The 142,415-nt window shown below is 39.1% G+C and overlaps 12 protein-coding genes and 3 pseudogenes across 23 annotated transcripts in view; 6 read left to right on the top strand and 9 right to left on the bottom strand.

Annotated features, from left to right (window-relative positions):
* Positions 1-4,781, top strand: part of LOC148716768 (uncharacterized) — a 130,491-nt gene extending 125,710 nt beyond the window's left edge. For all 4 annotated transcript variants that reach the window (XM_088746010.1, XM_088746008.1, XM_088746011.1 and 1 more), the window contains exon 3: positions 2,645-4,781. In XM_088746010.1, coding sequence (XP_088602136.1) covers positions 2,645-3,360 — 716 coding nt within the window. In that variant the 3' untranslated portion in view covers positions 3,361-4,781. The remainder of the gene's footprint in view (positions 1-2,644) is intronic.
* A 7,217-nt stretch (positions 4,782-11,998) lies between these two features.
* Positions 11,999-13,406, bottom strand: LOC148716767 (uncharacterized; annotated as a pseudogene).
* A 3,132-nt stretch (positions 13,407-16,538) lies between these two features.
* LOC111344602 (histidine N-acetyltransferase-like) lies at positions 16,539-19,918 on the bottom strand. The gene has a single exon (XM_022951846.2). It carries the CDS (start codon positions 19,789-19,791, stop codon positions 18,871-18,873), a length of 921 nt encoding a protein of 306 aa, XP_022807581.2. The 5' UTR covers positions 19,792-19,918; the 3' UTR covers positions 16,539-18,870.
* A 2,887-nt stretch (positions 19,919-22,805) lies between these two features.
* On the bottom strand, positions 22,806-24,494 carry LOC111344603 (histidine N-acetyltransferase-like). Its single transcript, XM_022951847.2, has one exon. The coding sequence runs from the start codon at positions 24,450-24,452 to the stop codon at positions 23,499-23,501; it is 954 nt and encodes a 317-aa protein (XP_022807582.2). The 5' UTR covers positions 24,453-24,494; the 3' UTR covers positions 22,806-23,498.
* A 5,511-nt stretch (positions 24,495-30,005) lies between these two features.
* Positions 30,006-34,162, bottom strand: LOC148716766 (E3 ubiquitin-protein ligase TRIM45-like). The gene has a single exon (XM_088745872.1). It carries the CDS (start codon positions 33,168-33,170, stop codon positions 30,927-30,929), a length of 2,244 nt encoding a protein of 747 aa, XP_088601998.1. The 5' UTR covers positions 33,171-34,162; the 3' UTR covers positions 30,006-30,926.
* Positions 34,163-42,714: 8,552 nt separating this feature from the next.
* On the bottom strand, positions 42,715-46,050 carry LOC148716765 (uncharacterized; annotated as a pseudogene).
* A 1,658-nt stretch (positions 46,051-47,708) lies between these two features.
* Positions 47,709-55,515, bottom strand: LOC148716764 (uncharacterized; annotated as a pseudogene). Its single transcript, XR_015995291.1, has 3 exons — positions 50,768-55,515; positions 50,225-50,406; positions 47,709-49,360 (listed from the first exon to the last, which is right to left on the bottom strand). The product of XR_015995291.1 is annotated as an uncharacterized LOC148716764 (transcript).
* Positions 55,516-55,559: 44 nt separating this feature from the next.
* On the top strand, positions 55,560-69,724 carry LOC111344610 (D-aminoacyl-tRNA deacylase). Its single transcript, XM_022951853.2, has 6 exons — positions 55,560-55,719; positions 62,165-62,255; positions 62,404-62,503; positions 65,362-65,494; positions 68,097-68,197; positions 69,414-69,724. Exons 1-6 carry the CDS (start codon positions 55,677-55,679, stop codon positions 69,576-69,578), a joined length of 633 nt encoding a protein of 210 aa, XP_022807588.2. The 5' UTR covers positions 55,560-55,676; the 3' UTR covers positions 69,579-69,724.
* Positions 69,725-73,439: 3,715 nt separating this feature from the next.
* Positions 73,440-87,365, top strand: LOC111344605 (REST corepressor 1). Of its 5 annotated transcripts, XM_088745152.1 has the most exons (17): positions 73,440-73,704; positions 74,690-74,725; positions 75,202-75,261; positions 76,843-76,929; positions 77,538-77,590; positions 77,760-77,838; positions 79,122-79,204; positions 79,447-79,568; positions 80,214-80,271; positions 80,810-80,863; positions 81,357-81,472; positions 81,805-81,949; positions 82,924-83,103; positions 83,591-83,648; positions 84,591-84,860; positions 85,302-85,465; positions 86,185-87,365. In XM_088745152.1, the coding sequence occupies exons 1-17, from the start codon at positions 73,695-73,697 to the stop codon at positions 86,353-86,355; spliced, it is 1,746 nt and encodes a 581-aa protein (XP_088601278.1). In that variant the 5' UTR covers positions 73,440-73,694; the 3' UTR covers positions 86,356-87,365. The 5 variants fall into 5 exon arrangements, with proteins under 5 accessions (XP_088601278.1, XP_088601277.1, XP_088601275.1 ...); XM_088745151.1 differs by lacking the exons at positions 73,440-73,704; positions 74,690-74,725 and adding an exon at positions 74,765-75,101 and having other exon boundaries at positions 81,862-81,928; XM_088745149.1 differs by lacking the exons at positions 73,440-73,704; positions 74,690-74,725 and adding an exon at positions 74,765-75,101 and having other exon boundaries at positions 81,805-81,928.
* A 1,003-nt stretch (positions 87,366-88,368) lies between these two features.
* LOC111344601 (von Willebrand factor A domain-containing protein 7) lies at positions 88,369-95,838 on the bottom strand. Its single transcript, XM_022951845.2, has 5 exons — positions 95,328-95,838; positions 94,797-94,921; positions 92,848-93,157; positions 91,190-92,008; positions 88,369-90,126 (listed from the first exon to the last, which is right to left on the bottom strand). The coding sequence occupies exons 1-5, from the start codon at positions 95,545-95,547 to the stop codon at positions 89,507-89,509; spliced, it is 2,094 nt and encodes a 697-aa protein (XP_022807580.2). The 5' UTR covers positions 95,548-95,838; the 3' UTR covers positions 88,369-89,506.
* A 1,108-nt stretch (positions 95,839-96,946) lies between these two features.
* LOC111344606 (endoplasmic reticulum lectin 1) lies at positions 96,947-126,813 on the bottom strand. The gene is made up of 17 exons (XM_088745027.1): positions 126,614-126,813; positions 124,895-124,996; positions 124,446-124,523; positions 122,920-122,997; positions 121,585-121,651; positions 117,031-117,086; positions 115,972-116,112; positions 109,007-109,089; positions 108,126-108,182; positions 107,318-107,375; positions 105,699-105,815; positions 104,360-104,425; positions 103,763-103,810; positions 101,173-101,213; positions 100,377-100,454; positions 99,520-99,595; positions 96,947-98,460 (listed from the first exon to the last, which is right to left on the bottom strand). Exons 1-17 carry the CDS (start codon positions 126,752-126,754, stop codon positions 98,386-98,388), a joined length of 1,362 nt encoding a protein of 453 aa, XP_088601153.1. The 5' UTR covers positions 126,755-126,813; the 3' UTR covers positions 96,947-98,385.
* Positions 109,120-115,414, top strand: LOC148716763 (ATP-sensitive inward rectifier potassium channel 8-like). 3 transcript variants are annotated; one of them, XM_088745030.1, is made up of 5 exons: positions 109,120-109,188; positions 111,094-111,164; positions 111,827-111,892; positions 112,276-112,601; positions 114,109-115,414. In XM_088745030.1, the coding sequence occupies exons 3-5, from the start codon at positions 111,829-111,831 to the stop codon at positions 114,931-114,933; spliced, it is 1,215 nt and encodes a 404-aa protein (XP_088601156.1). In that variant the 5' UTR covers positions 109,120-109,188; positions 111,094-111,164; positions 111,827-111,828; the 3' UTR covers positions 114,934-115,414. The 3 variants fall into 3 exon arrangements, with proteins under 3 accessions (XP_088601156.1, XP_088601157.1, XP_088601155.1); XM_088745031.1 differs by lacking the exon at positions 109,120-109,188 and having other exon boundaries at positions 110,768-111,164; positions 111,808-111,892; XM_088745029.1 differs by lacking the exon at positions 109,120-109,188 and having other exon boundaries at positions 110,772-111,164.
* Positions 117,316-119,473, top strand: LOC148716762 (uncharacterized). The gene is made up of 2 exons (XM_088745026.1): positions 117,316-117,539; positions 117,735-119,473. The coding sequence occupies exons 1-2, from the start codon at positions 117,427-117,429 to the stop codon at positions 118,996-118,998; spliced, it is 1,377 nt and encodes a 458-aa protein (XP_088601152.1). The 5' UTR covers positions 117,316-117,426; the 3' UTR covers positions 118,999-119,473.
* On the bottom strand, positions 118,990-121,006 carry LOC148716761 (uncharacterized). The gene is made up of 2 exons (XM_088745028.1): positions 120,743-121,006; positions 118,990-120,600 (listed from the first exon to the last, which is right to left on the bottom strand). Exons 1-2 carry the CDS (start codon positions 120,914-120,916, stop codon positions 119,548-119,550), a joined length of 1,227 nt encoding a protein of 408 aa, XP_088601154.1. The 5' UTR covers positions 120,917-121,006; the 3' UTR covers positions 118,990-119,547.
* A 3,264-nt stretch (positions 126,814-130,077) lies between the features above and the next one.
* The window catches only part of LOC111346681 (uncharacterized), a 23,409-nt gene continuing 11,071 nt past the window's right edge, over positions 130,078-142,415 (top strand). The window contains exons 1-9 of one of the 2 annotated variants that reach the window (XM_088745214.1): positions 130,078-130,177; positions 132,121-136,485; positions 136,834-136,943; positions 137,413-137,468; positions 138,224-138,366; positions 138,946-139,708; positions 140,505-140,907; positions 141,427-141,624; positions 142,269-142,415. The exon at positions 142,269-142,415 is cut by the window's right edge and continues 24 nt beyond it. In XM_088745214.1, coding sequence (XP_088601340.1) covers positions 132,162-136,485; positions 136,834-136,943; positions 137,413-137,468; positions 138,224-138,366; positions 138,946-139,708; positions 140,505-140,907; positions 141,427-141,624; positions 142,269-142,415 — 6,144 coding nt within the window. In that variant the 5' untranslated portion in view covers positions 130,078-130,177; positions 132,121-132,161. The remainder of the gene's footprint in view (positions 130,178-132,120; positions 136,486-136,833; positions 136,944-137,412; positions 137,469-138,223; positions 138,367-138,945; positions 139,709-140,504; positions 140,908-141,426; positions 141,625-142,268) is intronic. The other variant, XM_088745213.1, reaches the window with a different exon arrangement.

The raw sequence follows: 142,415 nt of genomic DNA, 5'->3' as shown, positions 1-142,415 counted from the left end.
AGGTTGAACCATTCTTAGAAATTTCCAGAAGTTAGAAAGAATTGTTAGTCTGCATGGCTGCGCAATATTTTAAATCAGACTGGTGAATAAGAACACTTTTATGGTTGCATTTCACGAACACTTAACGGTTGCATTTTCCAAACGCTTAAAGAGTCGCATTTTACGAACAAGTTAAGTCCCAAATAACCTAAAGCCATTCATTTGACTTACAATACACGAGAGATGTTTACTGGTTCGTGTTTTACATAGCGTGCGTTTGGTTACTGAAGTAAGTAGCGTTTTTATATAGTCTTTTATGCCCCGCTACTGACGATGATCCGATATTTCAACGGCTTTAACCTTTCCTTGACACTTCTTATCCACATTTGCACGTAATTTAGCTATTCAAACGCTTACGACTACCTTTTTAAAGCGAAGTTTATGTGAGTCATGATCATTTTGCGATATAAAGCAATCAGCGTTTTAAGAATTGAATAGTCATCTTTCAGCTTGATAGTTTTAATTTCACGATGAATAATCGAGTCGCAGTACTAATTTGCTTCAAGATGCTATCTTTTTTTTCGGATACTACAAATTGAGTGGACTTTTGAAATTGCATTGTCTGCCACAAAAAGTTATGGAAGGCTACTGTCGGAAGACGAAAACGCCCGAGGCTAGACGTGAACGTTCATACGTACCATGTTATGAGTCAGAAACTAACAAAGATTTTGCTTCTGCAACAGACTGTTGCGCGAACCACTTCATTAGGATTTTGTGAAAATGATATTTGCCTTTCAATTGTTCCACTCTAGAGGGACAAAACCTATTGAAGAATCAGTTAGAGTTTAAACTTTTCCTTCCTCACCTGCAACAACCAGATCAAAAGATAGTTATTGTTTTCACTTTTCAGTAGAAAAGAGCTTGAGTGATTTTTAATTAGTTCTACATACCTTCAGTAAATCATCAAATATCTGTGTGTTTTTTTTAATATCTGGGTATTAAATAACACACACCCAAACCTTGCTCCGCTCCGTTTTGCCAAACGTCATTTCAGTCTCAACTGCATTTTATGAGTAAAATTGATATTAAGCCAAGTTCTGCAACAGAGGGGTTAAAACCCAAGTTGAACCATTCGTAGAATTATCCTGTAGTTAGAAAGAATTGTTAGTCTGCATGGTTGCGTAGTATTTTAAATCCGACTGATGTATAAGAACACCTCAGTGGTTGCATTTTACGAACACTTAATGGTTGCATTTTACAAACACTTAAAGAGTCGGATTTTAAGAACACGGTAAGTCTCAAATAAGCTAAAGCTATTCTTTTCACTTAACAAGGATGTTTACGGCTGGTTCTTGTTTTACATAGCGTGCATTATGGTAAAAGTAATTAGCTTTTTTGTTTAGTCTTTTGTGCCCCGCTACTGACGATGATCCGATATTGTAACGGCTTTGACCTTTCCTTGACACTTGTTATCTACATTTTCACGTAACTTAGCAACGGAATGGAAAAAGTGATAGGTCTTCAAAAGTCGATTTAAATTCCCTCTTCAATTAAGACCTGTTGCTTTAATTAAGTTTCAAACGCTAATGACTACCTTTTCAAAGCGAAGTTTATGTGAGTCATGATTGTTGAAGATAATCTCAGACTAAACGTTGTGAACTGGAGATGTTTAATCTGAACACGGTCTTCTCATTCGGTACAGCTACAAATTACATAAAACAGAAAGCTAAACTCGAAACTGAAACAAATATTGAATTACAAGAAAAAGGATAACACTCAAGCGACAACTTACATATTTTTGGCTATCTCCAAGCTAAACCGAACATCAACATCAAAAGACATAAAAAAAGGCAAACCTTACTACGCAAAAACAACGCACAACGATTTGAGCACATGTTCGCTAAGGTCATGTGATCTGCACAAGGGGGGACCGAAGGGGCAAATTGTCTCTAACAATGATCATTTTGCAATATAAAGCAATCAGCGTTTTAAAAATTGAATTGTATTGGATCTGTATCAAGAAGGAATAAATACTAATAGGAATGTGGCCATTCCATATTTCATTTGGCAAATGCAAACATGCTCATCTGGAGATAATTGCTTCGTCACCAGACTTTCGTCTTCTAAACCACTGTTCGAGGGTCTCAACTTGAATGGGTTAACTCGTAGCCGTAAAACTGCCAAATAATTAGTCTTAATGCGTACGAATCGGCAAATTTTAATCTTTAGCCGTAGAAAAGAGTTACCTGTAATAAATATCTTAATTAACAGCTGTCAGAGGTTGCGTAAACGAGTGTAGAGTGTTTCAATAGAGAGATTCAGCACCGCCTTTACGAGAAAAGTGAACGGCAAGAGTGACCACGTGACCACGTTTTTCCACCATTTTTTCACGTTTCCCAGTTGCGCTTTGAGGTTTCTTCGAGAAAGTTATTCTTCCTTGTAAGCTATACAACGGCGCCTTGAAATCCACCATGACGAGAGCTCACATGAAGCTAAAGCAGTAAGGTTCACGCTATTTTACGTGAAACTTTTCACGTAAACCGTGCGATTCTGAATCTCTCTAATTTCTTTGGTTTTAAACAATCCTCGCAACTTGCTAACATGATGTCAAAACTAAATCTGATGAAAACGATGTTAACTGTTTTATTGTCACTTTACACCCAAGGAAGCCCTGTTGTGGGTTGTCGTAACAACCGAATACCTGGTCTGATTGGCCATTGGCGCATGGACGAGGAGACTGGAAACGAGGTCGCTGATGACTCGGGTTATGAGAACCACGGCTTGGCTGTTGGCCCGGTGTCTAAGCTATCCAAGTTCACTCGCGGTCGCTATTTTAACTCCAGTGGAATAATCTCGATTTCAGACTCTCCAGCATTGAATTTTGGCACTTCAAGCTTCACAGTGACAGGATGGATTAAGATTTTGGATGTCACCTATCCCCTGACAACCTTTGCTGTAAAGAAGGGTAATGGCTGTTATTATACCCCAGGCCGCCAGGGTTGGGTTGCTGGTTGGGAAACAGGGCACGGTTACAAAGCAAATGGCCTTGACGTTTGTATAAGAGACAAGAACAACAGTATGGCTCGAAGTACCATCTCCTTTGACAATGGCTTTCAAGAACATCTTGGTCAGTGGGTGCATTACGCCGTTGTCTTTGATCGCCATCAGCAGAAAAAAGCCTTCGTTTACATCAATGGCCAAAAGCAGTCAAATTTCCTTGACATCTCTACTGTAACAGGTAGCATTGACAACAACAGAGATCTCTCGTTTGGCAATTTGTATGGTTGGAAAACGAAGGGAACTCTCGATGAGTATCGACTGTACAACAAGGCTCTGGACGACCTCGACGTTACAGAAATATACAACGACCACCTTTTGTGAAAAGCGCGTTATAGTCATAACTGACTGACTTTAAACTAACGATGTTTTTTTGTTTGGCTTTTAGTTTGTTTTTGTTTGGTTTTTTGTTTTTGTTTGTTTTTTTTGGTTTTGTTTTAATTTTGTTTTGTTTTTGTTTTTGTTTTTGATTGTGTTTTTTATTTTTGTTTTGTTTTGTTTTCTTTTTTTTCGCCTTTCCGTGCGAGAGAAACCGGTAATTATACCTCGCGGGGGGAGGGGGGGGTTGGGGAGAGGCGGTGGGGCTGGAGGATTTTGGTCCTCCTTTAAGGCTCTGTATTATTGTTATGATCCCCCTAAAATGGCAGTTTATTGGCAATCAATTTGAAATAGCACCCCTTTCTGTTGCCAACGACTGATCTCTGCTCCGTTTCCCCAGAAAATCATGTAATCCCAGCAAATTCCTCCGTTCCTCTTCCTCCCTCCTCTGCGAGGCGTAAAATGATTTTTGTTTTCTGAATGATGGGTTTATGCAGGCTAATCCTTAAAGTAACGAGAAATGGGATAAAAGAATGCTTTTGAAGTATCAATTTTTCTTCAGGTTGTGTAGATTTTTTCTACTTTTAGCACTTCTCGTTTTGTCGTCAAGCGATAGGTTCCTCCCAATTACTTAGTCCCATCCAGAGTGATACCCCTCTATGTCAGGAATTTTTTTTTTTAACACAAAAACTCACAGAACTCAGAATGTGACGGAGTGCAACTTGAATCTTCTAATATAGGTGATGTCATTCCGTTTCCAAGTGCATATTCAAAATGTATTGATCCACTTAAGATAGAAAAAGAACGCGTAGACCAGACAGTAACTGAATTTTTTTCACAATAATAAGATCTCTAGCACATTTTCTGGTTTCCTTACCTAATGTTTCCAAAGTCAAATTCAACCTTTAACAACCTCTCGTAAACAAGTTCACTGTGATGTAATTTCCTTTTTGACTATCATGGTCTTAAGTAAGTTAGCCATTTTTGCGACGTGAATCCCTTTCGAAATGCTGCATTAAATCCCAAAAAAAGGCTAATTAGGATTAAGCTGCGAGAAGATCTCGCCCCTGACACAATTTAAACCAACTAGTTTATTTAGCTAATTAGAGTCTGTGACAATCTCTACTCATCGTTAGCAAGACGAGTAGAAGTAGGAGAAAAATGGTAGTTGTAATTATCAGGGAAACGGCCGCTGACTCGCAGGAAGAAAGCTTGCGCCTGCTTTTTCTTCATATCCACCATTTGACGGCCTAGCTTTTTTCCATGAAGAATACCACTCGACAAAACAAAACCAACTTGCAAGGCGTTGAGAACACTAACCGAAATTCAACTTTAGAATGTACTCCACGTTTAAGACTAAATTTTTTAGGGAAAAAACTTTTCTTTAAAATTCACGATTTTAAAATAAATAAACTCTACTTTTCTCATTCCCGTTCCAGACAAATTTGAGAAAAAGTGTCAGGAGCACTCAGGAAAAGCTTGTCGTGCAGCTGTAACTCTCATACTTAGATCTTACCGCATAACTGTAACAGTAAAAGGATTAGGTAAGAGACTAAAGCAGCTGTAAAAAAAAAATTCAGTACCAACCCCTTCTTCTCTCATTAAGGTGCACAACTTGGGGGTACCGTTTCGTCATCATTATAGAGGCTAGAGCGTTTGAGATTTTGATGCAAGTAAGGGATTCGCGCAAATTACTGCGCATGGCATTTCCTATTGACGACGCGACTTGAGAGAAGAAACTAGGGAATTGATACACGATCCCGTTCCATGTGGGTTGCTGAGATCTCAGCTTTAAAAAATATATGGGAAATCATGAATGGGTGAATGGAGATTGAAGAATGATAGCATTAACGATACAAGATCGAATGAATAGAGGATATTACATGGCCGCTTGGGGATACGAATTTTATCTTCGAATGCTGAAAGTATCTCTCACTCGTGAGAGATACTTTCAGCACGAGAAGATAAAATTCGTATCCCCAAGCGGCCTTGTAATGTTCTGTTTATTATATAGATACTGATGACATTTCCACATAAAATACAACTGTTTTTATTCATTTTCGAAACAGCAATTGGGGTAGTTATGTTGCTAACCATGGCCACACCAATATCCTCACACGTGAAAGATAAAAATAGTATCTTAATTGCGCGCCGTGAAGATATGACTTTTTAGAAAGGAGAAATCCTGGTATTTCATCAGTATCTATATAATAAAATAGTTTTTAAACACAACGAATATATGAAATTCATATATCTGAACTGCGGTTAGAAAAACGTATTTGTGCATGACCTCCCAGTAAAGAGCACTATTTAAGAAATAGTGAAAATCAGACCTGAAAAAAATTCAGGCCTGTGCGGAATTCGAACCACTGACCTCTGCGATACTAGTGCAGTGCTCTAACAATTGAGCTAACAAACCAACTGGGAGCAGAATCAATAGTTTTTGATATTAATCCTTTAAAGTGCGCCTGAGATCAAAATTTTTGTACATCATTTTTTTTCATTTTCGTGTTCAGTGTGTCTCCTTAACCATCTCTGCTAAATTTCAGTCTAGACCGAGCACCAGAAATATCTTTTTTTGGGCTGTTAAATTCCCGATTTCGCGTCCGCCCAGTTAATTGACCATGTTCCGGAAATTGATCGCAGGACTCAGAGGAAGTGACGTCAAAAGCTCAGCGTGAAAATCTCACATGGCAAAATGTCAAGCAAACATAACAGAGTGCTTTACTCTATTCTTACAAAATATAAACAAAAATGACGAGGCATCGATGCGTAGTTCAAAGCTGAACTAATCGTGCAGACCATGCCGCAGGTATTTCTCTGCATCGGGGCCTTGCAAAATACATCAGGGCGGGAAAAACGGATGCGATTCGTGCGAGCTCGCTGAGTAAACTTCAATCCTGCAGGAATATTTGTGATCTACTCCGAACAATTCTCGGAGGACTGTTTCGAGAGATCTGTGTACTTTGAAAGATCTAGGCGAAGAATTCTGTCGGCTTCAGTGCCTACCGTTCAAAAGAAGGGACAAGTAAAACCGCACTCAGTGCGATCTCGACGAAAGTGAAGTCTCCTACTCTAACTTATACTTTTTAATATTCTCTTTGTTGTAAATTTTTCTGAGCAAGAGTGAATACAAATAAAGGTTGTTGTTGTTGTTGCTGAACCTCCACAGGTTTTGTCACCTTTACATATACGCTGATCAATACCCACCTTTAATAACTCTCTGGCAGAATACCTTACACAAAGGAAAGTTCTCGGTGAACATTGTAAATAAGAATGATAAATTAGTCGAATTGAGGAATGAGATTTCTGACCTCAAAGAGCTCACTTTTATACAAAAGAGATGAAAAATATAAATGAATAAAGGCTGATAGTTTCGAAAGAAACTGTTTGGGGCTGCGTCGGTGGGAGTAACGAAATAATTTGGATATATCAACAAAGTTGTAAAGGTAAATTGGCCACCGTAATGATTACAAAAGCTGACGTTTCGAGCGTTAGCCCTTCGTCGGAGCGAATAGAGGAATTGTGGGTTGTGTGTGCTTTTAAAGGCAGAAAATGGAGCTACGTTATCGGTGGGAGCATGGCAACGAGAAAAGCATGAATAAATTAGTGGAATGAAAAGCGTTCGTTGATTCCTGTGGGATTTAGACTGCCGGTTTGAAAGATGAGCTTTTGTTCAAGATTTTTACGGCTTTCCGTGCCACCTAAGTGCAAGGAAAGACCACAGATTGCCATATGTTGCTTACAATGATTAGGTAAATTAAATTGTCTAGCGACTGGTTTCGATGTGACCTTGTCATTCCTTTCCACGTCTCGAAGGTGTTCTCGGAATCGGTCACCTAGTCTTCTGCCTGTTTCGCCGATGTATATCTTTTTGCAATAAGTGCAAGTTACGCAATAGATTACATTGGCGAAGGTGCACCTGAAGTAATTGGTGATCTTAATGGATCGTTTAGGTCCCGATATTTTATCAGTGTTGTGAATGAAAGGACACGTTTTGCATCGTGCACGAGCGCATTTAAAAGTGCCTGGTTGGTCATTAGTCTGAAAAGAACTTCTGACCAAAAAATTGCCTATGTTTTTGTCGCGTTTGAATGAAATGAGCGTAGGCTGCGAAAAGATAGTGCTTGTCTCTGGATCTTTTTGAAGTAATTTAATTTTGTAATCATTACGGTGGCCAATTTACCTTTTTAACTTTGTTGATATATCCAAGTTATTTCGTTACTCCCACCGACGCAGCCCCAAACAGTTTCTTTCGAAACTATCAGCCTTTATTCATTTGTATTTTGATTGCTGCGACTACTAACTTTTGTCTTAGCATTTTTCAATCCACAGCATTCAGAACAGCGGACCATGCCAAGCCTCAAGAAACTCACAAAGGAGCTACGCCAGGAAATCGTAAGTTATCTTTTCCCTTTTCCCCCTATTAGTAAAGATCTAGCATTCCGTTTAGCCATTCTCACTTTTGCCAAAACTAGGTTTTGTAGCCACGTAAACTGGTTCTGTCCTCGTGTACCGGTTCACAAGAGCCGATACAAAAGACCGAACAATACACAACAGCTAACCAATGACTCCTAAACAAAGAAAGAACAATGGTAATTCCCTTGTGAACCGGTACACCAGGACAGAACCCGTGAACTTCATCGGTCGTTGCCTTCATTCTAAAGTTATTCCCAAGGGTTTTCGCTCCAATTTTCATGCATCTTCATTCACCAAACAATACCATCACCAAATTCAGTGCGCCCAAAATTCTTTTTCACGTAACATCATGAGAATTACCATTAGAGCTATGCGCCAAAAACGTAATCACCTCACCGAACAATTCCTACATTGCCGCTCTGAACTTTCCAAAATCTGTCCAGCAGTTTTATTTTAATCTATCCGCGCCAAAATTCAGGAAACTAATTCGAAACTTTTCAATCATTTGAACCAAATTAAGGCCCAAAAACTTGACCAACTTATCGGTCCCCAAATCGCTAACCACTCATCACCAGAAAACCTCAAAACTGTAGTTACCATTCCAGAAAACCTCTCACTTTCCGATTCAGAAAAATCCGTTCTCAGTAAGGGCTTAAATTTCGTTCCCATTTCTAAAACAACGGACGAATTCTCAGTTAAACAAGACGTAGAAAAATTCCTTCGCCGCGTTCAATTAAAAGCCTTTTTTCACAACAAAGAGGGTGATTCTAACACTTCGAACAAAGACACTTTCGAAACACTTCAGACTCGAAAGTCTAAATGGACTCCCCCAGAGGGCCAATTCGCATCATTAGACTTTTTTATCAAAAAATGCCGCCACTATCTCAACAAACTCAATTTCAAACGTATTACCAAATTTTCTAATCTCTCTTCTTAAGAGTGGTCCGCTCTAAAAAGTCTTAGAAAACGCAAGGACATAGATATCAAAGCGGCTGATAAGGGCGGCTCAGTCGTTGTTTGGCGCACCGACCTCTACCAAAAAGAAGCTTTGCTGCAACTTTCTGACACCTCTTTTTATCAAAAGATCGACAAAGACCTCACTTCCAGCAATCAAAACTCCGTCAAGAATACGATCAACCAACTCATAACTAAACAAGAATTGCCGCCACAGCAAAAAATCTGATCATAACCGCTCCTAGAACCTCTCGTATTTACTTTTTACCTAAAATTCACAAATCTAACAACCCGGGTCGGCCCATTGTCTCGGCTTGCAGTTGCCCTACCGAACTTATCTCCAGCTATCTAGACAAAATTATGGCTCCCATCGTCAAAACTTTACCATCATATATTAAAGACAGCCAACACGCTCTTCAAATTTTTCGAGACTTTAATTTCCTTGGCCAAAACAAACTTCTTTTCACCATGGATATTACGTCTCTTTACACTGTCATTCCTAATGGCGAAGGCCTTCTGGCCCTTAAACATTTTTTTGATCAACGTACTGTCAAGGAACCTAAATCTGAAACACTACTACGCTTAGCCGAACTAGTGCTCACACTCAATTGTTTTTCATTCGGAAACAACTTCTTCAAACAAACCAATGGTGTAGCCATTGGCACCAAAAAGGGACCTAGCTATGCCAATCTTTTTGTAGGTTTTTTCGAAAATCAATTTTTCAGCCAATACAACGGGTCCAAACCTGAACTCTACGGTCGCTACATCGACGACTGTATCGGCGCTACCTCCTCTACCAGAGAGGAGCTCACTAAATTCATAACCGCAGTCAATTCTTTTCACCCGGCTCTGAAATATACTTGGGAAATTTCTGACAATTCTTTATCCTTTTTAGACGTCAAAGTTTCAATTGAAGGTAACGGTTTATGCACTAGTGTGTATTACAAACCTACAGACTCGCATAATTACTTGTTATATTCGTCTTCGCATCCATCTCACGTTAAGAATTCCATTCCTTTTTCTCAGTTTCTAAGACTTCGTCGTTTATGTAGTGATGACTCTGATTTCCACCACAAATCAGAGTCAATGTGCCAGTTCTTCGATAAACGTGGTTACCCTGTTTCCGTCGTTCAAGTGGGTTACCACCGCGCTCAACTTATTGATCGACACTCAGCACTACAAACGTCGCATAAGGAAGATTCCGACCGCATTCCATTCACTCTCACGTTTCACCCTCACAACCACTCAGTTAAATCCATCATTCTTAAAAAATTTAAATTACTTCAAAACGATCCAGAGACAAGCACTATCTTTTCGCAGCCTACGCTCATTTCATTCAAACGCGACAAAAACATAGGCAATTTTTTGGTCAGAAGTTCTTTTCAGACTAATGACCAACCAGGCACTTTTAAATGCGCTCGTGCACGATGCAAAACGTGTCCTTTCATTCACAACACTGATAAAATATCGGGACCTAAACGATCCATTAAGATCACCGATCACTTCACGTGCACCTCCGCCAATGTAATCTATTGCATAACTTGCACTTATTGCAAAAAGATATACATCGACGAAACAGGCAGAAGACTAGGTGACCGATTCCGAGAACACCTTCGAGACGTGGAAAGGAATGACAAGGTCACATCGAAACCAGTCGCTAGACAATTTAATTTACCTAATCACTGCAAGCAACTATGGCAATCTGCGGTCTTTCCTTGCACTTAGGTGGCACGGAAAGCCGTAAAAATCTTGAACAAAAGCTCATCTTTCAAACCGGCAGTCTAAATCCCACAGGAATCAACGAACGCTTTTCATTCCACTAATTTATTCATATTTTTCTCGCTGCCATGCTCCCACCGATAACGTAGCTCCATTTTCTGCCTTTAAAAGCACACACAACCCACAATTCCTCTATTCGCTCCGACGAAGGGCTAACGCTCGAAACGTCAGATGAAAAATATAATTGTGTGCTCTGACTCTAAAAGAACAGCTGGCTTTAATATCAGCGAAAGTAGAACAAACACCCTAAGACACAGAGCGTAAAAACAATTTGAAATGTAGGCTTGCGGCCAAAAAACCGAGAAAATGAAAATTTCTTAAAAAACCTCTCAAACTATCAGCCAAGTCAGCGTGCTATCAAAGGGTCTCAAATTCATCCCAACACCCGTGAAAAACGAATGTGAAATCCGCAGGCCAACTTTCGCGAGATTTAATAGCAAGACGAATGCACCTGCGTTACACCTTTCACGGACAAAACAGAGCTACTTGGAAAATCGTCATAACACAATTTGCAGACTGTATCTAATCCAAAAAATACGTTGTAACTCAATGAGGTCACGGCTCTAAAAGAGTTAAAAGAAACTCTGCTTTAAACCTCACCGAAGCAACACAACAATAGTCATCATGAATAAGACAGAAAAAACAAAAGAGGCCAAAGTGCAACTCAACAACTGAGTTCCCTTCAAACTTTTCAAAGCACCGATAGTAAAAAACACGCAGGAAAGGGTTAATGAGATCATTTACCAAATTCCTCGGGGCAAACACATTAATGGCTAGGAAGTGGCCTTCACAAACTCTCAATAGCCGCCTTGATACACAATCAGCCATTGTCGAAAACAATTTTTACATATCACTCGATCATTTCTTACAAAAAAGGAAAATCCCCTACGACAAGCAAAAATACAATTCGAAGGCCATAAAGCGATGGGACCACAAAAGCCACATTGGGGGTCCGTGCCGTTCTGTATTTATCTTCATTCGCATGGCAAAAATTCATCGTTTGCCGGCGCAGAACTATCCACAGAAGCCTCTGATGATTTCTGGGACAATTCATCGTCAGACAAAGTCAACATTGCGACTGACAACGAAACAGTTCTCAAAAAATTAATATGTGTGATTCTCTTAGCAGCGAACAAAGAGAGTTGTGACAAAGCAAAGCATAAGTTTGTTGAGCCTTTGACATCATGATGACGTTTCTGCTGTACAATTGCGGGCTCGGCTGGAACATGTTTTCAGCAATAGCGGACGATTTTTGGACGACTTTGAAGCGGTAAAAATTGGTCATCGAGGGTTTGTTTTGAGTTTTTAATGGCAAAAAAGGTTTTAACTTGACCCAATTCAACATACTATAAAAAATTTAGCCTAAAAGAAAATGGTCAATTTTCGTCTCAGGGGCACTTTAATCACCCATCTGTTTACTTCATACTATTCGACGCAAATTTCGAAATGGATTTAAATTTAGCGATTCAACACAACACAATCAGATCTCAACTGTCAAGTTTTACTCTCTACTGACATACTATGTAAAGACAGTTTTTCTCATTTGCAAAACTCGACGTCAGTGCTTGTTACACGAGGTGGTTCTTGAAGATGGCACCCACTTCGAAGTCGTCTAGAGCCCTGTTGTAAACGCGATATTCATCCAGAGTTCCCTTGGTTTTCCAGCCGTAGAGGTAACCGAATATAAGTGGTCTGTTGTTGTCGACGCTGCCTTGGACTGCTGAAATGTCGCGGGAATTTGATTGCTTTTGACTATTGATTTAAACGAAGACTTTCTTCTGCTGTTGGCGATCAAAGACAACTGTATAGTGAACCCACTGATCAACAAGATGATGTTGCTGAAAGCCATTGTCAAACGTGATGATACCTTGAACCACTCTGTTTTCTTTGTCTCCTATACAAACGTGAAGGCCTTTGGCATAGTAACCGTGCCCTGTTTCCCAACCGGCTACCCAGCCCGGGCGGCCTGGGATAAAATGACATCCAAGACCCTTCTGGACAGCGAAGGTTGTCAGGGGGTAGGTGACATCCAGAATCTTAATCCATCCAGTCATGGTGAAGCTTGGCACCCCCAAATTCAAGACTGGAGTATTTGAGACCGTGATGAGTCCAGTTGAGTCAAAATGGCGACCACGAGTGAACTTGGACAACTTAGGCATCGGGCTACTGGCTGATCAGTGGTTCTCATAACCTGAGTCATCAGCGACCTCGTTTCCAGTCTGTTCGTTCATGCGCCAGTGGCCAATTAGACCAGGAATGCGGTTGTTATAGCAACCCTGAACAGGGCTTCCTTGGGGGTAATATGGCTTCCACTGGTTGTTAAAGCAAAGGCTTAAAACTGTTTTACCTGCAGATGCGCGCACCATTCCCGTCCTCACCGCGGTACAAAGGTATTTTTTCAAACGTCAAGCCATCATCCTGGAATGAAGAAATCGTAGAAAATGCAAGTCTATAAAAATTGAAAATTACTTCTAGACTAAAATCTTATTGTTTAATTTCAACGTTCTATCCCCAAGATCTATGTGCAAAACACTCTGATATCAACTAAACTGTGTCACGAACAAATTTACTTGATTTTCCCATAAGAGGCTCTGCAACATTCAAATAATGCTTCCTCATTGGTGGTTAATTGGCAATCAGTTTCCCCCTTTTATTCTCTGTGTAAAGGTGTGACAGAGTTATACTCCCTATATACTACGGTGAAGACTGGTATCCCTCTGTTTCTCTTAAAAACCATGTGATTCCCCCAAAATCTTCCGAATTCATCCCCCCTTGCCACGTGCACACCCCAGACGATAGATACTGACTGAGCCGTAATCTGCCACGTGCACACCCTAGACGATAGATACTGACTGAGCCGTAACCGAACGCGTTGAACTTGAAATCAACTCTGCACCCATGGTATATGCATGATGGTTTCTAAACGTTGTTAAGAGCGTGTTTCACGAGAAGACCGGGCAGAACCGGATAGGGGCGATAAATCTCAAATCACCGATTTGGCTCAAACTTGGCACAAGTGCTAAGTATCAAGAAATTTCCCAGAGAGTATCGTTTAAACATAAACGAGGAGAGAATCTTTGAATAGCGCACGTTGAGCCCTTTTTGAGAGCTTTTTTGCAGCCATATTTGGATTATTTTGATTTTAGGGTTGGTAAAGAGGACCTGTAGGGACTTAAAGGATGTTGACACCATGAGGGCAATTTATATATTGTAGTCTCGTGAGATCCTTATTGGAATATTCATGTGAAACTTGGAACCCTTATACTAAACGTAACATTGATAATTTGGAGGCTGTTCAGCGAAGAGCTACCAGAAGGGTCACTAGGTCTGATGATGATTATGGTACTAGGCTATCTAAATTGATATTGTTGCTATTATCTGATAGGAGGTTCATTAAGGATGTTACGTTTTTGTTCAATGTAATTAATGGCCATTATGACATAGACATTTCCAATAAGCTCATACTTTGTAAGGACAGAAGCAGGGTTTATAATTTTAGGAAAAATGACACACAGGACCTTGTCCCAAATTTTAGTAGAACTAACGGTCTTAAATATAGTTTTTTTTTTTAACCGTATCGTTGTTGAATGGAATAGCTTATCTAATCACATTAGAGAATCGGATAGTATCGAAACTTCTAAACTTTTAAAAGGAATGTTTTTGAATATTTTTTTGAATATTGAAACTTTGAAACTTTTAAAAGGAATGTTTTAAGTTTTATTAAGGATAAGGATAATTAGGGCATCTATTTTCATATTTCTTTATAGTTTTTCTATACTTTAATTAGAGGGGGCATCCCTTGTATGGTGCGTCAGCGCTTTTGGTTGTCCCCTTCTCCACAATTTTTCCTTTTATGGTTTTTTTTTTAACCTTAATTGTAATTTATATTATTTGTTGTGTATTCTAGTGGAGTGAATCTGTAATAGATAAATTAATAAATAAAAATAAATTATTCTCGAGGAAACGCAGCAGTTGATGGTGAACATCAAGAGCGCATGTAGTCGAATTTTCTGACAAAAGAAATCTGGGGAGAAACTTGATACTACATGCATGTCTCTGTGGTGCCTCAGTTGCAACTTTTGGATTGATATCATTTGTTAGATAACATTATGTCAACAATGTACCAGATTCGAGTTGCTTCCGCGTTGCCTTGTTGAAATGGTAAACGCAGACAGAGCTCTTGGAAAGAGCCATCAAAATGATTGGTCTTTTAATAAGTGCAGCTTGGCAGCGTTAGAAAGTTTAAATTCTCATAGACTGTACTGAGGAATTTTACCGTGTGTAAGTAATATGAGTTATCTAATTTTATATCTATCTATCTATCTATCTATCTCCATCTATCTCCATCTATCTATCTATCTCCATCTATCTATTCATCTATGTATCTATGTATCTATCTATCTATTTATCTATGTATGTATCTATCTACCTATCTATATATTTATCTATGTATCTATCTATCCATTTATCTATCTATCTATCTATCTAACTATCTATTTATGTATCTATCTATATATCTATCTATCTATCTATCTATCTATATCTATCAATCAATCCCGATCTTGACATCAGAGAACAATCAGTTTTTTGGAAGGAATAGAAGGAGGTCAGTCGTCGCAAAGGGGAATACCGTAATAAGGAAAATTGTTTACCAATTAACTGCTAGCGACGGAAAATCCTAATAATGCAGCATAGCATAATGGTGGGATTAGGTAGATATTATGGTTATTATTGTCCAAAATCGCCCAACCCCTCTCCCTTGGCGGTAAATAATGATTGGTCCCCAAACAATTACCATCAAGAATTTTCCTATTCCATTACTGTTGTGGTACTTTGCACTTGCTAGTATCAAATAAAACTGTTAGACAGGATTTCTCTCTGAGGGGATATTTGACATAATTAAAAAATACTCACTGAAGTGGAGGTGAACTAGCTAATCACGATCAGGGGGCGCGAAAAGCACCATTCACTGGTGTGATGTATGCTAAACTAGACGCATAGCTGCGTGAACTCGGGCTTTAAATATCGCACGTCTGGAGTATTTTGCCTTCACTGCTCAACCGGACACATAAAGAGTTAATATTTGGGCGGGTTGGCCAGCCAAGCCACCGTTTATTTAACGCCAAGTCGATATGATGACAGAAGCATATTACAAATGAAGTAAACTAAATGCACCAAAGCCGGACACGAAAACCCCTAAAAACCAGTAGGTGGAAAAAACGGAGAACGTGTACCCCCGACCAAGGCAGAGGTGCCACCCTTGGGGTTTTAGGGTATCCTGTAAATGACATTTTACATAGTTACTTAAGGTACTATGCAAGTACCGCTCTAAATTTATACAAAAGACGAAAACGAAAACGAAAACGAACAGCTACGCCCGGTGAAGGCTGACCGTAGAATGTCTTGCTCTACTAACGACCTCTGCTTACAAACCAAGATCCCATAACTCTCTGCGTACCTCGAGCCACCCCCAGTCCTCCGATACGTGCCGGCAAAATATCAATTTATGCTAATTAGGATTACCACAAATTAAATTACCTTTAGGGGGCTGCATATTGCCATTGTGACTGTCGTCACGCAATTTCGTCATTGCCGGTCATGAATAAGTTTACTTGTGTTTATTTTTTTTTTTGCTGGAGTGTAATGAATGTTGTTCGGTATGCTTGGACGAATACGCTCATAAAAAAATATTCCTTCAGTTTTCTGTCCTTTCTTCTGAGACGTTTCAGAGTAGCTTCTGGTATACTACTGGGTTCTCGATCACGTCTAAATACATGGTTTTATTACCCAATTACACTTCGTAGGGTACAAATAACGCCATAGACGAGTACAAATATCACGCGGTATTTGTACTGTAGAGTAACGGTTAAACAGGTTTTCTCGCATCGCGCAAGCGAAGAATTGAATTGTAGTTACGAAAAAAAAGATGGCGGACAATTTGAATGATAGTTCTGACGACGAAGAGTCAGAATGGCTGGCAAATATATATCCAAGTTTATTAGATGAATCGAACGAAGAAAAACAGCTAGACGACCTGAAAATTTCTTATTTATTAAAGAAAAAAGAAACAGCAACACGACAACGCGCCAATTCCGTTCCGCTTCGCATACTCCTGTAACGTACTCCCCGTAAATAAATATCCGCGAAATTCGCCAGCACTGAAACAACAGTTTGGCGTGTTGGATAATAAATAACTTATTAGCCGTTTTGTTGTGTAGTATCGCTGAGTATTTTTACTCGTTATTTGTATTTTGACTCGCCCTACGGGCTCGTCAAAATACGGCACAACTCGTAAAAATACTCAGCGATACTACACAACAAAACGTATAATAAGATATATGTATTTACATGTAAACATAATATGAGATAACTCGTTTGATATAGCAGGTTTCGCTTAATTGATATTTCTCGATATAAGGTTCACTCGTAAAGGATCGCTCGTAAATTGAGCTCTCTTAAAGTTCGCGGACCGACCAGTTCCCAAAACGCTCCACAAGTTTTAGTGTGGGTCTACCGCGAACGGTTTGTGAATTTGTGTGTATATTGAGCGTAATATCCATCGAATTTCTTTCGCGTACATCAAGCAAGGAATTGTCCACGAAGGCAGCCATTGCTTTGAAACATGCGCTCTAAGGTTCATTCTACGCATGCGCTTACACTTCATGCATTCGCTGTAGTGGAACTGCGTTTTGTGACTGAACACGATAAAAACAAAAAAAATAAAACCCAAGCCGAATTTATACCTCGGGCGTTTCCTTCAGTAAGCTCGAGTAATAAGAACGACTGGATAATAATTTAATATAGGGACAAAATTAATAAATAAATAAACAATAAGATAAACTTGATGAGAATCAGTTCCTTTCACATTAGTATTTTTGTGATAGATCTCCTGTACAAAAATCTTTTCTACTGGGTCCGGTTTTCAGTCGCTTCCCACGTACAAGCTTATCAACTGACAAGAAGCTGACCATTAAGAGTTTCATATCAAACTCACGGGGTACAAATAGTCTCTTACTGAATTTCGTGACCACGCCCACTTCATCGGCGCACTCAAATCGAGTGCGATTTTTGGATGTTATATCATCTTGCCGACTCTCTGTATAAAAAGTTAACAATGTACCACCGAAATATTGAACTATAATATCATGGCTTTCCATTTTGTGTATTTTCGTACTACAAAGTAAAGTTTTTCCCTCGTCATTTTCACCTTTTCCCGAGCGGGTCCGTCAAAATTAAGAAGGCGTTCGTGGTCAAAACAAGACCGAGCAAGGAGTCTTGGGCGATTTCTCTCTTACGCAAGCGCAAATTGAAAATGTACCGCCAAAATCAAAGAGAGGAACAAATTTCCTTTGTTTTGATATGTAAATTGTCGAACAAGGAGCTAATTGAACCTCGTCAAATGGCTGGTCAAAACAGCCACACCTTCCTCCTTTTGCTCGTTTCCTGTTTTATAAGCGTGAAAGCAGTGGGAGAAGAATCGGGTAGCTCGGAAAGGGCTTCACCATCGTTTACTTACGAGATAAACAAGTAAGATTTGTAAAGTTATTTTCCGAAAGAGTCGGAATAAATACATTTTTTCAGGTTAGATTGCTGTTTTACCCTAAACGTCGTCCAATAAATTTTTGTTGCAGCCTACTAATCTGTACAATTTCGAAGGAAAATATTCAGATGCTTCACCGTCCCCGAAGGGGGTTCTGTCCTGGTGTACCGGTTCACAAGGGAATTACCATTGTTCTTTCTTTGTTTAGGAGTTATCGGTTAGCTATTGTGTATTGTTTGGTCTTTTGTATTGGCTCTTGTGAACCGGTACCCTAGGACAGAACCCCGAAGGGTCTCCACTCATCGAAGCGTGTACTGTAGCCAATGCAGTGAATTTTCAGTCTCTTGTTGGGTTTGTCAACCTCCGTGACTTCAATATCATACAATTTTGTATCTTTTCCCTGTGAAATGACCTTTTTAACAGGGGTGTATGCTGAGTATTCGTTGCAGAATCGCTTTGGTTCTCTTATCTCTCTCTTTGGCTTGTCCGCCATTTTGAAAATTTGCTCAGGAGGGCATCTGGGTTAGCGGCCACGCCAGGCTGGAACCGACAAAAACAAATGTCCATCGCAGTGGGGAAACAGTTTGATATGATTTCAATTACATCAAAGAGAAAAAAAACTAAGCCATGTTCACTTAAACACACTCCCTAAACAATTATACCTAAAAAATTTTTTAACTTAACCCACGTCTCTTATCCTGCTTAGTGCTCTAATTTGTTGTCCTTGTGAAAAATACTGAGCTAACTTAGCTCATTTCGTGACACATCCAATAATTTATGCGTTGCGTGACAGGCCGATACGATGTGACTTCCTCAAAAGCACTTCAGCTTGAAAAATCCTTCTCATAGAGATACATCATCATTTTTACATCATGGACTTTTAACTGCAGTTGTTCCTCCATCACTTTTTTCGTTAGTTCAGTCCAGCTTTCGTCATGAAAGGACACGAAAACAAAATCGTTGTTGATGAATTCACATGCACGCTTGAATTGATACAACAGATGAGCTTCATAAAAACCAGGGTCATCTGCATAAATCACCGCTTGCCAATCTAAGAACTTCGCTGTTGGCAAATAAGTTCCAAAACTAAACGATTGTGGTATGGAATCGTCGGCGCAATCTTCGGCAAAAAGTTCGTTTCTATCTTCCAAAACATGATCGATATTCGATCGGAGAGGTTCGAAAGGACACCAATTCACAACCATGACATCTCGGGGAAATAGTTTTGCTCTTCCGGTGCTAGAAAGAATAATATCGGAGAAATATTCACGCGAGCAGGATTTTATCTCGATCGCTTTTTTCATGGACGCTAATGCCTGTCTGCAGTGTTTCGTCTCAACCTCATATGCAACAAAATTCCATTCCTGGAGTTTTCTATGATACTGTAAATTCACATTCTCGTTGGTAGAAGTAAATCGCACTCGTTTTAGGTTAGGAAAGCGCTGTCTGGCATGGTTCCTTGCATATTCCCTGAGCTTTCTGTTAATGCCCTGGCCTCGAAGTTCTTGATGAATACGTTCTGCGCGACGAACATATGTTTGCTGGTCATCTACGATGAAATATGCCAACAACCCAATGAGTTTGTTGTCGCTTGAATGAGCCAGAATGACGGCCATATTGTCTTTCTGAAGCCACTTGTGAAACTTCAGCGGTAGATAGTCGTGTCCTCCATAGATTCCTTCAGAAAGTTCAATGATTTCATCGAAGTCGTAAGGTTCAGCCAAGCGGAATGTTATGGCGTCCATTGTAGAGAAGAGGTACACACGCAAATCTTGGATTAATTACGCATAAATTCCGTAATACCCCGGTAGCTATGAATACCTGAATGTTTCAGCATGACTGGAGACTGATGCCGAAATAAAGTCACGAGAGGGAGGTCACGCTAGCTTGGTGGCTCTAAGTAGTAGTAGTAGTAGTAGAAACTTTATTAAAGTGTCAAAAACCGTCTAGCCAGAGAACAAATCCCCTACTAATTTGGGGACACCAATTAGGGGAGAATATACAAACTAAATACAGTAGTAGATAAAATATCTATAGTTAACTTATTAAGAGATTTATAGTAAAAACACACAGAAGTCAAAATGAACAAAGGCTACAGCCTGCGCAGCCATCATCTAAAAGTTCACTTATATTGAGTTGGCGTATCTTGCTTTTAAACGACGTTAGGGTTGTGACGTCCCTGATACTCTTGGGTAGTTTGTCCATAGCTTAGGCCCTAAATATCTAATAGAGTGCTTGCCATAGGTGACTGTCTCATACCTAGGTATAGAGAAATCTGCTTGCCGCAGATTGTAATTACTATTTGGTTTTTTAAAGATGTTACTTATATATGCAGGGCACAGTTTATGCCTTACTTTATACATAAGTATGCACAGATCCTGTAAGCGACTATTTAGTAGTGTTGGCAGATCTGCCTTCTCTAATAGTTGTTCATAACTAGAATTATTATCCTTGAAAACCGCTCTAAGTCCTCTTCCTTGTAGTCTTTCAAGCTTTCGAGTGTCACTCGCTTTACAAAAATGCCACATGGAAAGCACGAAAGCGAAGTCGCAAGAGAGAGGTCACACTAGCTTGGTGGCTGTAAAAATAAACGTGGTCAAGTACTTTTAACTGAGTGGAATGTTTTAATATCCATATAGTGGTCTATTACTCATTCACCTGTTGCAATAACAAGAATCACAATTGAATGATATGCGGTGTTTTATTTTTCCTTCGGACAAGAGGCCCGGAAGCAAGCTAAAACTCTGTCGCTGAGCAGACAAAAAGTTTAAAGAGACGAGGTACACACGCAAACTCAGGATTACTCGCTAAAATTCAACGAATCGTTTTTCTTTAGCGTAACTGTCTCGCTATGCGTTGAAAAGGGCGCGAGTCACGTGACCGCTGCATCTTGCCGTCACGCAACGGAAATTTGTTGAGACTCCTTGGAGGAAATATTTTGTCCAGGGCTCAAACGTATGTGCGTGTGCAAATTAATTAAAGTGGTGTTTAAGGATTTCAGTAAAAAATTTGTCACAAAAAAAGTTACAGTCAACCCCAACATGCAACAAGCAAGTTCTTCACGGCGTTTTTAAAGCGTATGACGCTTTTTGGTAAAGTTAGTAAGCAACAGTAATAGTAATAGTAATCAAAGTTTAATGTCTTTACGTGGGGCATGGTTACCCATATTGCCCGAGCCAGAGGCTCATGTATGAAAGGCAAGACAACAACCCACCCATACCGCCCTAGGGGAGGACATCCATCACACAGTAACCTCGTGCGTGGGAAATTAACGTCTCCTACCCCTAACCAGGAGACGGCACCTCCATTTATTCGTCCCTATCCAAGAAGACTAGAATATCTAAACCATTACTTGATGTTATAGAAAGGCAGCATATTCTTCTCGATTATTTTAAGACCTTGAGTGTTGGTCCAGCCGGGGCTCGAACACTCGACCTCCCGCACATCAGTCCAGCGCTCTATCCATTGAGCTAACTGGGAGGCGGTTAATGGTTAAAAACAGAAGGGTAAATCAATAAGGCATTCGTACATCAATGAGCTTTGTGTTTTAAAAGTCCTAAGTTTTTCTTTTCCCTGATTTTGTTTGCAGATGTCTACGAATGAATCAATTTTTCTTCACTCATTTTGCATGGCAGAGGTTGTCCCTAACAATTTCTTATGGCACGCGGTCGGCCAGGTGCAGGAATGATCTCCTCGCGCATTCCCGGCGTTTAACCGTATCAGTGAGTTGGCCTAGTCGCCCCGCGATAAACTTCCTTTACCAAGGCTTCATTTCTCGCGAGATTTTTTCGGTGGTTTTAAGAATTGAAAAACATAGAATATATAAATAAAAGATAAAATTGAAAGTGACGTTACTGTGGGCACAGTTTTGATACTCACCTTCTCCGTAATAAATTTCAATTTTTTTGTATTTCATAATTCATTCAACATTGGCATCAAAATTGGGAAGAAGCGAGTAAGTAAATGCAGAATGCAGTGGAATAAATAATGCAAATCTCTAGAGAACGGGATCATAAATTTTCCTGACATGATTAATTCATCAAATTCCGCCTACAGTTGAGAAATGAAATGGACTGTAGCTGCAGACAAAAGCTCCTTCAGAGAACTTGACAACTCCATCGAATGCGCCAAGCGCACCAAGGCGGAATGCTCAAAACAGCATTTTCTGTTTCTCACGATAATTTAAGGCTACGGGTGGTTTACTCGCAACTCTTTACCGGTTTGAATTTCAACACAGAATATTTAGCGAATATTCTCGAAAAGCCACAACTCGAATTGAGCAATGATCTGAATTATAAACATACACCTTGAAAATGTACCATGTCAGACTTTGAGTTTTTTCCCTCGGCCTGCCAGATTTATGAATGTTCACTATTGTAAGTGAATGTGGCGAGAACATTTGTATTCTGTTCGATGGGCAAGTGTAGTTTTAGCCAAGGAGAAAATTGAGTCAGATTGATATCTAGAAGAGGATTTAGGTAGTTGTTGTACTGTTGCTAACTGTCTGTGGTAAGTTTTTCATAGAGGCGCTAATGTATTTTAACGACGTCCTTTCGAAAAGCAAAATAAGATTTCAAGTTATGAAGACACTATACGGACAATAACACATTTAAGAGCGAAACCTTTCTCAGTCCGTGAAAGAAACAATAACAAAGATGAATTTTAACGACCTTCGGTACGTGAGGAAAGAAAAATACAAAAATAACGTTTCATCAATAACGATGAAACTGAATATTTTAGCTAGCTTCAGCTGGCGACATGCAATTCATCATTTATTTATTGGGTATTCAACGCCACTTCATTTATGCAATTACTGAAAATTCTTTCCCAACAACAAAATAAATTAGAAATCTGAACTGAAAGCTTTCTCTCGCGGTGCTTTCGTTGCAAATTGCTAATGCTGAAGGAAGGACGAAAAAAAGTTTTCCTCTTGAATAAATAATGTCATCTATGCTAACATACGGTAACCATAAAAGTATGACAACAAGTAAATATTTTCTTATTGAAATTCCTAAACAGTAGCTTGAGTTGAACCCAAACAATATTTGTCTTCTGCAAGCTAATGAAAACCGCAAAATTCGTTTGACGTCGAACAGTAATCGTGTTACAATCACAACATGAAGTTAACCCTACAAGCCTGAATAGAAGTGCAGTTCAGTAGAAAATTTAACAGTAAGGAGGTATTGAAACACATGAATAACTTTGCATGTCGGAAAACAAAAGTAAGACGGAAAAAAACAAAAACTTTTTTTTTTACTGATGCATTTGCTATGACCTTTGTAAATCTAAATTTAAGCTAAGTTTAAGTCTCTATAAAGAAGACTGAGACTGTTTTGGCATTCGGTTAATCGGATCTGAGTCGTAACAATTTCAGTTATAATAATTGTCTAGTTCTAGTGTTTTTGTTACATATTTCTTCACGCTTAATTTCATTGCAGAATAAAAGCTTTTTCTAGATTTCAGTGACGTTCTGTTGCACTAAATCCAACTCGTATATATTTAATTTCCTATCGCTAATATTATCAGACACTTTCAGATGCATTTTGTCTTCCATCAAACTCCTTCCCTGAGCGCTTAAACTTTCACCCATTACTGATGAAACGAAGATGAAACGAGTTTTGATAGATTTGCAAGCAAGTCTGAATTGAAACATCAAATGTTCTTTGTACAGGCTCGCGTCTCTACTGTAGATGTAGGTTGTCCAGTGGATATACTCAACTCTTTGAGCGATACCGCCGAAGCTGAACGATTTGGGCGAGGAGTTGGCTGTATTCTTCTCTGTACAAAATGTGAGATTCTCAAACTCTTGCACGATGTGTTCAAAGTTTGAACTACAAGGTTCAACGGGAACTCGGTCGTACAGAAGAATATTGTCTGGAAACAATTGTTCTACCAAGTGACTAGAAAACAAAACATTTGAAATGTAATCTTTAGTACAAGTGACAATCTCAGTTGATTCTTCATTCCATGTTTGAGATTCACGGTATTCTTCCTCTTCGATGTCATAGGACAAGACCTCAAACTGGAGAATTTTCTTCAATTTCAAACTCTCACTAAACTTGCTATATTTTGACACGAAACGCATTCGCTCAACAGTTGGGAAACTAAAGCGTACGTATTCATCCAGTGCATCGGAGAGCTTTTGACTGATTCCTTGCTTGCGGAACTCTGGAAGGACGCGCCCAGCTCTTCTAATGTACGTTTTCCCGTCATCGATGATATAAGCGGCTCTTGAACCAACTACTCTGTTACCGAAAAGAACCAACATGATTGCCATGTTTTCCATCTTCATCCACTTGTGAAATTCAATGGGAAGATAGTCGTGCCCTTCATAAATTCCTTTGGATAAACTTACAATTTCATCAAAATCACTTAGCCTCGCCAGGCGAAAACTGAGCTCTTCCATATCAAGTTCGTTTGGCGTGACTAAGATACTTCAAAAGTTCGGGCAATAAATATTTTTCCAAGAGTAGAACCCTGTGGCATTTCTAACGATTGGGCCAACGAAAGACCACAAGAGGTAAACAATAGCCTTTTACTGATTTGCTGTTCAAAGGGACTGTTGTTACCGAGACAAAACGGTGAAAATTTTTGTTTGAATTTTAAACATTATTGACTTTGCAATGTTATGATGCTATGCAGTTTTTGCGCGGTTGGTGTGAAGTAAGCGGGCTTTGAAAGATCTTTCCAAAATTCACATTTCTTTCTTTCTTTTTTTTTTTCTTCTTTACCTTCGTATGTGTGTTTGTGTGCAGAAATGACCAGGTTTGCTATGGGCAATGACAACTCTGAGAACCATCTTGGTTTGGCTCACTCTCGCGATATACATTCCGGTTTTAATGAACTAAAGTTCTCGTTTGCTTTTTATATTGTCAGTATGTTTACACTTCAAAACTTCATTCTTATTGTGGTAAGTTCAAACTATCATATTTTCCACGACTAGAATAGCGTTTAATAAGTTAACGAAAACGTACTGTATTTTCTCTTGCTAAACGAAAAATTTATGAATAAAAATGAGCTCCCAAGTAAAATTTGTGTTGGGCGTTAACGTTTGCGAGCGAATTTAAGGTGCATCGCGATGGAAGACCGTCAATACTTTAACTGTAAGAGAGATGTTTGGAAAACTTACTCATTTGAGAGATATATAAAGTTAGCGAAAGTATTTGAAATAAAAGCTTTCTTCTTCAAAAGATTAAGATCAGTAAACAAGCCCCTTAGCGAAAGCCATTCTTATATGAAAATACATCTCTAAACTTATAAAAGTGGTTTGTTCAATTTTCTAGAAATACACTTTGAAAACCTGGCTAGGATAATCGGAAGGGATTTCAAAATATTGCAAAATAGGTGTTGACATCAGATATGCTTTTGTTTTTCGCTTTCCTCGGTACAGTGTTACTACGATGTCATCATGATTTATGGTATATAAGCCTTTAAATTATGTCAAACGCAGTGGATGGAAGAACTTTTACAAGGTCTAACAAAGAGACAAAAGGGTACAGAAAGGTAACTTTCAGAGAGCTGTAAAATGATTGTTATCGCGTTCTCGAGAAAGGAAGTTTTCCACAGACGTGAATTATTCAAGTCCGCATAGCGAGGTGGGGATGAGCTCTGAAGAGTATTCTAAGCTTCCCTGAAGATTCTATCTGTACTCAGTGTTTTATTGATGGACATTTTAAATTTTAAGATAAGGCGATATTTAAATCTTAGATTTTGTTTTGCTTTTGAATGTGTTTGATTGTAGATTCTTGCCAAACGCTTTCGAAGCGTAATTTAAGCACAATTTAAATAGCAAAATCCAAAATAAGATCAGTCAGATTTTTTCAGGTCTTTTTTATCCAATGTATTGAAACTGTTTTTCACGCCAATAGAGCAGGAAACTATATTTTCAAGTTCGATTTTCTCCCTCTTTCTCTTTGTCTATTTATCTGACCCTTGGCTAGATGCGTTTATCATAATTCATAGATGTACACAATGCAAAATTCATAAGTCTTCATTTGAATACATTCGAGAGATTGTGACGCTTTACGGATAATATCGATCACCTTTCTTTATTATTAATGCGAAACGTCTTCTATAATTCATTTCTATCGAGAAAAAAATATATTTTTATCGATTCGTCTAAGTGCCAAACATTAATAGCAAAGACGTTTTTGTGATAAATCTCCCGGCAATGACGAGAAGGGGGGAGGAGGCAGTCGGTGTATCTCTGGTCATTGGTTTTAGCTTTTCTACTCACTTCCACCGGGTAGGGCAGGCTATCAAAACCCGTGGGATTACAAACATCAGGGATATTTGATCTCGTAAAGGGTATATTCTAAAGGAAAATGAATCACCGCTGGATGAAACCTTTGTATGATATGTTCATTCATTTTTAAGATGATGTCCAAGCTCATTTGTTTTCTTGCTGGCTATAGCTTGATTATGCAAGATACGGGTTAATTAAGTACTAGTCATTATTTTTTAATTATCGCCAGGGAGGGGAGGGGTCAGAGAATTTTGGGTGCGATCATATGATTTTTTAGGGAGAACAGAGGGTGGATCAATGGTCATCAAAAGAGTATAGAGAGGACACTAAAAAAACGTACTTGACAATGAGAGGGATCGTAAGAGTCTAGCGGGGTGGGGGGGTGGGGGTATTTTATGGGTATATTCCATTATCAATTGTGATACAACCAAAATCATCTGACGCTCACTCCCCACCCCCCCCCACCCCCCCCCCCCAGCATAAATACTGACTGGTGCCTTACCTATATGCTACTACAGTAGCATATAGGTTACAAGAAGCTTTTTGTTGCTGTTCCGTTCAACATCTTCAAGATATCAATCAAGAGAGCAACAATTTGAACGTTCAAGCACTAGAAACATCAAGGAACGAAAGAAATGAAATGAGCCGGTTTATGGGATGTAACTGGTGCTACTACTTCTTAGATTTAAATTTGAAATGTGGCCTCAGGTTCGGGGCCTCGGGTCTAGGGGTTAGTTCATTGGTTAATGTGCGGTGTTCTTTGGCGAGACGCTTAACGATCCAAAACATCTCCGGCTCGCAACCAGCGGAGTCAAATTTAGTACCCTACGGCCGGTTGAGGCTTAACACAAAAATGTTCATGTCTTGTTCAATGATGGCGCTTTACTGTTGGTGACTCACAAATCAAGTTATTGGATTAGCTAGCCGTACTGAAATATAAAACTGCACGACTGGGAAACTTGTTTCTAGTAGTAGAATTTCGGCACAACCATCGCACAACCTTTACTCATGCCTAATCCCACTGCTTATTGTAAAAAGCAGTGAAAACCCTTTCGCAGCTGTTTTTCGTGCCGAAAAGTGCGAAATGCACGGATCCTCGCTCTCGCACCTTATTTCGGCACCAGTTTACACTCATGGGAACGTTAATAGATCAACAATCACTTGTGATCCTGAAAATCATCTCAGTCTATAATAAACGCCATTACATTCCACCTCAGGCAGAGCCTCACGACCAAATGAATCAGCGTTATTGTATTTTTAAAGGCTAACCAAATTGCACGAGCCCTTGGATTAAGTGCAATTTGTAGTCTTTGAATAATTTACGAGTGCTGATTCATTCCAAATGTTGCGAGAAAAATAACGTGATTATTTGTTATCATTACATGACTCGGGCAGTCAGAGGGCCAATAACTAAAATCAACCAATCAAAATGCTCTATTGCCGGTCCGATATTCTCTAAGTATTGGACCGGGCACTGTCCCGAATGGTCCCGAATGGTCCCGAATGGTCCCGAATGATACCACACTTGTGTCCCTTTGAACTTCAGTCGTATAATAAATCTCTTATTAACCAAGCTTGCTCGGGACCGTACTGGAAGAATATCGGTCCTCGGTCCTTTTTGTACGGACCTCGTTGCGCTCGGTCCGTACTGTCAAGACCTCGGGTCGATATTCTCCCAGACGGCCCTCGCGCTTGGTTAATAATATATATTTAATATACATGCAAAAAGAGAAAATTTAGTATTTCTGAGCAACCAACTTTTTGAATTTTGACAACTATTAGCAACTTTTTGGCATTCCAGCGAGCAACTTTCCAGCATTGGGACAGGGCTCGCAATAGGCGTATAAGAGGGATGGGACGAGCGACGAGAGCCCTCGTAGACAGCAGACTTCACGCAAGCTCGCTTCCCTCTTGAAACCTGTGGGCCTCGCCGCTCGTGTCACAGGGAGAGCCGCATGACGTTCCGAGCGTTAGTTTGTCGTCATATCCGCTCCGATAAAGGGTTCGAATCGTCAGCTTTAGAAAGTATCAGCTAATTTGAAAATGCTAAATTATCTTATAATACCCTGGACTGGAAAGCATCTGAGGGGTTGAATGTCGTGTGTATCTGCGTGTCATTAGCATAGAAATGATACCTCATACCGTGACGTTTGATGACATCTGCGATCGGGGCTGTGTACGTAGAGTACAAAATCGGTTCTAACACAGAACCCTGTGGAACACCCGTAGGCCAGCTTCTGCTTAGATGAACAATCATTCGCCACTCTGACATATTGGAACCGATTTGAAAGATATGAGCGCATCCAGGCCAGTACATTTCCCTTTATCCCTTTATTTCCTTATCAACTAAATGTCGAACCATTCTCGAGGCACTTGAGGAGCATCAAATTATCTCTCACATATATTCGTCGTTCTCCAAGGCAAGGTTACAGCCGACAAATCACGTGTTGATTAGCTCTCAAAGCCTAAGAGCAGGCTCTTACCTCTATCAAGGCCTCGAGATTTTAGCCAGCAGACAAAGTAACTGTGCGATAGGTTGTGCGAGAGGCCTGGGAAGAAAGACGAGAGCCTCGCTCGCACTTTACGCAGACTTGCATCACTTACCGTCTCTAGATACGCAGCCCTAGATTGCTCGTGTCTCGGCGCTAATAAGAGCCTTCTCGTAGACTAATGGTCACGCACTGTTGTGCGTAATGTAAATTACCCCGGTATCCCAAGCGAATAGACTGCAAACGCAGACAAAAAAGTCCTTTACTCAGCTTGTTGTGATCAAAAGAAATTTTACAAATCGTCTGTGGCTTAGCGTGGTCAGGACTCTTATCGACAAAGAAGTTTACCCTGGTGGATAGAGCATTCATCCATCCTCAAATTTTCCTCATGCGGCGGTACAATTTGAATTTAGAGAAGCGACTAAGAGATACTGCTGTTGTATTCGATAACGTATTTAAATTGACAGAGCAAAAAAAAAAAACACCAAATATAGAATAGGAGCTGGATCACTTTCATTCATCTTGCAGCTGAAAATTGAAGGGTCGTCATACTCAGTCTGTGTTAATCTTCGCTTTGTGTACCCACTCTTGTTGTATTTCGGATAATTGTCTTTATTTCATACATGCACAGATTTACACTGTGAAATACTATCGTTTCTGTTTTAACGAACGATATCGTTTCAGTCGCTCGCTTTCAATCTTTAAAATGTGTCGGTCAGTGAGAAAAAAATCTCAGTATGTATGAAATAAAAACATCATACTATGGAAAGAATTGCGCTCACTTGTTATTTTATTATTTATTTATTTATTTACTTTTTGATGCATCGCACTTTGTGAATAAAAATCGTTCGTGCGCACTTTCCATGGAATAACCCCTATTTCTTGTTTGGTGTTTGAGAAAAAAAATTTACGACTTCTATCTATTTCAGGGTAATTTTCCACAAACAAAGGGCGACTTTCCCTTCGAATACAGAAGTTAGTTACCCCACACCGTAGCATTAAGGTGAGGTGGAAGAGAAAGGAGACATAGGACCCTCTTTCTCGATATTCTTTGTGTTAATGTAAATTACGGTGAAGACAAAATATGAAATGGATTACCCAATTCAGGCCCAGAAGATTATTAATTAGCCTGGTTTGCCCCTACGATTCAAATGCAAAACACGCTCACACTTTGAAAGCAAACCCAGGGAAGGTAAGATGAGCAGGCGCAGTGGAAGTGTTGTCCCAAGATGGCGGACGAGGCTGTGACTTTGGCCACAACAAGTCTACGTTTCCTTACTTTTTGAAACAGACTGCATAGGGATCAGTCATTATTGACCACTGAGGGAGGAAGGGGGAGGGGAAGGTCGGGAGATCGAGGGTCGAAGGGGGGGAACAGAGGGGGGATCAGAAATATGGCTCAAATTGTCCACCAGTTTTTTTTTTTTTTTTTTACTTACTTTTTCTTACTCTTTAACTTAAATCCAATTCTTCGTGAGAAGAAAACCTGTGTAACCGGTTCTCTAGAGTACAAATACCGCGTAAAATTTGTACTCGTTTATGGCGTTATTTGTACTCTACAGAGTGTAGTTGAATAATAAATAGTTAAATCCAGTTAGCTGTCTTAAAGACTTTTATTAATTCTCATTCTAACAAAACTTCGTTCAAGTATCTCTAGGATAGAAAACTTAAGTATAATTTTTTTCTTACAGCCGATCTGGAACAATTTGCAATTAAATATGTATTGCGATGTTTCCTCTAAACCATGGTTCAAAAAATGTTAGCTTTTTAATTCTAAACCAAGTAGATATCTAAAAACCTCGCGTTTGACTAATTTTTCATTGTGACGTCTCGATCTAATACCCAGACGCGATCTACTCAACTATTTGTTGCGATGGTAAAAAGCTCTCTAAGCATATAATAAAAATTAGCATATGCCACACAAGTAAATACTATTAAGTATTGGCTACCTCGTAAGCTAGCTCTTTGGTGATTCGCCCAAAAACCGTTTACCTGCCAGAATCATTTTTCCCTTAAATTTGATTTGAGGCTCAAAATGTATCATTTGTATCAAAATGTATTATTTTTTTCATTTGTTTAACCATTTTATGAACACATTTCCGAGAAACGGAAATCGAAATGATCAATTTTGCTGTGGCGGTTTTATTTACTCAAATATCTGAATACGATGGTTGGCTCTATCAGCGACAACAATTTGCCCAGTAGAAAGAACTGACAGACAATTTGGATTATTGAAATCTCCTAATTCGCCACCTGCAGTTCCAAACTTACTGAGAAACTTTCCATTAACTTCAAACACTTGTACCCTATGATTACCAATTTCACAAATCATAAGGTGTCCTGACCTGTTCGCTAACAAACATCCTGGATGAGAAAACTCCCCGTTCCCTCTACCCTTTTTTCCAAACTTGTACTGAAAGTTACCATTCCTGTCATAAACTTTAATACAATGGTCATTATTGTCCGACACTATGAGATATGTATCGTACCGGACACAGTGGATAGGATAAGTAAAAGACCCCCGTCCACCTATCTTCATTAGAAACGTACCATCAGAAGAAAAGATCTTAATCATTTTGTTACCCGTATCGGCAACAATGATGTTTCCATCAATATCTACCGATAAACCCCAAGGATAACTGAGCTGACTATCAAGGTTTCCCTCTTCACCAAAACTGCCCACGTACCGACCCTCCCCACTAAAAATCTGGATTCTGTGGTTTTGCTGGTCTGCCACGAAAATATTCCCATTGCTATGAAATGCTATTCCACTTGGAGAATCAAATTCGCCCGCTTTGCTACCCTTCCTACCGAACGATCTTAAGCAATTTCCATTCATGTCAAAAATTTGGACTCTGTGGTTCTCCAAATCAGTTACAGCTATTTCATCCCTGGTATTCACTGCCACCCCACAAGGATAATGAAACGTGCCCACAGAAGAACCTTTTCTCCCGAAAGACGAGACAGCTCTGAACTGAAATCGCTTTACTTTTAAACTAAAAGGGCTGTTTTGAACATGTTCACCGTTTACCTTCACTGCTACTCTAAACCTTCCGCAATCGCTGGGAGAATAGCTGATCTTATAGAGTCCATCTTTATGGTCATTCACTTGCACTTCCGTCACGTACTCTCGTCTATGTTTGTCCCTGATCTCCACCGTTACATGGTCATTTTTATCATAACACTGTCTTCCGTTGGTGTCTTTTGTGGTCAGAGTAAACTGCGCCATATAGTGAACAATTGCTTCATCGAGTCCTTTGCCTTCAGCAACTGACTGGCTTGCTTTCGTTTGGTGTAATAATCGCAAACATCCAATTCCTTCGTCTTCAACATTGTTCAACAGCTTTTGGTTCTCCACAAAAGCTAAATTAGTAGACTTTTTCAGGTCGAGGTCCACTAGTTGGTTTTGATCATCTCGCTGACATATTGTTTCTATTGATTTCATCAGTTGAACGACTTCAGCGTTTGTACTTCGTATCAAAAGTTTATCAGCTTTTTCCAACGATGATTGAATTGATTTTATTTGACGTTCAAGCTCCGTTTTCTGCACTGCAAGAGTTTCGAGCGATTTTCTCGTTACTTTCTCCACAGTCTCAAAAATGGCTTGTTTCTTCGCTTCAACAGTTGCAAACAAATTGTCCACAAATTTCTGTACTTCTCGCTTCAAGTCTTCTCCTTTTTTCATCAGTTTCGCGTGATTTTCATCGAGTTGAACGACAATGTTTATATTTACTTGTAAATTACGCCTCAGAGTTTCAATTAGTGATTTCATTTTGAGTTTTTGCCTTTCCGCCTCTTCCTCCAAGTGCACTAAAACGTGACCCGCATGATCTAACAAAACACAGCTTTGGCAAGCTGCCGTTGCACAACTCTTGCAAAAGTATTTCAGCTCTTCTTTTTCGTGCCGCTGTTTCGAGCAGTACATGGGTCGTTTCATCATATCCTCAAGGTCCTTGTTATGAAAATCTTTAAGCGCCAGAACACGGTGATCTTTGTTATTTCGCATGATGTTATGTCCAGTGACGCATTCTCGGCAATAAAATATGCAACATTGGAAACAATAAGATGTCTCGGAGCTTTTCTTGTCACAATTTCCACACTGTACTTGACTGCTTTTACACTCTTTGATGACTAACACATCAATCAGGTCGTTCAGGTAAAAACTGGTTGGTAGATCTTTCAGATCGCCACTTTCTGGCACTTTGCTAAGAGCTTGGCATTCCGGACATCTGATTGTATCTCGGCCATGGCTTGTTCTGTGCCAGTGCTTCAAGCATTGCAAGCAGAAGCTGTGTAAACATTGGAGCTGTTTTGGATCTCTGTATATGTCAGTACACACAGGACAAGACACTTCTTCACGAAGATCTTGGGGCAACGTTTTGATGTCCATTATCTTCGTGAGAAGCGAGCGAGGAGAGCGACCATGTATTTTGCAGAAATCAGGTTGAAACAATGAAGCCTTGTGATATTCCTTTTTTAGTTTTTCCTAGAATCAGTTGTTAATTGTCATCATCGATTTAGCTCTTTGAACAAATCACAAAACGAAACCGAGATTTGTTTGTCTCAGACCCTGTCATTCGATTGTGATCTCGACGTTTAATATTGAAACGTAACCCTAGTTAAACCAAAACACAAATCTGTACATCTATTATTATCTACGTTTTATCTACAACCTATAAACAACAGCGATGATCAAATATCACGCACAACGCAAAAAATTTATTTCTAGCTTTTCTTGACTTGCTGAGGAAAATAGAGAGTTAATAGAGGGAATTCTGATTTAAGCTACAAGTCAGCGAAACAAGCTTCCTCAAATTTCTTCAAATTTCTTCCTTTTGTGTGTTGTTATTATCGTTCTCCGTCGCTCTTGTACGTGATAAATCACCAAGGATGGGCCGATACCGATACCAAATATTCGATACCAGAGATACCGAGGTCGGGTCGAAATATAACGATTCAAGCGAAGAGTATCGATTCTTTCGATACTGCACGTGACCTACCTGCACTTTAATCTCCCGCGACTAACCGCTGACAAGTAGACTCCGGGCTCGAGATCGTGCATGTGCGCTGTTGTGTGCATTATAGGATTACCGCGGTGTACCGATCGAAGTAACGGCTTCTTCCACTCGCTAATACAACATTTCCTTGTGAAATAGGACCCGAATTAATTAATTGCAAATGCAAAGTCACTCTACATGCTCTATACAACAGCAACAAAATCACAACTCACAACAATCCAGGCATTACAAGGCGGATATCTGGAGTAACAAAAATGAGATGCAAACTATTATGCCCGCTTACCAAAGAAAAACCTCAAGCGAGAAAAGCACTGAAAAAGTTTAAACCAGTTCTAAAGTATGGCGCATCTGCATGGTCCTGTATGCCAGGGAGTCTCTGGTGTATCGAGTATTGAAGCACAGGATCCATCATAAGTCGGGCATTCGTGTTTGGTTATTATTAGTGACCCGTGCAGGGACTGGTAACCTTTCATTGTGTGCCTCGTTATCAGGAACACAAGTGAAAGTTGCATATTGCTTGATATCCTAAGTACAAAGATTGTACCATTACAGCTCTTCTTCATTTTCTCGGGGAAATTAATAATGAGTCTCAATAAATTGAAAATTTTTGACTTGTTTAAATGTCTTGTTGATGGTACTTTAGAGAACTGAACAGAAAACCGTGCGTGAGTGCCTTCATTTAGTCAATCAGATCACGTGACTTAATAGTTATTTCAATGACGTCACAGTATCGGTATCGGTATTGATATCGAAGAAAAAAGCAAATATCGTACTCGGTATCGTATCGATTCAAAGAAGCCGTATCGGCCCATCCTTATAAATCACAAAGCTTAGAAGTTTCATTTGGGATGGCTCGGATAGTCCCAGTCTTTTCTCAAAATGGGACAACTGAGTTGATCCAAACAACTATAGTCTACTCAAAACGTTACTAGACTCGTTGCGATTAAGGTTATAAGGTCCTCGAGCAACGAGCCTCGTGTACTCTTTGATCTATGTGTTTTCTCTCTACGATAATTTTCTTTTTTTGACTGACTTGGGGGTTATTTTTACACGAATATTACGCAATAGAAATTAGTCACCTGGCTTGTTCAAGAGCAAAAGAACATCGTACCTGTTTACATTGTCCAATTGTCGAAAGGCGATCCCATGTTCTCGGAATTCGCTTATTCACTTGATTGCGTGATTTTTATGCGCAGTAAAAGATGCGCAGTGCAATGTTAAGGAATTACAATAATAAGAGAACTTTTACTATTTTTTTTATAGGCATGATGTTGAGCGACCAAGAAATAAAGATTTAAATTAAAACGGAGTTCATCGTTACGCTTACAGTAGTTATTTATAAGGTTATTTTTTCGGTTGGAGTTCAAAGTGGATAATTGTCCAGGTCATTTTGAAATTTATGCTACCGATACAAAACCTATCGTGCAATAAATTTATCATGTTTGATATTTTATGTACTTATTGACGGAGTTTGGTCGAGCCGGACGGGAATTATTTGATGCGAGGCCATAACATATGGATCGAGCACAGCGAGGTCCGTGCCTCGTGGCCGAGAGCCAAATATTTTCCCGTTCAGACTGAACATACTCCTTCGATAGGCATTTTAATATGATCAATAAGTTTTGAAAATTTTAACCTAAATGCCGGACGCGATAGACGGGCACACGCAGTCATACGAGCACAAAAAAATATGCAGTATAAAGTTTCTTTTTTTTTTCCAGTTTAGGACAAGAAATTCATAATTCCTTGAAAAACGCGATTTTTTTCTGTTTTTAGTTTTCCTCTAAGTTCTGCAACAAAGTGACGAGAGGGCAACAGGGCCGGACGACGTTTTCCGGACCGGTACGTCTCATCTTGTCTGACGAGCGGGGCTGGATGGGTCGGCATCGCCTTGTTCGTCTAATCAATCTCCAGCGGTACGCACAATTATTTGCAAGCCAGGCCAAAACAATGCTGTATCGTGATTCCATGAGCTGTGAGCCAAAATGTTGTATAGGAATTCCACGAACTTTTAATTTTAGCCTAACGGTTGTATCGTGATTCCGTGAACTTTTACCAACGTTGAACGGGGGAAGGGGGGGGGGGGGGACTGTAAATGATTCATAGCATAATAGAAACAGGAATGTTATTCTTCATTTAAATAGAACTCTTTCGACATGATGTGTCAACTAATTTTGACTTTAATTGTAGATGATATAGAAATCAGAACTGAAGTTAAGCTGGGTAGGTAACGTTCATGCATCCTTAAATTTTCTCCATTTCTGTTACATTAACCGACGGGGCCGGGCATTGCCACTGCTTTCAGATTTCATACCAGTCCCTATTCAAATCCACGGAAGATAATAGCAACGACTAATTAAATATAGAAAGATCTGGATAATTTTTTTTTTTATTCATCTTACGCCGAAAATATTGAGGGTTGTCATTCGTAATCTGTGTTAATCTTCACCGTGTGCAACCATCTTTGTTCTTTTTCGGATAGTTCTCTTTCTGGTTTGGTGTTTGTGGTTCCTATTTATTTGAAGGTAATTTTTTTACGACTCAAGAGTGACTTTACCCTCGGATGCAGAAGGTAATAAGTGCCATAACCGTTGCACCAATTGAATGGAAGGGGGGGAGGTCGTACAGGTGTAGGGAAGCGATGCCTGGAACCCCCCTCCCTTAAGGTTTATTGTTTCATTTCCGACATCAACAGGTAATCTATTATTTTCAGCGATGATTTCTTCTTCTCCGCTAACGGCGGGCGTGGAACATGTCAAGTGCTTCTTGGCGAGTCCTTCCAAAGCGAGAGGAGAGGTGTTACAGGGATTCGCTCCTCCATACCTTTTTGTAAAATTTTATTTTATGTTCTCGGAATTGACGTTTACTTTATACTTAGCGCGAAAAAAGAATAATAACTCTGGTTGTTCCAGCGGAAAATTTGTCCTGGATAATACAATCGAATGCATCTAAGACCACTAAAAATAGGTTTGACATGAACGTAAGTCTAGTATTAAATAAAAAATCAAATTTAGAATTAGTTTCTCCAGTTCTAGTTACATTAATTCAAAAGCGCCTAAGATCAGGTCAGAATTTAGGAACTTAAACTAGAACAATCTGGGAATACATAAACAAACAAACAAGAAAATTTGAAGCAAAGATGTGAACCACCAACAAACTCAACCCAAATGTGGTATCAACAGGAAATAAAACTGGGTCAACTCTGTGACTGAAGAGTGAGTGTCCTCGCCATTACACTATGCTAGCATCCCAACACAAAGAAATTCTCTGACAATCTAAAAATATCAAGAGATGACGAGGAGTTTATTCTCAATTTATTGTGGTAAGAAATTACATATACAAAACTTCGTTAACTTCGTTAATTAACTCTTCAACTCACATGAGTGACTAAGACAGAATTTCTCCTTACAATATCAACACAATATCAAGCAGACAAGTGATCAGAATAAAGATAAATATCCATTAGGGAATGAATAGTTTATCCAATACCGTATTCCCCGAACTAAATTTATAAGAATAGAGTGTCAGACAGTAAGGAGAATTACTAATGAGATCTTGGGAGTAAGAGGGCTAAGTAGTAATTTGACTACACTCATTAGAATAAATTCTTAATACAAAACGTGTATTACCAAAGTTTCCCCTAAACCACTCCATGATTGGTTCAAGCATCTCCTTTATTAAGTCTGAACAACCCCAGCTCTGTGGATCATGTGCGTTTTTTACCAGGCATACCTGAGGTTCTCACAAGTATAGTAATTTCTAACGAACTTTCTTAACCTGGAGACTCTGGTCCGACCCAATCTACTTAACTATTTTTTGTGAAGGGAAAAAGAAGCTATCTAAGCATATGATAACCATTATTATTAAAAACTGGGTCATTGGATAATGCAATTCAAGACTTTTTATTGGCTTAGCCATTATGGTATATGAGCCAATATACCATAATCTACAAATATGGCAAGCGTACGCGTCAGCTTAAGATCAAAAGGGAGCTAAAAATCCTGTTTTTTCTTACAAAATAATAATTTATTGGGGGAATTTTTAATAAAACAATTATTCCACTCACGCTTGTTGGATATGAGATGATTATAGCCAACTCGGCGCTACGCGCCTCGTTGGCTATCTATCACCTCATATCCAACGCGCGCTCGTGGAATAATTGTTAAGTATATGTCATACAAATAAGTAATGCTAGTTATTGGCTATCTCAATGGCAAATTTTATCAAGAAGCCACACCAGGAACACAAACTTACAACAAATTCTCTTGCTTCAACAGTAATTAACGGTAAGTATATCAACCTCTTCCACCTCTAATCTTAACGAGAAATATCAAAATTTATTGACTATTGCAAAAATTAAGGAGCTTGGTAACTAATATTTTTGAGAAACACGCCTAAAAATTCAGGCTGCTTTTCTGCAATCGCGTAATTTGCAGTTTACCTGCGAGAATCATTTCTCCTCTGAAATTTTATTTTCAGGTAAAAATGTAACTTATCGCATCAAAATTGTGAATTGTTCATTATTTGACCAGACGTAACGCTTTCAAAGATAGTGACAGAGCGAGAGATAGCAAACGGAGCTAACTGAGAGATAAACTTTATTCTTTAAACTTATTGATATAGCTACATATGTCATTTATTTTACCATTTTAAGGAATACATTTCTGAACTAAAAGAAATCGAACTTAATTTTCTATATTAATTATATGTTGCTCCAAAATTTGAATACGATGGCTATGATCAGTGATAACAATTTGCCCAGTAGAAAGAGCCACTGTAAAATTTGGATAATTAAATTCTCCTAAATTACCACCCTCAGTTCCAAACTTACTGAGAAACTTTTCATCCACTTCAAATACTTGCGCTCCATGATTATGTACGTCACATAACATCAGGTGTCCTGACTCATTAACTGACAAACATCCGGGGTATTTAAACCCACCTTTCCAATCTTGAACTGAAACTTTCAATTCCTGTCCAAAAATTTAATACAATGATCATCTTGGTCCAACACTATGAGATATGTATCATACTGGACACAGTGGATAGGATAACTAAAAGACCCCTGTCCATCTATCTTCATTAGAAACGTGCCATCAGAAGAAAAGATCTTAATCATTTTGTTACCTTTATCAGCAACAATGATGTTTCCATAACTGTCTATAGACAAGGATAATTGAGCTGACAATCAAAGTTTCCTTTCCCACCAAAACTATCCACGTACTGACCCTCCCCACTAAGGCTATGTCTACACTATACCGGATAGCTCGTGTGCCGACACAAAAACCATATCGGATAGGGCTTCTGTTTACAAAGGAAACGCTGATTTCGGCGCGGTTTTTACAACGGAGCGACGCTGCGACGCTGCCATCTCGAAAGGGAATCGTCACGTATCGGATAGGTTTTCACACCACTCTTTGGCATCGTGTGAACAGGTTCCGGACCGCAGCGGAAGTCAAAAACTCGGAGGGAAGATTGGATTCCACAATATGGCGGCCTTGCCACTTGTGTTGATTTCCGTTATCTCGAACGCTGTACTGAACACTTAAAGCTCTGTATCATGAATTTAACTGCTTTGAATCACCGGAAAAGACGATGGAATCGAAACGACTTCAACTTTTGCCGGATGCTCAAAGACTTAAGAAAGAGAACTGGCGGAAGGAGGTTTCCTTGCGCAAGATTATTTTGGGTCAGGCCCTGGAGATGTAATGAATGGTGGGACAACTTTATTACCCAAAGAGTGATTGCAGAAGAGCATATTAACCATGTAAGTGAAAAACTCCAACTAACTTCTTCTATTTTCAACACACTACTGCGAAAACTTCAAAACTAGTTTCCCCCACGACCTCGTCATTTGTTTGTTATCAACTAACGAGGTCGTAAACTAAATTGACTTTTAAGTTTTCGAAGTAGTGTGTTGAAAGTAGAAGTTAGTTGGAGTTTTTCACCTACATGGTTAATATGGCGTTAAGTAATACTTTCTTGGTTTCGATAAGTAGAATTTCACAACGACTGCAGAGGAATGAAAGGAAAATCTTCGTATGAACCGCGAGATATTTCTGAAGTTATGTGATGACCTGAGGCCTACTTTGGAAGGACAAGCTACAAGGATGCGAATGCCATTATCGGTCGAAAAACAAGTCGCTGTCACCCTCTATTATCTTGCAGATGAAGGGCGTATGAGAAATGTAGCCAACGCTTTTGGCATTGGTAAATCAACTGTTTCAAAGGTGGTGGGACGTGTCACCATGGCTATTTCTAGGCTGCTCGGTCCGCAGTATATTAAACATCCGCAGACAATAGAAGAAGTTCAAGAAATGGTCACGCACTTCCAGGAAAAACATGGCAGGCCCTCTTCGTCCCGTACGGTTCGGTGCAATCCGTTCGCCCGTGTAAACAACTTGTTTCAATTCTGGGCCGCCCATGTTCATACTATGCCGCAGTGTTTTTCATGTCGACACGAAAAGCGGTTCGGTACAGTTTAGACATGGCCTAAATGTTTGGATTCTGTGATTATTCTTGTCTACCGCGAAAATATTCCCATTGTCAGTGAAATGCTATTCCCATCGGACAATGAAATTCGCCCGCCTTGCTACCCATGCATCCTACGAAATGATCTTAAGCAATTTCTATCCTTGTCAAACATTTAAACTCTGTGGTTGCAAGAATCAGTTACAGCTATTTCATCCTTGGCATTCACTGCCGCCCCCTAAGGACAAAAAAAAACATTCCTAGAGAAGAACCTTGTTTTCCGAAAGACGACACAGCTCTAACCTGATATCGTTTAATTTCCTTTCACAGTGCAAAGGCTATTTTGAACAGGTTCTCCGTTTACCTTTATTGTTACTTCAAACCTTCCGTGATCATTGGGAAAATAGCTGATCTGACAGAGTCCATCTTCACGGTCATTCACTTGCACTTCCGTCACGCATTCTCGTTCATGTTCGTTCCAGATCTCCACCGTTACATGGCCACGTTCATTGTAACACTGTCTTCCGTCGGCGTCTCTTGTGGTCAAAGTGAACTGCGCTATATGGTTAACAATTGCTTCTTCAAGTTCTTTGCCTTCAGCAACTGACTGGCTTGCTTTTGTTTGGTGTAATACTCGCAAAGATCCAATTTCCTCGGCTACAACAGTATTCCGCAGTTGTTGATTCTCCACAAAGGCTGAAATAGGAGGCCTTTTCGAACTCAGGTCAAGGTCCAATTGTTGGTTTTGATCATCTTGCTGAATTGTGGTTTCTAATGATTTCATAGATATATTTAGCCGGGAGGCTAGCGCGCATCCAGCCGAAAATCACCTCCTTTTCTGCGACATTAAACGAACTGCAGGCTTAGCAATTGCTTTTGGATTCGGTATCAGTTCTTGTTCAAATTAACGGAGGAGAATGGGAACCAATAAATATATAAGGAGCTGGATAACTTTCGTCTATTTTGCATCTAAAATGTCATGCGTCTTCATACATAATTTGCCTTCGCGGTGTACGACCATTTTTACTGTTTTTCAGATCGTTTCTTTCGTGCTCGATGTTTGCAAAATAACCCAAAAACAACTTCCGATTTTCATTTAGGGTAATTTCTCGAATGCAGAAAGTAACAGGCGCTTACACCGTAGCAATCGAGTGTGGTTGAAGAAAAGAGATACATGGAACTCTCTTCCTCGATATTCGTTGTGTTTGATCAGTCTAACAGGAAGCTTGTTATGTAAATTTAAGTGAAGACAAAATATTAATAGGATTATTCTTTTCGGATCCAGAAGATAACTGATAAGCTCGGTTCACACGCACGATGCAAAAGCAAAGGACGTTCACAAGTCGAAACCAAAAAAAAAAAAAGGTAAGATACGCAGGCGTAGTGGATGTGTTGTCCCAAGATAGCGGACGAGGCTGTGACTTTGACCACAACAAGTCTTTCCGTCTTTTTTAAAACAACAACACCGACATAGGGGCGTGGGGAGGGAGGAAAGGCCGGAAGAGTTTGGGGAAATACTTGGTTTCCAGGGGGGGCAGGTGGGTATCAGTCATCTCCAACAGAGTATAAAGGGGTGGGGAGTCGATAGGAAATTGACTTACAATTAGCTGCCAATGGGGAGGAAGGATTAAGATACGAGAAACACATGTCCAGAGGTGCAAAAGTAGAGCTAGGAAAGTTTGGGTCAGACCAATGTTTAGTTTTTTATTGCCAATTGTTTTGCCAAATCACTCCACGCAAAACTTCATTTAAGTATGAACTTGAAATTGGTACAACATTATCGTACAGCACAAGATATGTCCTGATTTTCTCTGCCAATTTCTGGCTAAAATAGCTATCTTGTTTTCAACTTCACTGAAAATGGTGGCATTGAAGCTGACTTTTTTTTCGTTTTTGTTGTTATTCTTTTACCAAGCGTTTTCATTTGTGTCTGCTCAGGTTCACACATGTGAAATACAAACACAAGAGCAAATACAACTGCAAGAAAATGAAACTTTCTTCATTACTTGCGTCGGTGCTTCCGATTGCGTTTTCGTTTCCGCTACAGTAATTCACTCGGTACTCTCTTACATCTGCATCAGCGTCGTATTTTCGAACCAGGCAATAGGAGTGAAGTGCCTTCCCAGTAAAAGCATTATTATAATCTCTTGTACTTAGATAGAATAAGCACCTCAGGAGGGGTTAAACAGTAAAAAAAAAAAAAAAAAAAAAGGCTGAGGTAGCCATTTTTCTTAACAACCGTAACCACCCAATAATGCTCGCCTGTTCTTCGCTTGTCTCCACTTTTTGGGAGCCTGGAATAGACACAGTGCTTATTAGAGTCTTATTGGCGCTTTTTCCAAGGGCCAGTGTTTTGACCATGACACCATGCTAGCTTCTCACGACAAAAAAATTGTTTGACACTCTAAAAGAACATTGTAAAAAAAAATCTTTGATCATGAGACATCAAATCACACAAAGTTTATTTGCATTATATCGAAGTAAGTAATTACATAGCTGTATCCGGTTAATTATCAAAAATACTTATTTGACAATATTACAAAACTTCACTAAGCCTTCATATACCGTGAGCATGGTATGTGACCAATACAGTATATATCCGGTTATCAGAAAGACTTCTGTGTCATTCCCTCAAAACTTCGTTAACGCTTCAACTCCCGTGAATGACCAAGAGAGAATTTCTCCTTACAATATCAGTACAATATCAAGTAGATAAATGAGGAGAATAAAGAATTATCAAATTGGCTGTTATTGATTTGACCAATAATAATATAAAAATTCTCTAAAATGATGTCATACCCATTGTACATGTACGGCAAACAGTAAGAAGAAGTACTCTTGCTTAGCTATGTCTTGTTCTAATGCCTAAACACAATCTACATAAGTAGTTTCTGTGATTATAAAAATAATAGCCACGAGTATATGCCACACAAGTAAATATTACTAGCTAAGCTCGTAGCTAATTCTCCTAAAAGCCGCTCACCTTCGATCAGTCGGAAATAACTAAAAAGATGGCTTCTCGTTTAGCCTCCGAGTCGGTTTCCGCGGAAAATGTTATTTAATAAGCAGGGAGGTCGTATTAAGAACACAAAATGGCAAAAAAAAAAAAAAACTGTAATGGTCCAATAATAATTAACAGTAATTTTATCGACCACTCAAATTTCAGGGAGAAATATTAAAATACATTGTCAGTTATTACGAAATTTAAGGAGCTCGGTATTTACAATTTCAAAAACAGGCCTGTAAAGTCAGGCTTCTTTTCTGCAATCGCTTATTTTGCAATTTACCTGCGAGAATCAATTCTTCCCTTGAATTCACTTCGTTGTGGGGGGGGGGGGGGGGGTCAAATGTAATTTATCGCATCAAAATTGTAATTCGTTCATTATTTGACCAGACGTAACATTTTCAACGAAAGTAGCAAAGCAAGAAATATAGCTACATATGTCATTTTGTGTTACCAATTTTAGGAATACATTTCTGAAAAAAGGAAATCGAACTTGTCAACTTTCTATATCAGTTATATGTTGCTCAAAAACTTGAATGCGATGGTTTAGATAATCAGTGACAACAATTTGTCCAGTAGAAAGAACCGCCATAGAAATTGGACAATTGAATTCGCCTAAATCGCCACCTTTAGTTCCAAACTTACTAAGAAACTCTCCATTCAGTTCAAATACTTGTACTCTCTTATTTCCTGAGTCACATACCATCAGGTGTCCCGACTTGTTCACTAACAAACATCCGAGATATTCAAACTCCCCGTCCCCTTTACCTTGCTTTCCAAACTTGTACTGAAACTTTCCATTCCTGTCAAATACTTTAATACAATGTTCATCTTGGTTCGACACTATGAGATATGTATTGTACTGGACACAGTGTATAGGATAAGTAAAAGACCCCTGTCCATCTATCTTCATGAGAAACGTGCCATCAGAAGAAAAGATCTTAATCAGTTTGTTACCTGTATCAACAACAATGATATTTCCATCACTGTCTACCGATAAACCCCGAGGACGATTGAGCTGACTATCAGGGTTTCCTTTTCCAACAAAACTACCCACGTACTGACCCTCCCTAGTAAAACTCTGGATTCTGTGGTTACCGGTGTCTGCCACGAAAATATTCCCATTGTTATGAAATGTTATTCCCGTCGGATGATTAAACTCGCCCGCCTTGCTACCCTCCCTACCAAACGAACTTAAGAGGAACTTTCCATTCTTGTTAAAAATTTCGACTCTGTGGTCGTAAAAATCAGTTACAACTATTTCATCCCTGGCATTCACTGCCACCCCCTAAGGACCCCTAAGCCCTTGTATAAAAAAATCGTGTTTTCCGAAAGACGACACAGCTTTCAACTGAAATCGTTTTACTTTCAGGTTAAAAGGGCTATTTTGAACATGTTCTCCGTTTACCTTTACTGTTACTTTAAATCTTCCGTCATTATTGGGAAAATAGCTGATCTGATAAAGTCCATCCTTTTGGTCATTCACTTGCACTTCCGTCACGCATTCTCGTCCCTGTTTGTCCCTCATCTCCACCGTTACATGGTCACGTTCATAACACTGTCTTCCGTCGGCGTCTCTTGTGGTCAGAGAAAACTGCGCTATTCGGTTAGATATTGCTTCATTAAGTCCTTTGCCTTCAGCAACAGACTGGCTTGCTTTTTTTTGTTGGAATATTCGCAAAGATCCAATTTCCTCGACTTCGACAGTGTTCAACAGCTTTTGATTCTCAACAAAAGCTAAAATGGAAGGCTGTTTCAGGTCGAGGTCCACCGGTTGGTTTTGATCATCTCGCTGAAATAATGTTTCTAATGATTTCATTAGTTGAATGACTTCAGCGTTAGTACTTCGTATCATCAGTTTATCAGCCTTTTCCAAAGATGACTCGATTAACTTTATTTGACGTTCGATCTCTGTTTTTTGCCGTTCGCAAGATTTCCTCGTTTCTTCTGCCACTGCTTCAAAAATGGCTTGTTTCTTTGCTTCAACAGTTGCAAACAAATTGTCTACAAACTCCTGTACATCTCGCTTCAAGTCTTCTCCTTTTTTCATCACTTTTGCGTAATCGTCATGGAGCTGATAGACAATTTTTATTTTTTCTTGTAAATCGTGCCTCTTTGTTTCAATTAGTGATTTCATTTGGATCTTTTGTTTTTCAGCTTCTTACTCCAAGTGCATTAAGGCGTGACCTATGGCGCGCCTTTCCAGTCAATATCCAAACAGCCTTAATATACAATACTTCCATTACATTTCTTTGTCATATTTTTTATTTCCTTTCTGTATATTTTTTATTTTGCTTCTTTATTTTCCATGTTCCTTCTATATACTTGAAATCTCTTCGTATCAATTCACATATACGTGTTTAGCTCATCTATTTTCTATTTTTTCTCTTCATTTTATATGCGTTCTAAATTTTTTATATTTATTCCATATGTTTTTATTCGTTCCGAGTGAGATTTTTATTTTCTTTCTAATTAGTATGCAAATGTCATCACATGACCGCTAGCACTTTTCCGGCAATTTCAAAAGCAAAATGGCGGATGAAACTTTAAGAGATGGCAACGAGAGAGGCCTTTACAACTTCGTGGAGTCTCTTCGTACCCTGTTGATTGGTATTCATAATTTGAACACACAAGATGTCTCCGTTGATTACTTTGAACAAGCTAACGTCCGTCTGGAAGATGCAATTTTAACTTTACAGTTGCTGTTGCATAGTGTATGGCAAAGTGAGAACTCTGTCCTTCAAGATTTCAAGACAATAATGGAAGCTGTTTGGACAAAAGTACGCTTTGTTTTTCGTGCAATGACAAAGTACGAGGAAAGAAATTCCGTCGAAGCAAAGATATCAAATTCATTCGCTTGTCCTACCACTAAACAAGTACAGGAAGACCAGTAATCGTCATCGAAAGAGAAAAGATCGAATTCTTACGTGAACTGCATTTCTCCTGGGTAAAAATCGCTAGTTTGTTAGGTATCAGTGAGAGTACTTTACGTCGAAGAAGACGAGAATTAAATTTGGATGATGACAGCGGAAACTGGACTGCATTGTCAGGTACACAGTATTTTACAGACTGAGGTTATCTATACTAGTGGCTTATTTGGTTTAAGCTTATTATCAATGTGTTTGGATAAGGACCATATAATCTCGGGTAAAATAAATCTTAGAAGCCATACCCTTAGTCAAAATATTTTAGGTTCCCCTAAGTCCCATCTCACACAATGATGTACGATACTTCAAACTTTGTAATTAAACGTTAACTAGAACTTGTTTTCAGATTCTCAGCTTGAAGACGCTGTCAAAGAAATCAGAAGCATTACTCTAAACATTGGACAATGAAGATTGCTTGGAGCTGTCCGAGCCAGGGGATTTCGAATCCAGCGATGGAGGGTTCGTTACTGTCTTCGTAGACAAGACCCGCTTGGGACAGCACTTCGCTGGAGTACTCCATTTTACCGTCGAAAGTACTCTGTACCAACGCCAAACGCTTTGTGGCACATAGACGGAAACCACAAGCTCACCAGGTACAGGTTTGTTGTGCACTGCTGTGTTGATGGGTATTCAAGGGTTATTGTATATGCCACCCTAACTGATAACAACCGAGCAGATACAGTGTTGGAGCTCTTTATCAAGGGAGTACAAGAGTTTGGCTTACCTTCAAGAGTAAGAAGCGATCATGGACTGGAAAATGTTGGAGTGGCAAAGTACATGTTGGAAAATAGAGGACTAAACAGAGGAAGTATCATAACGGGAAGCTCTGTCCACAACTGCCGTGTTGAGCGCGCTCACAAGGATGTTTACGCTGGTGTCCTTTGTCACTCTGCCAATATCTTTAGTGGAATGGAAGACATGGGTCTTCTTGACCCGTTAAATGAAGTACATTTGTTTTCATTTCACTTTGTCTACATACCAAGGATAAATAGGGCATTACAACACTTCATTAGTCAATGGAACAACCACCCTGTCTCCAGTGAACATCAATTACCTCCCCTACAAATTTTTGCCTCTGGGATTTTGGAAAACATGCACTCTGGATACTCTGGAGTTGAGAGTATTCTACATCCAAATGAAATTCCATTGTATGGGTTTGATCCAGATGGACCTATCCCGTTAGACGACGACGATTACCCTGAGGTCTCAATACCAGCTGTTGATGTTCGGCTGACACCACAACAACTGCATATCTTGGAAGTCTCCTGTCACCCTTTGAATGACGATGGTGAACATGGTAGAACTCAATATTTGAGATGCATGGACATCCTTAAGAATCAGTTCAACATATAAAAAACTTTGCCGAGATAAGGCCGTTTTGGTGGTAACAATCTTTAAAACAGGTGTTCCCAGCATTCAACTAACCTAAAATTCGTTGTTAGAGAGTGAAAATAGGGCCTAGAATTAAGATCAATTAACGTCTATCAAACAGGTACCACTGTGACAGATTGAAAACGCAAACAGTGTGAAGTTTATTATTTGCCTTTAAATTGTATCGATCAGAATAGTACAACAAAATTAATGCAACTTAACCTTTACAACAGTAAGGAAAAAAATACATAAGAATCTCAACAAAATAGTTCTAAACACCTGCCCTCACTTGAAAATGTCAACTTGAACAGATAACAAGCTTGATACTACAATCAGCCATTAGTTAATGATTTCCAAGTATGATTTACCAGAAAATAATTTGTGCACAGTTGTTAAATGTTTTAAAACCGTAAATGCCTATCCAAGGGAGAAAACACAATTTCACTACAAAAATGATATTATCAGTCTGTTTTAAATCAGCTTACATTTGCCATCACAATGGTCCTCTTTAAGTCACAAGGCATATTACACAATATCCATTTCCCAATAATCTGATGCAAGTATTGCACTGAACTCCTCTCTAAGTTCAGGAAATGACTGATAAGACGAGGATAGCTCCAATACAGTATTACAAGTGTGGGCAATTGGTCGGCGACCCAAACCTGATAAGTTGGTAAAATTTACTTGAATTGCATCAAAAAGCATTCACTCAGACCCACTGATGAACCTTACAAACTTTGATAGTTTCTGAGGCGTGTCAAGGCCCTTAGTATACCGTTTGAGAAACTTAAGGCTATCACTTTCCCCATCACTCTCAGGGTTTGCCTCTAGGCAACTAAGGATTTTGATTGTCGATGGTATTAACAATTCATACCTTTTGGAAATTGCTGCAAAATCAGGAAAACTAGGAAGAAGTGTAGAAACTATATCCTTCCAGCAGTCTGTAATATACTGTGGCTTCTGCAGCAGCTCCTTATGGGCTATTTCTTCAATAACTTGACTAACATTCTCGGAATTTACCATAATTCGACAGTCATAGTTACTAAAAACTTCTAAAAGCTGGGACATTTCATCTTCATCATCCCACTTCATGTCACCAGCGAGACACTTGTCAATCAAACATTTTTCATCTACTGAAATGTAATTTCTAAAGGATTGAGTCAGCATAGCACTAGTTACTGCAGATTCCCCCCAAAAAAGACAAGCAAGGAACGTTTGAGACAGAAGGATTGGTAGGTATTGACAGGTTAAATGTCCTTTCACCAAAATTCTGCCAACAGCAACCCATTCATCCCTTTGATAGTCATGTCTTACGAATGGTACGCGCTCATTTTCTCCAACAAAAAGGGAATCATATGTTTCTTTCCAAAAAAGAGAGAAAACATCTCTAAGCAACCCAACACCTCCGCCCACTTCTTCAACTCCCCTTGCATCAATAGCAATTATCTCTATGTCCTGACTCACAATTAATGGATCTCGGAATACGTCAATGAAATCCTTCTTAATATTTAGCCTGTGCACTTGGATGATACGTTTTGGTGGCAGCTGAGATACAGGTACTGATACAGACACAGGTACATGCTCAGATACATAAACAATATCAGAGTCGATGCCTCTCTCTATATCATTTAACTCTGTATTTTGATGTGATGTTTCTGCTTCAGTTGGAAATGGTACACAATACGGTTGTGCAACATCCTGGCAGGGGTGGGGCACCACAGCTGCATCTGGCCTCCCATCACTCTCCTCAAATGAAAGCAACACAGAGTTTCTTTGTGTTCCACTAACACTAAAAGGAAATAATAACTTGTCACAAACCATAAAAAACAAAGTGAACTAAGTGGCAATGATGTAACAGACTATGAAGGGTTCATCTTTGTACAAATATCCAAAATCACATGGAGTTGCAAAATACCACATCAATTCATGTCCCGTCCTGCTAAACGATTGAATAAAGATCTGAGCCAACAAATAAATAAATAAACAAACATTAAAATAAAAAAAAATACACAAATCTATTTGGAGACTAATAATATACATGAAAAAATTTCTCAGTTCTGATTGGTTAAGATGAATGCAGTTTTCAGTTAATTCAGTGCAGAAGAGAGTTAATTCAGTACAGAAGAGGGTTAATTCAGTGCAAAGAAAGAAACAAACCAGACATTCTGATTGTTCAGAATGACTGGTCCATGTCACTTGCAGGGTTTGAATAAATTACTTTTGCACGTGTTGCGCGCGCTTCTCTTCTGCGTAGTTATGAGAAACTAGCTCGTATTTTTTCATGTATATTATTAATAGATAATCACATGATTTTCTCGTGCAATTTGGAATAAATAAGCACTTTTAAATTTTTTCAAAGACCACAAATTGCACTCGCCCTATGGGCTCAGGCAATTTTGTTAGTCTTTGAAAAAATTTACACGTGCGTATTTATTCCAAATTGCACTCGAAATCATGTGATTACCTATACAAACTGGATAATATTTCCAACAAAAAGCCATTGTCATGCCCACTAGTATGAGCTGGGAAGCCAGTCTATCATAAGGTTATCCGTCTTCATTGGGAAGCTACCTTTGCAGTAAGGCAAAAAGCTAGAAGAAATCTATACAGCTTTTACTTTGTCCAATGCAAAAATTCAGAAGAAAAAGTTCACCTTGGACTGTCATCTAATTCTAAATTCTCTAGCTCCTCTGTGGTTTCACCCTCGTCTTCAGATTCCAAAGGGACCATTGATCTAACATAAACAGCTCCTTGACCAGCCATCCTGGTCACTCTTTCTGCATCCAGAGTTATGCCTTCAGCCAGCTTAGGAGTTACTAGCTTTCCATAGCATGGCTAGGTTAGGAAAAACACACATTACTTGTACGCTTCTTGCAAAAGTCAAGGGTAAATTCAATGAATGAGTAGTTAAGTTAAGCTTATGTCACAAGTAAGGAGAAAGGGGTGGGAGCGGGGCAGTACCAGAGCAAGTCTAAAATAACCCAACAAATTCAGCAAAAAATTCGAAGTCCATTACTCGCGTCACTGCAGGTATCCTCTTATGTGGTTAAATTTTTGGCAAAATAGTATAGATGCGTATTTAAGAATAGTGCAGCCACACCAAATGTATAAACGGAACAGCAATGATATTATCATGAATGCATTAAACGTAGAACAATGCTTAAGCTTACTTATATCACTACACAAAGTTACCCACCTTGACATACTCAAATGGCAAAAGCTTTGGAAATCGATTCAATATAGCAGCTTTGAGGGAATGTGCGTCCCAGCTCTTGTCAAAGGGAAACTCGTGGCAGACAAGTTCTCTCTCTTCTAACTGAAGTCAGGTTGTGTGTGTAGGTACTTTGTTGATCTTGGGACTGGGAATAAGCACTAGATCCTTGTAAACAAGTGTCTTGGATGGGTGGCCTTTGGTCGCCTTAATGGTCTGCTTTGACCTTGCTAGTCTTCTGCTAGTGCTTTTCCCACTAGCTTGGTTCGAACCAATTGTCGGAAAGAGAGTGGCAAGCCGAGCTTGGATAGAACTGTTAGAGTCTGGCGACGTCGAGGACTGAATGGCACGTTCGTTTGACTGAAGTTCCTCGTTGTTTACTTTACGATCTCCGTTGTTCGGCTGACTCACAGAGACTGCCGTAGAATTCATCCGAGGTATTACATTTCTCGTAAACCCACGTCTCAAATTACTTAAAATCTCTAAAGCATCCGCGGCCGCCCGACAAGCAGTCGATAGCTCTTCCTCCATGTAGCCGAAAGCCAAAATGGCGGAATGGAAAAAACAATAGTGCTAGCGGTCATGTGGTGACGTTTGCATACTAACTAGAAAGAAAATAAAAAATCCCACTCGGAACGAATAAAAACATATGGAATAAATATAAAAAATATAGAACGCATATAAAATGAAGAGAAAAAATAGAAAATAGATGAGCTAAACACGTATATGTGAATTGATACGAAGAGATTTTCAAGTATATAGAAAGAAAATGGGAAATAAAGAAGCAAAATAAAAAGTATACAGAAAGGAAATAAAAAATATGACAAAGAACTGTAATGGATGTATTGTATATTAAGGTTGTTTGAATATTGACTGGACAGGCGCGCCATAGTGACCCGCATGATCAAGCAAAACACAGCTTTGGCAAACTGCCGTTGCACAATTCCAAAGCCTCCGTTTTCTCAATTCCATACAGAAAAGAAAAACAAAATCAAAAATCCAAAAATGTAGAGCCTTATAAAAAATAATGCTGTGGTTATAATAAAAAAACGTTTTCGAAATTAAAGGCTTCTTTATCATTTCGAAATAAAAATTAGCGATAAGAAAGCCCGATGTTTCGACATCTCTGAGGTCATTTTCAAGCGAGTAAAAGTTTTCTAAGTTAGCGTAAAAATGTGGAAAAAGGTGAAATGGGTAAAAATGTGGCGAACGCTAAGAATATTTATGAGGTAATAACAATGGAATAATGAGAACAAGAACTACTCTGTACAAATAATTTGGCGCGAATTTAATCGCGCTGTTTGTTTAGTGTTGGTTTGAGTTCTTTGATGAAGAAACATTTCAAAAATAAGACAGTCAAATTTGTTCTGACACTTTCTTGAGATCCTAAAGCTCTGTGCGATGTGATCTGGCTCCATATCATGCTGCTGTGTGAAGTGGTTTCCGATTGCCGATCCCATGTGTTCCTCAATTCGTTGGTGAAGGTGTCGGCACGTGTAGCTGACATAGCCAGCATGGCACAGGCCACACTGAAATGAATACACCACGTATTGTTGACTCACAAGAGGCGGCTCGTCTTCCCTGACCTTAATTTCATCCTTTATCTTTCTACTTGCGTAAGCCGGGCTAATAATATCTGCATTGATCTTCCGACTGAGGTCAGCAGGCCGACTACGCACTATGTTCGCAGATTTCTGATATTTGTAGGGCGGCACAATTCTGATTGGGGCTTCTCTTTTAACTCTTGATCTGAATATCGGCTAGCCGTTGGGATGACTCCGACCATTTCAGTCTTATCGCAATCAGGTCGATTCGGGCTGAATATCGACTAGGGAGATTGTAATGTAATTTATTTATTTAGACAGTGACATATAATCAGGATGATAATAACTACCTCAACTATTCTTAAACGGAGTGGGCTTAGATGATAATAAATTTCTGCAGCATTCAAATGGAGCATTTTTTTTTAATCTCCTTTTAATGTTCTGACAATGACTTCTACAAAACAAGTTTTCTAAAAGAAGTCAGATGCCTGGATATTAATTTTAATAACTGCTCGTGCATATGACAAGTTACCCAAATATTGTGTCTTGTATTATATATTTAACAATTATTCCACGAGCGCGCGTTGGATATGAGATGATAGATAGCCAACGAGGCGCTACGCGCCTCGTTGGCTATAATTATCTCAGATCCAACAAGCGCGAGTGGAATAATTGTTTTATTTAAAAAAAAAAAGACGCCCCCAAGATATTAGACAAATCTTCTCGACTTTATTTCGTAAGACGAGTCCGGACGTTACGATGTACAGATTATAGATTATGGTATATTGGCTGATATACCATAATGTCTAAGCCAATAAAAAGTCTAATTGCATCATCCAATGATCCAGTTTTTAATAAAGATTTTAACTTGAACTCTATCGACGAAGTGTCGGAAATCGTGCGAAATATTATTATTTGTTGCATTGTAGTTAGTGTAATTTCGGCTTTGTTTTGATCGTAATCAATGTAATTTGAGGAAGTGGACAGACAACGCGTGGAAATCTGATAGTCTTGAACTTTGGAGCAACCCCAAAAACCAATGATTGACAGAAAAGGAAAAGAAAGGAGAGCGAGAAGAGGTTGTTGTAGGTTATTGGTGATTAATTAATAAAGGAGAAAAAAACGGGATTTCTTGTGAGTGTGTTAGTAGTTCAATCTTGGAGGCAATTCCCAACAGAAGTGATCTATTGCATGCTTTCAAAAAACATAACAGCCTTGAAGATCCTTTTTGCTCCCATTTCCAAAGAAACCAATTATAGAAAGAGAAACAGGTCTTGTGATCTCCATTCATTTTCATTAGATAATCGAAAGGAAAGCTGGTTGCACAAGGTAGTAACAAACATATTCAGGGACGAGATCTCCAGGCTAAGCTTTTCTGGCCAAATCCCGGTAGTTTAGGCTCTTAAAAGACAATTTTTTTCAAGAATAACTCCTAACTTTGTCGTATAGGATCATACGACTAGAGTTGAAAATCATCGCTGTGAACACAAATGGTCTCTTGCGTTCACTCCCGTACTGACGAATTATTCACGGCAGGACTCGCATACAAACATAAAATGTTATCTGTCAGAGATCTCAACGCCCACTTTTACACCTTCAAGCAGATAATAAAAAAAAAGTTGAAAACTCCAACAGTAGACTAGCGGCAATGACAACAATCATTAAATAAAAGGAAACTGAATCCAAAACTTCAGATACTGGTAACGACTTTGAAATGATCTGTTGAATTGCGAGAAGTCAACTTTTCCTCGCAATGGAATTGCAAATTGCATTAAATCGATTCAAATATGTTACCACACGAACATTTACGACCATGCAATAGTCACATTGAGAACCCTTCCGCTGTAACGAATACAAAGCACAGGAAATAATTTCTACCTCACGCTAATATTTATCAGTCTTACATGTACAAACACATGCGACAGTTTGTCGTCTTTTCCATTTCTGCCTCTGATTAAAAAAGCGCCTATTTCACAATACTCAACATCTGTCCAATGCCTGAAAATCTATCATCTTGTTGTAAAATTTGACAGAGGTATTAACAACAGTACTTTGCTGAAGTTTTCGGCTGTGTACAAAATCAAAAATGTTTGCCTTGCAAGATCAAAAGGAGTGACAATCGCTGTCGTTCTGTAAAGAACTCTAAGAGGCTTTCAAACTGTGAATAAAATTATACAGATATCACACAGTTTTGTAATCGCGTGTCGTATCTAGTAATATTTATCACACGCTTACGTCGATCATTTGTTCGAATTTTATTGCGTCGCGCATTAATTTAAATGGCCTTTCCAACCCAACCACAGATGTCGATGGAGTGTTCGAACTGAATACGCTTACACAAACGAAAAATAAAAAGTTAAAATATCTAAAATACCAAGAGCAAACGACTCAAAGATCAAAGCCACCGAACCAAGTTCTTTTGCCACAACTCAGTATGTTTCTCTTAATTAACGCAAATTTTCGACAAAAAGGAGAAAGGTTTTCCGATATTTTCTGCCCTCAGATAACGTCGCTCATTCTGTTTGAAGCCCATCCAAATCACCTGTTACAGCGATAGTTGGCACGAATTCATCCAAGCAATCATTTTCTGATGTTTCAAACCCAAAATACTTCTCAAACAGCTGAAAGATAATCCACTGAATTTCTTGAACAACTATGGAGCCGCAGAATTAATCGCCATTCATCTAGCTATTTTCTTTAAAGTTTCGGTTAAAGAAGCACATTTCCCATTGAAGCCCGCTAATGTTTACAAAAGGAAGACCTTTTGTTGAGATGTAATTTCTTTCAGAGAGATGCTTTTCTACGAGAGGAAGTCTCTAGGGCCAGAATTCAAGCATTGCTTCGATGCTCTCGTTGTAAGGTTTGTTTTACCTGCAACGAACTTGATTGCTGTTTCCAAGGAAGAAGTTTTAACCGCTGCGCACCGCATTGAAGCAACCGTAAAAATCGCCAGAACTTTGTTGAGAATCGTATCATAGTCCAGTCAATGCGCGGAAGGAAATCAACAAATGCCGTCGCAACCCCGAATTTGCCGTTTGGTACACCTTGATCACAATTGCGATACAAAATAGCTCAGGAGAAAACAGAAAGCAGAGACATGATACCAAAGAGCTATCGCTCCCACGAACAAGCCAAAAGCCATAACTCGACGACACTCGACGACACTCAGCTTTTGAAATTATTTTTAATTACGACTTTCTTATGGCCGAGCAGTAGCCTGGATAGAGCAGGTGCTACGCATGCTTTTGTGAGGTGTCTGTACTGAATTGGACTCGATGGAGGAAATTCTGTAACACTTCCGGCCGATATCTTTTGCGATAACTTAGAGTTTTCATCCAGAATTCTTCCTAATGAGAGCCATTGTTCAGCGCGTCACACAGGCAAGTGTTTCTGGTAAGGTTTTTTTTTGTGTAGATTAGCGATAATTTTGCTGGGATCCCTCACTTCTCCAGGCTGAAGAAAGAGCTCAGTTCTTATCGAGCAGGGAGTGTTAATTTAACTGCATCACCTTCATTTAACGCCCCTTTCTACCTTCCTTGCATCACATGTATAGGTTGCATTGTTGGAAGATGTAGATTTTCTCTAGGGTGAATAAAGCCAGTGTGAGGCCATCAGTTGCCTACTACAGTCCTTCTAATTCTGCCTATATAGTTGCTTGAAGATATGCAAGTTAGCATATCAAGCCATCCTTGCCGCTTACATGCAGGGTTTTGCATCATGGCTAGCTTCCAGTCACAGCAGCTGTGTAGAATAATTGTTTTAGTAAATACATTAGCTTTGGTGTTTTCAAATTCTGTTGTAAATATTCGTTTTAATGTTGAAACCATGATTATGTTTCAATTGTTTTGATTATACTTGTATTGAGATAAAAAGCCCTTTTTCACTCGAATTTGATAGGTTTATTTAGTTCAGTCAGCAAAAACTTAATATCTTTCTTTTGAAAAGTTACTCCAAACTTAATAGCATCTTTTGTGCTCTTTTAGAATTGAATTTGCCATATCACATTCATCACTTCCTTGATAACACTTGCACAGAGATGCCAACTACTGGAGATCTCAGATCCGGAGATTTTTTTTAAACCAGCATCCTCCCGGCCCCCTGACTGAATTTGCCAATGCAACCCCCCCAAAATTTCATTTTTGATTTGGACCTTCTGCCCCCCATCGCCTTGAGATATGCACGGTGTAAATAAGCCATTATGTGGACCTTCGAGTATCAGTGAGCATGCCAAGCAATTTTGCAGGGAAAACATGGATCAATCTGTGAGGGACTTCAATTTGTTGAATACTCATTCAATCAGACTCTCGCTAATATAGGAGTAAGAAATGAACGACGTGAATCAAAAAACTAAGAAAATGAAGCTGGAAACTGTAATACAAGCATAAGAAGCCAGATGATTTTAGAATTTTGGATCATGACGAGTTTAAATCTTAGTTTTTTGTGGGCAACTAATCAAAAATTTCTTTTTATCTAGGAATTTTGGTCACCCATATGGGAGAGTGGTAGATTGGCTCTGTATCTGGGAGAGTTGGCATATATACTGACAATATGCGAGGTAGCCATTTTTAAATTATGCTCACCTGTTATAATCACCTTGTGTGCGGTGAGTATGGGGAGATATGATGCAATCCTCAACCAATCAGAGGGAGCCCATCTCTATAATCACTTGAGCAATTAATATTACTAATTGTAGCTAGTATAATTGTTCTTAGTGATTAGAGAGGTAAGCACACTGATTGGTTGAGTATTGTGAGAGGTGATTGTAGCAGGGGAGCTAAATTTCAAAAATGGCTTTGTTGCATTTTGTCAATGCTACACAGTCAGACAGTGAAAAATGCAGCTCCTGTAGTAAGACATACAATTCTGAAGAGCAGAGATGTTACTTAGTTTGGCCCAACACTTTTCAAAAGAGAGATATGAAGTTTTTGCTAACTGATTAACCCATTGACACCTGAACCGCCCGTAACCGCCCGAACTTCGCGATCGCCTCGCGCGAGAACGCTTTCCCCCCTACCTCCCATACTAAGTGGAGTTTTGTCCCCAAACTTCCTCTATAGTTTGGAGATCAATAAGCCAATCAGAATCCGTTGTTTGCGCATATATTTTTTCGACTTTAGGGGGTACTAGAGGGGCATTACTCTATGCGTCTTCACTAAATGATCAAATTTGAAAATATGGCGTCCACGCGGCCGACCCTCAAAATTTTCAGGTCGGATTTTTCGTTCATTTGCGATCGAGTTAGACCTTGTGGAATTCAGAATGTAAAGTAACAATGCTATAGAATACTCTACTTGGAAAAGAATGGATATCCAGGTCTTAAAAGTGACAGAATAAGCTCTCAAGTCAACGACATTACGATTCTCTAAGGCGATGCGAATTATGGACGTAAAGTGAAAACCGAACTTTCGGACTTCAAGCAGGGCCTGGTGACAATTTGACGATTCGATGGCCCGGTAAATATTATGTTTGAGTAACAATGTGTTCAAAAAGTATAGTTTAATAGAAGATTTTGCCTCAAATCGAAGTTTTTTCAGAATTTTCACCATAACGCTGCGCAATTTCTGGCCACGAAGGCAAGTAAACAACGATCCAAGCATGATGAATTTTACCGCGTGGGCTTTTTACACGTAAGAAATTCGTACGTTTTTCGCTTATTACAGTAAATCAAAAACTGTTTTGAATAAATCTGACGTCCCGAAATATTTCTTGGCCATTTTAGTCTTGCTTCCTATTGATAGATTCCATGAAACTTGAGATCTCTTCACTCACGGACAAATTTGCATATTCCCTTTTGAAATATGATCCACATGCCTATTTTCACACATGCGAAAATATTTAGCGATTTTTATCTTTCATCTTGATTTTTGAGTTAAAACGTAATATGCACCTATCGCTTTTTTCGCCGGAAATAAGTTCTTTAATTAGTCCTCTTTCACTGGAGCTTTTTTTTGGAAAAGCTGATTTTTAAAAATTTACTGCGCATTGTGTTTGCCTTCTTGGTTTCTCCAAAATTTTGACTTTTCGTCGGCACGTGTTACACGTAAGTGTCAATGAGTTAAATAACCTTGTTTTATTACACGGATTGGGAAGTCAGAGCGCCAATAACTTAAATCAACCAATCAAAATGCTCTATTGCCAGTCAATATTCTCTCAGTATTGGACCGGGCACTGTCCAGAATGGTCCTGAATGATACTGCACTTGAACTTCAGTCATATAATAAATCTCTTATTAACCAAGCTTGCTCGGGACTATACTGGAAGAACATCGGCCCTCAGTCTTTTTTGTACGGACCGAGCGCAGCGCTCGGTCCGTACTGTCAAGACCTCAGGCCAATATTCTCCCAGTACGGCCCTCGTGCTTGGTTAATAAGATATATAAATTCTAGGGAAACTGGTTGTTTACTTTTATCTCGATGTGAGGAGTCAAAACAATTGTAACGTACAGAATGGTTTCAACAACAACACATATTTACAAAATGCAAAAGTACCTAAGCAATTAAACTCAGAAAAACTATTATTTGCATCATGCTCAGTGAATAAATGTTGAATAATTCCCTTGACTTCATTGTGAGGATTATTCAGCAAAATTCACATTGTCTTTGGCAGATAATTGTTAAATAGGCATATGTTGTGCCATGGCTTGGGCAGAATTAATGGGCTATGTCCCTTAGGGTAGAGAATAGTAGATCCCTTGCCAACTATTGGTGAACTGGTGATGAACTGTTGACCAACCAATCACAAAGTTTTGATGAATTACAGACTGTCTTGTTGACTGACCATTTAACAGTTAGTATATACAATTAGTAAATACTAAAACAGTGGATAGCGTTGAAGGCGCACTCTGATTGGCTAGTCAAACCATGGGGGAGGGGCCCATACAATCTGTTTGTGTAGCCGACTGTTGTTTTATAGTGAATGTACCAGATTTACCGTTTACCTCACCTATAGTGATATATTGCTGACTATGTACAGAAATCATTGATAAAAAAACGTTGAATTACTTTACCTGTGGTATATAGTCATCCTTTTTCCTGAAAAATTGGTTTTTTTGAGCAATTTTGAATAAGTCTGATTTCATTGTTAATGTAATGCATAAAAGAAAGACAAGGGTGGAAGCCCTGTTTTGAAAGGGTTCAAGCGCCCGAGTGATTTTCTCCCTGAAAATTGCATCGCTCTGCTTTGAAACTTCGCAGCATTAAGGTCAAAAGATGCACGATTCTCCTTGTACCTTCCAATCAAAAATCCATCCAAACAGACCGGAGCTAGCCCTCAAAGAAAATCAAAATCCCACAGTATTTGAGTGCCTGGGAAACATAGAAAGATTTTCATGTGCCAGCCAGAAACCATCAGGCTGATTGCCCTTTTCTGATTGGACGACGTTATTTTGAATTGGATGACGTTATTTTGAATTGGTCAATCAGCGTGACAGAGCAATATATCACTATAGGTGAGGCAAACGGTAAATCTGGTACATTCACTACAAAACAACAGTCGGCCACACAAACAGATTGTATGGGCTCCCTGTGGTCAAACTCTGAATATCCTATACCTTATAGTATCCTAAATATCCTATACTATCCTATATCATATCCTATACTGGTGTCCCGGTTTGCATCTGTGTCAAGCAAAGAAATCACTCAAATTAATTTTTGGTGGTGTATATTATCTCGCTGTTTTAGCATATACTAAAATAACTATTCACCTCAAGTGTTGGTGGTTAGTGGTGGATATTTACCTTGCTGCTTCGCGGCTTGGTATATATCCGCCACCTCCACTTTGGTGAATAGTTGTTAATTATTCCACAGGCATGTGTTGGATATGAGATGATAGATAGCCAACGAGGCGCATTGCGCCGAGTTGGCGATAATCATCTCACATCCAACAAGCGCGAGTGGAATAATTGTTTTATTAAAAAAAAAAAACTTCCCAAGATATTAGACAAGTACTCTCGACTTTATTTTGTAAGAAGAAACTGGTTGTTATAATATACAGATATTAGATTATGGTATATTGGCTCATATACCATAATGGCTAAGCCAATAAAAAGTCTTGAATTGCATTATCCAATGATCCAGTTTTTAATAAAGTCTTTTATGGCACACATGATCTGCATTTTACCACACTTACCAAGAATAGCATGGATGTGACTAATGACTTGAAATATTTTAGAAAAACTACCCATTTGTCAGGGGATAAATATATCTTTAATTAACCAAGTGCGAGGGCCGTACTGGGAGAATATCGGCCTGAGGTCTTGACAGTACGGACCGAGGGCAGCGAGGTCTGTACAAAAAATATCGAGGGCCGATATTCTTCCAGTACAGTCCCGAGCAAGCTTGGTTAATAAGAGATTTATTATAAGACTGAAGTTCAAAGGGACACAAGAGCAGTATCATTCGGGACCATTCGGGACAGTGCCCGGTCCAATACTGAGAGAATATTGACTGGCAATAGAGCATTTTGATTGGTTGATTTTAGTTATTGGCCCTCTGACTGCCCAAGTCGTGTAATAATGCAAGTTACATAACCTCTGTTTTTTCTTATTTTATTATGATTACTTATTTTTTATTTATTGTTATTTATTATTTGGGATCAGTTATTTCCAATATGCATTGCATGCACCTTGACAATAACCTTAGTTGATAATTAATCAATATTTAGGTCAGCAGTTGATTTACTCTGTAGTGGTAATAGCCCATTTCCGAATTACCCTTGGCCTCTTTTTTCAAGATGAGGCCTGGTGCTCAACTATTCTTGTAAAAATGAGTTTAATTTGCATGGGAATGAAAACTTATAATCATATGAAAGGATGAGCACCATGACTCATTTTGAGAATGAGGCCAAGGGTAATTTGGAAATGGGCTTTTGGCAGATGGTCAACTGACACTCGACAAGTAGTCAGCCACCCATTGTAGTGAAATGTTGCTGGACTGCCAGGACATCGTCAAACAACCATCAGCTCCGGGTCAACTTTTAGCTGAATGTAGACTGACCTTGATTTACACCAATTACATCAACCTAATTAGAAGCACACATCCATTTTCCAGGCCATCATCATTTTGGTTGCTAAGCAAGATAAAAAAAAAAAAAAAAAATTGGTGACTGAATTACCAACTGAAGGCATTAGTTGCCACTTTGGCAATCTGTTATTGGTTGTCAGTGGTGATTAGTTGCAATATGCATTTTCCCTTGAGTTTTAATGGTCATAATTGAGTTGAAGTGAGAAAAATGTTTCCATTACGCATTAGGTATCTAGAATATCTTTTCAGCTGACAATTAAGTTCTATTTCTGGTGACCAATTCGTGACATTAGATTGCTAGGGGCCAACTTTGGAAAAGATTGAGGTTACAGCCATGCCTTTTCCAGGCCTCCAGTTTGTAAAACAGAGCACAGTAGCTAATAGTGGTGGTCAAGCAAAAAGAGCAGGAGGTCTGGGTCTGGTCACACACAACCCAAACATCTCTCCTTTTTTTTAAGCCAGGCCCAAACCTCTCTCTTTCCAATGCTCCACTCTTACTAACTGAATGCCTGGAACACTGCATTTTCTCTATCACACAGTTGTCCCTCTTTTAACTTTGTTATTCTAACACTAAGAATATATTATTCAGCAAACAGGTGGTAGCAGGACATAAAATTATAAACTAGACTGTATTACATTGATGCAATATTTCATTCTGTTTGCTAATTTTCAAGGAAAGGAGAAGACAGTTTACCATTTGGTGGAATTTATTGTTTATCAGCTTAGAACTGCAAACACATTTTGACTCCTTGAGTACTTAGACTACTTAAAAAGTACAATTTGTAGTAAAACTGTATGATATTTTGTGTATTTTGCAGTTGATGGTGAAGTTATTAGTTCCATTGGAAGAGGACTTTGTGTTTTACTTGGAATATCAAAGTATGACACTCCTAAAGAAATTGAATATATGTGAGTATATTTTTTTCTCATCATTCACTTTGTGTTAGATTTTCAAACTTGTTAATTTGTCTATCAAACAGAGGTGCACTATTTTTACCACAATGCAATGATGCTCCCTAAAACTGTTGCATGATGCTTGGGTGGTTTTCTCTTTAAGGGTGAGAAAAATTCTTAACTTAAGAGTCTTTGATGAAAATGAACAAAGATGGAAGAAGTCTGTTGTGGATAAAAATTTTGAAGTACTGTGTGTGAGTCAGGTGAGCTAAACATTACGATGTGATACGATGTGATACGATGTTTATTATAATTATAACAAACAAATTTAACAGATCTATAAATTTAGACAACCCACATGTAGCAACGCTAATCAGTGCTGATTGTATAACTTACAATAAAACTTAGCAAAATACATCAATATTAAAATCAGGTAAATAAATAAATTGAAATAGGTATACACATATTCACAAATAGCTAGGATTTATGCTAGAAGAGCAAGAACCTATTAAAGACATAGAAGATAAAAAATTAATAATAATAGCTACTATAATAGTTTAATTCATGATAATTAGTAATTTTAAACATTAACGTAGAGACATGATCAGCATAATCATCCTCATTACCAAGTACCACAAGTAAAAAGTGATGAATTCTATTTTTGAAAGGTTTTTTTCTAAGTTTACGCAGGTCAGGCCTCAGGCAATTCCACAGTCTAGCTCCTCCAAAAATGGATTACAATATACTTAAGTAAGAGGGATAAACTACAATTACACCCTGAGTTAGAAATTGTTATCTTGATCTCACATCAAATTTGCAATTTGTGGTACCCTTTCATGAACTTAAAGTTGATTTTGTTTTTCCTTTTACTATTGGCCATTTGTATAATCATACTATTACAATATTGTGTCATGATAATTTTCCAAGTAATTTACTGTGATTTCTTAAGATTGGAATGAAAAGTTAGTTAATAATTAAAAAAAAAATTAATCACTACAGCTTTTGTAACAACCTAAATGATACTTTGTAAAGTGCTGTTGATCTGTCATTGCAAATAGCGCTCTATAAGCGATAAATTGTAATTGTTGCACTTTCTGTTGAATTCTGGTGATATGCAAGATAAAGAATAACATGTTTATAACATGCCTTAACCCAGGAACTCCCAGAGGTGATAAACAAGTAACCTCTCCCTTTTATATCCATACGCTGTCCAGAAAACTTATCAGGTAGAAGTTATCTTGATCTAACTCCAAATTATTGTAACTAATTTACAAGGAAATATGTAGCAGGTAGAGGGGAAAATTAACAATAATATCTTTGGAGTTAGAGGGTATAATAAATCTTAGTATATACACACTCAGTGATCTTGGCGTTTCAAGCAATCTGATTGGTTCGCTATTTCGGGCTAATCAACAATGTACACCTCCGAGCAAGTGGATAATGTGAAAAATAAAATAGCGGGCGTAAACTCGCATTTCGCTAAAGTTTCAGAAGCAGAAAATAATTGTCTTTAAATGGCTTCCTTTTAATTTTGTCGAGATCACTTTGTGTGTAGATACTAAAACAACTATTCTTTGCAATCTTGGTGAATAGTGGCTTTCGGGAATATTTACCTTGACGCTTTGCGGCTCGATAAATATTTAGCCACTATTCACTTCAATTTCAAAGAATAATATTATTGTTAACTGTAGCCAAGCCCTCTGGAATATACAGACTAATGAACAATACAGTCAAACCTCGATTATCCGGACTCATTGAGACTTAGGTAAACAGTCCGGATAATTGAGAGTCCGGATAATCGAAAATAGGAATATTGATAAGACAATAATGTATTAAACAAAAGAAATAAAAATAACACAGTTTAAATTCTAAAAGTCTGCTTCAATGACTCTCCGAGCGCTCAATCTTTTGAAAGCAGAGGAGGTATTGCACTGTTTTAAACACGCTTTTCCTGACTTTGAACATAATCTCTGAATTTTTTACCTCTTTAAGTTTTGAAGATCAAAGCTCATTAATAATCATGAAAGAAACGGGACTAGAGTAAAAGTCTGGATAATCGAAAAGTCCAGATAATCGAGGTTTGACTGTATTGACAGATAAATTCTATGGAATTTGTGTAGAGTTGGATTCATCTGAGAGAATCAAATTATTTTTTGTATCATACTGGTAGGATTGTGCAGCACTAACAGTCCTTTTTACAGTTCTGGGCTTGGTGACCAAGCCTTTGAACAGGAGTGAGGCTAAGGGTGACCTTGTTGTGGTAGAGACCTGTATCTAGGTAGCATGTTAACAAAGAAATTTGCATTTGAAAGGCAACAACATCTCTATCATAACAAGGTCACCCTTAGCCTCACTCCTGTTCAAAGGCTTGACTACCAAGCCCACAACTGTAAAAAGGACTATTTGTGTCTTAAAGCCAAGCTTCATTCTGTTTCCACGTTTTCTTGTCAGGCTTATTTCAGCTGAAAGTATGTATTTTATATCCTTCAAATAAAGGGTTAAATGCTTGAATCTTACCCTATGAGCTCAGTTGACCCTTTAACTTTGAAGATTTCATTAGTAATTCACTTGTGAGAGTAATAGTGGTGAAGAAATTATCTTAGTCATCGAGCAGGATGAGAGCCCTTCAAAAACTGTTACAGTTTTCAGTGTCATTGGCAGGTAATGAAATGTCAAATAAATCAGGGCTCGACTCTAACGGTAGCCAGCTAGCCACAGACTAGTAGAAATTCAGTTTTGGCGAGTGGTTTTTTATTTTCACCAACCAGTTTGGCCATTAAACAAGCTGAGATTGTTCTAACATCTAAGTTGTCACTAACCACTTCGCTAGTAAGTTGAAAAGTTAGTGTTGAGACTATGTACATACAAATGCAGACATACAAGTACATTAACATACTTAATAAATTTTTGTTGATGGTATGGTTGTGGTAAAGTGTAATATGCCCCTTGCCCGTCCTTAGTATCTCGTGTGGACGGGGGGAGGGGGGGGAGGGGGGAAGTTTGGGTAAAAAGTTAGTCATAAGCTTTTCTTTTTTTTTTTTAAGAAGGTGTCCTATTTAAAGTATGAAATCATTCCGCGAAAATATTTTTGTGGTTTCTGTATCTTTTTCTTCCTGTTTAGTTCACACTACAAGCAGTTCTAAAGGGAAATAAACCGGATTATCATCTTGCAATGGGGGGTGAACAGAGTAAGGCTTTCTATGGAGATTTTCTTCAAGCAATGAAATCAGCCTACAAACCTGATGCCGTTAAAGGTGATCATCGTAGTTAAAGAGGCTCAAGTGTCAAGGGAGCCGGGAGGGACTTAAAAGTCAATCTGTGGAGAGTGAAAGACTTCTCGTAGCTTGAAGGAGACTGTAAAATCTAGAATGGTGCTAAAATACCTTAGAGGCAATGATAGATCGAAGAAAGGTAGTCTGGAAAAGCAGGAATCCGGAATTCCGCCGGAATATTTCAACCTCTTTTTTTTTTTCATTCAAAACGACTCCGATGATTTTCGAATAAATGGAGGTCCCGTCTCCTGCAGGGTTGGGTTAGGAGACGTTAATTTCCCACACACGAGATTACTGTGTGATGGATGTCCTCCCCTGGGGTGGGATATTGGGCGTACTTAATTAGGAGCCTCGCTCTGTTGTGCGACCCTCACCACACTCTGGGGAAAGTGATTAAATAAATAGACCCTCGAGGAACAATCGAACCCCCGGCTTTATTTGTTTTTTATCGACTTTTTTTATTTCATCTTTTGTTTATTTTTAATTATTAACTTATCTCTTTTTTAACAGCCGTGAAACTAAATAATAAACAGCAAATCATTCGTCAAATTATAGGTTAACATGGTCAGCGTCCCTTTAATCGAGGTCTCGATTATTCATTAAAAGGGTACAAAGAAAATATAGCAATGCCTTAGTCAGTCTGCCATTTACACAACTTCAATTCCGGGAAAGCACTGCTTAACGAAAGCGATATTCTCTTCCGTTAGAGACAGGCCTCCCTCATTCCTCCTAAGCAGACCTTGCACGGTTTTCCAGCTTACCATTCCGAAGGGCGTACGAGCTCCGAATAATTATACTTAAAGATTAACCAAAGATCATCTGAAGGTTTTCGAAGTTACACGAAGATCCCTGATTTTTTCAGAGCCTGTTTTTAATTTAAAACAACTCCGAAGATTTTCCGAGTGGTGTACGAGCTGTGCATATACTCCGAAGTTACTCGAGGATCCGGCCTGAGGAACAATCGAATCCCCATGAACATGGTCGAACACATGTGAGGAATTGAAAAAACGCTGAAGAATATATTTTTATGTTAGTTACAAGGAATTTTTGATGGTGAATTTTGTTTTAGCCAAGTGAAAAGTGCATGGATATTGGGTAAATTCAAATCAGTTTGTTTCCTGTTGGACAGTTAACCACCTCGATATCCCACTCCTTTTTCCTCGTCCAAAGAACAAAGAAAGATCGAACACGCAGGCCTTGTGAAGACTTGACATGCAGTAAAATACTTTAATGACGCCATTGTCTAAAAATTGATCGCGAAATAATATTTTTGAGTTAAACTTGAATTAGTAACTTGAATTTTGAATAAAAATATCAGATCTACAGCCACAGCATCAGACTTTTGCCCTGACCAGCAAGGTGTCTCACGTGGCCACAGCAATGGGATAGGCTGGCCAAAATCATCCTTTTGGATACCCAGGGCCGTTACCACAGTCATTTACAATATCTGTGTTTAGCCAAAGGTTGTCGCCGGCGTCGTCTTCTACGCAGCAGCATTCGTTTAGCGGCATGCGTCCACTCCAACCATCCGTGCCCCAAGGTTTTCCTTTACCGTGGCGCCGAAACCCATCATTCCTCAATCTTCTAATCCTTTCTTTTAAATAAAGCTAAAAGGAAACATCTCAAAATGTAACGGATGTGAAGGAAGCTTTCAAAGAGACTCTCAACCCGTTGATAGCTTGGCAGTCATTGGACGTTTAGAGGTGGACTGGTGTCCAAATCTGTACTTAGATGGCACAAAATGTTGGAAGTTAGGAAGAGCACAAAGAGGATACTACCATATTAACATCGCATGTCTGTGCACACGTCGTCCCTGCTTCGATACAGGCCACTTGCAAGGTCTGTTGAGGAAAACTCAGGGAGGCCTAAAAAACAAATTAAAAAACAAATGAAGCCGGGGATTCGATTGTTCCTCGAGGATCTCCGGGTAACTTCGGAGACCCTCGGATAGTTTTCAGTTAATCATCGGAGTACATATTCGGAGCTCGTACACTCTTCGGAAAAATCTTAAAAAAAGAAAGAAGAAGAATTGAAAAAACAAGCCTTGAAAAATTCAGGGCTCTCTGGGTAACTTTGGAAACCATCGAATAATCTTCGTGTTAATCATCGGAGTATATTTAGAGCTCGTACACTCTTCGGAAAATCATCGGAGTCGTTTTGAAATATTCCGACGTTGAAATATTCCGGCGGAATTCCGGATTCCGGCTTTTCCAGACTACCTCGAAGAAAGTGGACGGAGAGGTTAAATTTGACCACACGGAGCAACAAAATTTAAACGTTTCGAGCGCTTACGCGGTGACGTAGATGTGTTAAACAAGTTTTAAACCAATCAGCAGAAGTTGTTATTCGAAAGCGTCCAATCACAGTGTACCTTATTAATTTCTTGCCTTAAGGGCGGGAAAGTTGCTGAAGATTGATTTTGTGAGGGGGAAATTCTGTGAAAAATGTTTAATAAATGCCCAGCGAAAGGTACGTAGTAAATATTTTATTGTTCGTCCCATACATATCCATTTACGTGTGAGGTGGATTTAAGCTCATTAAATAAATAGACACATCTTATTTTTTCCTTCTGTTCCTATCTCAGACGGAAAATTTGGAGCGTACATGCAAGTTCATATTCAGAATGATGGTCCAGTTACAATATCAATAGAAACGCCACCGCCGCAACAAGTACAACAAAAACAGGTAAGCTTCTTGACGTAGATCCTCATTATTATTTTCTTTTTTTCGTCTGTTATTATTTTCTTTTTTTTTTTCTTCCCATCTCTTCTCCTTTTCTCATTTTTTTTTACCCTGGATGCCAACGGCTTCTTCAGTGGTGCGCTTGATATTTTATTGATAGACGCCACCATATCAGCCCGCGTGCAAGCCTTCATTTTAAGCGCTTCGATCAATCGTTTCTTCGCTGGCGGGAAAATAGGAGGCCTTGTGCAGTCTGAGCAACGAGAGCCGGCGGTAGATCTGCAAAGGGGGGGTGTAGCACTGATATAAGAGAGGTTTAGCACCGCGTTACATGAAATGGCAAACGTCAGCTTACCCTTTCACGTTTCACGTAACATAGCGTGAACCTTGCTGCTTTAGCTAGCCTCGCGTGAGCTTACGTCATGGTGGATTTGAAGGCACACTTGTATTTCTTACAAGGAATCGTTTTAGTGCCCTTTGGTGCAATTAGCCTCTACTCTGTGAGAGAAAAAGTGAAGAAAATCTTACGTACGCGGCAAACGCGAAACAGGTTACTTTCACAGCGAAATGGCAAAGGACAACCGGAAAACGTGAAAAAATGGCGGGAAAAACAAGGTCACGTGGTCACTCTTCCCATTCGCATTTCGCGTAAACGTGGTGCTAAATATCTCTATTTAGTGCCAGACTCCCGGGAGACCTCTCCCGTCTCAAATCTTCCCGCGGGTGGAAACTCGTATCATACAGTGCTAATCATGAAGGCCTGGCTCGAATCAGATCCTCGCTGCTTCTCGAGATAACCACTTTTCCCGAACACAAGCTAGTTATCAAGCTTAGCATCCGGTTTCTCGTTCCAATCAATTCTGTATTGCTACCTATTCGTTAAGTCTGCCTTCGGGCCCTGACCCCTCGAATTACTCATTCTCGCGAGAAAAATCGTGAGGTACCTTGGGTAACTTTCTAAACATCGCTTCAGCAAAATATACTGGACTGCAAATGACTCTTCTTTTTCATCGAGTTATTGGTTAAATATATTATTTGTAGATCAATAGAAACGCTTAAAGAACTTGGTGAAGAAAACTCAATGTAATCTTTTCTGGATCCCATTGCAAGTCGCTCAATTACCAATCGAAAAGAGTATTTGTTTTTTTTTTTTCTCTACAACAGAGCTCCTAAAAAATTTAGCTTTCCTTCTTTTTTTTTTTTTTTTTAATTCATTTAGGTTAAAGGAACTTCAGGTTCTACAAAAGCAGCTACCATGACTGTGGATGAAGGAGCTGCAAATAGTTTCCCCAATGCTGAAAATCATAGTTCGCTAATCGACGCTGAACAACAAATACAAGAATTTGACGATCTCAACGTGGACGAAAAACAAGGAAGGACGTGACGCTAGGTCAATTCCAAACCACAAGTGGAAATCTTGTACAGTTTAATCTGGACGCCACAGATTTGCTTTGCATATGTACGAAACAAATTTGAAAATTAGATGTTTAGGTATTTTGGTGTAGAAAAAATATAAATAATGACATTGAAGTTACCTGATTTTCGTTTCTTAAAATTAGTTGCTCGCAAATTTATCGTAACTTTTTCATTTTCTGTATCTCGTGCGATATTTTTTACAGTAGGATGATCTTACATTTCATAGCTAATGTTGCTGTCTATCTTTTCATGATTTGCTGTTCGGAACGAAAGCGTTGTAAACCATGCAACACGCTCGTTCCCCCATCAGAACTCGTTGCGTGACATGACCAAACAACAGCTGGGAAGGATATTTGTAAGGCTCCTTACCAACCCTAAACGGATGTATTCATGACACGAGTTTTGCCCTTCTTACACTTAGTTTCATGCTTCGGTTACGCAATTCATTCCACAATAAAGAACGTTAACGTTAACGGCGGGATTAAAACTTAAACCCGTGCGCCGCAAAGTTCTTGTGCGGGACTGTAGGGAACATCGGAAACAGTAATTTTATATGGCACTCACTACGCTGAACTGGAGTGACGTCCTCAATGAGGTGGACATAAACAAGGCGGTCGAGGTGCTTGAGGTAAAGATTCGTGCAGTGATGAATAAGTTTATGCCGCAAAAATCTGTACGCATGTCATCGCGTGACCCAGTTTGGATGTCCCCATTAGTCAAGTGTATGCTGAGGACTAAGTCCCATATATCTTTAAACAACAAGGAACGTCTGTCTTTATTTAATAAGCGCATTTCTGAGCTGATAACCGAGAACAGAAGAAAACTGGCTGCCATTGGTAGCAGGGAGTGGTGGAAGGGCGTGGACGCCCTATTGCAACGTCGCAGGTCATCGTTGATAAATTTGGACAAGAACTCTCTAGTTCGTCTGAACGACTACTTCGCCAACCTGTGCTATGATGACACTTACGTTAGACCTAGTGATATGGATATCCCGGACAGTGTAAAGCCCCCGAAAATATCTGAGCTGTGTGTCTGGAATACCTTAGTTCATGTAAAGAAAACGGCAACGGGACCAGACGACCTCCCGTACTGGATCTGGAAAGACTGTGCTGAGCTACTCACACCAATCGTCACTCACGTTTGGAATCTGTCGCTGTCTACTCATACATGGCCAGACTCCCGGAAAAGGGCAAATGTTAATCCTCTCCCCAAAGTGAACATGCCTATAGAGGACTCAGACTACCGTGGTATTAATGTTACTCCCGTTATTGCCCGGTTGTTCGAGAAGGTCGTGTATCGTACACAAGCACATTCAGTCTTTGAGAACAACCTGAGCCACACCCAATTTGCATATAGACAGGCGGGTAGTTGCACAAATGCCTTGCTCGCTATCCAGCACCAGACATACAAGTATTTAGATAGTAGTGACTGTAGCGCAGTGCGAATTTTTACCATGGACTTCAGTAAGGCTTTCGATTTTGTGAACCATGCTATTTTGTCTGCCAAACTGAAACAGCTACCTCTAAATCCGTACATTATCAATTGGTATCATAGTTTCCTCTATGCAAGACAACAGCGTGTTGTTAGTTATAATTTTTTAGGACAGTGGAAATCTGTCAATAAGGGAACCACACGAGGTAGTGTAAGTGGACCGTATCTTTTTACTATATTTTTGAACGATTTGGAGATTTTTTTTTAATGGTTGCCCTGTGCTTTTTAAATATGCCGATGATTCCACTATTCTTTCGCCTATCACTAGGAATAATGACCCGTCTGCCGACTTAGTAGGACAGTTCTTAACATGGTGTAAAGACAATAGAATGGTCTGCAACCCTTGCAAATGTGAAGAGCTGGTTGTTAGAAAGAAAAATCATAATGTACTCTACTCTCCAATTAATAATATTCCTCAATGTAATAGCTTCGTTTTACTAGGAGTAACTTTACAGAGTGACGGAAAATTTGATGAGCATGTAAGAACTAAGCTTGTCAAAGCAAACAAGTGTTTACACGTCCTACGAACATTGAGAAAGGAACATTACTCTCAGGCAGAGATTGATCATCTTTTTGTATCCATTGTTTTGGCTAATTTTAGCTATGCTCTTTCAGTCTATGGGGCATCTGAGTCCGATCTGACGGTTTTACAAAATTTTTTAGACCGATGTCATAAACGCGGTTTTATCTCATTTCCAGTTTTTGTCAAGAACCTTTTAAACAAACAAGACCGAAACATTTTGAAGAAACTAAAATCAACGGATTGCCACCCCCTGAAAGACATCATTCCTGTCCAAAAGACATATGTACACAATCTTAGGAAAAAAGGCTGCGCGCGCCCGAAAATTAATACACAGCGCTTTATGAACACCTTTGTAAATAGGTTGATATTTAAGCTCCATTTATTGTAATGACATACTTTTTAATTCATAATATGTATGTAGATTTCTGTAGTTTTTCCAAATTCATTGTAACATAAGATATGTAGTTTTATCTTATGATGGAATAAAGACTTTTATTATTATATTATTATTATTATTTATTATTATAATAATATTATTATTATAATTTATTATTATTATTACGATTATTATTATATTATTATTATTATTTTATTTATTATTATTATTATTCATTATTATTATTATTATTCATTATTATTATTATTATTCATTATTATTATTATTATTATTCATTATTCATTATTATTATTATTATTATTATTATTATTATTATTATTATAGTAATACATCCGAAGGGTAGAGATCTTACAGTATCAGCTTCTTACAGTATTTAGTTCCGTGGAGCGTAATTTAATAGAAAAAATTCAGCTTGATGTGTGATTGGAACCCCTTCTTTGCCACCCCCAAGAAAGATTATCAACCATCACTTTGTTACAAATTATGCTCGCGTCAAAATGTCAAAAACACTATCGCCATGGGCGGTGGCGTCAGAATGTTTTCCCCCAATTTATTCAGGGACTACACGCGAACCCTCGACTCTGAAGATTATATATATAGCTTGTAAAGCAAATCTCTTATTTTCCTACGAATGCGTGTATGAAAGGATTTCCCGAAAGCTTTTCGCCGTCTCCCCTTCTCTACTAGTGACGAGATTCTTTCACTGACGTGCGATCGTCAAGTGGTCATCTTACACGCTTGAATATCAAGAGCGTCTTTCCCAAGATCAAGCGCGATAGTAAAAACTCTTGTAACACGTGTCCCTGGACTCTGTTGCGTGGGTTTAATTTTTTGCGTGTTTACACGCTCTCTTTCAAAAAGAGCTGGAGGGCAAGAAATCACCGGCCAAATGTGTGACCCTCTCCGCACGAGATGTTTTTGTATCAGGAGCGCACACACGACGCAGCCGGTACATTAACAACTTGACTGGTCCACTTAAAGAAATGCTTTTTGAAACTGAAACAAAACAAATGAGTTTTGAAACCATTATGCGATTTTGTCTTGCGTGATGGCCCCCCTTTTCAAGACTAATAAATGTATATGTAGATGTAGATTATAACAACATCAATCAACTCTGAGTCTTAATGCTACCATGATCGTATTGCTTACTTCTTTTTTTCCATTCAGTCCCATTTTTCATTTCCCATTTGTAATAAAAGGTCCAAGATGAAAATTTGAAGATTCAGATTGTGACTTGGCACTTATCATCACAGACTATCAAATATATGCTAAACAACTAGAGGATTGATCTCTCCAATGACTCCACTACAAGGAAATATGAGATAAAATTTGCCTGCGTTCGTTTCCGCATCGAAAACCTGTCGGCCTCGTCGCAAAGATCTCCACGGAATTGTTGTCCGCCAATCAGCAAGTTCACATGCAAATTCAACACGTGATAATTTTTCACGCTTGACTGCTCTTGAATACCACGAGAAATTAACATACATACAGACATGTGGACAGAAAATATATGACTTATAAATATGATTCAAGAGCGGCTGGTTACCTGTTAGCGTAGATTTTCGGCCGAACTTTGCGAAACTCGAGGAGAAGCTATTCCGAGGCAGCGAGGCAAAGATTTCTACGCGTCAGACGTCATAGCAGCGGGTTGGCGAAATTTTCCGGGAGAAAATATGAAAGGCCGTGAGTAAATAGTCATTGTTAACAACTTAGTAGTCCAATCCTACATCATTTTACAAATCTATTATTCTGCTACCCTTATCAGTGCATTACTCGGTTCGCATTAATTTCTTCAACCCCGATATTCACTTAAAATGACGTTCTCGACCACTTTTCGCTTCAAATCTTTACCAAACGAAATGTTGAAAAATTCGTGACTTGCCAGTTCTGACCGTCTGTTGTCTATAGGTCGGTGCGAAACAAATACTTGGTTCCTAGCTCGAAACAAAGACCTCCTTTTCTTGGCTTTAGTATTCGATCCAACGCGCGATCAGATGTACCTCTTTACTCAGAAAGCACCGTTAAAATATATTCTGTGATTGTGGAAAATATTTTCCCTTCTCATTTCCGGTCAATTTGTTATCGAACGAGCAGGAAAGGAAAATATCAGAAACTCTCAGTTTGCGAGCTTCTTTATTCAAAAATTCCATCAAATAAGGCATCTGGTTTTTTTCTCATGAGTTTACAGGCGTTTTATTGCTTGATTTCTTACACAAGACATCCTCAATTTATGAATTATTCAGTAGTGTAAATATTCTCGAAGTTCCTTAGATAGTATTTCAACGATTGCTGAGGAATATATACCGCTAACTTGATATATAAATATAGTCACGCTTTTATCAAATTTTGGTTAATCTGTGCAGACGACATAGTGACGAAAACTGCTGCCCGCGATAAACTCTGTCAGACAGATGTAAAAATTCAAAGCCATGTGGTTGATTTGTGGCGCTAGGCAACTGGTATACCAGGAGTGGACATGATCTAATCACCAGAATCACTCATCGGGATAAAAAAACTAAAATAAGATATTGTTATTTCGGATACTAATCTCATTTTAAATGATTCTAACTTAATGAAAGTTAAATGACCGTTTTGAGATTTTTTCATTGGTCCTTCACTTTGCTACTCTGTATCAAATCAAGATCTTTAGTTCTTTTCTTCTGAACAGATAAAAGGGAAAATGGAAATGGACATTCTTACAAAGGTAACGCACTCTTATATAATTTATTCCTATTGTCATGAATACATTATCATATGTTAATGTGAAAACATATCACGTGATTTGGTGCTGTTTTACGTCGGCTTCGCTTCGTCTTTCGTGTCGGAAAAGTGGGAAAACCTCCTAATTTTTCTTTTAATTTTCCATGTGTTTCGTCTCTTGAGGCCGTAAGCGGCGGAAAATAACTTTATTAAGTATACTGACGTGATTTGAAGCATTCAGACGGGTTCAATGGCTTCGGAGACGCGAACTTCAATCATGGCACATTCGCGAGTGGATGGGAAGAAAGGAGAGGAGATGCGTAATGACAACAACCAACACGTGTCTAAGATAGAAAGCGATAGTGACGGGGAATACCACGGTTAGAGAATCAGTACCATAATTTTTTCCCGGGAGAAGTGCAACTTCTTACTGGAAATCGTAAACCCCTATGAATTGTTCTCAAATGTTTGTGTTCGCAGAGCCCGGGATGAGAGTTGGTGAAGAGTACCAAGCTTCCATACCAGAGCTCGTTACCGAAAGTAAGTTTCCCGTGTTTACGTTAAATGATGATGGACATTTCTGGCTGTGAAAGGCAGAAAATGATCCATTAAAATTTTGTTAAACTGGGTCACTATTCGTCCACCTGAGGAGAGATATTCTTTGAAATATGAGAAATTATTACTTCACCGTCAAGCCGACCTGTAACTTGCACAAATTTTAACTTTACTTTGATGGTTTCTTTCGTAAATTGTCTAAGACTTTTGATGTATTCTCCACCGCATTTCAACGCATTTGTGACTGAAGCGTTTTTTCTCTAACTTATCGATGAACTGTATTTTGTGCAGCTTGTTTTAGGCAATTAAAACTGGAAACTTTGAAAGGCGTTTCGCGTTACTATGTCGCACTGAAAATTCATGAAGTACTTAGTGTTGAGAATTTCGTGATTTTTTCTTGGTTAGATTGAGTTTCCGGTTTGATAAATTCCTCATTTGCATCTTTCAATTGTAAACTAAGATAATCATTGACAATTTGTCGTTTAAACCTCCCACAAAACTCCTACTTTAAGACAAAGTCAAGAAAATTACTTTGATGTTCAGACAACGAGGAGATGGATGGATGGGAATCGAATTTTTGGGAAAAGCTTTTCAAAACACCGTTTTTTTTAACCAGAGCTCTTTTTTCGCTGGTTAACACTCTCAAGATGCCAAAATTTTAGTTCCTCTGTTGTTAGATTGTCAAAAAAATGTTTTTGTACCCTGGCTCTGTTACCAACATTCAAATTTTGATGTTTCTTTTCACCATGAATTATTTATAGTTGGTTTAAACCAGTCTGTGTTTTATAGTGCAGCTGGTTTTGTGAGGCAAAGGGTGTTTGTTGCATAACTTGCATTAAATCCCATATTTTGTCTTAGGTACCATTAGATCAATTCATGAATGACTTCTAATTGATTGAAAATAGTTCAAACTATGCACTCTGTCCTCACATGTAGTACCTACAGGTGTATATTGTACCTTTGTAAACCTGTTTATCTTGCTTGAGAATGAGTTGGGTTTTGCACAGTTTTAGAAATGTGTGCTGTAAGCCCCCCCACCCCCCCCCCCAACTAGTTTGAGATGTAAGCAAAAATGCCACAAAAAATATCTTAAATTCATGCTCTATCTAACCAGAAAAATGATATTATTTCTTCATTGCACCTGGCAGCTAGAAAATCTCCTGACAGCACTACGACATGTTGGGGGGAGGGATAGGGGAGGTAGTAAGTGTACCAAACTTTGTGTTTACGATAGAAGGTTGATACAAAAATTGTTTCTAATTTTTGAAGGAAAGAAGTGTTAATTGTGTGAACTGAAATACATTTTTATTTGTTTTATAATTTAGAGCTACATGAATTAAATAGGTAGATGGAAAAGTCTGTACCAGAGCTAGTGACCCATCCAGTCCAAGCTCATCCCAGTTTCCATAGCTTGAAGAGACTAGAGTGTTTCCCTTATAATATTATCCTCCCTCCCCCAAAGGCTTTTTTTAAGGATTCACCAGAATTCCAACATACATTGTACTAGTGAAATCTTAATGACCAATTAATTTGTTTTCTTTTTTTTGAAATTTGTTCTAAATTTAGACAAGGAGGAAGCTAAACACGATTCGGCTCTCCGCCATAATGCACTTCTTGTTTGGGCCCCAGTTGAAGATATTCCAAATTCAAAATGTAAGTATAATACATTCTACATAACCTACCACCAAATGGTCAACTTTTTTTGTTATTTTTCTTGTGTAAACCAACATTAATAATTTTTCAGTCAACCAAAACCCATTATAAGTTCTCTGATAGTAAAATTCTTCAACTTCAGGCAAACATTCAAGTGATTCAATTTCACTCAATAAAATTGTTTGAGATAAACTTTTGTTATTACAGCAGCAATTCTTACAGCAAGCCACTAGCAAAAATGATTGCATTGACAATTACTTCATCAGCAATTTTCATTGTTATTACATTCAAAAGTACCAGAGGTGTTTTTAAGGCTGGAAAGAATTATTTCACTGCAGAACTTTTTTGTAGTGATGGTATAGATGATGTAGAGTAATATGATCGATCTTGCTTATAACAGTATTTTTTTTTAATCATGTACTGGTAATAATATTTATTTTCTCATGTTTACACATATACTTGTACACTTGTCCATGTTTGTAATGTGTGAGGTACACGAGTTTCAAACAGTTGCCCACTTGATTCTTCATCTGGAATTGTTGTCTTTACATGTTAGTACAAATTTCTCACTAAATGTTTGTTTGAAGTTTTTCTGTTCACTTTTTCAGTGGATGATTATGTAACAGTAGCTAAAGACAAGCATGGGTACAATGTTGAACAGGTAATGTAGTAATGTGGTAAATACACTCTTTTTTACTTTAATTAAATTTATCTTTACTTTCTGTACTTATTGCTGAGTTTTTAGATTACTTGTAATGATCTGTTGGCCTCTTTGATTCTTGTTTTCTCTTTTTTTTTCTGATAATTCTTTTTTGTTTTTTTTACCTAAGGCTCTTGGAATGCTGTTTTGGCACAAGCATAATTTAGATAAATCTCTGACTGACTTGGCTAACTTTACACCATTCCCAGGTATGGTCCGAATTAAACTCAACCATTTATTTACAGGGATTCCAATGACAATTCACAAATGTTTCCATAATTGAACCAGTTCATTGGGGGGAGGGGTGGTGCCTCACATGGACCTTGTGTTCCATTCACACTAACCCATCCGGGTCTAGTCACACTCGGTGAAGTCGTTAACAGTAAGGCAGGTTTTCTACAAACAGAAACTACACCTAAGGGAGCGAAATTACAGTGAACATGAATAACAATAAAACTGACTGACTGTTTCGAGTTTAGGGTGTCCAACAACAACAACAACAACAACAATTTTACAGTAGCAAAGCATGCCACTACAGATACGACTAGTTCTTCTTCAACGAGCACATGGTAGATTTCCTGGATGTTTAGGTCAAAATGTATGATTTATGAGTTAGGATTTATGATTTATAAGATTCGCCGACGGGCAGGGACACTGCAACAGCTTGCGCCAATCACTGCGGGCCTAGTAGACCCACACATCCCACCCTAGGGGAGGACATCCATCACACCGTAATCTCGTGTGTGGGAAATTAACGTCTCCTACCCCAACCCTGCTGGAGATGGGACTTCCATTTATTTGTACCTATCCGAGAAGACTAGAATATCTAACCATTTCTTGATGTTATAGAAAGGTAGCAAATTCTTCTCAATTATTTTAAGACTCTGAGTGTTGGTCCGGCCAGGGCTCAAACCCTCGACCTCCCGCACAACAGTTCAGCGCTCTATCCATTGAGCTAACAGGGAGGCGGTTAGCTCAATGGTATGCACGCAATGGAAGCTACATTTTTAGTAAAATGTCACCAAGGATTTGTGTAGGTGTACAGTTTAACAGCTTAGTAGAGATTCTTTAGTCACTAAAAGGGTGTTTGGATGAATGCCCAAGTGAACTGTGCAATATCAAATGTTACCTGTATCCTGAAAGAGAACATCAGACAAATTATAGTGAGAATGTGGCAGTCTACCAGAATTCTCTGAGGTCTTTTTACCATGCATTCCTCCATTATAATCATGAATGATCATAAATTTGATTTTCTCAAAGAAAAAACAATACATTTCAAACTACAATAACTATGCAATATATGACACCAAACCACTTTGTTTAGAAAAATTAGTAGACAGTGTCGTGCCCTAAATTATGAGTTGCATGTTCAAGGTTTTTTTTCGTCAGTTATAGGCTATCAAAACCAATGCGATCATAGCTGTTGATATATATAATTGAAATTTGTTTCCTTTGTTTTGCTTAATTATAATTTTTGATTACCATTATCCAGATGAATGGAGCATGGAAGATAAAATCCTGTTTGAACAAGCTTATAGTTCCCATGGTAAAAGCTTTAAGAGGATTCAACAAATTGTGAGTATAAGGCATAGCCATACAAAGTCATGTACACCTGTGTATTTTCATAGTTTATGTGTAATAGTGGCAACTTGACACTATTAGGACATGAATCTCTTTGCCTTGGTTTGTACTGTTGCCAAATACAATTTGCACAATTGTGGAACAATAAATGGTAACTCTTGTAAACAGTTGTGACATTTTTATCAAGTAATACCAGGAATGTGAATCATTGTTTTTGTCTTGTTTTGATCTCTTAGTTGCCTGACAAATCAGTGGCCACACTGGTGAAATATTACTACTCCTGGAAAAAAACTAGAAGCCGAACCAGTTTGATTGATCGGCAAGCCAAGAAGATGGCTGTTCAAAAGGAACCCATCAAGTAAGTCACTCATAATAAATTGAGGAAATGAGGGGTCAGAGAGGAAACGGAGAGATAGAGAGGGACCTGGTTCAGGCTTTGAATGACTCTTACTTGTGGAAATTTTCAAAATAGGAAAATAAGTATATGATGATTAAAAAAAAATACTTTATTTTCTTTCAATTTACTTCTTGAAAGACTTCCAAGTTATCATAATTTTTATTGCAGCCATTTTACTTAGCTTATCTGGGGTTACCTTTTAACTCCCAGGATCCAATTAGTAATTCTCCATACCAACTGCCATAGTTTTCCTTGTAAATCATATGGGAGAATTTGGTCTTATTCCTAAATAACACCCTTTAGCTGGTAGTTCATAACCTGTCTGCAGGGAAACTTGTTGGAGTTACAAGGAGAAGTTACATTTTCATTATTTTTTGAGGTTGAAGGGTTGATTCTGATAATGGTAGTTTGGTTTGACTTAATCTTTGAGCAAACAGTGATTACATCTCTGTTGTTAGGAGTAATTCTACCAAACTTTTTTAATAACAGAAGCCCAAAATCTCTTAGCACTTTTAAGTTTTTGTCTGTTTGGTAAAAGCAGGAAGAAATCTTACGAGAAAGATTTGCTAACTCAACTTTTTCTCACAACTTTTCATTTTCCAACAGTGACCCTGAGAGTGATAACAGTGACTCTAGTGACAGTGACTTTGAGCCAGAAAAAGAGGTACTACCTTCAAAAATGATACTATTGCAGTCATTTCATTTTCTTAGAGCTATGGCCATGTCCTTTTTTCCTTTAATGTGAATGGTAATGTGTGCATTTGATTTTTTTTGTTTGTGTCTGTGTGCATGTTTATTTTTTGGTTGCACTTCTATGAGTGTGGTACCTGTGCAATGCTATGTAGAAGTGTTAAGGCAGCTGTTTAATGACTTTACCTTCAATTAACTTTGACTGGGATCCTTATTCCCATCGCTCTTTGCTTTGGTTATTCCTGTCTGGTGGCTAAGGTCTGTCAGTGGGTAAGTTTCTAAAGAAACTGTGGTGCTGTGTTGGTGGGAGTACTACAAGGTAATTTGGTTTAATCAAATGAGTTGATAATGTTATGTAAATTATCAACTCATGTTTTGAGCATTAGCCCCTCATTAGAGCAAATGGCGATAAAGAGTTTGTTTTTCAGCTGTTCAATAATTTTTAATAGATCTCTGGCTTTGGCTGCTTTAAACTAGACATGTATTAATTAATGTTTTTTTTTTCCTAATAGACAAGGCAAGCAAATGGTCAGAGCAAACCAAAGATCATGAACAAGCAGCCTATTGTATGTACATTTTCAATTTTGACTTTACATTACGGGTCATCCTGTGCATATGATAATTATTAAATCATTATTCTGTACACTGGTATCCTTCTTGTACTGTGCACTGAGCGAACAGAACTGGTTTGTAAACAGCTGGGATGGTTAAATTTTGATTACTCCAATTGCATCAACTGCATGCAACTTTGCAACAATGTTGCATTGCTCAGTTGTGTTGTAATCAGCAGTTTGCACAGAACAACTTGTGAGTTCAATTTAAGAGTTATAACATATTGCTAAAAATAATTAAGTACATTTTTTTTTCAATTTGAATTACTGGCATTTAAAAGTACTGACTACAGTGGTACAAGTTTTGCACTAACAAACAAACATCAGCTTCATGGCAACATGTAACTACGTGTAGTTTTATTGGGTTTTGCTTTCGTTACCATTGTCACTTGTATTGTTATTATTAGTACACTAATGTGTGATTAAGTAATTTTCTCTTTTGATATAGGGAGCACCAACAGCAACAAACATTTCTGGTTCTTGTACAAATTGCCGTACACAAACTACTCAACTTCATGCCACTCAGAAGGGGAACATGTGCAGCGCATGTTATCAGTTCTTAAGGTATTTTATTTCAATGTTCATGGAACTAAAAAAAAAAAGGGACTCATGTTAACATATAACACACACCTGCTTTAACCCTGTAACTCCCGTGAGGGACCAAAACATGATTTCTCCTTACAATTCAGTGCAATATCAACCAGACAACTGATGAGAATTAAGACAAATATCAATCAGGGAACTATTGGTCAATCCAATCTCAGATTCTCTGAAGTAACATCGTTACAGTTGTTTGGCATACAGTAATGGGAGTGGAATGGTTTAAAAAAGCACCCGACTGTACTAACACAAAACTAACAAATTGTGAAAATAATCCTTTGCTTTTATATCATTAGTAAAAAAGTACAACACAATTTGGCAGAACCAACTCTCAGTCTGGCCTCATTTTACAGGAGAACAGGGACTCTGAGACCAAGGCACGAAGGGAGAGAGACAAGAACTGGCCACCGAGGAAACAAAGTAAAGAGAAAAGCTCCTAAGGTTGGATCATTGCAAATGCAACAGCATTTAAAGTTGCCTTTTCTGGGCCATGGCAAACTCTTTTCTGCAAGGATTTTTGTGTTTTTGTTTTGTCTTTCATTTCATGCTCCTCTATTCTGTCCTCAGTAACTGTGCAGTGTAATTCTGGGTTAAAAGTGCATTTTCGTTGACTACCAAACAGCTAAAACCTTGATGATTTCATTAATTTTGCATAAAAACAAGCAAACTGCCCCCCTTCAAGCGTTTCCTTCTTTCATCTATACTGTAAACACAAGCATATAATTGCTGCACCTTCTTTAAAGCAAACTAACAAGAACTTCACAAATTAACCATTGACACCTGAGTGTTTGCATGACTATGCGTTAGTTAAAACTTTGGAGAAACCAGAAAAGTAATCCAAAATGCGCAAAAAATTGTATTAAATCATCTCCTCCCAAGAACAAACTTCAATGAAAACTTTTTTTAAATAGAATGTACTTTGGAACCTTGTAGAAAAAAGCTCATTTTTTACTTTCATGAGTGGTGGCCAAGACAGAATTTCTCCTTAAAATACCAATGCAATACCGATCCAACAAGTGCTGAGAATTGTTGATCTAATACCAAATTCTCTTAAGGAACATCATAGGAATTGTATGGCAGACGGCAAGAGGAATTACTATTGTGATCTTGGAAGTGAGAATAGATGTCAATTGGAATTTTTTTTGATCAAATTTGTTTGTGGCACATGTTCTCAATGAATTATTGTGGATTCTCAAGTAAAGCAATGATCCCTTGGGTGAGCTGAATTTTGTTTGGCAATTGCAAGAAAAGCAGCTTCGAAAAAAAATTTCGGGTTTTGAAAAGATTCGAAGCAGTGACTCTCGGACTCTATTTGAACACCAATACATGCACCCACTGAGCTATGAACCCACACATTGGGAGCAAGGTCAACCAGAGAGGAATCTGATTATGAATTATGTACATGATCATTCTAGGGAATGGTTTTGTCACAAGAGTACCTGGTGTCTGTGTCTGGTACCCATGGTGACACCCATGTGCGACCGTTAGAGGTGGAAATTGTAAACCTCAAGAGACAGATCCAGGCAAACAAGCAGTCTATAAGTCAACACAAGTACCAGCTGGATAGTGGTGTAGAAACCATGAGACCCGGCGATGTAAGTAGGGTAAATTATGGTAGGTAGATAATTGTATTTTAGATTTAGCAAAAAAAAAAAAAAAACAATGTGTTGCTTATTAGATAAGATAAACATAAATGAGAAAGGGTCATGGCAGTTATGAACTCTACATAAGCAGTAGTACCGGTTGGATAGGGGTTGAGATATATTTTATTTATGTATTCACAGTCGTTTAAATACACTGTGATTTAAATTGTTGCAAACAATATCCAGAGCTGAAAAGCTTTACCATACCATCACAGTGTCTTGTCTGGGACGCCAGTTCACACCTCATGATTTAAAAAAAATATATATATATCCCATCATTTCAATATCATGCTAAAGGTAAATATGCTCATATGCTACGTGTACATGTTTTTTGCACTATTCATTGCATTATACACGATAACGTTATAAACGTTTTTCTTGTCGTGAAATTCTTTTTTCGTTGCTATTTTGTTTGATTTACCTTCTTCAACTTTTTTAGCAAAATAACAAGAATAACGCCAGATGGTCGAACGATGAGCTTCTCCTAGCCGTGCAATGTAAGTTTTACACTAATTCCTCGTTATTCAGCCTCAGTCGGAGGCTGGTGGACGTTTCATCACCACACGATAATGTCACAGGGGTTAATAACAACAGGAACTCGAATTTTTCTTCCCCTTCTTCTGCTTGAATTAACATTTAAACTCCCAAGATCTGATCGTTTATTCTCCACTCTAGCATCTCCTTATTTCCTTGTAAGTTAATTACGAAAATTTGGTGTCAGATCAAGATAACAACCCACAGTAGATCTGATAAGTTTGAATATTTTCATTACCTGTGTGTTGGATAAATAGAGGATGTTACATGGCCGCGCGGGGATACGAATTTTATCTTCGAGTGCTGAAAGTATCTCTACGGAATGAGCGCAGCGAACGAGTGAGAGGTACTTTCAGCACAGGAAGATAAAATTCGTATCCCCAAGCGGCTATTTAATGTTCTGTTTATTATATAGATACTGATGAAATTTCCACATAAAAGACAACTTTTTTATTCATTTTCGAAACAGCAATTGGGTAATTATGTTGGTAACCATGGCCACACCAATATCCTCACACGTGAAAGATAAAAGTAGTATCTTCACTGCGCGCGGTGAAGATATGATTTTTTAGTAAAAGGAGAAATCCTGGTATTTCATCAGTATCTATATAATAATGATGGATATTATAAGGAGAAGTTACATGTTAATCACTTCTGGGAGTTAAACGGTTAACTGTGAAGGGAAGTGGGGAAAGTATCATATTCTCAACAAGTAGTTTGTGCTTGCAGTAGAAGGTAGGCGTTAGGAAATTCGATTTTCGTCGAGTGACAAAATCCAACGACGGTTGCTGCGTTTCGTTAGTGTGATAAGGATTGCTCCAGTTGAAAACTGGGATGAAGGCTTTATATCAAATTTAAGTGTGGTTGCTTTGAGGAGAGTTGATGTTTTTGTACTTTCTGTACAGCCGTCAGACGCTATGGGAAAGACTTCCAAGCCATGGCTGAAGTCTTGGGCAATAAGAGTGTCAGCCAGTGCCGAAATTTTTTCGTCAACTACCGAAGACGGTTTAACCTTCAACAGGTTCTGGAAGAGTATGAAGCGGAACAAGGGATTACAAGCAGCGATAGAAAAGACGACGACTTGCAGGTGCTGCATATGTCGGGATCTCCAGGAAGCAGCGGAAATTCATCACCCAGTCAACCGGACAGGTCATCCCCATCCATTCCCAACCAGGGTAAACTGTTTTCGTCGTCTTCTGTGCAATTATCAATTAATATTGAAAAATGTTTGCTTAAAAACTTCTAGTTGTGGAGGCCATATGTAACTTTGATTCCATTGGTTCTTAGTGCAAATTATGATGCAGGAAATTTCGATATCCACGTAGCTAGAATTACTAGTCATACCAGCCAGTTAGAGAAAAGGGAAATATATCAGAGGCAATGAAAAAGGCTGCCTTATGCTCTGACAAACGCGATTGGCCAAGGTACGATTGGTTGGACTTCTGGGATTGGATCAGAAAACTTATCCCTTTTACTTTGAGTTCTCATCGGCTCCCTGTGACGTAAGCCTTTCCTCTGCTAGACTGGTGCTATTAATTTGGTTTTGCTTTCACTTTACCCAATGGAAATGTGCTCTACACATTAAAGCAATACGTGTGCTTTGTTTTCTATTCCAGGACTCTCCAGTCAGCCGCCGCCTCTTCTAAAGCCGTCAGGATCACAAGCTCAGCGTCATCCTCCCCCATTACAACCACAGGTTGCAGTCCCACGAACTAGTCAGGGTGGCCTGCAAGGCCCACCTCCACTGATAAAACCAATGGTCCCACCCATACGTCCGCAGGTAAAGTTTGAGATCGTCTTTATGCTCATAACATATTATATTTTTTTTGGGGGGGGGGGGGGAGAGGAAGGTTGAAGTTGTGTTTGGAAAACTGTGAAAACTGAAAAAATAACTGCCTGCTAGCTTTCTTTTTCTTTTCTTTTGTTTTGCGCTTCAAAGCATAAAGCTTAGTGAAAATATGATAACCCGTATCGAAGCCGCGAGAGGTTTGGGACGGATCCGACAGCTACGCAGGCGACCACGCTTTTCAGACTCGGAGAGCTGTTAAGACCTTTGAAAGCGATTTAGCTTTGGCAAGTAGATGTACACTGTGGAACATCAGGACAACAGACTAATTTCAACTGCTTTATGAGATCTGATGCAAGGACCCCTCCTCAGCAGAAAATTGATTGAAGCTAGGAGTGCTTGTGGCATGTCCGCGTATTGCTCATAGGAGCAAGAGAAAAGTAATAATATAAACCTTGAAAACGACGCCTACTAATTTACAAGTGGCCGCATTAGGTGTACATGCAGGGTTTGTGTGACTCAAAGTTTGAATAATAATTGAGTTTGGAGATCTGTATGCATGCGAGGGTGTCCTTGTAATAACTTTGGTCAGAAAGGCATTTTGTTCCTGTTTTGGTTCTAATGTTTCACTTTTTTTAAACCTACCTATTTTTTAAAATGAATTTTAATTTTTCTTTCTATTTGCATTAATTTTTATTTACTTACCATTTCAGCCACTTCATCCCCAAGCAAACCCGATGATGCGGCAGTCCCCGCCAGCTCATCCTCATTTAATTCAACAAATGATGGATCAAAAACCCCTCGGTGGTCCTGTTGGTAGATCTGAATCGCCGCATAGTGCCTCTGGTACCCCTCCCTTGCGGCAGACACGCTCTGGCATGTGATACTTAAGTTTGAATGTAGGGAATTTGAATCCGTACTAGTTAGGTGAAAGTATATATTTTTCTGCTGAAAAACAGTTGGGTTTTTAAGTTCAATTCCTGTTTTATGTAACTGATTGAATTGCAGTGTAGGAGTGTTGAAGTTTGTTGTAATGATATGCAATCGAGTGTTTACATGTAGATGGAAACCGTTCACAGCGCTCTTCGATTGAGTGTTAGAAAACCAAAACCAAATCGATCAAAATAGTCAGTCATGGCAAGGGAAAGACACCAGGAGCCAATGAGAACTCGAAGAATCATAAGCAAACTGAAGCCTGAAGCGCAGGAAAAACGCGGTGGCCAAGCAGCGTTTGGTTTTTGTTTAAATCTGATTGGTCGAAAAAGTGGCGCGAGTCTTGGTGGACCAATCGGACAGAGAAGCAACGCAAAACCAAACCAGTTCTGGATTACTTTCAACACTCAATTGAAAATTGCTCTATCAGTTCCAAAGGCCATACTTCCAAAAGCCCTCCCGAAGAACGCCTTTTGATTGAAACAGCTGAAACGGCGATAAGAACGAAGAAAATATCCCAAGGAACTAATCTCATCTTGAAGTAAAAGCAGTCCAATTACTCGGAGCTCGGGAAATCGCGAAAATTCCTCGATATGTCAAGACTAAACTGGGCTCAGAGTGAATTGAAATTCCAGTTTTCTCCCTGTTCTCACAATCTTATCCATGTGACCCACCTCTTGCTTGCGTTTGATTAAATTTCGTGAGCCGATGGGATTTCTCTGTGTCCTAAAAACACTTCAATAGTTCTCTTTGGGTTTCGTGTTGTCTCCGTTGGAGAACTGAGGACAAACCCGTGATACTTGTTTTGTAAATTGTGATAAAGTTTTGTGCTTTTTTGACTATTGGAGTAGCTTTAAAGAACAGGATTCTTCTCTTTCGCTTTCCACAGTGAGGCGACTTATCAACAGACTGTTGAGTTAAAACACCTTGTACAGCTTGAAATAAATAGTACCTTGTATAATTTTTGCCTAGAGTCTTTTCCTGGAATAGTTCCCAAGAGTATTACTGATTTAAAATCCTTAGGATTTATTTCTTTAAAAGGTAGTTCGTGCAGCGGTCACACGTATACACGTGCGCACTAACTTGGAACAGACGTCCCTCCTTACTGGCAACCTATGAACGACTTCTTCCACAATTGACTGGACAGAATGACCTAACTTTACCGGGTGATCGGAACTGACCAATCGCGACTAATCTAGGCTACTTCAGTTTTACCGCCAATAGCATCATGGTGACACTGAGTAATCTGCTGAAGAATAAATGAATAACCTTGTGTCAAATGTACTAAGTTTTGCAGGTACAAGCTAATTGGGGACAATTGGTTTACACGAACTGGACTCGACTGACTGACAATGTCTTCCGCTCAAATCATCGAAACGGCAGCCATCACTGCCGACAACAGTCCCTCCGAGGACTACCCTCGCCTGGACGATTTAACACAATCAAGTGAAAAATACCACATGAAAATATAGCGCGCTAGTTTTCAATTACATTTTCATACCGAGGTTTTTTTTATCGGCAGAAGGGAGGGGAGGAGAAAAAGGTGAGGGGGAGGGAGGGGGAGTCCAAACTATGTGTTAAACTTTTGAAAAAAAAAATTATAACAGGAGTCATAAATATCCCACCCCAGTGGAATGGGTGGGATATTGGGCGCACTTAATTTGGAGCCTCGCTCTGTTGTGCGACCCTCACCAATTGCTTCGTCTAATCTTTCACCTGTACAAATGTGGATATCCTTCATACAAATCTTAATTTGAACCATTTATTTGTAATTCTAACTTGTTATTATGAGTTTAGGTTCTTATTTATCACTGGACATCTTGTTTATCCAGCATTCTTTCAATACTGATAAACTTTTCAGCAAAAAAATAAGAAAAATATCGTACCTACCTTCTAGGGCATTGTCCACAGCCTGGAAAGTTTAAATTACCTCTTACGTTTCGTAAGCACCACGTGAAAGACTGTTCATAAAGCTTTCTTTTTATTTCTGACACGGAAAAAGCGACTTTTATCTCATGACATCCCTCCATGATACGCGTGTTTCTTTCTCCAAGATGTCGACATACCGGAGAGTATGTCGAAGAGTGTTTATGACTATCCTATTAATTTTCCAACAAGTGAGAACACAACAAAATCTTTCACGAGAAAAAAAACGCTTTAGTTTAAGCTGTCACTATTATTTTAAAGGTAAAGGTAAAGTCTGTTTACAAGCCTAGTTGTCCATTAGGCCGGTGCTTAACTCCGGTTACTGTAGCATGAAGCGACTAGGAGTATTTCTACTCCCCCCTGGATGGGATGCCAGTCCATCGCAGGGTCACCCCAGCATTAAATTGCCGGTACCCATTTATACACCTGGGTGAAGAGAGGCACTGTGAGAGTAAAGTGTATTGCCTAAGAACACAACACAATGTCCCGGCCGGGGCTCGAACCTGGACCACTCGATCCGGAGTCGAGCGCACCAACCATGAGGCCACCGCGCCTCCACACCTATTGTTTTAACAACACCCTAAATCGTGGCAACTTCAGTAGCAACTACACAAATCATTTCAAACCCGGAGTTTTTTAAGCGCATTTTGAATGAGCATCGTGCAAGCAAAACCATTGGAATTAATATAGCCTTGAAAAGGGAAAGATGATTATAACATGAACAAAAACATGTAAATGCGACTGCGATTGGTTTTAGTATTGACTTTGGCTGTTAAAGAGGGAGGCGCGGGGGCTTTTCTCAGTGAGCCACAACAGAACGCCGTGAAGCAAGAACAAATTACCCGGTCGCAAGGAGCGCCTTTCGATTAAGTGCCATGAATTAAAAACGAAAGCAATCACAGTAGCCAATCATGGAAAGGAAAAAGCCACGAGGAGCCAATGAGAAAAACCAAGCAAACTACCCGAAGCGCGGGAAAACGCGAGTCACCAAGTCGCGACCTAATTGGCTAAGAAAGTGCCACGAGTTTTCTGGACCAATCATGTAACAAGGTAAGGCAAAAACAAAGAAATCCCAGATTACGTTCGACACTTAATTGAAAATTACTCAAATGCTTTTGACACCTAAATGAAAAGTACTCTTACTACCAGAAATGTTTCGCGTTTTACGTTGTCTCTTTAAGGTTCGACTTCTTCATCGGAGCATGTAATTTTGAAGTGCTCGGTGAAGTATGCAACATCAGCTTCACTTGTAACCGGACTCTTCTTCACCATGACTTGAATGGTGTCCCATCTGCCGATATTTTCTGTGACATCCAAAGGTGTCTTCAGATGTACGGTCAGGAAAACTCTATTACCAGCCCAAACATTTTGCACCGTCTTGCTGTATTTTACCTCAATTGCTTTTGCCGAAGTGTTGGGATCCTCAAGGGTCGAGATTGCCATAATATCAAATACTTCGCCTGCTGCGCCGTTATAGTCGATCACGAAATGTAGTCGTAAGGTTTTGCCACACTCCAAGGTATCATACCGCGGGGTGCTTTGCAGCTGTAGCAAAAGGTTTTTCGCGTTTATGAATTTACGAGAGATCCTTTGGAAAGTTCGACCAGCCACTGTTGTTCCAGACAGCTTGAGTTTGAAGGGCACAGCGGGGGGGACAAATGTACCAACCAGACTAGATGTGGCTAGGTTGGCATTCTGAATGACGCGTCCTGATCCATCAACGAGAGACAGTTTGAGGGAAGAAAGGTCTAAGCGTTTCTGCAGTGGAATTACGAGGCTTAGGGTTGACCTTTGACCTGAAATGAAAGGTGAAGCAAAGCTGTGAGATTGCTGCGTATATGTATTTATAAATTGATATTGTTACCATCAAATAACCTTGTTGCTTGCCTGCCCTCATGCAGGGTTCGTACGCGTCTTGAAAATCCTTGAAAACCCTTGAATTTCAGGAGGCCGATTTCAAGGCCTTGAAAGTACTTGAATTTCGTTTTGGGTCCTTGAAAGTCCTTGATTTTTTATTGAACAACATCGAAAAATATCTAATTTTGTTTTGCACCATCGGTAAACCCAAAACATTGATGTTAACAGAAACATTTTTCTTGGTTTTGAGGTAAAATTGTCATTACAAAAAGTCCTTGAAATTTCTAAGTAGGGTCCTGGAAAGTCCTTGAAAAGTCCTTGAATCTTTTGCCTGAAAAAGTGTACGAACCCTGCTCATGACAATGCAACTGACTGACTGACTGACTGCGTGGCTGCCTGATTGTTTGACGAACAAACCTAATGCCTGTCTGCCTGTCTTCTTCGAAATATGGCGTCCAATTTGAATTGCCATTGTTCTAGACTCGCTAGCCTCATTTTCACGTGGAAACACAAAAGGATTATCACATGTGTGAGAGGCTAGTGAGTCCAGAATAATGGCAATTCAAATTGGACGCCATATTTCGATTCGGTATGTTGGCCAATGGACTGGCATGCGTGGCTGACTGACTGCAGGACTGGCTGCAGGACTGGCTGACCGCTGGCTGCAGGACTGGCTGACCGCTGGCTGCTTGCCTGACTGACTGAGTTACTGACTGACTGACAACCTGACATACCAATTCGCTTATATCATGCTCGTGTTAGCTACTGCTCTTACATATGATAGCATCACTGAGAATTATTACTTGTCTAAAAGGTTGTTGACATTTTGCTGTCTTAGACGCTTGCGAATTTTTAAACCTTTTTCTATATCAAATTTTAAGCCAATACAAGTAAAGTTAGGCAAAATGAGCATGCAAAGTCTACGCCAGTGGATTGACTCGGTGCTTCACTTGAGCGTGCACCAACCTTGCCATTCAACAAAATGTTCTCCAAGTTACTTACTTAATAACGGGTAATCAATTGGATACTCGTACCACTCCCCTCCGAGCCTCTTTCTTCGCAGGAAGAAGAAATCGAATTCCAAGTTCAACCTACTGGTTGCTTTGACCTTGAAAGAATGCGTCCCGACCGAAGCTGGTACAAACAGCTCCCATATCCCTAGGGTGGGGTTCTCGATCATCCACAACCCTCCCTGGGTAAGGTTTGCCGTTCGAGGCTGAGGAACCCCATCAGGAGTGCGAAGCTCGACCAGATTGGCTGCAGATGAGGTGAAGTATGTAACAATTAACGATTCAACAGTGTCGTCAACTGGAATTGCGTACGTCCTCCTCGCGTTGGAGTTGCGACGTGGGGAGGAACGTAACGATCGTGCCACTCCCAAATTTGATCGGCCCTCGTGGATAGTTGCTGTCCCGTCCAAAGCTGCAGATACAACACCACCCATTTTTGAGATCTGTCCGGAGGAGTTGAACTGCATTCCAAAGCCTCCAGTACTGTCCATGAGGTCAATGAGACTGTCGTGGTCGTGGAAGGATCCACAGCGCCCAGATTCGGTACTATAGAAGAAGTTTACAGGTATCATGTACTGCAGGGCGAGGCCAACAGAATTGTCTTGGGTGTACTTAGGCCTTTCACCGTCTTTGGCACCAGCATCAGTGAATACGAACATGGGTGAGCCGACATGGGGGTTTCCCTTCTCTATGGCGTCGATGATCCCGTTAAAGGTTAACTCGGGGCAGTCTCCACCTCCCATAGCCGCTAATTGGTCCAGAGCTTGCACGAACGACTGTTCATCAGAACCACTATACGAGTTTTCCCAGGCTGTGAAAAATAAAATAAGCATGATTGACCTCTGACTGGTCATGAGCCTTTATATAAAAGGCTAACCTTCTCTGATCTGTTCCTACCCAATATGATCAAGTAGATGAATTCACCATTAGAGAGATTTAGCACCGTGTTTACGTGAAACGTGAACGGCAAGATTGACCACGTGACCTTGTTTTTCCCGCAACTTTTTCACGTTTGCCGGTTGCGCTTCGCTGTTTGTACTTGAATATAAACAGTCTCGCGTTTGTCGTGTACGTTCATTTTCCTCTCACAGGGAAGAAGTCAGTTGCCGGAAAAAGATCACCAAAGCTATTCCTTGTAATTCATACGAGGGAGCCTTCAAATTCACAATGAGGTGAGCTCACGCGAAGCTAACTGGAAGCAGCAAGGTTCACGCTATTCTAAGCGAAAAGTGAAAGGGCAAGCTGACGTTTGCCGTTTCACGCGTAAACGCGATGCTAAATCTCTCTACTATAAACTTTTTCCCTCTTAACCCTTTCACTCCTAAGATGTTACCAGTTATTCTCCTTACTGTCTGCCACACGGTTCTTATGATGTTACTTCAGAGAATTTGGTATTGGATCAACTAATAAGATCGTTATAGATATTTTTCTGCATTCTCACCACTTGTTTACTTGATATCGTATTTGATATCGTAAAGAGAACTTCTGTCGTGGTCTTTCATGGGAGTTAAAGGGTCTTAAAATCATATTCTGTTAAAGTCTGTTCATACTCTCTGCAATTTTAGAATTACAGCTGCAAATGCACTTTAAGAAGCCGTCAACAGAGATGAGACGAATTGGTCCTTATTCTACTTTATTCAAATCTCCAACCTGTAGAGTTACTTGGATCACTGAAAGGTGACAGGATAAAATCAACTGAAGAATCCCTCGGATGGGCTGCGATGGCTTTCGCAATTGTCTTTGCGGCTTCGATCTCGTCTCCCATACTTCCAGTAGTGTCAATGACGAAAATAAGCGATACATCGCCGGTGATTCCCAACAGAATGTCAAATTCTTTCTTGCTAAGAACTTTTCGGAGTTTCTTAAAAACGTTCTGATGCTGTTTGTTCTTCTTCCTGCAATGGCGTGGCAGGTCTACTCTCCGGCATTTCCCTTGCTCCGGCGGACAGTGGCACTCAAACTGTTGTAATTAACATAATGAAAAAAAAAAAAAAAAGGAATTAAAATTTGAGTTGAAGAAGATCTTCGAACGATAAAGATATGATCAGAATGAGTCTCGATGAATCAGAAACGTGTGCTTTTTGCGTTTAGATTTTCGTGACGACAAAAACGAGATGACTTGAAGCTCTTGCAAAAGAATGTCGTCTTCTTGATAAGAGCCCCTTTTTTTCCTTCAGCGAACGAAGGAATAAACAACGGGGAATGGAAGAGCGGATGAGTAAGGCTGTCCACGTCAAGTTCTGCCCGGCGTTTCACATTATTATGCTAATAAGCCATTTTACAGTTGTGTTACTTAGTTGCGAAGCCTTTGATCTGGAGTGGGGCTGAACTTGAGGCAACCTTGTTGTGCTTGGGATCAGTATCTAGTCAGCGTGAAAAGCAGCAATATCTGTATTATTAACAAGGTCACCTTCAGCCTCAGAAAGGCTTGGCAACCAAGCACGCAGCTGTAAAATGAACTGTTCTCTAGCTCAGAAAATGTCACAATTATGCTGAAATAAAATCACCATTACGCTTCATTATAATTATCCAAAACATTATAAACTTTTGAATTAAAACAAGAAGTCCTAAAGTGCCGGAGGCACTGGAATCCAAGTTGTTTTCTAATTAGGAATGAGGCCTGTAGTTTTGAAGTGTTACGCCTGGCCTTGGTTGATCTGTCACCAAATGTGATCTCGAATTGCTAAAATGTGTTCTAAGAATTGGCGTCTCATGGAAATCCTATAGTTTTGGCAAAATCTTTACAAAATACAGTGTTAAATAAAGGAAATATCTTTTGCACTCAGTTTATTTTTTTCTTATTCCAGCACAATGCTGGTTTCTTTTGCCTCACTATTGTACTGAAAATGATGCCAGCATAATGTAAACAACCCTCTGGATGATTCGACAAATGAAAAACTGTATGAAAAAACGGATATCTACAAAAAGGGTGACGTAGGAAGGGGGTCCTGTTCCCGTTTCATGCACAAATTTTGAAAAAATTCATGTGTCACTAAAAGGGAAAACTTCGAATCTCTCCTCGTGCGTGCGAAGTTTCAGGGAAATTATCTTGAGGTTTTCACGAAAAGAAAGAAAAAAAACACGGGTCACGTATATTTCAGGAGGCGAATCACGCCTCACGCTAGCTGGTTCATAAATTCACGAGTCACGCTCACCCAGGCGCTCGGCTTTCTGTGAAATCTAAGCGTCACAAATTAATTTTGACCTTAATCACGCGTCATATATAAACCCTCTTCACGTACGGGAAAGAACAAACATGCAGGAATGAAAGCATACAGGAATGAACAAATGCGGAAAGGAACAATGCAGGAATAGAGCAGAACTGTGGTCGGAATAATAAAAAGAATCGAAATGCACCAGTGACAGCGCACCATAACACACCAAGGTGCTATAAATAGCGCGACAAGTAAACTCCTGACATCATTGCCTGACGAAGACTAGAAGTATAACAGTCGAAACATCGTGATCAATACAATTGATGAGCCTGACTCTTGCATTGGGAGACGAACGATTAACGTTCATTTGTTTACAAAACCACAATGAACAACAACATTCTGTGTTAACGCATGACTGGATTGTGTTAAAAGTGACAATCTCACCATGTGACCAATCATCTGTCGCGCCTTCGGGATCTCTTTGTTCTTGAAAGCTTTTTTAATGGTAGAATCCAAGTTCATACTTCTCCCTCGCCTTCCTCTTGCCGTCGCCTTTGCCTCAGCCATACCTGGCAGAAGAGAAAAAAAATTCAAACATGATTACTACTCGTGACGATGGAAGTACATGGTGCAAGTGTACTAATTCTACCCTCGCTAAAGTGGATTCCTCCCGTGTAATAAAGTAATCGCAACATTACGTTACTTTTTCGAGTAGCAGATTCAAACATTGTTGTTTATAGGCTATTCTTGGGTCTTTTCATTGCCCTTAATTAAGGTTTGGCAAATGAAATCGGAATATGATGTACAATGATTTTTTCCCCTCGCAGACCGAACGATTAGTTTGCAGACGTAAACTGGTGTCACATGAAAATTCTCGATCAGTAAGCCTAAAGGGGTCAGCAGGTGTGGTTGTATTTACCAGCGTTTGAAAAGTTCGAGCATCTAAAAAGAAAGTTAATTTAATTTACGATCTACCTCTGATGATCTGCATTGAAGCTTCCAAGTACTTGTTATTTCTGGGCGCTGAAACCGCACCAGAACTGCTTCGATGACGGTTTTTGGCGTCATTCTTGGATAAATACTCTGCCGTTTCACGGTCCAAAATGGAAAAAAAATCCTTAGCACCTTCGGAAAAATCAAATAGAACTGCCAAGGTAGCAAGCGTCGTAAAGCACAGTAAAGTGGCTTTCTTCATGGCTAGAAGAGTTGACTACCTGTTGAAACAAGGTTGAGTTGACGAAGAATAACTTCTCGTACGCTGACGATAGCTTTTGAGAAGAGTTTAAACGGAAGTGGATGAGATTTCAGAGGTCAATGTTTCGCGACCGCAACCGTCCGCGCGCGAGCTGTTTGTAACATAAGCATGAGAAGTTGACGCATTGCGCCCTCCAAATAAATTCCAACTTAGCTGTTTAAAGCTTTACTCCAAAGTCATTCACTGAGCGTCACTAATGTCTCCATACATAAAGGTGTCACATTTTTTCACTTTTACGACTATAGACTCATTTATCGAAAGTGCTGTAATTATACTAATTACGCAAAGGGCTTCAACTCATCTCAGCGGAAACTGTCACCGAAGCGTGTCTCGTGTTCAAACGCGTGTTATGTTCGGTTTCCTGGTTTCCTCCAAACCTTTCCCCTGAAGCATAGTATTTCGATTTCAATGTCGCTAAACCAATGCTCCAATTTGAAATAATTAAAAGCAAACGACCATTTCTTTCGTCAACCTTTACAGCTATGACGATCAACTATAACTTCCGCCCTATTTCTAATGCTGCATTTCATTTAAGCGGAAGACTACATCTCCCGCGGCGAGAGTCAGTATGGATAATTTGAGTAGGGCGACACATTACTTTCAGCAAAAAGGAAACTTGGGCAAAAGGAAATAATCTGGGAAAATCAAATTAATTCTCGGTGTGACAGACAAACGGTCGTCAAACGTCAAAAGGAAAAGGTAAGCGTTGTCAAGGAAGGAGCAGATTGCTACGGTTTGCAATTTAAGGGCTTTGAAGATTCAGAGTAAATTTACAAGATTTACAAACTGTTACCGAACTCCGAATTAAAAGACGGATATGTCTGCAGCTGAAGGTAGGGGAAGTGAAAAAAGGACAGGGGCTAGTTTTAGATTTCCCTCTTCTCCACCCCCCCCCCCACCCCACCCCACCCCGAAATGCACACAATAGGAAAAAGCATGGAAATGAGAGAGAACTGACAACCTGAACCATGGTTATAAATTTAGCCCTTCCTGGGTGTAAACAAACAAACGAAAGAACACTTCCTTCAGCGCCTTTGTTGTCTGGCGGTTTACAGTTACGTGCTTGGTTGCCAAGCCTTTGAACAGGAGTGAGGCTATTGGGTGACCTTGTTATGATACAAACGTTGCTGTTTTTCAAATGGAAATTACTTTATGTCAACTAGATAGTGGTCTCTGTCCCAACAAGGCCACCTTCAGCCTCACTCCAAATCAAAGGTTTAGTCACTAAGTACACAACTGTAAAATGGCGTATTGTTTCAGATTCCGAGAAAAAGTACAGGTAACTTCCTATCAAGGATTATTTATACAATAAAATGACAGTAATAAATCACAAACAAAAGACCCATAATGCTTTTTATTCCTGATTTTTACCTTACTCATTGGACTTTCAGATAAAATATGTGATTATCCTACATAAACTGCTTCCTTTAAAATTCGTAAAAATGTTAAAATTACAAAAGCTAAGCGTAACAATTCGTACTGAATAAAAAGCAGAGGAGCCTTCTAAACTTGGGGGCTGGGCGCCTATCATACAATAAAACACCAACCAAAACGGTACGTAACAATAAAAAATGTCTTCTATAGAGTGTTCTTTTAGAAATTCATCAGTATAAGAGCATCGAGTATGGGAATTAACTAGTGTAGGTGTATATCTCTGATCTACAACGGAATTCTCTTTACCAATACACTGGAATGGCAGGCCAGTTCTCATGCACAACATGCGCCCTTAGCTTTTTCTTCTCGTTCTTTTGCTTTGTCTTTTTATGTCAATTTTCTTTTTCTTTTGCCCGGTTCAAAACTATTTCCAGTAATGTTAACTTGATAACATTTCTTCAACTGATAAATTGAATTTCACGGTTAATGCACAACACAAAACAATAGCAATAATAATAATAATAATACTAATACTAATACTAATACTAATAATAGTAATAATAATAATAACAATCAAACACAACGAATATATGAAATTCATATATCTGAACTGCGGTTATAGAAACGTATTTTGTGCACGATCTTCGAAGTAAAGAGCATTATTTAATCAATAGTGAAAATCTGACCTGAAAAAATTCAGGCCTGTACGGGATTCGAACCACTGACCTATAATAATAATAATAATAATAATAATAATAATAACAACAACAACAACAACAACAACAACAACAACAAATCAAAAACAAAAAAACAAAATACCTTTAACACTTAAGGCTAAGTATTTATAAAGCGCTTAATCTTCTCTATCCTAAGAAATCACTCCTTCTTCATACTAACATTGCCTCTCTTGTATTGATAATATTTTGCAGTTCCCTGCAATTTTCAGCATATTGTGACAAGAAACGTAGAAACCAGGCACAACACAGTTCTATTCTCGCAAAGCGCCGAGGAATACCACGGTTTCTGGGACACTTGACGAGAAAACCTGCTTAACGTAAGTTTGGGTAAATTTCGTCAAAATGCATTAAGTACCCTCTTTTCAGTATAGTACCATTATGCACCCTTCCAGGCTATATGTAAAGTTAGAGGTTCATAAAAATGGGGGCGGCCAAGCCGACCAAGCGAAGTATCAGACTTCTTCCGAAGTTGGTTCCTCATGAACACCAGCTTCTGAGTCTAATCCCAATGCAATGGTTTTAAATACTTGATATTTTAGCCCTAAAAACAGGGCAATCTGAATTTTCAAGGATAAAAAATTTGTTTATCTTCCTTAAATTTTCACAAAAAGAGCTTTGGTAACATTTCCAGGTGAGAACGTTCTACGGCAGAAGTCTCGAGGTATTTTCACAAATTTTCCACTTGAAATAATCCATGTTCATCCACCTTTTCCAGGAGAGGACAAATAATTGGAGATTCAACCTATAGCGGACGCAAAATAAAGACAAACAAATTATCATGAGCTCGTAAGGAAACGTCTGTACTCGAGCCACAAAGCCCATTTACCCGAAGCACATCCCAGTTTCCATAGCATGAAATAAATGATACATAATACTAAAGAACAAATAATAATAAATAATTTAGCAATGGACATTCCACTTGGTGGCTCTTCTTGTCCACTGTTTCCAGATCGAAGTGGAATTTGAAACGTTGGTTTTTGCGGAGGGAGGAAAAACCGGAGGAACCGGAGAAAAACCCACGGAGCAAGGACGAGAACCAACAACAAACTCTACCCAAATGTGACGCCCGGCCCGGAAATCGAACCCGGGCCACAGCAGTGGGAGGCGAGTGCTCTCCCCACTGCGCCATCCCTACTCCCTAAAGGTTCCCTAAGGTTACCCCCCCCCTCCCCCGCATTTAATCGCCTCCCCTGACAATTCACTAGTACCCATTTATACTCCTGTATAGAGTTCGGAAAGAGATAACTTAAGAGTAACATAGTGTTCAACCTCGTTCCCAGGGTCTCTCATCATTCCGCCCCCTAGAGCGAGAGAAGAAAGAAATTTTTTTGCTCTGTAAGCACGTGACTAGCCTAAACCAGGGCCTCTCTTATCTCGCTCCAGGGAGTGGGAAGATGAGAGACGCTGGAACGAGGTTGCATAGTGTTTTGCCTAAGAACACAATAAATTGACTCAGCAAAGTCTTGAACCTGGAAATTTCGACCCAGAGTCCAACCCTCTGAACATGTTTGCTTGATTGTTTTTTGCTTTGTTTTGTTTTGTTTTTTTTTTAATTGAAATTTTTTGCAACGTAAGATATGAAGTTCCATTTCATGAATCAATAAAGACGATGATGATGATGATGATTATTATTATTATCATTATTATCATGATTGCGTCTTTGACTTAACACTCGAATATTAAGATTAAATAATAACTCGTACCAAGCGGTCACCTGAAATGAGGTTACAGACACGTGACACCTTGCAGCTTAAATCTTAATCATTTACTTTTTTCTTTTGGTTCCGATTATCGATCTTACCCTTAGAATATATTCACAAGCGCTTGGCTCCGTTAAAGAAAGAGCAACTTCTTGAAGATGTGTCGACTCCTTACATCTGCAACAGATTGATGTCAATTATTTAGATGTTGCATAGTTTACCTCTAAGCAGCCGGTGAGACAAAATCGCGCGTCATGAGTTTCCTTTACGACCATTTTTTAGTATGTCGAAAGAAATAAACAATTTTTTTGGTAACTGTGTTGGTGTATACTAAAACAGTTATCACCTCATTGCCGGTGAAGGTGGTGGATAATTTACTATTCACCTCCACTTCGGTGAATAATTGTTAACAAAAGAAGCGAAGGAGTAAAAAAAACCTGGGAGTTTGGGTCGGGTCGCGCAATGAACCCCACCCGACCCAGCCCCCCTCATTTTTTCACTGGCTCTTCTGTTATTTCGCTCAGCGTTCCCCAGAACAAGCAATACGTCCTTCAATCGTGTGTGTGTGTGTGTGTGTGTGTGTGTGCGTGTCTGTCTGTCCATCCTGTCTGTCTGTCCGTCCTGTCTGTCCCTCCGTCTGTCTGTCCGTCTGCCCGTCTACCTGTCCGTCTTTCTGTCTGTCTGTCTTTCTGTCTTTCTCTCTGTCTGTCTGTCTGTCTGTCCGTCTCTTTGTTTGTTTCTATGTCCATTATCCTTTGTGATCTACTAACCCATTCGCTGTCACTGCTAAGGGAAAAAAAGTAATTCGCAAGCTCTACAGGGTATCGAAACTTCTTAGCTCTTCCTGGATGAACAAATATGCCGTAACCAGTCCTTAATGTATTCCCATCACGAAGACTTACCATGAACTAAACAAGAATTCAATCGTTCAATTGCACTTTAAAATTTTTCCACCTACTTTAATCTAACTTGAACATTTCTTGGCTTTCCAGTTAGGTCGCAAACGTCCCCTCCACTATAAAAATGATCGGTGTACCTGAAAAGATAAAATGCAACACAACGCCAACAATGTTTTCACCCTGCAAATACAACTCCAACGTAAAGTTAATTACATGCGCGAGTTTTGCTATGTAGTCCCACACCTACATCGAACTTCGCTTGACCGCCATTGACAAACCATTGACAAACCATTGACAAACCATTGTGCGACCATTCACATGAAAGCTTAAGAGAGTCAAATTCACGCAGCATTACGCACAGAGGTGTTCGTTACGTCTATGACCAGTATAACCATGAAAATAACAGAAACAACAATACAAACAAAACAAATAACACAAAAACAAACAAACACAAACACAAAAAGAAATAAACAAACAATCAAGTGGACTGACTCAGTTCTCATGTATCAGTAATAATGATTAGTATATCTGCCATGCGGACGAATAGTACTCTTTAGAACACGCGGATCGACCAATTCGGAAGTGATAAGTAGGTACCATTCACCTCCAGGAAGCCGACGAAGCAAAATAGTGCCACCCGAGTAAAATTTCCGACCAGTTTCTGTGTATTGACAGAAATTTTTTGTGCGGTATATGCTAAAACAGTTGTTCACCAAAATGTCGGTGAGAGAGGTGGATGTTTACCTCCACTTCAGTTAACAACTGTTCATTATTGCTGTTAATAATAATAATAATAATAATAATAATAATAATAATAATAATAATTGCAGTTGATTTATAACTGGTTTATCTTACCCGTCACCCGCCCATTTATCTTTCTTCCAGCTGATATGAGCCTGTAATTCAAACAGATCAGTTTTATAAATTGATACGCAAGGCATAGGAACGAGAATTGATGTTGGGATTCACTAAACACATTTCGTGGCGTTAGCACGGCCTCTGAAACCTGGGCAGAGCATGCGCCCTATCAAAGATGGTGGACCGACTATTAACTGAGCGAATCAGTTGGAGAGGACTTTTGTGGAGATGCGCAAAATAATGGTCGGCATTACACTAAAGAAGACGGGAAAAAGGACCGTGACAGAAAACAGATCAACAAAATGGTCTTATTGAACGAACCAGAATTTTCTTTTTTCTTTTTTTTTTGGCTTCGCTTTCCAAGCAACGAACCTTTAAGCAATTCATACATTTATTTTGGTGATAACAACTCTTGAATGGTTTCTATGGCGCTGCCTTTCGCTTTCCGCGCACGCCTTTTGTGATCGATATAATGCTCAGCCGAAAAACAGAAACCAGAAGCCAAAAGACTAGAGATCAAAATAATAGTGGAAAAATAACTCCCTTATTCGATGGTTCAACGTATAATACAAGCGGAAATTTCCCACTGCTCGCGTTTTTCCTCGTCCCTACGAGGCTCGGACATACTACGTACCATGCAAAATATCTGCGCGTGATACATATTAAATAGTTGAACTAGAGGTTTGTATAGAATGGAAGAGAGATATGTTAAATCATTTTGTATGATTCGTAAGGCTATTGTATTTCAGCTACCTACTGGGTATTAGATTAAAATTAGATTTAAGCTAGATTACCTGGGATAACATCTAGGATTGCATACTTCTATATATATATGTATATATGTATATAACTGCAGACAGTACTGTTTCGGCCTTCTGGGCCTCATCAGTGCAGTGCTGATGCTAGGATGGGGGAGAACCGACATGAATAAAAACGTAGTCGTCGTATTTTTCTACTCAACAAATAACAAGTTAGCGGGCTTCGAGCCAACAGAGACGCCGCGCCAGACGGATCCAAAAGGATTCGTAGTCCAAACCTCGATAAATGATAATATAAGTAGTATGGCACACGAGTACGGACAACTTCGAGCGAAGGAAGACATACACTCAATAAAAAACTCTAAGAAGTTTATTAAAAAACCTTTCGGTCCAAGACCTTCAACTGATGAAGGTCTTGGACCGAAACGTTTTTTATTAAACTTTTTAGATTTTTGATTGAGTGTATGTCTTCCTTCGCTCGAAGTTGTCCGTCCTCGTGTGCCATACTACTTATATATATATATATAGGCATAGCATGGCTTAGACAAAGGTTGGGTCGTTTGGGGTGACCGTCTCGGTTCTCCCAAATCCTAGCATCAGCACTGCACTGATGAGGCCCAGAAGGCCGAAACAGTACTGTCTGCAGTTAGTTATATATGTAGCGGTTTGTTCCATTACGTTATTACAGATAACGACTAATGAACTGGTGCTAATAAAAAGATAACAAAAAACCTAATTACAAAGAAAGCAATGGACAAAATACAAGAAACAATCCCTAAAAACTAAGAGATAAGAATACTAAATACGTTAATATGAGTGGCGTAACCAACTGCAAAGAAGCAATGCGGCGAGCACTAAAAAAGGCAAGGCCCAGTTTTTACTGCAACTGTAAACCGTAATAAAATCCCAAAACAAGGCCTTTGGAGCCCGAAAGGGCAAATTAGCAACAAAATCCCTGGAGGGGCCCTTAAATGATACTAATCATAATAAGATCCCTTGGCAGGGCCTCTGAGTCCAATCCACACCTAAAGGGCCGACAAAATCCAAGAAAAGGGCCTTTGAACGATCAAGTAGTAGCGCCTAAGATAGGATGGAAAGTTAATTATAACAAATTCTATTTTTCAAATGAGATTCCTTTCTTTTATTCAAACCATGGGGTGCCAAGAGAAGAACTGAGCACTCCAATAAGCCTCTTTTGTGATTTAGTATTCTTATCTCTCAGTTTTTAGGGTTTGTTTCTTGTATTTTGTCCATTGCTTTCTTTGTAATTAGGTTTTTTGTTATCTTTTTATTAGCACCAGTTCATTAGCCGTTATCTGTAATTACGTAATCATTAGCGCTTCGATCCTATTTAATGCTCTTTTTTCATTTCAAAAGTTGTAAATAACTGAAGGTCTCTGACCGAAACGTTTTTTTATTAAAATTTGTTATATCTTTTTACGTCAGAAGTTGTCCATCCTCGCAATTTTTTAAACTTTCTACGTTCGTATTGGCTGTGAGGTTTGGACTGCGAATCTTTATTGATCCTCCTGGCGCGGTGCACCTTTGTTGGCCTGAGAGTTCCATTGACGACTTGCGATATATATATATATATAGATATATATGGATGTATAGACTGTGCTCTTTTGCTCTGAACATAACTTCTTTAAAATATCTTGAATTCCCATTTTGTTTCAAACTATAAACAGGGTAGTTCACATACTTTACTTTGCAATTTTTTCAGTCTTTTAAATCACGAATTACCATACATATCCTACAAAATATCGAAACTCCAGCCATACCTTTTAAGCCTCTCTGTTTATGTCAAATATTTCCTGAAAACTATTTACCTCTTTCACCCATTTTCCGAGAAGTATATTTATCCTGGGACCATTTGCCTAAAAATAAAATAAAATGAGTCATTAGTCACTGAATAATGTATGATGTATGTATGTATGACCGCCCCCCCCCCCTCTCCCATGGGACTTTTCAGGGTCCATACAAACAAACTGGAAACAAGCATTGTAAAAAACTTAGGATCGGCTATTCAAACAAAGTTTAGCCTTTGTTTAACAAAACCGTGTACTAAACTATCTTGAATTTAACGGAATCTTTTATTTGAACGTTTATTTTTGTGAACAGTGTCAAGAAGAGCAAAAGCTTGCAGTGGAAGGACATTTATCAAATGAAAACAACCCTCTTATAGAGAATACGTAAGGCCAACTGCTCGCCTAAAACCCCGGTTTGGGTTAAACCTCGTCTAAATAACGGTCACAGTGTCTGTAAAAATCTCAACTGGTATGAGGACCAGTTGGCTTGGACCCAAGCCACCACATTACAAGCCCACTCGGCCATTTTGCCTCCAATGTCACAAAAAGGAAGGAAAAATGTCGAAAAAAATGCCATTATGACTCTCCGCCGGTCATTGTGTCAAATAAGTTCCCTACCTCTTGGTGAAACTGCGTGACTTGTTTCCCGTAACAAAATTCAAATTTCCACCAGCCAGACCCTCCCTGAAAACAAACACCAGGCGTAAAAAAGAAAAAACCTTACATCACTAGGCATATTCTCCATACTGCTCTCTAAACATTTTCTACGGTATTGATAGGAAGAAATTTCAACCATCAAGAGCTTGGCTTCCTGGATGGGTACAAATTTCCAGTACTCTAATAACCTTAATGCTTTGTTCAGTAGTGGCAATAGAGAGAGAAATTGGCTGGTGGTCACTCTTAGGCGTAAAAGGATTAAAGCAATCTGGAAAAGCATTGCTTTTGCTTCAAATGGCTTGGAGAAAACCACCGCACCCTAAACCCCTCGGGGGTTTAAGAAACGATGACAGTGAATCTTACGATAATCGAAAGTCATTTTGTTTATTTCTCACTGTCAAAACTATTTCCCAAAACTATTTCGAAACTGAAAATGGAACGTAGCGTCAGACTAGAAATCTAACTTTAAAAAAATCAAACGTCGCGTTCACGTTCTCCAAACAACGCAAAGTTTGGTCATTTCACGTTGTTGTAGTGCAAAGAACGCCAAGCAATTTACAAAGATTTAAAACGCACGTGCACAGCAATTGTTCTGCTCATTAAACCTCTTGCTTGGTGACGTTCCCGTTACCATTGTCGTCGTGATTTTCTTAAAATCCCTGTTACTAGCGTTTTGGCTCGAGCGGGAAAGTATCATGCACGACTCGCCTCAAATATTCCCGCGGCGGAGAAATGCACGTCCTGTAGCGCTTTTAAGAGAGAATTTACACCGTGTTTACTTGAAAAGTGAACGGCAAGAGTGACCATGTGACCTTGTTTGTCCGATTGCACTTTGCCATTTTACTTGAAAGTAACCTCTTTTGCGTTTGGCGTGTTACAAGGAATAGTTTTGATGTCCTTTTTCTGGCGTCGATCAACAGAGTACCTCGCCAAGGGACGCTGTCCATGCGCCAAGCAGTGTCGTCATCATAGGTGCAGCCCCACAGTTTTAAACTGTGGACATACCCGTGTTCGGGCTAAAGGCGTATATATATTTCTGGAAATTAACTTTTGCTCAGTGAGAGAAAAAGTGAAGAAAATCTTACGAAGTCGTACAAGGGCGTCTTCAAATCCCCCCCTGACACGAGCTCACGCCAAGCTAAAGCAGCAAGGTTCGCGCTATTTTACGTGAAACGAGAAAGGGCAAGCTGAGTTTGCTGTTTCACGTAAAAAGGATACTAAATCTCTCTATAATGAGGCCTACTCGTAAATTACGCGAGTATCCGCAAAGCTCATTCATGAGTGCCTGCTGATTACTCACACCAACAAGACAATACTCTCCACTTAGGAATGATGCAGTCAGCAGGTTATCAGGCTGGGGTAACATGTTTCTGTGTTCATCTACTGGTACTGGTGACTTGTCATCGTCTTCTGGAGGCTTTTGGAGGAAAAAGAACCACAGAATGAACTATTTTAGTACAGCTGCTCAGGTGGATATAGAGATGGGTGAGCACTGGTTGGTCGGGGATTGCGTCATATCTTGTTATACTCACCTACCTCAAGGTGACTAAAATACTTAAAGAAAAATTTCACAATGGCCACAGACACAAGTTTATGATATTTTTCGGACAAATTACAGTTGGTCTGATATTCACCAGGCTCCGAAATAATATCGAATATTACATATTTTAGAGAAAGATGTTTTCCGTATTGTCACGGGCGTGGGACAAAGAAAAACTTCTGAGTTCCCTCATTCTATTTACAAATACGTGACGCTATCGACAGTAATATCGCAGTAAGCGGGTATATATATATATAAAAATATATACAGTATATCGCAGTAAGCGGGAAGCAAGTCAAATATGAACTTGGTAAAAGGCCTTCCTAACTAAGGAGTCTCTGTGGCTTAGTGGCAGAGCATGGGCACGCAATCCGAAGGTTTGAAGTTCAATTCCTCGTGAGGATTCACAATTTTTTTCTTTTTTGTTTTCTTTGACCCGCGCTCGAAACACGACAAAAAAAAAAAAACATCTTTCTCTATTTCTTTACCGAGCTCAAAACTTACCAATCTTGCTTACTCCTTCATATATTTTATTACTCGGACTTTCCGAAGGAAGCGCCCGAGTTATAATTCGGCTTCGTCATTTTGTTTTTGTTTAGTTTTTTTTTCGTTCAGTCACAAAACGCAGTTCCACCACAGCGCATGCGTGAAGTGCAAGCGAGTGCGTAGAATGAACCCTAGAGCGCATGGTTTAGAGTAATGGCTGCCTTCGTGGACAATTCCTTGCCTGATAAACGCGAAAGAAATTCGATGGCTATTACGCTCAATATACATACAAAGTCAAACACCGTTCGCGGTAGACTCGCACTAAAACTTGTGGAGCGTTTCACTTACTAAAAAAATCGTTTAATTCAAGACGATATTGTGGTAAAAAACATATCGACAGTGGTTTGAGCGTGGTCTGTACTCTTATCGACAATGATATTCGCCATCACAGTTGTTAAAGTACGACGGTTGCAGACTCACTCGGCTGCGCCACGTGAGTCTACAACATTTTGACCACCTGTGATGACGAATATCGTCGTCTATAAGAGCACAGACCCCGCTAAACCTTTGTCGATTTGTTAACTACACAACAGACATGGTAAATAACGTGTTTACAAGCCATATATTAGTCCACAGTGACAATAGAATTAGTAATTGAGCCAGCGATTCCAGGAGTAAACGAGTTGAAAGACTCTGGAACTTGTTAGAAAAGAATAAATTGCCACATTTTCACTTGTTCTATGATCATGAAAAAAGAAAACACTTGTAAACAAGTTTTAGGAGGATTCAACAAACATAATTCACTATTCATTTTCGAGAACATTTGAAATAACCATACGCAAAGAGGAACACCTATTGTACGCTAACTTGCTGTATATCAAATGCTCTCTTACCATGAATCCCTCAACACCGAATTTCTCGTCCATCAATTCAGAATAACTTTTGGGCTCACTACAGACAAAAATTAAAGAACCGTCATTCATAACACCTCAAGGCCTAAGAACTTCAGCTACCACAAAGCTACCCTAATCTTAAGAAGGAACTTGAAGGGAAATTTAATTTTCTCGCCATGAACGTCGCACTACCAATCAACGATGTCTACAAAGAAAATTGATCGTCACGTTCGGAATTAGCTTCACCAAATTTGCATGAAAATTGCCCGCTACAAATTCTTTTATTTCAAATCCATCGCGTCATCATGTGTCTCGGCTACCTTAATAATCTACATTTAAAATTTCCCCTCCTTTGAACGGCAAGAAAGTAAGCAAAACTATGACTAAGCACAGCCTCGTGAAATCAGTTTCGCTCTGCCTTCGGCAGTTCCCATGTATCAACATATACTCTTGATAGTTAATAATAACAGAGCAGTTTTCAACAGAGAGTCGAAATACCAAAATTAAAGTTATCACAGCAGCCAATCACAGTTGAGAAAAATCTGCCTAATACGTGAGAAAACGCCGGCGACCAAGTCGATGGTTTTACTTTTAAATCTGATTGGCTGAGAGAGTGGCGTGAGTGTTCTGAACCAATCATAGAGCGAAGTGACGCACTAATCAAAGAAATCCATGGATAACTTGCGACACTCAATTGGAATTTGCTCTGTTTACTATTTTTCTGATGGATCGTCGCGATTGCTTTCGTTTTAAGATATTGAAATGAAAACTAATCTGACTAGTCATGTTATGACCAACGACTACTCACTCAGGCGAACCGTCCAACGAGTGGCAACTTATGTGATGCACAGGCTTCTCACGATAGCTAAAACAAAGAGGAAATTAGAATTACAAACAGCGGCGACAAAGAAAACCTTCCACTGACTTCCAACAGTACTGATGGCGTGCCACAGCTGTAACTTATTTAATCGAGTTGGCATGTCGGTTTTAAATCATTTTATTAAAAGGATTTGGGGTTGCCAAGCCTTTAAAAGGAAGTGAGGCTAAGGGTGACCTTGTTATGATACAAATGTTGCTGCTTACCAATTGGAAATTACTTTGTTATAATGTTAACTAGATACTGGTCTCTATCATAGCAAGGTCGCCTTCAGCCTCACTCCAAATCAAAGGCTTGGCAACTAAGCACACAATTGCAAATGGTCTGCGGGAGATCATTTCCACTATTCCTATGACCTTTACAATGGATTCAAGGGTTATATTGTAAGGAGAAATTAGACGGCCATCACTCTTAGAGGTCCAAAAATTATCCATTCCCGTTTCATTCTGGTATCCTTGTACCTCTTTTGTGTTTTTCCTTCGCAAATTATCATTTTCACTAACTTCTTTATCGTTTTATTAACTTTCTTTCATCTTTTGATCATTTTTCCTATTCAAAGCTAACGACTGTTAACCAACTGCCAATGAAGAGGGGAGGGGGTGGTGGGGTCATAAGAATTTTACAGAGCCTTATGTGGAGGAGGGGTCAAGTAAATTTTATCGTAACACAACCACGTAACACAACCCCCTCGGCGATAAATAATAACCTGTTCCCTTCTAATTTCAAAATAATGCTTCTAGTCTATTAGGTTACTGAGACTTTCGAGGCACAAGCTACCGGAGTCGTATTCCAAGGATGAAATAGAAGCTAACCTGTATGCTGGGTTGGCACAAATAAGTGGCGTTAACACTTCAACCTCGTAGTGACAAGTATGAATCTCTTTGACAGAAATAATCTGATGATCGAAACAGAAACATAATTTTGTATTGTTACGTTACTAGACAGAAGTTCCACATCAGAACTCTCAAGCTTGGGTTCTCAATCCTTAAATGCGGTAAGTTAAAAAAAAAAAAAAAACTGTCACAGTGGTGCTGCGTTTGTGGAAAGTATCCAAAGATAATTTGGTTTTATCAACTGAGGGGATTATGTTAACTGGCCAACGTAAACAGTTTCAAAAGCTGACGTTTCGAGCGTTAGCCTTTCGTCAGAGCGAATAGAAACAACCAACGCTCGAAAAGCCAGTTTTAGAAAATCTTTACGGTAAATATAAAATATAAAACCAAATTTTCTATTCTTACCCTATTCTTGGAGGAAAACAAAACAAATCAGTGCTTTAAATAACAACACAACCTACGCACAGATGCTTAGAAAATAAAAACTCCACAGCTTTGGGATGTTATCTTCTTACTTACAAGACCAAATCACAAGTCATTACCCAAAGCTGTACAGTAGCTCGACAGGAGAATTACGGGGCAGATTACGTGAATAAAAGTTAACAGTTCTCTGAGGACCTGTATAACTATTCGAAAAAGTTATATGAAACACAAAATATACACAAACACCTCAAGCACTTGCGATTACGGTTCATTTGTCGGATTTACAAAAAAGGCATTGTTCTAAGCTTCTAAATTTCGAAAGATTACACCACCAATTTTTTCGGTTTCGACATGAACGTGTGTAAGAGAAAAATGCACCCGAAAAAGAAACACTTGGGATTCACCTGAACGTCAGAAAGACGTTAACACCGAAAATCACACTATACAGCTAAACCGACACAAAATATCAAAACCTAATGCAATGAAAAATCTCATGCTATCAAGTAAAAAGACATCCTTCGGCGACCGGTTGATTGAAAAAAACTTGAATAGGCGAATAAATTGAACTAGTAGACATTAGTGACAAGAATAAATTTTATGCACATTTTCGTGAGGTTTAACCTAGTCGCAATGAAAACCTGAAGGGAACAAAATATGGTCAATCAAAGTGTCTAGAAAGACAAGAATCTTGGCCCTATGTACCCCAACATCAATATGCATATTTTCCAAACTGTATTCTATACATTTCCTAAGGTGCACACCACGAGAATTTGTTTACCAGTCAAGAGCTTCTTTAGTTGATGATTATTTCCTTTATTCGCATGACCTTTATGCTTGATTCAGGGGTGATGTTGAGAGTAGAAAATAGATGCTAGTAATTCTAAAGAATTAAATGGTTAATTTATTCTACTCCACGTCTCGCTCAGCATTATCATATAGGCGGATTCATGCTGACGTCATTGTTTACATTTTTGCTCATTTGCATACGGCTTTGCGTAAAGAAGGAAGCATGTTAGATACAATTTGACTTCAGGCAGCTAAATAGCTAGAAAACCTTAGTACATGGTGAAATTTCTAGCTCTTTGGGTATATTATTCAAGGAGAAATAGTCCATCAAAACTGCAAGATTTCTGGGTGGCAAAAGCGCTAATGAGCTCATACATTCTATGTAAAATTTTGAGTTTTTAAACCCGTGTAGCACAAAAAAGTATTCAATGCATCAGGCTCGTATTCATTGGCCGATTAATCGTACTTTGACCTTTCGATATTCAGAATTGATTTATTTTTAGCTCCATCAGAAACAGAATTAGGCAAATATTGTAAACAAGGATTCCCCTATATACAGAAAAAAAAAACTTAGCTCTTCCTATACGAGAACCTCTTTCTTAGGGAACAAACGCATTTTAAGTCTGTCGTCACATTCCGCGTTTCACTGTTCTTCACAGTAAAATTCCGACCACGTCGATTCCAGCTAATTCCATATTCAACATAACTTTACGGCGGAAAATAACTTTCTTACACTTTCGGGTCACGAACGCTTTTAAAGCACCACCGTGCTGGAAACAACTATATCAATCAGATTTACCCTCTCTCCAAGGCAGCAGCAGTCCTACACATAAAAGATCAAATATTTTTCGTTACAGATCGTCAACAAAGTGAAGTGGTCGCCTTCTCGATTAAAGAGGCCGGTCGAATTTCTGAACGGGTGTTTAAGGTAGGAGTATCAATTGTCGGTCTACTCTCGGCAGAGTTCAAAGCAAAAATGCTCGTCAGACCGAGCAAAACAATGAACCAACTACTTTCGATGAAAAATATTTGGCTTGAAAATTCTCCCCAACGGCAGGGATTTCAATAACTTCTCCGATGTTGTAAAAGGCGGTTGAGCCTGGAAGAAGGGCCGTCAGGCGAAACTCAAACACAAGAGCCTTCTCGCAGGCTCTACGGACAGCGGTAGACCGCAAGAAACCGGCTTTCGTTGAAAACCCTGCAGAGGGTGTTTTCTTATCGTGTTGCTAAACTAACTTTGTCGCAAGTACAATGAAATGCACCTCTTCAAGAGAAAAAAAAAAACAAAATATATTTATAAGTGTACGCCTGGGGCCTAGATCTAATCTTACCCCTTCGTTTTAATTTTATGCTGGAATTGTGCTTACAATGTCATGCTTTAAGTTCTTTTCAGTTTTAACTGTTTTAATTGCTATATGTAATTATTGGGTTTATTCAAAAGATTCCTTAATTTCCCCACAGAAGAGAAGCACAACTTTCCTTGTGTGTTTCATTGTCAACAAAACTGTCTTAGAGAACATTCTCAGATTTTAAATTTCTGAAACAACGATACTGGGCTAATACAAATACAGTACAATTTTTTTTCTGCAGTTATGGCGTATATCATGAAACCGATATCTAAAGGAAAATTGGATACACCTGATCTCAGTTCTCAAGGTAAGAAAAACACTTTACCAAGTGTAATGTAACGTGTATGAGAGGAAGTGAAAGGAAATAGTGCGAAAAGTCCACTTTAATGTGTTTGGACACTAACCAAGGGTAATAAATAGAGTACACAAAAGCGAGGCCTCCTGAGAACGCCCGAGGAAAATGATTAGGAAAAAAGCAAATTTTCTTTGTTCTACTTTTTATCATTTGGTCTTTCTTTTCTTTTCTATTTCATGATGAATGCTTTCAGTCGTGCAAGTTGACGTGTATAAAGAGTACGAGGTTTGAAGCATTTCGTAGAGAGAAGCATTCAGACTACGCGCGACTTTGGCGAGTATTCCCCCCAGATACAATACCTAAATATCAAAATAACTTTTTCTACCACCTTTCAGATTTCTCCTCAACAAAGGTCAAGCGGTTAGTACAAAAAAATGGCAAAGTAACTTTGCAGCCCTCCAGAGTACCTCAGAAAAAAGGGCGCTTCCTGAATGATTTTTTTACGACCCTTATCGAGGCCAACTGGCGTTGGTCGATCGGGTTGTACTTCATGGGTTTCATCTCCAGCTGGGCGCTTTTTGGCACAGTCTGGTATATGATCTTCTGGCTCCGGTTTCAGTTCGATAGTGGGGTCATTTGCGTGGAAAATGTTGATTCATGGACCTCCGCTTTTTTATTCTCAATTGAAACGCAGACTACTATTGGTTATGGCGGTCGACAGGTATGGTGCTTTTTTCTCTTCTTTTTCTTCTTCTTCTTCATCGTTTCAGCAATTTTTCAAGCGAGAGAAGGCAAGCGCGAGACGAGCTCGAGGGGCGAGACATGCACAAAGATGGGAGCACCCCTCCAATCACGTGTTAACAACAAGCGTTGTACAAAAACACAAAGTCTATAGCACTATTTACGCCCATATTTTGCATTCAGACAAATGAAAAACAAGAAAAACAAAAAAAAAAAATTATATCTTTCCACGATTTGGACAAATTAAGTGATGGCCTTCCACCGAACACGCCAACCCCGTCAATTGAATTTGAAATAAGCGCCTCGTGCACGGATACGTGGATTTGCGGTAATTGAACTAAAAACTAAAAGTCACACTTATGAAACTATCAAAAATTAAATGGGACTACAAATGATAAAAAGTATTTTCCGATTCAGTTTCGAAAGTTTTCCACTATTGCTTTTATTTTTGCTCGCCTTCGTCTAGTACTGGCCGAAAACCCATAAAAAAAAAACATATAAAGGTCTCTTAGCGTGAAAAGATCCACAAGTCAAAATTGTTATACACAATATCAGTCTCTACTCGAGCAACGCGACTCATCCATTCGGAGTTTATCCTAGCTTCTATAGTGTGAAGCGACTAGGATTGCTCTCCCCGGAATGACATGATAGTCCATAACACGGTTACCCCCTCTCAACCCCTCCCCCCAGCATTTCATCACGGTTCCGTACTATTTTTACTCCCGGGTGAGAGAGAGGCATTGTGGGAGTAAAGTGTTTTGCCCAAGAACACGACACAATGACCCGATCAGGGCCCCGTTTCTCGAAAGTCCTAGCCTCATAACCGGTGCACAGGACTCTGGATCGGAACGTGCTGAAGCGGGTTCGAGACCTGGGGCCCGTTTATTGAAAGTCCCGGTAACTTAACGGGCCCGAAGCCATGTTTTAGAATCAAAATTGAAAGGATTGGAAAGCAAGTTCTGGCACCCAAACCAGTCCTTTATGTGTCTTCAGCTGATAGTTTTGTTATATCATTTTTAAGACTTTTGAAATCCCCATCTTGAATGAAAACAGAACAGCTTTGAAAATAATGCTATAAAACTATCGGCTAAAGAAACAAAAAAGGCATGTTAGGGTGCCAGAACCTGCTTTCCTATCCTTTAAAATGCGATTTTAAAACATGGTTTTGGGCCTGTTAAAAGTAACCGGGACTTTCGAGAAACGGGCCCCAGGTCTCGAACCAGCCCAGGTTCCGATACAGAGTCCTGGGCACCAACTATGAGGCTACCGCTTCTACCACGAGATGTTCTATTCTCTTTACAAAATTCGTTCCTACGTAATATATGAAACAAGATATTGAGCTATACAGTGTTGCCTTGCAATCAAAAAAGTCTAGCCTTTGTACGACCCCTTACCCTTTAAAAGAAAACCAGGAAGTCGCGAAAGTCGCGAAAACTTTCCGCCAAATATTTTTTCTTCTTTTTTGTTCTTTTCCTGTTTTACCACAGATAACTCCAAAATGCCCTGAGGCCGTGGTCTGTCTTCTTGCCCAGTCTCTTTTTGGCTTCATTATAACTACGTCACTCCTTGGCTTTATTTTCGCAAAACTCTCTAGCGCTAAACCCAGGGCCCCAACGGTGATGTTCTCAAACACCGCAATCGTAAAGTTACACAATGACCACTTGTCATTAATGTTTCGAGTCGCAGACGTGCGTAAGACTCAATTGGTAAACGTGAAAATCACTCTTCACTGTTTTCGCTTTGGGACCGACGAAAATGGACGTGAAGTTTTGAAGTCTCAAAGAAAACTTCCGATCTCCATCGAGCATGAAAAGGAGAAAGGCGAGCTCATCAAGCCATTTCTACTAATACCTCTGACAGTAGTGCATGTCATTGACAAGCAAAGTCCGCTGTACAAAATTGGGCGTCAAGAGCTGGTGAATTCCCAGATGGAATTCATCGCTGTTTTAGAGGGCGTTGTGGAGTCCACAAGCAGTGTCACCCAGGCCAAAACTTCTTACTTGCCAAATGAAATTCTTTGGGGTCAGAGGTTTTGCGACATTTCCTTCTACGGCGCTATGAAGACGGATTTATCGTCCTTTGAAACAACAACCCCCGTGCGAACTCCTCGAGTTTCTGCTGAGGAATACGAAAAGTCAAAACGGACGCAAATAGAAGTTCAGGGAGGCGAGACTACAACATCAGAATGGGAAGTTCAAGAAAAGACTACTGAAAATGGCGAATGCAAAATCTACATGGAGCCAGATACAGAATCGTCTACTCAGAGATTCTGTTATTTTTGCAAAACTAAATGCAATTGTGTAACTGTTTGAGGCAGTTTTTCTCTTTTAACCTTATTCTTTATCGATCAAAATTTGCAAATTGTTTTAAAGAGGGCATGCAGTCATGGCAAAGTAATCATGGCTACTAAGCCGTGGGAAAACATTACAGATAAAATATGGAAAATGATCCCAACGTGTACCTCCCCGTGCCATGATCTACGATAAGCAAAGAATATAATAAAAGAAGTGCCACTTAGGTCTATCGGACAGCAAGTAAGCATCAAGTAATTGGCCATTTCCGAATTCCCTTTGGCCTCTTTTTCAAAACGAGGCTAATGCTCGACTATTCTTGTAAATAGTAACTAACGGTTACTGGGAAATGGGCTATTGGTTCCAACAGAAAAAAATGCGCTGATATATAAGATCAACATGACGATTCGTTCACGTGACAACTTTTAAAATTACAGACTGTATTCCTGATTTGTTAATAAAGTTAAAAAAAAGAACAAGTTCTTAGAACTAAAACAGAGAACCTCTAGCTGTCTGTTTTCTTCTTCTTTCTATTTCTTCCTCTCCTTTCTTTATTTTGTTCTACAATTACGGCGATTTTCAGCGTTCAACCCAAGCTATTTCTAAATTGCAAGAATGCTGAACTGAGAAAACCATATCACATTAGTTTTCGAGTAAGCGTCGAAAGTCATCCGGGACTACTTTGTTTTTTCGGCGTCACTTTGGCCTGTGATTGGCATAAACAACTCGCGTCATTCTCTCGGCCAATCAGATGCAAATAAATTTACAAGTAGCCGCAACTTGATCACCGGCGTTTTTCCACCGCTTCAGGCAATCAGTTTGTGAGTTTATCAATGTACTATCATTGGCCCCTTATGGTACTTTTCTTCGTTCTCATTCAGTAACATGCGCTGTAATGTATAATCTCAACTTATTTTCATCCAATGTAAAAATAATCGTGACGATAGTAATAAGAAGAAGCGCAACATTAAAACATTAAAAAAAAAAAAAAATAATAATAATAATAATAATTTTCAAACGTCAACATAGTATGGACAAATTTGCTTCATAATGTCTTACCTCGTTACTAGACCTCGGTGCACACATGTAAATTACATTGGTTGTGCGGGGTTTATTTCCAAGCAGATCACAGGCAGTGCCATTGTCCATGACCACTTTGTAGTACGGAAATACTTGACCGTTGATTTTGCGTGTGGGAACCTGGGCAAGAACGATGTAAAAATTAGTGAGATTTGATCAGTTCGTCCATCATAGAGTCGGGGTTGGGATTAGTGAGATAGTTCGCCATTGGCATCAGATATTTCGGTGATCTAAACTTGCCTTAAAAAGCAAAAAAGTGGGATCTGTCGAACGTGACAGATCAGGCCCCCGTTGTTTTAAGGGTGGTTAACTCTAACCACCGGACAAATCTCTATCTGGTTGAAAGTGCAGTACATTTCGTTTCGCTGGATACGAAACTTGAGAGGCCCGAAAAAATTGCGATAAGATTCAGGGAATAGTAATAGTAATAGCAATCAAAGTTTAATGTCTTTACGTGGGGCATGGTTACCCACATTGCCCGAGCCAGAGGCTCATGTATGAAACGCAAGACAACAACCCACATCCCACCCCAGGGGAGGACGTCCATCACACAGTAATCTCGTGCGTGGGAAATTAACGTCTCCTACCCCTAACCCTGCAGGAGACGGGAACTCCATTTATTTGTCCCTATCCGAGAAGACTAGAATATCTAAACCATTTCTTGATGTTATAGAAAGGCACCATATTCTTCTCAATTATTTTAAGACCTTGAGTGTTGGTCCGGCCGGAGTTCGCAGACTTGCAAATATTTTCATTTGGTTGTAGTTCAGTTGGTAGTGTCCTCTACCTAGTATCTGAGAGGCACGGGTATGAATCCCATCGAGTCCTCGTTTTTTCAGACTTTTCAGTGCAACTGCTTAAATTGCGGTCCGCCTGCGACGATCATTTGTTGGCTTGAATTTAATCCGATATCCAATGAAAATTGTTAATGTTTCATTAAGAAATTGCGAGAAAGCATCAGCTCGCCACACCTATACTGTGCATGTACGCAAACCTCAAGAAGATTCTTTGGTATGGCACATTTAATTCCTAACTTACACTCTTGCTGGGTTCTTCTGCTTCTGTGGGAGGCGAATCTATTGGTTTAGCATCATCTGAAAGACAACAATCCAAAATTATTCTAATTCCAGTAGAAATACATATAAACATTACGGGTATATGTAAAATCAAGAACAGAAGTCAGAGCAAGTCAGGACAATTGAACTAAAGTGACAGATCTAAGCCAGCCAAGCACCAACAAGCCAACTTGAGCTATTTAAGTTTCGTGTGGAAAGCATAGTGTGCACTGGGGGAGGGGGGGGATTAATTCACCCATTTGTTCCTATCCCAACACATACCACAATAGAGTGCCGAAGTGTGACGTCATGTTACCATGGTAGCATTTTTGCTGGATCTAAACACTATTTGGCGTCTTTCGTTACATCTCATCATAAAATGGGCCAATGCTTCGTTCCCGACTGCAATCATCAGTCAGAAAGTCACAATTGCAGCTTTTACCGTTTCCCCAAAGATCCTGCTCAAAGAAGAAAATGGATTTCTCTAATAAGGTAGGTTGATTTTTGGTACAATGACCACCATGATGCACGGCCACGTGTCGGTTATAGTTACGCGGAAGATGGTTTTATTTAACCACTCAAAAGTGCACTGACCTGTGGATTATACCTTTGAAAGACCTCTAGAGAGAAAAAAAGCTTTTTTTTACGTTATGATTAAAGTTTAAAACCTTCGTTTTCTCTCTCCAGACGAGCTGATCGTGAACCTGGCAAAGGCGCTCGAGTTTGTAGTTGTCATTTCCGAGGAAGTAAAGAAGAAGGCCCCGAGGTCTTTTCCTGGAATAAAGACAAACTATTTGAATCTCGAAATGCTCCAAAAAGGAAAAAGCAAAGAACTGAAGTCCCAGAGACAACGACTATCGAGCAGATCCTTTCAGAATCTTCGACGAAGAGCAACCAGAACGAGCCTTGCGAGCTCAGTTGCGAGGAGATGCAAATGAAATGCACTACTTTGCAGACTGAAAATATCCTGCTACAAGCAGAGCTAGGGACATTAAAGACCCAAGTATCCGAGTTGAAAGAAAAAGAAAGCTACTTAAAAAGAAACTACAGCTCTTTTAACATGGATTCAAAGGTAATCAACATGGAAACTGGCCTCCCAAACAAAGAAATGTTCCACATTGTTGTCGAATATGCCGAAAGATACCGCAACGATATTGTTTACGTGTGTGGCTGGAAAGTAGACAAGATATCTTTTGAAGATCAAATATTGATAACATTGATGAAGATTAGACATAATTATCATAACTTACATTTAGCTGAACTTTTTAGTTGCAGTACTGCTACAATAGCGAATATTGTGACAACATTTATCCATGTTTTGCACCAAATTCTATATGAAGATCAAATGGAGATAGCTGTTCCATCCAGACAAAAAAACAAAACTTCACTTCCAGGCTCATTTAGCCTATTTGGAGACTGTCGTATGGTAATAGATTGCACCGATATCGAGGTTGCTACACCTAAGCTTATGAGTGACCAAAAATTGACATATTCAACGTACAGGGGTATGAATTCTTTTAAGACAATTGTTGGTGTGGCACACAACGCGGTTATAACTTATGTAAGTAAACTTTTCCCTGGCTCAGTATCAGATAAAGTAACGGTTCAAAAGTCAGGAATATTAAAGCATTTTGTTGCTGGGGATATTATACTTGCGGATAAAGGGTTTTTGATAAATGATATTGTTCCTAATGGTGTATATGTGAACATTCCCCCATTCTTGAACAATGGAAAATTTACAGAAAGTGAAGTTAAGTTAACAAAGAGCATTGCAAAATGTCGTATACACGTAGAACGTGCTAATGCTAGATTGAAGAACTATAAAATTTTAAATTTTGTGCCACCATACTTGCGATCCCTCTCTGGTAAGATTATACAGCTATGTGGTGCTTTAGTTAATTTACAAAACCCATTAATTAAGGAAACCAATGACACTGTTGACTTTGATTAGTCATTTTAATTGAAATATTGATCATCTTACATCAGTTTACTAAGGCCTGGTATACATTGGCATTGTCTGATCATAGTTAATCAATTAACTGTATTCTGATACAAAGAGTGGACAGGTGTTGTGTGATCTGTGAAAAGCTTGTAACCCTATTTTACTTGCTCATGATACAAGGAATCATGATACACAACTTAATGACAAACTATTTATTTCTGATCAGTATTCCTGCCACCACACCCTTATGCTAGTCTTATTATGAATTCAGATAACCAACTGTATTCAAATACGATTACAATGAATCTATCATTTTCTTGTCTCAAGTAGCTAATGTAAAAACCCCAGCAAATGTTGCTGTTTAAAGAAAAACAATTTTAAGATTAACATGAACATTTTTATTTTATATACACCCTTCAGTTACTGCATATTTGTTGTAAAAGTTGCAATGATTTTACCAAATAAAACAATATTTTAAAAAATATTTCTAAAAGTATGTATTATCAAATCCATTACTTTATAAAAAACTACATTAATTTTACAACAAAGTCTTAAAATTTAAAGACCACCATCAACAAGTGCAGGAATCATGTGAATTGTATAAAATTCTTGAAGTGAAAGAAGATTTGGTTCCCATGTGCAGTCTTTCTGGATTGCCAACACAACAGTTTGCATTGTTGTCCAAACCACAAAGTAACAGATTTGCTTCCCAGTTATAAACAGCTGACCCTGGACTTGATGCCAGTAGTGGTGGGATTGTTTTAAAGAATAGCCAGCATCTCTCTTTACTAAACAGAACTTAGGGTCTTTAACAGCCTCCTCAATTGTTGAATTGCGATGTGTGTAAGGGCATTTGACTTCAATGATCGCATTGTCATCAACAAGTCCATCTGGTGATGCACCCAAAACACCAGACTTGTGTAGCCAAAGGCCACAATCCTTTACTACTTTCATTGTTAATTTGGTGAAGGCCTTTATTCCTTCTTTCTCGTTAACGACACCCCATCGAACAGCCTGCACTCGAGAGATGTCGTATTCTCCAAGAACACGCTTGATAAGGGAAGGAGTGACTCTTTTTGCTTCAAGAACTGGACCAAAATTGCTAGCAGTCAAACGTCCTTTTCTCACCACATGCCACTCTCCACATTCACGTTGCTCTTTCGTGATCTCACAGACTGATTTCACTTGCTGCTCACTTACTTTCAATTTTTCCAACAAGAAATTTGTATCAAGTCCGCTTTCAACAAACTCTCTCGATAAAATGATTTCTTCGACTGTGGAGATCGGCAGACGATTCTCTTTGTCAGGTTCGGGGCTCAAAAGCCATAACATTCCTGTGAACTCGCCGTATCTCTTCAGCTTGTTCCGTAGCCATTCTCTGTCCTCATCTGTAGTTTTTCGTTTTAGGACTTTAGTTTCTTTGGGTGGATACAGATCTTCTACCGTTTTAACCACCTCGGATGCCTTTTGTTTCTTCCACTGACATTCGATGTCAGTTCTACTTAAGTTGTGGTAGCCATGAAGGAACAGAGCTACAGCGTGACTACACTTTGAACCGCCACGAGGGCACTCGCATTCTGTGGAACGTATTTCGTTTTCTTGAAGATATATCTGCGAAGGAAAGAGAAAAAGAAATATAAGCTTACTTTTCAAGATTTCCTTTAAACGAAGATTCGAAATCACTTAATTTAAATAAGTTTTGGTTTGGCGATGTTAACGGATAGACATCGAGTAATAGAAATTTTACACTTACTGTGACTTTATACGTCGTACTTTTCATGCTCGCTTGCACTGACCCTCTGATAATTCCATCACAATAGCAAAAAGATAGAACGTGTCCAGATTGGTAATGGTTTTCGCCACGGTTTAAAGATTTAGGCTCATCTGAGAAGTATTTTGCGAACGATGTTATCGACAACGCCGCCATGTTAAACACATGTGAGTTTGTTTAGATCCAGCAGAAATGCAACCATGGAAACGTGACGTCAGGGCTTCGGTACTCTATTTTTAGATGCCAAAACAATTATAGTGAAACAGCACACAATATGCCACTTTGAAGATGCCAAAAGTCTTGCTTTTAAAACTAGGTTCTAGTGTAAGGCCTGTCAACATAAAATTGCGCTGTTGGCAAAAAAACAAACAAACAAACAAAACCATGTTCCGTCTGATGCACGATCCTCGCAGTAGATAGCGCTATTTAAGCAATAGCGAAAATCAGACCTGAAAAAAATCAGGCCTGTACGGGATTCGAACCACTGACCTCTGCGATACTAGTGCAGCGCTCTACCAATTGAGCTAACAAGCCAACTGGGAGCAGAGGTCAGTGGTTCGAATCCCGTACAGGCCTGATTTTTTTCAGGTCTGATTTTCGCTATTGCTTAAATAGCGCTATCTACTGCGAGGATCGTGCATCATAGGTATCTAATACCGCAGTTCAAAATATAAGAACTTCATATATTTCATTGTAACCAAAACCATGTTCACAAGAAAAGATTTGCATTTAGCTTGAATTTATAATCTACTACTAAAGGCGTTGAGGACACACAAATGGCCCATTCAGTGGTAGAGATAGATAACATCCTCGCATGTATTTACCTGTGGATTTCTTGTCTAAGACCCTTGGTTCAAGTTTTCCCAGATAATATTGCTGTGCTTTTGAGTCCTAAAAAGTAAAGTGCTAAAGGTCATGCCAGAATATCAGATACCAAAACATTCAGGATGTAATAAAATTTAATAACACAATTAATTCCGTGCACCATATGTACAATTAATTCCATTTGCCCTTGTTGGACACACAGTCAACTCCATTTATCAGCTCATATCCAACGCAAGTTCATGGATTAATAGTCCTCTTTACAGTGGTGGACTTAGTGGCCAAGCCTTTGAACAGGAGTGAGGCTAAGGGTGACCCTGTTGTGATAGAGACCTGTATCTAGTTAGCATGATAACAAAGAAATTTGCATTTGAAAAGAAGCAATATCTCTATCATAACAAGGTCACCCTTAGCCTCACTCCTGTTCAAAGGCTTGGCCACTAAGCCCACAGCTGTAAAAAGGACTATTGTCATTGATCACCTACCAAAGAGACTCTTGATTGCTGACAAATTCTCTTTGTGGAGAATTTGCACACTGATATTACACTGTAAAGGGTCAAGTCTGCCTAATGACTCAGCCATAAATGTCTGCAGCTTCCACAACAGGGAAATCCTTCTAATTGCACAACTCTGACTATTTACTTGCTGAGTAATGAAATACTTTTGTGAGTCAAAAAAAAAAAAAAAAAAAAAAAAAAATGAGAAGTTCCAGGACTGTCAATCTCTTAGACCTGGCAGTAAAAGGATTTAAGGAAAAGACTGAATGTTTCCAAAACATCAATTTTTCTTTTTTCCATTAAAACAGTACATGTAAAATTTTACCCTTTTGTGTGTTTTGAGCATGACCATCTAAAAATTCAACTTGGAAGGGTGCCATTTTGAAATCAACTTAGTAACCTGGCCTAACCAACCTTAAACCAAAAATGATAGGAATGATATCAGTCTGGTCATTAAAAAAAAAATCACCATTTGAAGCAAGGATGCCATTTGGGTGACTCCTGTCTGTTAGTTGGAACAGATTGCTTGGAGATGGAAAAATAGAAAGCAGTTTGTTGCTTTATAGATGAGAAAACAGACTGCTACGCAAAATTCAAATGACAGTAGTCAAAGTTTTTGGCACACTTGAAGACAAATTTTTCAGCAGGTTACATTACTCCTTAGAATCTCAAAATGTAGTCCATCATAATTTCATGTTATTTAATGGCAGAAATGACAAATGATTTTAATTTCATGATTTCAAAAGTTTAGTGACTTCTATTTTAACAATAATTACAAAGAATGTCAACTCAAACTAAGAGAAATGTTTAAGGTATATCAGAAAAATAGATCTTACAAACCTGTACACCAGCTTTAAGCTCGTGGAACTGTTTCACATGTCTTCCATGACAGAGCTCATATGTCCAATATGTATCTAACTGTACAGCAAACGAAAAAAAAAAAAAAAAAAACCAACAACATTATAAGCAGGGCTTGAATCAAAAAAAACTTCTTGAGTTCCTTTTGGCACCTTTGTGGCAGAAAATGGTTGCAAGCACTTAAGTTTTTTTTTGTTGCCAATTTTACACTGTTACTCCCAAGAGTGATAGAAGTGTAACTTCTCCTTAAATATTCAAACAGTGTCCAACAAACAGGTCACGAGAGTACTCAAACTTCAGGTAGAAGTTGTCATCTCGATCTAAGAACAAATTCTACCAACTAATTGACAGGGAAATCTGCAGCTGCTTAAATGGGAAAATTATCAGTCAGATCTTGTGATCTGCATCTGAATTTAACTGTAAGTACTAAATATTTGGCTATTACAGTGTACTGTATAATACATGTATATGAATAAACTGTGTGTGAAAGAGAGGTAAGCTTTCAATGCCAAAATACTTTGTTTGAGCAAGTTTCCTCTTTTTTTTTTCTCAAGACAAAAGTAAAAACTAAACAATACAAGGTACTTTTGAACTTCACTTGTTCAACTTTGTCTTTTAAAAAACATACAATAATCTAGTTTCAAGGGTGATAACTAGAACTTTCAGTCAGTCACCTGTCATTAACCGTTGGTAACAGTCACTGGACCCCAAACAGGTCACAATCTTGAGCACTGACAAGTCATATAATGTTGCTATTGTTGATAGGAGTACAGACAACACTGCTCACATCAACGTGTCATGCCACACTGTCCTGTATGTGCCATGCACTGAATGAATTGCTTTAATCAATATTTTGGTAAAAAAAAAAAAAAAAATCAACAGTGGTTTGTACTCTTATCAACAATGATTTTCATCAACAAAGTCGTTGTGGATTCAAGAGACGCAGCTGAGTTAGTTCACAACATTTTGACTAGTGCGATGAAGAGCATGGTTGTTGATATGAGGGTAGACCATGCTGAACCACTGTTATTTTCACTCAAACAAGGTGACCAAAAATTAGCCCTGCACCTTTAAAAGCACCAGTAGATCTTAGATAAAATTTAATAAGATAAAAATGAGAATTTACCACTGGACATTCCACTTGGTGGCTCTTCTTGAGCATGGTTTCCACATCAAATTGGGATTTGGAATGTTATTTTTTTTGAAAGGGTAGAAAATTGGAGAACCAGGAGGAAACCCTCCGAGTGTGGACAAGAATTGACAACAAACTTTAAGCCCACATGTGAGGCCAGGTCTGGGAATCAAACCCAGGCCAAAGTGGTGGGATCAGTACTCTTACAGCTGTGCCATCCCTACTCTTACAGAGTATTTGCAGTAGAGATGCACTACAGTATGCCTCACTGTGACGCTGATGTAAGCTTGTTTTAACAAACTGTTTGACATGTACATTAATTTGTTCAGCCATTAAAAAAAGTTAGAAACAGAGTTCAAAAAGGAGTTGAACTCACCCTGTATGAGCACTCTCCCCTCCTTAGTAGAGACTCCAAAAGTATCCCTGGATCTGGTTCATTGTAGAGATATTTTTTCTCCAAATAAATAAAATTAAAAAGTCAGCATATTTCTTTGAACAATCCAATTACTACCATGACAGGATGGAAAATGCATGCACTGTGAGTACCTCCTGTTGTCCCATACAAAGACAAAGACATACTAAGGGTTTGTATGGGACAACAGAAGATACTTACAGTGCTGTTGTTTTCTGTCCTGTCATGATTTAGCTCTACATCATAGTAAATTACAAAGGGCTTGTGCTTGAAACATCAGTTTTAGAGACCCTTTACTGTGGCCAATATACAGTATCAACTCAGTTCACAAAACCAAATCATCTGGTTAAATCACGATGAGTGGTTCACAAAGAGGTAACAGGTTGTTCAACGTTAATAATTAATCAACTTACCTCATTTAGTGTTTCATCTTTAGGTAATATACATCTGTATTTCTCGTTATCCTTCGTTATCATTATCACTGACTCTCTATTGCTTAGATAATCCTCGCCATTCTGAAATCATGTAGAAATTCCTTCAACTCATCTTTTATTTATTCAAACCAAGGCTGTGCTCTAGGGAAAATTGAATGGAGCCCAGTGCTCTGACACTGTGAAATCCAGGGTGCCCAGAATATGCTTTTTATGAAAATTCCTGAGTTGCCCAAGAGCAAAAGTAAGACGTCAGGGGCCACCGGGCACTGCTAGACCACAGCCTTTATTCAAACATTATGTGAATTTTTATTTACTATGCAAAAAGTACCTTATTAATATTCCTCTTTTCAAAGAGTAACCAGTGGAAAAGACTGAGTGTAGCCCCTCTTATAAATGTGTCATCAACAAATTCTTGAACATTCAACAGGTAGAAGGACTGCTTCACCATTTTGAAAATTTCTTTTACTTGACTGTGTGATTCATGCACGTGTAATTGTCCTGTGTACCTGTGACAAATGTTTTTATCCATAGGTATTTGACATGTGCACTACATGTCAATTGAATTGGTAGGCAAAGCATTGCTCAGCTCTGAGTGTGAGCTAAGAGAGTACCAAAGGATATAGATAAACTAGCTACATTTACTATACATAGTATATATTGTATACATAGTATACATTGTAGGAGTCTCATTAATGGAATGTTAGCTCTGTGAGATCTCTCCTGCCAAATTGTTTTTGGCGAAGCTTATAAATAAATAAAAAAAATAAATAAATACATGCTGGGTTTTCACAGAGTGCTAGCTGCCACCTAAATTCGCTGAATAAAAAAGCAGCATCTCCGGCATGATTTTTGCTAGTAGTTGCTTTGTATTTAAGCATGACAGTGGAAGCACCAATTGCCAAGGCTCCTTCTTTGAGCCACATTACTTGAAATTTCAGCAGTCTGCTTGATTTCTTAGCTTAACAACCCATCTACATGTACGTTAAAGCCACAGAGACAAACTTAAATTAGTTGATTAAAATTTAACTTCTTTCTACAGGTGTCAGCGGGTGCATTTCTTTTACTGTACCAGAAATAGTTTTAAAGAGAAAAGTTGCCACCACACCTGAGCCCTGTAGTTTAAATTAGCAAATTTAACTTGAATTTTCCAGTCGATTCTATACCTTTTAGATAGATTAAGTACTTATATAAATATATCAAATAATTAATGTATCAAATAATATATTTTGCAAAACAAAAAGCCATTATGGGACATAATAACACTGTTACTCTGTATTTCACAAACTAAGAATAGAAATTTATGGGACAATTTTAATGCTGTGTTTGGAAAATTTTACTTAACTTTTGGCAGTTTTTAGCTTAAATCTAATCATTTGAAGCACCAACTTACAAAATATTACCCAAGATTATCTCCCAAAAATTTTCAAAATGATAAAAGCTTCCATGCCGGTAGAATCACTATTATTTGAGCTCAGATCCAAAGCTTAACAAACATTCAAAACACTTTCGATCCGTGATTTTGGAACTTACGATCTGTTGGTGAACATTTCTAACTATTACATGAACTAGGTTGGAACTGCTGCTTTCGGAAATTTTTATGACCTTGACAGAAAGAGGCAGATTTTCTGGTAAATTTTATAAACGGTTGCTCAATTCTTATACAGAACAAACGAGCGTGAAATCATGCCAAAGACTCACCGTTGTGACTTGTCCCTCACGCAGTGATACCGGTCCACCCCAATTTATATCATATTGACCCTCGTCAAAAGGATTAAAGCATCTGACGCAGATAAAAAGAGAAACTATAGAAAATAATGATGTTTGAGTTCGTTGCCGCATATCGCTGCATGCATCAAATCGACGAAGCAATGTTTTGAAGCAACGTGTCGACCGAGCGACACATTAGTTCCCAGTCCTCTACTGGTTTATCCCATCTCATTTGTTTCTTCCATTCGTAAATTAGCTTGTGTTTCCCTTGCCTTCGTTTCTATCAGTTCTTTCTCAGCTAAGGACGAAACACTACAAAAAATAAAAAATAAAAAAAAAAAAAATAATAAAAAATTAAAATTGAAATCCTTCGGATCGGATCTAGACCTAAAGTTATCTCGAGGTCATTCGGAACGGTTACGGAAAAGTTACAACCTCGTTCCCAGGGCCTTTTCCCTTAGTTGAGGGGGGAAAAAGGCCCTGGGAACGAGGTTGGGCACTCAACAAAAGAAAAATGTTTACGTTGTAGACGTTACGCGACAAAAATAAAGGTTATTACGTACAAGTGCTTTTGTTCGTGTTTATTCGTTACAAGTTCTTGAACACATTCCGCACAGTTTTTGCAATAAAAGTCTTTTCAACACTCCATGAATCGGTAAAATTCTCTTATTCCCCCTGTTCTAGCTATAGATATGTACAAAGAGCTTGGATCACTAGTTGAACAACAAAAGAAATTATCATATGCGGCAGAGCCCCACAGGAAAAAAAGTCTGCGTCTTCAAAGAAAGCCTAATTGGGGGCGAATGAAGTATAACCACCGAAGATGACTTTTTTTTTAAGGGAGTGCTCAATGGGAAAAGAAGGAGGTAGAGCCGCGAAAACAGCCTCTCAGAGCCTCATTGCTCGTTTTCGCTGCTTCACTACATCACGCAAAGTGCGAACAAAACTGCAACCTAGACGAGCTAAAAAATAGGAAGCCAATTTTAATTTCTTTAGCAGCAATTGCAACATGATTAAGCTCCTTCACAATACGATCCAACAGCGTTGCAACATGCTGCGTTTAAACATTGCACACATTTGACTCGGCTTTTAAAAAAGCTAGTCAGTTAATATCCATGGATAAGAATGTTTTCCACGCATTTATGACAGCAGAGCTCCTGTGCTCGAATCCCAGTGGAGAGTGTGACATTTCGGTAAAAATTTGCAAATTGCAAGCCTATTCCTCTCACCAAAACAGATGGCTCAAAGAACAATTTAAGCATGTTTTTTGTTTATTGTTGAATTTCCCTTTTTCAATTTTCTAGAATTATAATTATCAAGCTTCAAGCGATACCTTTTCCCGTGCATTTTCCCGGACAAACTTAAAATCGCTAAAATCATTCCCATCTTCAAGGCAGAGGATCCTAGCTTTTTTGTAAACTACAGACCTATTTCTTCGTTGTTAAATTTTTCCAAATTTTTCGAAAAAGTCATATACAATCGCTTAGTAGAATTTGCCGAAAAACACGATATAGTTTACCGCTGTCAGTTCGGATTTCGAAAAAAATCACTCAACATCGCACGCGCTAATTCATTTGGTAAACAAAATTGCATCTGCAATCGACCAACACCAAACAACGGTGGGTGTTTTCCTAGATCTTTCCAAAGCATTCGACACTCTCGACCACCAACTCTTGTTTGCCAAATTGGAGCACTATGGTATCCGTGACGTGGTTCTGCAGTGGTTTAAAAGCTACTTTTCTTTCCGCTAGCAATTTCTCCAATTCAATCAAGCTTGCTCTCCGATGCAAACCATCAAGTGTGGTGTCCCTCAAGGTTCGATTTTAGGCCCACTATTGTTTTTTATATACATTAATGACCTTCCTAATGCCTCTGAATTATCAGCCCCTCAACTTTTCGCTGATGGCACCAGTATCTTTTATTCTCACTCAAATCTAAATTGCTTAGAATCTATACTTAATTATGAACTCTAAAACATTGGCGTTTGGCTAAAATGTAACAAGTTTTCAGTTAATGTAAAGAAAACCAACTATATAATTTTTAAACCCAGACAGAGGAAATTTAACTCCAGCATTTCTCTCTCCTTTGGAGGTAAACCCCTACAACAAGCTAATGTAACTAAATTCCTTGGGGTCTATATTGACAATCATCTAACCTGGAAATACCATATCAGCCATGTATGTAAACAAATCACTAAATCAATAGGTATTATATTTAGGTCTCGCTTTTCCCTATCCTCTGCAACCAAACTCACTTTGTATTACACCCTAGTTTTTCCTTATATCGTCCATTGTAACTCCGTCTGGTCGTCAACATACGTATCTAACTTAAATAGAATTTATTATTTGCAAAAGCGAGCTGTGCGGGCTATCACCAACTCTGACTATCGAGACCACTCTGCCCCTTTATTCTCTAAACTAGGAATTTTAGATATTTTCCAAGTCAATACGTTTGAAATCGCTAAATTTATGTTTTATTTCAAAAATAACTTATTGCCCCCATTGCTTCTCGATGTTTTTGTAAGGAATAGCCAAATTCACAACTATGGTACCAGAACTGCCAGTAATTATCGAACGCATTTGTGCCGTACAAATGCCAAGCAGTTTACAATTCTCTACCAAGGCCTTAAAATTTGGAACTCTCTCCCAATTTCAGTCACTCGTTCGTCAAACTTTCTCAGCTTTAAAGCCAAAATTGCAAGAGTTTTTAATTAAATAATCACTGAATTGGCCAAGCCGCACATTCGCAGCACTTTTTCATTACTTAATTTATTATTATAAGTGAGGTGGCTCTCCCATAAGCCTGGTGGCTTCTTGGGTCTCCTCGCCTTCTAACTGTTATCGCTTTGGTTAACTATTTTTTTAATTGTTAAAATAAGGCAAATAAAGATGATGATGATGATGATGACCTTGAATGATGGCCGCACTACGTCACCGACTGAATAGGCTAGTTATGTAAGAAAGTGATGTTAAGTGACTCTTCTTGTCGCAAGAAATGACGTCACGGAGGTGTGGTTCACCTTCAACCGAATTATCAGCGGGAGGTTGGGAATTTGAACCCCGTATGCCTCTTTCAGTCTCGAGCCAGTGGCATCAGTTAAGGAACATTTTTTTTTTTTAATTTAAAAAGAAAACTTGTTTTGAGACAAGTTTTCTATCATACAAAAAAAAATCAGGCGCAGGCATACAATCTCAGGAACCGTCCCTTTCTAATGATTACACTTAAGTTTATGCAGTCTTAAGGCAACTTTTACTCTCTGTGTGTTATGTGTTGGCATAAGCGGAAATATGCTGTATACTAGATGTAGCTAGCTAGTGATGACTCCCCACTGAACGGTTTCTTAAATAGTTTATGCAGGGTGCCCGAGGGCTCCACACATCATTTGTCATCATTCCATGTGATACAGATCTAAAAGGAAATTTTTTTCTTATGACCTAAGTGGGTGTTTTGTCTACGAACTCGATCTGGTGCAAACATGGCCATTATGCATGATTACAGATTTTAATGGATAACGAAGTGTTCACTGGAGTCGCGAAAGATCACTTAGAGATCAAGGTATCGTGGAGCACATTAACTTCTATCTTTTCTAGATTCATCAACGGTTCATCTGACTTCAGTTAAACATAACTTTTCTATAGTCAAGAGTTTACTCTAGTAGGACTGGTTCAGACATGACGCTTTGACGTTACGAATGAACGGCCTCGGGTAACTTTTGTTTCACTCCCGAGTTAGAAAAATATTCTTATTCCGAGTAACTGCTTTCATATTGGCGTTAAAATGACGGGTAGCTGACGACACTATGTTCCATTATTGCTTTTGGTGAAAAGGTTATCGGGATATCGAGGTTTATGTGACACATGTCGTACAGAATAAATGCAATCTTTATCAAATGAAGTGTGGACATTTCGCCCTCATGATCAATGCTCTGGCAAGATAGAGCGAAACGAAACCGTGCAAAAGGTGTCTCCGTCCTTGTAGAGATAGATGAATGACTTAATATTGCTCAGAACACATAGCAGAACACACTTAAGGCATTCACTCTCTAAGCAAGGACGGAACTCGTTAAATCAATTATTATTGAGAATTTTCCGGTGCAAAGCTTATGCTCATCTGTTTTCGTTCACTTTTGATGCATTCTTTAATTTGTTTACCGAGGATGGTTTAGGTCAGACGAAATTGGAATAATACATAACGAAATAGCTAACAAAGTTGCGAGAAATAACTGCTTTGAGAGAGAACGAAACTAACTCAAGATTCCACGCACTAACGGCCATTTCAAAAACCACTTTGTTATTCACGAACAAAATACATAATTTAATTTTAAATTTTCTAGGGAAGAGATAACGGTACGTAGGTAGATAAGCGCATATCAACAAGAATTTGGATAAATCACGATAAGTTCGAGATCATCTGGTCATTCTTTTGTATAGCCACTCGATGTTGTCTTAAATTTCATTGCTAATCCAGGCTCAAAAACAGTTAATTTTGAATAATTGATCCGCATTTCCAGTCGATTACCTCTATACTGAAATGGATAATTGAACAGTGTCCTTCCTTGCAATTGGGCTTTTTCTTAATTTAAAATGTCAGTACGCTCGTATGCATTTAGTGGTGCAGCTTCCTAAACATTTTTTTATAATTAACGTTACAGCTGGATCATTGGAGGTGACCAATTGCTCAAAAAATAGTTTTCTTTAACTTTAATGGAGTAGTCAAAGCTGTTAGCTTCGATTGCTTTTTCAAGTCTCTTTTGTTTGTTGGCAATTATAACTTAACATTGCTAATGATTAAACAAAGAATGTGGGACGTATGTCGTAAAACATAATTTCATAAACGAGAAGCTTTCCCATCCAATTTCAGAAGATAAGCTGTGCTGAGTTTGGAATCAGAAAGGAGCAAAAATATTTTCTATGATCGTTTATCTGGTGAAACAAGATGAAATCCTAGTTTATCTACACGTTATTCTTTAGACTTCAGAGATCATTCTTTTGATAACACATTGAAAACTTTCTCGACTCATGTGTTTAGACAGGTCAGGAAAGAATTGCTTCCATAATTTCATTTGACCCGGACAGCTGGATTTCGAATGCAAGAACATGTTGTAGGTCGCGCTAGCAATTACCTGCCGCTTACCAGACTTGCAAAAAAAGCTGTATAACACCGAGTGGCTTACCTGCCTAATATCCGGAGATATTCTTCAGCACTACCGATGCAGCGCTAGGGACAGTTGGCGAAAAGAAATTTAAACACTCTTCTAGTATTATGGCCAGATTTGAATGCCTAGAAGAAAACATTGATCCGAGCTTTGCTGAAACAATGCCCTTTTATTTTAATTTCACCCACTTTTTCTTTATTGTTCCCTTGAATACGTTTTACATTATCAATTTAATTCGCTCATATTCTTCATCTAGCACTTTTACCTATAAGTCTTTCAAGGTTTTATACTGAAAGCCGAAAGTTCCTTCGAATTCTAACTATGAAGTATTTTTTCTTCGTAGCAGAACGGTCAACTGATGACAAGCAGCTAATTTTTTGAGTCATGGCCTGCCTGATTCGCAGACTTTACGTTCTCATGACGATGTTCTTCTTTACAAGACCTCGGTTCATTTCAACACAGATTACTACGCAAGCAACGGCGAATTTAAGGTCTCATTTAAGTTCCACCGAACACCCAACAACTAATGTACATCAAGTGTATACAGCTCTGCTCTCCGACTCAACTGTATCAAGGGCACAGGACACAGAGGAATCAGCAACGGCGCAGCCTCTGTTGACTACTCTGCATTATCAACCAGCAATACTTGCGGCCGTTACAAACGATCCCACAAGCAACGCAACTGAGGCTACACGCAATCAGATTTCATCACCAGAAACGTTAAATGTTGCTTCTGAAAACACTTCCACCGGAAATCAACAGCAAATAACAACACAGTCTCAGAAGAGTTCTTCAGAGCAGCCAGCGCATATGATTTCTCAAACGAGTTTTTCTGGGTATACATCAAGCGCTGCCGTTATCCTTCAAGCACCATACCCAACAACAAAAGTCGCTTCTGTGATTAGTTCCCTTGAAGAACAGAAAGCTATACCTTCGAGTACTGCGGAAGTGCAGGTAATTTCTCTGCCTAACGTCTATTCAACTACACAATATCAACCGACAAATGTAGTTTATCGCAACAGTTATACTGAGAAATCATTAACATCAGCACTTAGATCGTTGACTCCTTCAAGTAGCACATCAGCAGGTGACAAGGGAAATGACTTAGCTGCAATAATCACAACAACATCAACAACCTTGACACCAATATACAGAACTGATGAGCAGCAGACAACAACGGAAGCACTAACACAGATCCAAGTAGAGCTCTCACAGATCTTCTGGTCACAAACTATCTACCGAGTACCAGAAGCGTCAACAACTGTTGCTCCTATCGCTAGTTCAGTCGTACAGCCGGCAACACTGTTACAGCAAAATAGTTCTACAGAGAACCAAATAACATCTGTAAGTTATCTTAATTCAGCTCCACAATCATTACTTTCATATCATCAAAACAGTTCGACTGAACAGTCACCGATATTTGTATCCCAGCTGAATCCTTCTTCACAGATTGGGTCTTTGATTGCTCCAAACAGTTCTTCGGGTGAGTCATCATTGTCAGTGGACCAGGTAAATCTAACTCAGGAACAGCAAAATACCTTATCTTATGAGGAGCCAATAACTAGTACAGCTGATGAAGGTCCCTCCAACCAAATCTCATCTTTGATACTTCAAAATACTTTCATTGGTCAGAAAATAACATCATTGGACCAGCCAGCTACATCTCTAAGACATCAAAATACCATTTCTCCAGCAAAGTCCTCCGGACAATCAGTAACCATTACATCCTTCAAAGGATCCTCATCAAAGCTTCAAACTTCAATATCTCAAAACAGTTACCCTAGTCGGCCATTGTTACTATCAGTGATGCAGTTACCTTCGACTCTTGAACAAAAAATTAGCACTTCTCTTGCTCAAAATAGCACCTCTTATAGTCAGCCAATAACCAGTACTCCACTCCTGGGTTCTTCTGCCAAACTTCCATCGTTGGCACTTCAAAACAATTCGATTAGTCAGCCATCATCTGCAGTTGATCAGATACCTTCAGCACAGGATAAACACAATAGCACTTCTCTCTTTCAGAGTAACTACTTTGAGAAGCCAGCGACAGTTAAATCCTACGAAAGCGCCCCTGCCAAGGTCCAATCTACGGTTTCTTCAAACAGTTCCTCTGTTCAAACATCTTTACCAGTGGATAAGCTAAGTTTACCCTCACAAACACAAAATGTCGTATTTCTGGCTCAAAATGGTTCCAATGGACAGCCAATAACTGCTTCATCTCACTCTAGTTCCTCTGCTCAGCTTTCTCAAAGCAGCATTTTGGAACAGAAGGAAACAGATGGACCTTCCATGAACTTAACTCCAAAATTACAAGCACTACTTCCACTGTCTCAAAATGGTTCTTCTGAAGAGTTAGCAACAACGTCAACTAGGCTGTATTCTAATACGACAAAGTTTGCATCTTTGATTCCAAAATATAATTATACCCAGCAGCTACTATCCATTAGTCCCCAGAGCGAAACAGCTTCTAAGCAGCAACCTACAACGCTGATATATCATGGAATGCCAACAACTGATTTTCCTGATGCTGACTCAAACGTTCAAAATGCAACTGTGATACCTTACAACAGTAGTACTGGGCAGATTTCGACATCTGCTTCTCAGCAGAATTCTTCTCTTGAACTTTGGTCTTTGAATCTTCAAAGCAATTCTACTGAAAAGCGATTATCACCTGTTGATCAAACAAAATCAAACAATTTGGTTAGTCAGCCATCATCTGCAGTTGATCAGATGTTCCCAGCACAGGATAAACACAATAGCACTTCTCTTTCTCGGAGTAACTACTTTGGGAAACCAGCGACCGTTAAATCCTACGAAAGCGCCCCTGCCAAGGTCCAATCTACGGTTTCTTCAAACAGTTCCTCTGTTCAACCATCTTTACCAGTGGATAAACTAAGTTTACCCTCACAAACGCAAAATGTCGTCTTTCTGGCTCAAAATGGTTCCAATGGACAGCCAATAACTGCTTCATCTCACTCTAGTTCCTCTGCTCAGCTTTCTCAAAGCAGCATTTTGGAACAGAAGGAAACAGATGGACCTTCCATCAACTCAACTCCAAAATTACAAGCACTATCTTCACTGTCTCAAAATGGTTCTTCTGAAGAGTTAGCAACAACGTCAACTAGGATGTATTCTACGACAAAGTTTGCATCTTTGAATCTAAAATATAATTATACCGAGCAGCCACTATCCATTACCCCCCAGAGCGAAACAGCTTCTAAGCAGCAACCTACAACGCTGATATATCATGGAATACCAGCAACCGATTTTCCTGATGCTGACTCAAACGTTCAAAATGCAACTTTGATACCTTACAAGAGCAACACTGGGCAGATTTCGACATCTGCTTCTCAGCAGAATTCTTCTCTTGAACTTTGGTCTTTGAATCTTCAAAGAAATTCTACTGAACAGCGATTATCACCTGTTGATCAAACAAAATCAAACAATTTGGTTAGTCAGCCATCATCTGCAGTTGATCAGATGTTCCCAGCACAGGATAAACACAATAGCACTTCTCTCTCTCGGAGTAACTACTTTGGGAAACCAGCGACCGTTAAATCCTACGAAAGCGCCCCTGCCAAGGTCCAATCTACGGTTTCTTCAAACAGTTCCTCTGTTCAAACATCTTTACCAGTGGATAAGCTAAGTTTACCCTCACAAACGCAAAATGTCGTCTTTCTGGCTCAAAATGGTTCCAATGGACAGCCAATAACTGCTTCATCTCACTCTAGTTCCTCTGCTCAGCTTTCTCAAAGCAGCATTTTGGAACAGAAGGAAACAGATGGACCTTCCATCAACTCAACTCCAAAATTACAAGCACTATCTTCACTGTCTCAAAATGGTTCTTCTGAAGAGTTAGCAACAACGTCAACTAGGATGTATTCTACGACAAAGTTTGCATCTTTGAATCCAAAATATAATTATACCGAGCAGCCACTATCCATTACCCCCCAGAGCGAAACAGCTTCTAAGCAGCAACCTACAACGCTGATATATCATGGAATACCGGCAACCGATTTTCCTGATGCTGACTCAAACGTTCAAAATGCAACTTTGATACCTTACAAGAGCAACACTGGGCAGATTTCGACATCTGCTTCTCAGCAGAATTTTTCTCTTGAACTTTCGTCTTTGAATCTTCGAAGCAATTCTACTGAACAACCATCATCACCTGTTGATCAAACAAAATCAGCTGTGAAACTATTTTCTGAAGACAGTCTTTTTGGCCTAAGACCGACATCCACTGAATCTCAACCAAGCTCCTTTGTACAACCGACAACTTTTATTCCTCAAAACAGTTCCATACGCACTTACCAACTACCATCAGTCCTTCCTGAAGCAAATTTAACCGCAGAACAGAGATTCACAACGATTCTAGGGCTGCAAAACAAGAACTCTTCTGGACTTTTTGCAACACCATTACTAGTTGTAAATTCCACCATACAGCAAAACCTAACAGTGTTGTCAGAAAATAAACTCACGAAGACGCCGACATCCACAATTGAGAACGAAGCGACTCCGAACCCTTTTACTTTTCTGCCTGCAATCAGTTCTTCCCAGCAGAAATTTAAAACGATAGAATTTAACGTTCATTCGTCTTTACACGAACAAAATTCAACCAGCTTCACCGCCCAAGAAACAGCAGTTTCAAGTAAATTTTACTCACCTCAACATTCAACAGCAATTATACTGCCACCGTTAAGAAAAGGTAAGAAGTTACTAAAACAGAGAGAGAGAAAATTTTGATCATTGAACTTAGAGAGAAAACTTTTAAAGGCGTGGTTGACGTTTGCTCCGCCAAACTTTAAAGGATAGGATAGAAGGGAGGTAGGAGCGCTGGCCTAGAGAAGAAATGTCTGAGCTGCTTCATGCCTTCGACACTCAAAAACCTAACTGCTGGCAAGAGTGATCCATTTAGCTTTGTCATGACTGTTTTCCCTTTTTCCAAGCGTTCTAGTAGTTCTAAAACTCAATTACTCTCGTTAATAGTTACTTAAATCAGCACGATTACTTTAATGCTTCAAAGCATAGACATTTTAAAATGCTTTTCTTTTAGTGACACCTTTGCGATTTGTCTTTTTGCTGAAAAAAGTCAATTTCGACTTCGACCTTTTCAACGACACCTCTGCAACATATAAACGTATCGAAGAAAACGTTACATCTGAGGTAAGGCAAGATTGGTTTCTCGAAGAGAAAAAGACCATCTCAGTCAGACTGCTCTATATTCTCACCAAATTAGCTCATCTGTAACTGACATTTGAATTAGGAACAGGCTTAACGCTTGTGGTCGGGATACAGGGATCAGCTGTAATTGGCTCTAGATTTATATTTTTGGGTGGACAATGTATCATGTATTTTAAGTGGCTCTTGCAGGTATAAACAATAATTGGAAGGCAAATCCCCTTTATTTTATGCGCGGAAGCAGCGCAGTTTCGATTTTTTTTACTGTCCCACCGTCTGAAATATGCCCACGCATTTTCCGCGTTGTCCCCTGGGTATTCATGAGGTGTTAGTTCTAATGTTAAACGGAAAACGCCCTGAAAAAGTACGCGGTAAAAAGTTAATCTTTCAACATGTGTATACGATAGAGTCACGACTTATACTTATGTTATTATCTATCGTGATGTTTTCCCAGATTTTATCGCATCTTGGGCCACATGGTGTTACAAGTGTCAAGATCCTGTCTATTAGGTAAGACCAGTTGTATTTCTGCATGTATAAAGACCAAAGTTTTTATTTGGAGTGGAAGGTTTCGAATATTTGACTTAATTATCATGTTTGGTGTTGGCAGAGTAACAGCCGATGGTGTGATATAGCCTCGATGAAAGTAATCCTTACCCCTGAACACCTTAACATTAGTATGCATATTCTCCAAATTGTTGGCTATATAAATTTCATGAGGTATTGACGAGGAGAAATTGTTTAACAATCAAGAGTTTCTTCAGCTGGAGATCATTTCCTTTGTGCTGGTGACTTTAATGTTTGATTCAGGGGTTAAGTTGTTAAGAGAAGTTAAATCCATGTCACTCTTGGGTGTCTGTAATATTTCTAAATGTTCACTGAGTCCCGAAGGCAAGCAACACAAAGTACCTCCGCACTCTCAGTCTCGATCACCGCACACACGCTCTCTGAGTCACATAAACCAAGTTCCCGCTTTGCATAACTCCCTGAGGTCACGCAAACACTACAGGGTAAAAGGTTTAAAGGGACTGTTGCTGATGGATGACGTTTATGCTTTGAAAACTTGAGTAAAATTCATTATCATCAGTTGAATGCCTTGGATCTGGTTCGAAGAAACTCCTTAGTCAATTTGGCGTACCGTTGTTCGCTAAAAGCTCCAACTGAGTTCGCCAGTTTTGTTTGGTCAATTTCTATCAATTTGTAAATGTAGAACGTCCTTTTTGATTCATACGTTATGTTTTCTTTCTGTTTTCTTAATCTAACAGACCTGGAAGCGTGGAAGTAACTGCTGTTTTAACTCTTAACGATGAATATAACACATCAAAGGTTTACGAGGAAATAAACAAATTAAACAAGACAGGAAAACTGGGGAACATACCTTGGACTGCGCTTTACTGGGGTGTGGAAGGTACGCTACTGACTCCTTCAAGTAATACAATGTATCAATTTCGATATCTAAGTTGGTCTATGTCAATGCTAATGCTATTTACCGGTAGCGTTATTGTCGTTGTCACGTGGTTCCTTTTTTGATAGGAAGGTGAGGGGATTGTCAACAATCTTTGAAAGGAATTCTATTCTCTGTTTTCTCAATCTCGAGTCTGTTTTGAACCACAGCATGCACTTTTCGGAACTGGCCTCTAAAACTCTTTCTATTTTGGAGACCTGACACCAATGCCAAGTCAGATTTGGCGAAATTCACTAGTCAGTTCAACACGCTCTTGTCGTTCCTTTAAGAAACAAACACGATTTCATACTAAAGTAGTCACTATGGCTAACATATGTGCACCATACCCGTTTTGAGTCAGAAAACGGCGCAAAGACTAGATCCCTCTGGGTAGCTCATGTCAGCATAGATTCTTCAGAGGAGTACTCCCTTCCACCCAAAGTTGTTGTTGTTAGGTGACTTGTTACAATATAAACTGACCGTAACCTTGTAAAGCGACATGAAATATCTCAGAATTCTTTAGCATACCTTTTTCTTTCACAGATAAATCTTGCATTCCTCCAGAAGTTAGTATAACAAATTTACCAGAGAGAAGAGCCAAACAATCTGCTTTTTCCATTCTGCGTTCCAAAAATTTTATCATCCAGGCCACTGTCGGAAAAGCGGAGTGTAATTCTTCACAAGCGCTACAGTTTGCGTGGTATCTACTCAAATTTGACATAAAAGCTTCAGGAAACATCGAAATACAGAATAAAATTCTCTTGGGTTCAAGAATTACAGAATGGACCCTGCAAAAAAGAACACTTGATTACGGACAGTACTACGTGGACTTTAGAGCAGCTTATTCAAATCAGCCATCTGTAACAAGCAGTATTTTGGGATTTTTCAAAATTAGCAAGTCTAAACTTATAGCTGACATTGCAGGAGGGAACAAGGTTACACGAGGAAAGGGTGATCCTATTTTATTGGACGGTTTAGCCTCTAAAGATCCAGACGTTGAGAGTGGTGACCATACATCCATGCATTTCACATGGTTGTGTAAGAAACGTCAAGAGCACTTTCCCAATGTTTCGTTGGCTTCGCTACCAGTGATTCACAGTTCCTTGGGTCCTGGTCAGGGTGGATGTTTTGGAACCGGTGTGGGGAAACTAAACTCCAACGGTACGGTAGTGAGCCTGGAAACTAGTCTTATGACTGTAGGTGAGTTCTATGACGTCAAGCTTATCGTCACAAAGGATGACAGAGAGGACGACTTCACTCAAGAAATTAAGATTGTCAGTGGTAATCCACCACAAGTGACAATGCGGTAAGAAACAGTAAGAAATAGTCTCTTGTAAAATTTCTTGGCTGTTGGAAACGAACCTTTCCTATCTTTAAATGGATTGGTGCCGTTTAATGATAACACCTCAATCCTCAAACCTGTATTGTCAAACTTTTAGCCACAATCCTAAACATAACTATAAGGAAATCAATCTCAGAGGGATTCATACAAAACCGCTTGCAGTTTCAGTGAACGTAAAAGCGGAGCTCGTAGCACGCGCAGCGCGTGAAGCGAAGTACTGTTACAATCAAAATTGGTAACCTATCAAGCCGAAAAATTTGGTTTTCACGTGACCGTACGACCTTCAGTCCGTACAATGTGCTATTTCAAACATGCGCGGACAGTTGAATTGCAGGCACAAATCTAGGGCAAAGAAGAAGGTAATACGCATGTGAGCTTATGTGTGTGACTTAGAAATCGGATGTGCTTGCGCTAGTAAACATATAAGTAGCCTGTTGAAGTGCACATACTCAAGTGCGGTATCCAGGTGCAGTGTACCGCGGGCACAAAGTTAGACAAACACGAGGGCTTGACGTGGGCTAGCCGATGTGAAGCCCTCGAAAGCAGGTCTCGAGGGGTTAATCATGCTGATTGAGTTGACATTGAAAATATTATTTCTCAGCAATTTTTTTTTCATATCATCCTATAAAGTAACAATATTGGTAGAAAAAGCTTCTGTCAACTAAATCAATTTACCTGTAACTCAAATTAAAACAACAATAACAATAGCAACAACCATGATACTACTTCCTTTTGTAACTCCGTCTCTATTATATCATAGATGCCTGATTAACTGTGAAAAAACTGCAAGCGCCTCCACAAGAATCAGCATCGCAACGACATGCAAGGGACCAGCGTGTCAGACAGCGACCTACCACTGGCAGCTTGTCATTGTAGATTCTACTGGAAGTGAGCTGCAAGAAAATATCCTGACACGTAACATGACAGAGACTGACATGGATCTTCCTGGTATTATTATCAAAGCAAATCAACTACAGCCACTCATCGTAAGTGAGCGGTTTTATCGACTGAAAGTCTTGGTCTCGCAGGATGACGGACCCGATGGGAATGCGGCCTATCAGTTCAGAGTGAACGCTCCGCCAAGTCCAGGAGATTGTACTGTGACCCCGACGAATGGACAGGCATTGAAGACGGCGTTCGCTTTTTCATGCATTGATTGGCAGGTAAGAGATATAATTTCCTTGTTTCTAGGAGACTTCTCTGTACCACGAATAAAAATGTGAAGAGCAAGACTTGCCAACTTTCTTTTAGGAATCCTTTGACGTGCAATTTTACAGGTATATTAAAGCCTCAATTCAACTGGAGTTTTTATCCATATCTGATTGGTCTTTGTTGGTAACTGTTTTCTTCCCGTAGTTTCCTTTACTTTCTTTAAAAATTAAATTGAAGAAAAATGATGGCATTAGCGTTTGCGAGACTTATGAAAGTTGTAGTGGATAGAGTTTCTTTGTGAATGACCCTTGTTGCGCAGTATTAAATGTCAACATCATTTAAAAGCACTTTACCAATACCTCCACTTCTCTTTCAAAAGAAGTGAGGAATTCCCACGTCTTAGAAACGAAGAAATGGAGACAACACCCCAGGCTAAATGTATATAACTGAGAAGAAGTCCTGGCACAGGCGATAATTGGTCGCTGGTTTGAAACATTATTCTAAGCTTACATGTGTCTTGTCTTTTTAAGGACCCACAACAACCTCTGACGTATCAGTTCCATTACAAAACGGACCGTGGATTGTACACTGTCGTGCAATATGGATCTACTGATCATGTTACTACAGTGCTTCCCTCTGGAAAGGAGAAAGATGGATATAATATTACATTTGAAATAATGATAACAGATAGTCTGTCGGCTTCCAGCAACTTTGTTCTCCACATAAAGGTGATTGTTTGAATACTTGTAAGCTCTGTATGAAATTACAAAGTAGTTTTTCTACTGAGTAAATACAAGAATAGAAACCATACTTTCCTAACGAGAATATCAGAAAGTCATCAGAAAAATGTTTACCATTGTCTGAGATCGCGGGACTAGGTAAACAGAGTTAGAGGTAAATTTACTACGGAAAAAGGGCTTTTTACTAGATTAAATAGACCTTTCTTATCGGAAAACGTCGAAACCTTTTGAAAATTCGAATTTATATCCACTCGAACGCTTTAAGGATGGAAGGTGATAGAACATATATGGGTATTTCCCTTAAACACGAGATAGGTAAACGGTGTAATTTTCCATTGAAAAAAAGTTATGTGGCAGCTTTTTTACACGCCTTCCAACTGAATGAAATTTTAAAGTTAGGTGTTTTGAATATAATCTGTCCGATAACTTCTGATCAGCTTTTTGCTCTGTTTTTTTTTTTTTTTATTGCATGCCTTTTTGTCCGTTATTTTTTCTATCAGGAAAACCTTACAGGTCAGTTTGTGCGGCTCTATAATGTCATACCACGTTTTAGAACATTACGACGCGACTTAGTAATTTGTCAAAGGGAGATTTGTTGATAGGAAACCTATGTGACATTATCATTCTCTTAGGTCGAACCGCCACCTGCCAACGACAGTCTCATTGAACTTGCGGTTGGAAACAGTAGTCAGTTTAACATTTTGGTTCAGTCAGGGAATGTTAGAGGTGCCACGCAATTAGCAAATGCTGTGTTAGGAACAGTAGAGGAATCAAATTCT

This window comes from Stylophora pistillata, chromosome 14 (assembly GCF_964205215.1).
Source record: "Stylophora pistillata chromosome 14, jaStyPist1.2, whole genome shotgun sequence".
In the NCBI taxonomy this organism is placed as follows: domain Eukaryota; kingdom Metazoa; phylum Cnidaria; class Anthozoa; order Scleractinia; family Pocilloporidae; genus Stylophora; species Stylophora pistillata.
Note: the sequence above shows the minus strand (reverse complement) of the source record. Positions and strands in the feature narration are given on the sequence as shown.

Excerpts from the sequence above, each read along its gene's own strand:
- LOC111344603 (XM_022951847.2), bottom strand. The coding sequence starts at position 24,452 with ATGGAAGAGCTCAGTTTTCGCCTGGCGAGGCTAAGTGATTTTGATGAA.
- LOC148716762 (XM_088745026.1), top strand. The coding sequence starts at position 117,427 with ATGGGCCAATGCTTCGTTCCCGACTGCAATCATCAGTCAGAAAGTCAC. Across the intron at positions 117,540-117,734 it reads AAATGGATTTCTCTAATAAG|ACGAGCTGATCGTGAACCTG; the intron begins GTAGGTTGATTT and ends TTCTCTCTCCAG.
- LOC148716766 (XM_088745872.1), bottom strand. The coding sequence starts at position 33,170 with ATGGACATCAAAACGTTGCCCCAAGATCTTCGTGAAGAAGTGTCTTGT.
- LOC111344605 (XM_088745148.1), top strand. The coding sequence starts at position 74,972 with ATGGCTTCGGAGACGCGAACTTCAATCATGGCACATTCGCGAGTGGAT. Across the intron at positions 75,102-75,201 it reads TAGTGACGGGGAATACCACG|AGCCCGGGATGAGAGTTGGT; the intron begins GTTAGAGAATCA and ends TTGTGTTCGCAG. Across the intron at positions 79,569-80,213 it reads GTTCAAAAGGAACCCATCAA|TGACCCTGAGAGTGATAACA; the intron begins GTAAGTCACTCA and ends ATTTTCCAACAG.
- LOC111344610 (XM_022951853.2), top strand. The coding sequence starts at position 55,677 with ATGAGAGCCATTGTTCAGCGCGTCACACAGGCAAGTGTTTCTG. Across the intron at positions 62,256-62,403 it reads CCTAAAGAAATTGAATATAT|GGTGAGAAAAATTCTTAACT; the intron begins GTGAGTATATTT and ends TTTCTCTTTAAG. Across the intron at positions 65,495-68,096 it reads CAAACCTGATGCCGTTAAAG|ACGGAAAATTTGGAGCGTAC; the intron begins GTGATCATCGTA and ends TTCCTATCTCAG.
- LOC148716761 (XM_088745028.1), bottom strand. The coding sequence starts at position 120,916 with ATGGCGGCGTTGTCGATAACATCGTTCGCAAAATACTTCTCAGATGAG. Across the intron at positions 120,601-120,742 it reads GTACGACGTATAAAGTCACA|ATATATCTTCAAGAAAACGA; the intron begins GTAAGTGTAAAA and ends TTTCCTTCGCAG.
- LOC148716763 (XM_088745030.1), top strand. The coding sequence starts at position 111,829 with ATGGCGTATATCATGAAACCGATATCTAAAGGAAAATTGGATACACCT. Across the intron at positions 111,893-112,275 it reads ACCTGATCTCAGTTCTCAAG|ATTTCTCCTCAACAAAGGTC; the intron begins GTAAGAAAAACA and ends ACCACCTTTCAG. Across the intron at positions 112,602-114,108 it reads TTGGTTATGGCGGTCGACAG|ATAACTCCAAAATGCCCTGA; the intron begins GTATGGTGCTTT and ends GTTTTACCACAG.
- LOC111344601 (XM_022951845.2), bottom strand. The coding sequence starts at position 95,547 with ATGAAGAAAGCCACTTTACTGTGCTTTACGACGCTTGCTACCTTGGCA. Across the intron at positions 94,922-95,327 it reads TTCAATGCAGATCATCAGAG|GTATGGCTGAGGCAAAGGCG; the intron begins GTAGATCGTAAA and ends CTCTTCTGCCAG. Across the intron at positions 92,009-92,847 it reads TGATCCAAGTAACTCTACAG|CCTGGGAAAACTCGTATAGT; the intron begins GTTGGAGATTTG and ends TATTTTTCACAG.
- LOC111344606 (XM_088745027.1), bottom strand. The coding sequence starts at position 126,754 with ATGCGGCAACGAACTCAAACATCATTATTTTCTATAGTTTCTCTTTTT. Across the intron at positions 108,183-109,006 it reads TGTGCCAACCCAGCATACAG|CTATCGTGAGAAGCCTGTGC; the intron begins GTTAGCTTCTAT and ends TCTTTGTTTTAG. Across the intron at positions 103,811-104,359 it reads TCACGCAGTTTCACCAAGAG|GCAAATGGTCCCAGGATAAA; the intron begins GTAGGGAACTTA and ends TTTTATTTTTAG.
- LOC111344602 (XM_022951846.2), bottom strand. The coding sequence starts at position 19,791 with ATGGACGCCATAACATTCCGCTTGGCTGAACCTTACGACTTCGATGAA.